Source organism: Oncorhynchus mykiss, chromosome 18 (assembly GCF_013265735.2).
Source record: "Oncorhynchus mykiss isolate Arlee chromosome 18, USDA_OmykA_1.1, whole genome shotgun sequence".
Classification (NCBI taxonomy): Eukaryota; Metazoa; Chordata; class Actinopteri; order Salmoniformes; family Salmonidae; genus Oncorhynchus; species Oncorhynchus mykiss.
Genome location: NC_048582.1, coordinates 22522590 through 22666768, shown reverse-complemented (window position 1 = coordinate 22666768; position 144179 = coordinate 22522590). Strand labels below are relative to the sequence as shown.

The 144179-nt window shown below is 42.7% G+C and overlaps 3 protein-coding genes across 10 annotated transcripts; 1 reads left to right on the top strand and 2 right to left on the bottom strand.

The window, feature by feature from the left end:
• Window positions 1-25400: 25400 nt before the first annotated feature.
• Window positions 25401-67753, bottom strand: LOC110497098 (gamma-aminobutyric acid receptor subunit gamma-3). Of its 3 annotated transcripts, none has more exons than XM_036952270.1 (9): window positions 66958-67753; window positions 66227-66378; window positions 55299-55366; window positions 46966-47186; window positions 44983-45065; window positions 34202-34339; window positions 31981-32133; window positions 28759-28967; window positions 25402-27875 (listed from the first exon to the last, which is right to left on the bottom strand). In XM_036952270.1, the coding sequence occupies exons 1-9, from the start codon at window positions 67008-67010 to the stop codon at window positions 27564-27566; spliced, it is 1389 nt and encodes a 462-aa protein (XP_036808165.1). In that variant the 5' UTR covers window positions 67011-67753; the 3' UTR covers window positions 25402-27563. The 3 variants fall into 3 exon arrangements, with proteins under 3 accessions (XP_036808167.1, XP_036808165.1, XP_036808166.1); XM_036952271.1 differs by having other exon boundaries at window positions 25404-27845; window positions 66958-67436; XM_036952272.1 differs by lacking the exons at window positions 55299-55366; window positions 66227-66378; window positions 66958-67753 and adding an exon at window positions 49118-49223 and having other exon boundaries at window positions 25401-27875.
• Window positions 67754-70378: 2625 nt separating this feature from the next.
• Window positions 70379-100101, bottom strand: LOC110495826 (gamma-aminobutyric acid receptor subunit alpha-5). 3 transcript variants are annotated; one of them, XM_021571283.2, is made up of 11 exons: window positions 99242-100101; window positions 98526-98610; window positions 98217-98341; window positions 96697-96764; window positions 93951-94171; window positions 87891-87973; window positions 80221-80433; window positions 77897-78040; window positions 75007-75159; window positions 72770-72981; window positions 70379-72517 (listed from the first exon to the last, which is right to left on the bottom strand). In XM_021571283.2, the coding sequence occupies exons 1-11, from the start codon at window positions 99258-99260 to the stop codon at window positions 72212-72214; spliced, it is 1629 nt and encodes a 542-aa protein (XP_021426958.2). In that variant the 5' UTR covers window positions 99261-100101; the 3' UTR covers window positions 70379-72211. The 3 variants fall into 3 exon arrangements, with proteins under 3 accessions (XP_021426958.2, XP_021426960.2, XP_021426962.1); XM_021571285.2 differs by having other exon boundaries at window positions 80233-80433; XM_021571287.2 differs by lacking the exon at window positions 80221-80433 and having other exon boundaries at window positions 99242-100098.
• Window positions 75777-128782, top strand: LOC110495827 (gamma-aminobutyric acid receptor subunit beta-3). Of its 4 annotated transcripts, XM_021571288.2 has the most exons (11): window positions 75777-76290; window positions 100970-101017; window positions 101686-101777; window positions 101916-101983; window positions 109110-109330; window positions 111429-111511; window positions 114515-114652; window positions 118517-118669; window positions 124244-124491; window positions 124662-124745; window positions 125392-128782. In XM_021571288.2, the coding sequence occupies exons 1-11, from the start codon at window positions 76163-76165 to the stop codon at window positions 125746-125748; spliced, it is 1620 nt and encodes a 539-aa protein (XP_021426963.1). In that variant the 5' UTR covers window positions 75777-76162; the 3' UTR covers window positions 125749-128782. The 4 variants fall into 4 exon arrangements, with proteins under 4 accessions (XP_021426963.1, XP_021426964.1, XP_021426965.1 ...); XM_021571289.2 differs by lacking the exon at window positions 124662-124745 and having other exon boundaries at window positions 75781-76290; XM_021571290.2 differs by lacking the exons at window positions 75777-76290; window positions 100970-101017 and adding an exon at window positions 101177-101604.
• The last annotated feature ends 15397 nt before the right edge of the window (window positions 128783-144179 follow it).

Genomic DNA, 144179 nt, shown 5'->3' with positions numbered 1-144179 from the left:
TTGTGCAGGTTTTTGCCCCATCTTTACTATAACACCTGATTCAGCTAGTCAATGTGTTGAGGAACAGCCAATCAGTAGAATCAGGTGTGTTACAGTAGGGGTGGAACTAGCTCCAACAGGAGTGTACTGCTTCCTAGAAGGAAGAATAGCCACCCATGCCCTTTAATATGTTTCCAAACCCGCCGCATACTGTCCTCTTTTCAGCCTTCAACTATGTCTGTGTATTACCTATTCACATTTTAACAGCACTGTGGTGGCAAAGCCGAACCATGTGTGTATCCCTACCGAACCGTGTGTATATCCCTACTGAACCATGTGTGTATCCCTACCGAACCGTGTGTATATCCCTACTGAACCGTGTGTATATCCCTACTGAACCGTGTCTATATCCCTACCGAACCGTGTGTACATCCCTACCGAACCGTGTGTACATCCCTACCGAACCGTGTGTACATCCCTACCGAACCGTGTGTGTATCCCTACTGAACCGTGTGTATATCCCTACCGAACCGTGTGTATATCCCTACCGAACTGTGTGTATATCCCTACCGAACCGTGTGTGTATCCCTACCGAACCGTGTGTATATCCCTACTGAACCGTGTGTATATCCCTACTGAACCGTGTCTATATCCCTACTGAACCGTGTGTATATCCCTACTGAACCGTGTCTATATCCCTACCGAACCGTGTGTACATCCCTACCGAACCGTGTGTGTATCCCTACTGAACCGTGTGTATATCCCTACCGAACCGTGTGTATATCCCTACCGAACTGTGTGTGTATCCCTACCGAACCGTGTGTGTATCCCTACTGAACCGTGTGTATATCCCTACTGAACCGTGTGTGTATCCCTACCGAACCGTGTGTATATCCCTACCGAACCGCGTGTATATCCCTACTGAACCGTGTGTATATCCCTACCGAACCGTGTCTATATCCCTACCGAACCGTGTGTATATCCCGGTGTCCTTGTGTACATCCCTACCGAACCATGTGTATATCCCTACCGAACCGTGTGTATATCCCGGTGTCCTTGTGTACATCCCTACCGAACCGTGTTTATATCCCTACCGAACCATGTGTATATCCCGGTGTCCTTGTGTACACCCCTACCGAACCGTGTGTACATCCCTACCGAACCGTGTGTGTATCCCTACCGAACCGTGTGTATATCCCTACTGAACCGTGTGTATATCCCTACTGAACCGTGTCTACATCCCTACTGAACCGTGTGTATATCCCTACCGAACTGTGTGTATATCCCTACCGAACCGTGTGTATATCCCTACTGAACCGTGTCTATATCCCTACTGAACCGTGTGTATATCCCTACCGAACCGTGTGTATATCCCTACTGAACCGTGTCTATATCCCTACTGAACCGTGTGTATATCCCTACTGAACCGTGTGTATATCCCTACCGAACCGTGTCTATATCCCTACTGAACCGTGTGTATATCCCTACTGAACCGTGTGTGTATATCCCTACCGAACCGTGTGTATATCCCTACCGAACCGTGTGTATATCCCTACTGAACCGTGTCTATATCCCTACTGAACCGTGTGTATATCCCTACTGAACCGTGTGTATATCCCTACTGAACCGTGTCTATATCCCTACCGAACCGTGTGTACATCCCTACCGAACCGTGTGTACATCCCTACCGAACCGTGTGTACATCCCTACCGAACCGTGTGTGTATCCCTACTGAACCGTGTGTATATCCCTACCGAACCGTGTGTATATCCCTACCGAACTGTGTGTATATCCCTACCGAACCGTGTGTGTATCCCTACCGAACCGTGTGTATATCCCTACTGAACCGTGTGTATATCCCTACTGAACCGTGTCTATATCCCTACTGAACCGTGTGTATATCCTTACTGAACCGTGTCTATATCCCTACCGAACCGTGTGTACATCCCTACCGAACCGTGTGTGTATCCCTACTGAACCGTGTGTATATCCCTACCGAACCGTGTGTATATCCCTACCGAACTGTGTGTGTATCCCTACCGAACCGTGTGTGTATCCCTACTGAACCGTGTGTATATCCCTACTGAACCGTGTGTGTATATCCCTACCGAACCGTGTGTATATCCCTACCGAACCGTGTGTATATCCCTACTGAACCGTGTCTATATCCCTACTGAACCGTGTGTATATCCCTACCGAACCGTGTGTATATCCCTACTGAACCGTGTGTATATCCCTACTGAACCGTGTGTATATCCCTACCGAACCGTGTGTATATCCCTACTGAACCGTGTCTATATCCCTACTGAACCGTGTGTATATCCCTACTGAACCGTGTGTATATCCCTACTGAACCGTGTCTATATCCCTACTGAACCGTGTGTATATCCCTACTGAACCGTGTGTATATCCCTACTGAACCGTGTCTATATCCCTACCGAACCGTGTGTACATCCCTACCGAACCGTGTGTACATCCCTACCGAACCGTGTGTACATCCCTACCGAACCGTGTGTGTATCCCTACTGAACCGTGTGTATATCCCTACCGAACCGTGTGTATATCCCTACCGAACTGTGTGTATATCCCTACCGAACCGTGTGTGTATCCCTACCGAACCGTGTGTATATCCCTACTGAACCGTGTGTATATCCCTACTGAACCGTGTCTATATCCCTACTGAACCGTGTGTATATCCCTACTGAACCGTGTCTATATCCCTACCGAACCGTGTGTACATCCCTACCGAACCGTGTGTGTATCCCTACTGAACCGTGTGTATATCCCTATCGAACCGTGTGTATATCCCTACCGAACTGTGTGTGTATCCCTACCGAACCGTGTGTGTATCCCTACTGAACCGTGTGTATATCCCTACTGAACCGTGTGTGTATCCCTACCGAACCGTGTGTATATCCCTACCGAACCGCGTGTATATCCCTACTGAACCGTGTGTATATCCCTACCGAACCGTGTCTATATCCCTACCGAACCGTGTGTATATCCCGGTGTCCTTGTGTACATCCCTACCGAACCATGTGTATATCCCTACCGAACCGTGTGTATATCCCTACCGAACCGTGTGTATATCCCTACCGAACCGTGTGTATATCCCTACCGAACCGTGTGTACATCCCTACTGAACCGTGTGTACATCCCTACCGAACCGTGTGTATATCCCTACCGAACCGTGTGTATATCCCTACCGAACTGTGTGTGTATCCCTACCGAACCGTGTGTGTATCCCTACCGAACCGTGTGTATATCCCTACCGAACCATGTGTGTATCCCTACCGAACCGTGTGTATATCCCTACTGAACCGTGTGTATATCCCTACTGAACCGTGTCTATATCCCTACCGAACCGTGTGTACATCCCTACCGAACCGTGTGTACATCCCTACCGAACCGTGTGTACATCCCTACCGAACCGTGTGTGTATCCCTACTGAACCGTGTGTATATCCCTACCGAACCGTGTGTATATCCCTACCGAACTGTGTGTATATCCCTACCGAACCGTGTGTGTATCCCTACCGAACCGTGTGTATATCCCTACTGAACCGTGTGTATATCCCTACTGAACCGTGTCTATATCCCTACTGAACCGTGTGTATATCCCTACTGAACCGTGTCTATATCCCTACCGAACCGTGTGTACATCCCTACCGAACCGTGTGTGTATCCCTACTGAACCGTGTGTATATCCCTACCGAACCGTGTGTATATCCCTACCGAACTGTGTGTGTATCCCTACCGAACCGTGTGTGTATCCCTACTGAACCGTGTGTATATCCCTACTGAACCGTGTGTGTATCCCTACCGAACCGTGTGTATATCCCTACCGAACCGCGTGTATATCCCTACTGAACCGTGTGTATATCCCTACCGAACCGTGTCTATATCCCTACCGAACCGTGTGTATATCCCGGTGTCCTTGTGTACATCCCTACCGAACCATGTGTATATCCCTACCGAACCGTGTGTATATCCCGGTGTCCTTGTGTACATCCCTACCGAACCGTGTTTATATCCCTACCGAACCATGTGTATATCCCGGTGTCCTTGTGTACACCCCTACCGAACCGTGTGTACATCCCTACCGAACCGTGTGTGTATCCCTACCGAACCGTGTGTATATCCCTACTGAACCGTGTGTATATCCCTACTGAACCGTGTCTACATCCCTACTGAACCGTGTGTATATCCCTACCGAACTGTGTGTATATCCCTACCGAACCGTGTGTATATCCCTACTGAACCGTGTCTATATCCCTACTGAACCGTGTGTATATCCCTACCGAACCGTGTGTATATCCCTACTGAACCGTGTCTATATCCCTACTGAACCGTGTGTATATCCCTACTGAACCGTGTGTATATCCCTACCGAACCGTGTCTATATCCCTACTGAACCGTGTGTATATCCCTACTGAACCGTGTGTGTATATCCCTACCGAACCGTGTGTATATCCCTACCGAACCGTGTGTATATCCCTACTGAACCGTGTCTATATCCCTACTGAACCGTGTGTATATCCCTACTGAACCGTGTGTATATCCCTACTGAACCGTGTCTATATCCCTACCGAACCGTGTGTACATCCCTACCGAACCGTGTGTACATCCCTACCGAACCGTGTGTACATCCCTACCGAACCGTGTGTGTATCCCTACTGAACCGTGTGTATATCCCTACCGAACCGTGTGTATATCCCTACCGAACTGTGTGTATATCCCTACCGAACCGTGTGTGTATCCCTACCGAACCGTGTGTATATCCCTACTGAACCGTGTGTATATCCCTACTGAACCGTGTCTATATCCCTACTGAACCGTGTGTATATCCTTACTGAACCGTGTCTATATCCCTATCGAACCGTGTGTACATCCCTACCGAACCGTGTGTGTATCCCTACTGAACCGTGTGTATATCCCTACCGAACCGTGTGTATATCCCTACCGAACTGTGTGTGTATCCCTACCGAACCGTGTGTGTATCCCTACTGAACCGTGTGTATATCCCTACTGAACCGTGTGTGTATATCCCTACCGAACCGTGTGTATATCCCTACCGAACCGTGTGTATATCCCTACTGAACCGTGTCTATATCCCTACTGAACCGTGTGTATATCCCTACCGAACCGTGTGTATATCCCTACTGAACCGTGTGTATATCCCTACTGAACCGTGTGTATATCCCTACCGAACCGTGTGTATATCCCTACTGAACCGTGTCTATATCCCTACTGAACCGTGTGTATATCCCTACTGAACCGTGTGTATATCCCTACTGAACCGTGTCTATATCCCTACTGAACCGTGTGTATATCCCTACTGAACCGTGTGTATATCCCTACTGAACCGTGTCTATATCCCTACCGAACCGTGTGTACATCCCTACCGAACCGTGTGTACATCCCTACCGAACCGTGTGTACATCCCTACCGAACCGTGTGTGTATCCCTACTGAACCGTGTGTATATCCCTACCGAACCGTGTGTATATCCCTACCGAACTGTGTGTATATCCCTACCGAACCGTGTGTGTATCCCTACCGAACCGTGTGTATATCCCTACTGAACCGTGTGTATATCCCTACTGAACCGTGTCTATATCCCTACTGAACCGTGTGTATATCCCTACTGAACCGTGTCTATATCCCTACCGAACCGTGTGTACATCCCTACCGAACCGTGTGTGTATCCCTACTGAACCGTGTGTATATCCCTACCGAACCGTGTGTATATCCCTACCGAACTGTGTGTGTATCCCTACCGAACCGTGTGTGTATCCCTACTGAACCGTGTGTATATCCCTACTGAACCGTGTGTGTATCCCTACCGAACCGTGTGTATATCCCTACCGAACCGCGTGTATATCCCTACTGAACCGTGTGTATATCCCTACCGAACCGTGTCTATATCCCTACCGAACCGTGTGTATATCCCGGTGTCCTTGTGTACATCCCTACCGAACCATGTGTATATCCCTACCGAACCGTGTGTATATCCCGGTGTCCTTGTGTACATCCCTACCGAACCGTGTTTATATCCCTACCGAACCGTGTGTATATCCCGGTGTCCTTGTGTACACCCCTACCGAACCGTGTGTGTATCCCTACCGAACCGTGTGTATATCCCTACTGAACCGTGTGTATATCCCTACTGAACCGTGTCTACATCCCTACTGAACCGTGTGTATATCCCTACCGAACTGTGTGTATATCCCTACCGAACCGTGTGTATATCCCTACTGAACCGTGTCTATATCCCTACTGAACCGTGTGTATATCCCTACCGAACCGTGTGTATATCCCTACTGAACCGTGTCTATATCCCTACTGAACCGTGTGTATATCCCTACTGAACTGAACCGTGTGTATATCCCTACCGAACCGTGTCTATATCCCTACTGAACCGTGTGTATATCCCTACTGAACCGTGTGTGTATATCCCTACCGAACCGTGTGTATATCCCTACCGAACCGTGTGTATATCCCTACTGAACCGTGTCTATATCCCTACTGAACCGTGTGTATATCCCTACCGAACCGTGTGTATATCCCTACTGAACCGTGTGTATATCCCTACTGAACCGTGTGTATATCCCTACTGAACCGTGTGTATATCCCTACCGAACCGTGTGTGTATATCCCTACTGAACCGTGTGTATATCCCTACTGAACCGTGTGTGTATATCCCTACCGAACCGTGTGTATATCCCTACTGAACCGTGTGTGTATATCCCGGTGTCCTTGTGTCAGTGAAAAAGAGATTTGCTAATTTATCTGCCGTACAGCAATGAGCGATAAGGTTTCCTGGGGACGGAAAACCAGGGTCGTATTCATAAGGCACCAAAGGAGAAGAAGAAAAATAAAAGAAACAGGGTTGGGACTACCGGTACTCGTGCAATAAGAAAAACGTATTTTTGTTTCCCATTGCAAAACATTTTGCTACGGTGTGCACTAATGAACACGACACAGACCTGGTTGGCTGCCAAACACACCAAGCTTTTCGGCAACACAGCTGTGTCACCCACAAAGCAGGCAATTAACACAAGCTTCTCACCCCTTAATTATTTCTATGCTTTCTTCCATTTCCCAAAGATAGAAATGTAGAGTTGTGCACCACACACCCACTTGTTATCACAATGGCAAATTTCCAGCCTCTACTTCGAGATATTTAGCTGTAAAGAGTCGTCATTAGGATAATAGCGGAACAGTATTATCGGTGCTTTCTTTATAGGTATGTATCATATGTAAATATGATCCCTTTGCATCAGTGTCTCTACTATTGTGTATGTATTTTGTGTAAATCATGAAACCACTTTCCACTTACCCCAACTACCAGGATACATATGTGGCCCAAGGTGATTTTGTTACAGAATTTCAAACCTTTGTGACCATCCATCCAATCAAAGGAGAAGAAAAAGTGGTGACTTCTGATTAGAGCTCATACTTAACTGTATTTGTTCTACTGCTCCTGATAGTGGAAGTAGTGAACATTTCCTGATAGAAATGTACACATCAAATTAGTTGGAAATCCATGTATTGTGACACAGCGGTCTAAGGCACTGCATCTCAGTGCAAGAGGCGTCATAACAGTCCCTGGTTCGATTCCAGGCTGTATCACATCCGGCCGTGTTTGGGAGTCCCATAGGGCGGCGCACAATTGGCCCAGTGTCGTCCGTGTTCGGCTGGGGTAGGCCTAGTTAAATAAAATACATATTTTTTTAACCCCCTAGAGTCTCTTGACACACACACCCTTGCGTCAATTGAAGTAACATCATTTTAAAAATCCCTATCAAAATCGTTCAAGTTAAGCTAGAGAAATCTGTCTAGGTGTAGGACATACACTTCAAAACCTTATTCCTTATGATTTATTTTTCACCATTTATTATTTCAATATTTTCTTTAATTTTTTTTTATACCTAATGGAACATATGAACCCTAATGGAACATATGAACCCTAATGGAACATATTAACCTTGTGTGAAATGTTGGTAGGAAAACATAGGAAGCCCTCTCAGCTATTCCTGCCTCCCATTAAAGCTCAGCACAATGCTTTTCCACGCACGCACGCACGCACGCACACACACACACACACACATACACACACACACACACACACACACACACAGAGAGAGAGACACACACACACACACACAGAGAGAGAGAGAGAGAGACACACACAGAGAGAGAGACACACACACAGACAGGCATTAGGAACTGGTTTAGTGTTTGTTAACTACAACGGTAGTAATCTGATACAATTCTGCAGTCTGCACACACACAGAGATAGTTCTGGATTAGAGTGGGTGAAAAGGAGGTTACAGTAACAGGCTTGTACGCTGCTTGTATCTTTACGGGAGATTTCCCTGCATGTGCCTCCAGTGGAAAAGAACTATGGGGTTTTGGAGTGAGAGTCCTGCACATGAAGTTTCCTTGTTGGGACAGAACTGCAGGAAAGTTACTGCTAAGGCAGAGGGAACAGCCTGCCCTTGGAGCACCAAACCTTTCAAGAGGATCATCACTTATTCAGACTGCTGAGCATGTAGTTCACGAGGGACTACTGTGAAGTTTGGCACAGTGAATCATTTTTTCTTGCCATTGTGTATGCAATACAGTAGTTCCTCATCCGAAATGTCTCTCTCTCTCTCTACACATTTTAACCTTCTATTTTGCTTCACATCTTAATAATGAACTCCCTGACGACGGTCATTTGGCGTTGAGGTCAGGGATGGGGGTCAATTCTTTATAAACGAGGAAGTGATTTTCAATTAGGAAAGTTTCAATTTTGAGATTAGAATTTCAGTTTACTTCCTGAATTGACCAAACTTAAATGGAATTGGATCCAGCCCTGAATGGGGTAGTCTGTGTGTTCTACACTGAGTGTACAAAACATTAGGAACACTTGCTCTTTCCATGACATAGACTGACTAGTTGAATCCAGGTGAAAGCTATGATCCCTTATTGATGTCACTTGTGAAATCCACTTAAATCAGTGTAAATCAAATCAAATGTATTAGTCACAGGGGCGGCAGCGTAGCCTAGTGGTTAGAGCGTTGGACTAGTAACCAAAAGGTTGCAAGATTGAATCCCTGAGCTGACAAGGTACAAATCTGTCGTTCTGCCCCTGAACAAGGCAGTTATCCCACTGTTCCTAGGCCTTCATTGAAAATAAGAATTTGTTCTTAATTGACTTGCCTAGGCAAATAAAGGTTAAAAAACATTTTTTTTTTGCAGATGTTACTGCGGGTGTAACGAAATGCTTGTGTAGATGAAGGGGAGGAGACAGGTTAAATGATTTTCAAGTCTTGGGGCAATTGAGACATGGGTTGATTATGTGTGCCATTCAGAGGGAGAATGGGCAAGACAAAAGATTTAAGTGCCTTTGAACGGGGTACGGTAGTAGATGCCAGGCTCACCGGTTTGAGTGTCAAGAACTTTGGACACCTTGTGGAGCCCACGCCGCTAACAAAATGAGGCTGTTCTAAAGGCAAAAAGAGGTGCAACTCAATATTAGGTAGGTGTTGCTAATGTTTTGTACACAGTGCATATCTGACAATAGAAACTCTACAGTACCTGTGGCAAACCACTCTGAATGCTAATCACAAGACATACAGTACCCAACTGAGAGTTGAATTTGATTCAATCAGTTTGGATTCAATTTTCCCACATCAAGTATGATGCACATATTCAAACCAATTATAAACTAAGGAGGGAGTATTTTTGTCCTTGATTTGGTATTCATGAAAAAGAACACACCCAGTTCTCAATCAAACACTTCACTGTAGGGGCTCAGTCTATCATACGAGTTAATTCAAAGTCAATTGAGTTTAGTGGGCTTTATTTTCCCTGTTTGTTTCCAAGGGGAGTTCTACCAGTCTCTGTAACCTTCTGTTCTCCGTGCCGACCCCCTCTCATCTCTCCAAATCCGCAGGTGGTGTCTGTAATTGTCAGTGCCGCTTGGCGATTGGCTAGTCTTCGCTCCACTCGCCACGGGTGTTGGATGATTCAATCGTCACCTTCCGAAGCATAGCTGGTGGCATTTTAGATCAAACACTTGGTTTGAAGAAAGTACATTGCATTGGCTGTGGCTTTGTTTACATGACAAATAAGTCACTTAGTCAGTGGTGTAGCAATTTAATAATCTGATTCCGCTAATTGGCACTTTTAAGTCCCTGAGTTTTTCAGTTTTCAAAGACCACTAATGATCTATGCTCTCTGCTAAATAACCACTTCACACAAGCATGCATGAATTACTACTATAGGTGAACAATACCTCTATGTAAGCTATGTGGATGGTTAACTGGTGATTCAAATCTGCAGCACCACACTGCTGATCGTTTCTGTCACATTGTGCTCCCTCCGGCCTCTTGGTCACCACGCTGCTCATTATGGCGCACACCTGTTACCATCGTTACACGCGCCTGCGCGTCATCACTCACCTGGACTCCATTACTTCCTTGATTACCTGCCCTATATAAACTCAGCAAAAAAGACTGTCAACTGCGTTTATTTTCAGCAAACTTAACGTGTAAATATTTATATGAACATAACAAGATTCAACAACTGAGGCATAAACTGAACAAGTTCCACAGACATGTGACTTACATAAATGGAATAATGTGTCCCTGAACAAAGGGGGGTCAACATCAAAAGTGGCAGTCGGTATCTGGTATGGGCACCAGCTGCATTAAGTACTGCAGTGCATCTCCTCCTCGTGGACTACACCAGATTTGCCAGTTCTTGCTGTGAGATGTTACCCCACTCTTCCACCAAGGCACCTCCAAGTTCACGGACATTTCTCGGGGTGAATGGCCCTAGCTCTCACTCTCTGATCCAACAGGTCTCAGACGTGCTCAATGGGATTGAGATCCAGGCTCTTCGCTGGCCATGGTAGAACACTGACATTCCTGTCTTGCAGGAAATCACACACAGAACGAGCAGTATGAGCACGGATGGAGGGATTGTGCATTCCGGGTGTAACTCGGACAGTTTTTGTTGCCATCCTGTACCTGTCCCGCAGGTGTGATGTTTGGGTGTACCAATCCTGTGCAGGTGTTGTTACACGGGGTCTGCCACTGTGAGGACGATCAGCTGTCCGTCCTGTTTCCCTGTAGTGCTGTCTTAGGCATCTCACAGTACGGACAATGCAATTAAGGCACGTTCACACAGATGAGCAGGAACCCTGGGCATCTTTCTTTTGGTGTTTTTCAGAGTCAGTAGAAAGGCCTCTTTAGTGTCCTAAATTTTCAGAACTGTGACCTTAATTGCCTTCCGTCTGTAAGCTGTTAGTGTCTTAATGGCTGTTCTACAGGTTCATGTTCATTAATTGTTTATGGTTCATTGAACAAGCATGTGAAACAGTAATTAAACCCTTTACAATGAAGATCTATGAAGTTATTTGGATTTTTACGAATTATCTTAGCAAGACAGCATCCTGAAAAAGGGACGTTTATTTTTTTGCTGAGTTTGTCACTCCCTTTGGTTCCTTCCCCAGGCGTCATTGTTTCTGTTTCCTGTCTGTGCGTTGCTCGTCTTTCTTGTTTTGTATTATGTTTCATTTATTTATTAAAACACTCACTCCCTGAACTTGCTTCCCGACTCTCAGCGCACGTCATTACAGTTTCAAAGCAGTTTAGTCTCAAACATTCACTTTTTGTCCTTAAAACAATCCCTTTTTTTTATCTCAGTGGGCCACACTGGTAAAATGATAAAGGGAGAAAAAAAGAATAATCCTGAAATATTCTGATAGTGTTGTTAGGTCATTGTGACTGTTTTTACATTATTATCTAAAACCCTGTCCTGCTAGCAGACTAGCCACACAGTGATGGAGACAAGACACCTCTTGGTTTATGTTCTATTCTCTGCCCCACCACCACAGGGCATCTTTGGCTCCTCTCAGCTCCCATGGAAAAACATTACATAGCGGACCCAACATCTCCCAGACTAATGCATTTTTCATTTGTCATTAATATTCATTATTGTCAGCCGTACAGGAACAGGAAGCTCATCATATATCCTTCCCCTTTAATGCCTGGAGTCTGCTACCAACTGGTGTCATAGGTTATAACGGCATATCTCAGTGTTCCAAATGAAATCTATCAAGGTTTTGGGGATATGTCAGGGATCATTTTCCTTATGCAATATTCTTGTCATCAAAACAGTTTTAAGGAGTTGGAGATAAACAGAAATAAATGAAAAAGCATATTATTGACTTTTCAAATGGCAAAAATCTGGTACAGTGCCTTGCGAAAGTATTCGGCCCCCTTGAACTTTGCGACCTTTTGCCACATTTCAGGCTTCAAACATATATAATAATATATATAATATAATATAAAACTGTATTTGTTTGTGAAGAATCAACAACAAGTGGGACACAATCATGAAGTGGAATGACATTTATTGGATATTTCAAACTTTTTTAACAAATCAAAAACTGAAAAATTGGGCGTGCAAAATTATTCAGCCCCCTTAAGTTAATACTTTGTAGTGCCACCTTTTGCTGCGATTACAGCTGTAAGTCGCTTGGGGTATGTCTCTATCAGTTTTGCACATCGAGAGACTGACATTTTTTCCCATCCCTCCTTGCAAAACAGCTCGAGCTCAGTGAGGTTGGATGGAGAGCATTTGTGAACAGCAGTTTTCAGTTCTTTCCACAGATTCTCGATTGGATTCAGGTCTGGACTTTGACTTGGCCATTCTAACACCTGGATATGTTTATTTTTGAACCATTCCATTGTAGATTTTGCTTTATGTTTTGGATCATTGTCTTGTTGGAAGACAAATCTCCGTCCCAGTCTCAGGTCTTTTGCAGACTCCATCAGGTTTTCTTCCAGAATGGTCCTGTATTTGGCTCCATCCATCTTCCCATCAATTTTAACCATCTTCCCTGTCCCTGCTGAAGAAAAGCAGGCCCAAACCATGATGCTGCCACCACCATGTTTGACAGTAGGGATGGTGTGTTCAGGGTGATGAGCTGTGTTGCTTTTACGCCAAACATAACGTCTTGCATTGTTGCCAAAAAGTTCAATTTTGGTTTCATCTGACCAGAGCACCTTCTTCCACATGTTTGGTGTGTCTCCCAGGTGGCTTGTGGCAAACTTTAAACAACACTTTTTATGGATATCTTTAAGAAATGGCTTTCTTCTTGCCACTCTTTCATAAAGGCCAGATTTGTGCAATATACGACTGATTGTTGTCCTATGGACAGAGTCTCCCACCTCAGCTGTAGATCTCTGCAGTTCATCCAGAGTGATCATGGGCCTCTTGGCTGCATCTCTGATCAGTCTTCTCCTTGTATGAGCTGAAAGTTTAGAGGGACGGCCAGGTCTTGGTAAATTTGCAGTGGTCTGATACTCCTTCCATTTCAATATTATCGCTTGCACAGTGCTCCTTGGGATGTTTAAAGCTTGGGAAATCTTTTTGTATCCAAATCCGGCTTTAAACTTCTTCACAACAGTATCTCGGACCTGCCTGGTGTGTTCCTTGTTCTTCATGATGCTCTCTGCGCTTTTAACGGACCTCTGAGACTATCACAGTGCAGGTGCATTTATACGGAGACTTGATTACACACAGGTGAATTGTATTTATCATCATTAGTCATTTAGGTCAACATTGGATCATTCAGAGATCCTCACTGAACTTCTGGAGAGAGTTTGCTGCACTGAAAGTAAAGGGGCTGAATAATTTTGCACGCCCAATTTTTCAGTTTTTGATTTGTTAAAAAAGTTTGAAATATCCAATAAATGTTGTTCCACTTCTTGATTGTGTCCCACTTGTTGTTGATTCTTCACAAGAAAATACAGTTTTATATATTTATGTTTGAAGCCTGAAATGTGGCAAAAGGTCGCAAAGTTCAAGGGGGCCGAATACTTTCGCAAGGCACTGTATCTCTCCACTAAGCAAGCTTGACCATCTTCCTATGTGCCCACTTCGATTCATTACCTTATGGACTCATAGTGTAAATAGGCCATTGGAGAGAAAAACTGATATATTTTGAGTGTCCTGTCCTGGTCAATGTTGATTGAATGCTGTATGCATTTACAGGGAGAGTGTAAACATTTGGAGCAATTTCCCCCCGTGTCATCCTTTCATTTCAATGTCATTTCCCATCCGCTGATTTATGCTGTTTGTCTGTAACTGAAACCGTCCCAGAGTCTCTGCTTTACGACTTTCTCACCGCTGCCTCCACCACACAGCCTTGAATTATTATGGAGTTTATGAACAGGAGGTCATATTTTCGTTCCAGATATCACTCAGCAATATAATTCAAGAGTTTTATCTGTAGGAGTGAAGTAGAGAGTATTATACTGTGTATGGGGATGTCTTTGAGAACTGAGGGTGTCAAAAGTATAGTGACCATAAGAGCATTCTGTGAGTTTTCTTTATAATCGATCCATCACTCATAGTTCTGATCTCCCGAGACAGCCCTCCAAGTCTGGACCTTCAGATGGTCCTTCAAGCTACAATACAAAACACTGTCTAGGAACTGTTCTCCTATCCAATCTACCAAGTTAATTCCACACATATTTTCAAAACTGCCAGTTTTTCTCTTAATCTCTTGATTTACCTGTCCCAATCACAGAGGAAGATGCAGCTGTCAGTCAGTGCATAAATTGTAATCCCCATCAGTGTTATAGAGCATCGCTCAGTAAAATGCGATGAATTGCAATTTTGCTGTTGCTTTTTCGTTTGACTCTTTTCCTGAGATATTTAATACGGTGTCTATTTTAAGACACCCTCAGCCTCAAGCCGAGTGAGGCAGAGGGTATCCTAAAATGGACACCGTAAAGGAGCTCTACTGCGAAGAGATGCGGGGCTGTATGCATTTATCTTCTCTCAAACCAATCAATATGCCACTGTAACCCAAGGCCATGCTATCGGAAAATTGCCACCGCAAATCACAATACCAGGTAGCAGGAAACTCAACAGAAGCTCACTTTATTGTATAGGCGGCAAAACAACAAATTACTTCTGTCTGTGCATGGTTTGGTCCACATGCCATCAATACCCTCGGGCTACAGACTGAGGTTTAAGGCATCTGAAATCCATCCCACTTTAGGCCTGGAATCCGTAGCAATCGACCCTTTGTGTGACCGCACCATCTTGCCTTGCTGTCGGCGACTGGTACGGGTTCCCATCGTATTTTAGTCTTATTATAGTGTCGCTCTGGAATCTCACCAACCGAACGTTTACACAGGTATATCTAAAGGGCATGTCACATTTCTACACTGGAGGGATATTGCGGAAGGTGCAAAGTCGGTATTTGTACCATAAAGTGGGGAACAAATAGCCCGGTCCCTGATTTGTTTTGTATTGTACTCCTATGACAATTGCTTAACAAATGTTTGGTATGACAATGAGAAGGAGTTGGCAATAGGGCACACACAGATCTGGGACCAGGCTATGGAACAGATATTTTGTAAAAAATAACTGCACTCTAATTTATGCAGTGAACATCTTCTGTGTATCTTTTTTTTTTTTTACATAATTCTGGCGCTGTAAACTACAGTATAAATCAGTGTTGTAGTGAAAACTGGTGACTTGGGACTCGACTCGTGACTTGAGTATAAAGGACTCGGACTTGGACTCGAACACTGGGAACTTGGGACTCGACTCATGACTCGAGTATAAAGGATTCGGACTTGGACTCGAACACTGGGGACCTGGGACTCGACTCGGCCTCGAGGTTTAGTGACTACTGCATCACTGATATAAATTGCTTGCAGCTGAAAATCAATCCGATCCATTCAACATACTGTAGAGCCAGCCAAGCTTGTCTTTTGTCGAATGAGATTTTACACAGGTGACACTCAAGGCAGCTTGATTTGAAAAACGTTGATGATTGCCACAAGACAAAGGATTTTACAGGGCAGTGACAAGCAAACAAGTTGGTCCTTTATGTGTATAGCTAAATATCTATTTTCGCTGCTGATTCTCCTTTGAGCCTCGCCACCTGCGGCTGTTGTTTTCACGCAGGCGTCGGAGGCACATCTCTTGTGGTTTCACAGCTTTGGTAGCATCAGCAGTGCCACTAGAAAAAGAGTTAGAGGAACAAATACATGGCTGATTGAGTTAAAGATAGTCTTGACGGGGGTCTCTGCCTCATGAAGCGCTTTTGAAGCACAGAGAAAAGCAGAGTAAAAGCAGTATGCATTCAGAGTCACACAGAAATGTCTTATTCTACCTACCAGATACGCCGTAACAGTCTTTTGAGTAAGAATACAGTAGAGTATTTTCGATCTTGTTTCATCGCTACGACTACCCAACGGGCTCGGGAGGCAAAGGTCGAGTCATGCAGCCTCCGAAACATGACCCGCCTAACCGAGCTTCTTAACACCCACCTGCTTAACCCCGAACCCAGCCACACAGACCCGGGATCAAACCCAGATCTGTAGTGACGCCTCTAGTAATGCAATGGAGTGCCTTAGACCTCTGTGCCACTTGGGAGGCCCGAAGTTATCTCACTTCTAAGTGAGATCAAGCGTGAGAAGCAACAATCCATGAATGCATTCATTTTATTTTGAGTATGACTGTGTTCTGGGGTAATGCTAGCACAGTGTGTCTATTAACTTACCCATTTTAGATATCTAATTTGCAAACTGAGAGACGTGACCATATTATAAACCTGTGGTTCAAAGACACGCGATATGATGTGACACACATACAGTATGATACATAAGCTGTAGGTGTTTAGTTATGATACATAAGATATGTGTGTTTACAGGGATGCAAACTAGCCATCTTTTGGCAAAATTCGCTGTTTTGAATCCAAACTAGGTGATTCGTGTATTTCCGATGATAATTTTGTGTTTTTTTTTGTGGGGGGGGGGGGGGCTTTGGATCACTACTGGCTGTAAGCAAAAAGTGATGCGTGTTTGGAGAAATCCTGGGTGTATCAAGTTCAGCCAATTGTTCACATAACAACAGAATGCTGCACGCGACTGAAGAGAGAAGAGACAACCAATTTGCTACTTACAGCATCAGTGCGCGCTCTGGGAAGACAGCAGAGAGTGGAGAGGCAGTTTGCCAGTTACAGCAGTTACAGTTACGTCCCCTGAACAATAACGAAGAGGTAGGTGAGAAGCTTGACCATGGAGACGTGGGTGAGAAGGTGATGAAGCGTACTTCATGAGCTTTAACCGAAAAACAACTGGCATTTGGAAAGTTTGAGGTGAGGGAGAAAGTGTGTTGGAACAAGTATTGTTATAATTGTTAAGTATCTTGCTAGGTGGATCGAATTCTTCATTAGCTAGCCAGATAAATGTTGAGCAACATTAGCCATCTTAACTGATCAACTAATTGAGTTTATGATGTGAAAATTAGCTGGCTAATGAAGTCAGACTGCTAACGTTAGCTAGCTAACATTACAACATCAGATGGGCTGGGCCTGACTTAAGCTGGATGCCACTATAGAGGTGAAAGGAACACCACACACTTTCCCTCTTTCTCACTTTTTCAATACAGTGGATAAAAAGAGGTATGCCAGTATGCCAGCCTGAAAGAGATCAATTATGCCAACAAACAGTATCATGCTCTGCTGGCACATTGTAGAACAGACGTCCACAGGCAGAAAGTGTACAATGTAATAATGTGCAGTGTAGCCCAAAGATATTGCTTTTGTTGTGTTGAACTTGACAGTAACACTCGTGTGTGAGTGAGCGGGGATTATTACATTTTTACTCAGTAAACATTATTTTTGCACACATGTAGCCTTGTGCACTTGATCAATCCACTAAAATAGAGCAAAAAATAGAATGCCTGTTTGTTTCATTCTATTTCTGTTTTTTTCCCCCCATGTGCAATATTTAGATGTGTGTCGTCACAAGCGTTCTATTACAAAGGCTGTCATGGCTAACTGCAATATTTATCACGTTTCAGGTATGACCCAGATGCAGACAGTGTCGAAGAAACAAACGTTTATTTCTAATACAGGGGCAGGCAAACGACAGGTCAAAGGCAGGCAGGGGTCAGTAATCCAGTGAGGTGGGGCAAAGTATAGAACGAAAGGAAGGCTCAGGATCAAGGCAGGCAGAAGGGTCAAAACAGGGAAGGACTGGGAAACAGGAGCAAGAAACAGACAGGAGCAGGGGAACAAACGCTGGTAGGTCTCACGAACAAAACAAACTGGCAACAGACAGAGACCACAGGTATAAATACACAGGGGATAATTGGGCGACACATGGAGGGAGTGGAGACCAGCACAAAGACAGGTGAAACAGATCAGGGTGTGACAATATTAGTGTATTGCTTTTTCTCAAGACTTGAGTGTCATTTGCAGTAAAGTCTAGGCAACATATAACATTGGATTGCTTTCTTAATTTATTTTGTAGCTGTGAGTTAGGTTCACATTGACCACTTTTTATTTTACACACAGAGACTGTTCATGAAGATAATATAATATAATAGTTAAAACCTTTCAACCCTTTCAACCCTGTCACCTTTTTGTGGTTTAGCTATTTTGTCTGGTTTTATAGGTGTCGCCTGTTCTTCTTCCCCTGTCCTCCCTAGGAACCCGTATGCACACAACACACACACATTTGTTTTACTATCAAACAATTAATTCCCGTTCCAAATATTTTTTTTCCCCTAACACTAACCTTAACTCCAAACCAATAACTCTAAATCCTACACCTAACCCCTAAGTAAAATAAAGCCTTTTTCCTTGTTGGGACTGGCGAAATGTTCCAACTTCTCCTTGTTTTACTATTCTTGTGAAGACTTCTGGTCCCCACAAGGATAGTATAAACCGAACACACACACACACACACACACACACACACACTTAGAATCTCCAATACCAGGGAAGGCCTTTGAGGAAACAGCTGGTCCATGCGACGATATAGCCTCGGGTCTCCCAACAGATTCCAGAAAACTAACAGGGTGATAACAGATGCAGGGCTAATGGTTCATTCTTCATCAACACTCCCCATTATTGGCATATACAATTTAGAGATGATAATCATTGTGGGCACCTACTGTCCTTAGAGATATCAACATACTCCGTTTGGCGTGGTTCTCACTAGTTTGGTGTTGAGAGAGGGACATCTGAATGTTTGCACTGATGCACAGTTTATGTATATGGACATACTGTGGGTTGATGTGAGCATTGATACCACATACTTTTGTAGTAGATATCAGGCAGATAACGCTGAAAACAGTCATGTAAATTGAAGTGCTACCCACAATATTGCCTTTATTGACAGATACTCACATTGGAGCAAGTTACATTTTTTTTCTTCTCACATTTTTCTGATTTCACATTTGTCAAGAAAAAATTAGTCACAATGTTCATCACGAAAAAGACACATTTGAGAGAAGCCAGAAAGGCCAATGAGAGCCTGTGGGAGGTTGACGAACACACAAAGTCAATGACACTTTGACAAATGACGAGTCTCAGCCTGCACGTTTTTTTGTGGACATGTACACAAGTAGACATTAGGTGGCCAAACAGGAGAGCAATTTGTAAAAGGCAGCAACTCCGACAAGTGAGGAGGAAAACTATTTGATTGGAGGTGAGAACGGCGCCACGTTTACACTTGTGTCCCTTGAGAGGACAAAGGAGAGAGGATTCCAAGTCTGGGTTTGTTTCAGCTTGTTGTTCTCACTGTGCTTCTACTCAACTTGTGGACGCAAAATTGCCTGACTGGCAGGGCATTATTATAGATATGCCTTCGCTAGCAAAGAGCTACAGTAGCAGAGTTATGGGGCAGATTGTAGTGGACTGACAGGTGTGCAGCATCTCATTTCGGCAGCTTAATGTTATGTTGTAGACAGCCTTGGCGTTACACTTGTTGCTTGAATTCACATTTTTTTTTGGAGCTTCAAGACATCTAACTTAAAGTGTTGAATTGGTACAGTGTGTAACATTGTGAAATTACAGCCATTCGTTCAGTTTATTTCTGTTTTGGGGCTGTTATGTATTAAACCTTTATGTTTTCATTATGCCATGTCAGTTGGATTATACACAGCCTCTTTTTTTCCCCCAACAGGCAAAGGGCCACTCAATAACACACTCACAGTGAAACTTACTCTTGAAAGTTGTACAAGTAGAATGCACAAGGTGCAATTAGGAAATTGGGTAGTGCATCATCAGTTCCTCTTGTCATGTTAGACATTGCAGACATTTAGAGAGTTATTTATAACTTGTCAGAATTGTCCAGATCAACCAGCCCATGTCAGCTGATGTTTTTTTTCAAGTTTTTTTTTGCCCATATATATTGTTATTTTTGTGTCACTCAAATATCACATGAATATACATCAGACATGGCAAAATGTATAGAATTGCAAGAAAATGTGCATTAAAAGTGCAAAATGTTCTTTGCACCCCGTGACAAAATGTGTAGAATTGCAGGAAATAAGCATTAAACCTGCAACATTCTCTCCACCAACAAGAGGGATGTGAACAGTTTGTATCATGAACAGTGCTTGTGGCCATAGAAATAGACCTGGCCCCTACACACACGTGCAGGGGGCGGCTCGAGATGTTCCCCAATGCTGAAGTGAAAAAGTTTGGGATCCCCTGCTGTAGGCGACACAGTAAAAGTTGGGATTGGCTCTATACTCCAGCATTTTGGATTTGAGCTCAAATGTTTCATATGAGGCAACAGTACAGAATGTCCCCTTTTATTTTCATACATATATGTTTCATGAAAAGCACTTAATGCCGGGGTAGGCATTCCTGGATACTGGAGTGTCACGGGCCCCTTTTTGTTTTTGACTTAACTGACCTGGAATACCAGGTGTGTTGAATATAGGCAGTCATTGAACTGATCAATTAGCTCAGTTGGTCAGGTGTGGTGCCGAGTTGGAACGAAATCCTGCAGTACCTGCGGTACTCCAGGAACAGGGTTGGCTACCACTGACTTAATGTGTCTAGTCGCCCCCATGTGAAGAAGTCATAGGTATTTGGACAAATTCACTTATGGTGTAATTAAGTATGACTAAGGGCCACTTTGTCCCGTCTAACATGGTCATGGATTCCCGTAATCCTTTTGGGAGAGCAGCCAGGCATATGCACAGTCTTTTGTGTGCCCTTAATTTACTGCTAATTGTAATTACAAATCAGTTATATGAGCAAAACACGATAGACCAATGTTTTCTTTTTTCAGTGAGTGTGCCCTCAGCCCTGTTTCTGGTGTTCCAGGATGTAAATTATTCATGTTTTTCTTGCTTTCCATTGGTTATGATTCAGTGTTTGGGAACAATACATGTTTGTGATCCATACGGGTAGTTTCTACTGAATTTATTAAAGTCCCAATGGACTGGAACAAAATCTGTATGCAATAATGTATAAACAATGATTCATATGTACAGTGCATTTGGAAAGTGTTCAGAGCCCTTTCAACATTTTGTTGCATTACAGCCTTATTCTGAAATTGATTAAATCGTTTTGTTCCTCATCAATCTACTCACAATACCCCATGATGACAAAACAAAAACAGGTTTTTAGAAATGTTTGAATATTTATAGAAAATAAACATCTGAAATATCACATTTACATAAGTATTCAGATCCTTTACTCAGTACTTTGTTGAAGCTCAATTGGCAGCGATTACAGCCTCAAGTCCTCTTGGTTATGACGCTACAGGCTTGGCACACCTGTATTTGGGCAGTTTCACGCATTCTTCTCTGCAGATCCTTTCAAGCTCTGTCAGGTTGGATAGGGAACGTTGCTGCACAGCTTTTCAGGTCTCTCCAGAGATGTTCGATTGGGTTCAAGTCTGGGCTCTGGCTGGGCCACTTAAGGAAATTCAGAGACTTGTCCTGAAGCCACTCCTGTGTTGTCTTGGCTGTGTGCTTAGGGTCATTGTCCTGTTGGAAGGTGGACCTTTGCCCCAGTCTGAGGTCCTGAGCGCTCTGGAGCAGGTTTTCCTCAAGGATCTGTCTGTACTTTGCTCCGTTCATCTTTCCCTCGATCCTGGTGGTACAGCATGATGCTGGTACCACCATGCTTCACCGTAGGGATGGTGCCAGGTTTCCTCCAGACGTAACGCTTGACATTCAGGCCAAAGAGTTCAATCTTGGTTTCAACAGACCAGAGAATCTTGTTTCTCATGGTCTGAGAGTCTTTAGGTGCCAAACTCTAAGCGGGCTGTCATGTGCCTTTTACTGAGCAGTGGCTTCCGTCTGACCACTCTACCATAATTGCCTGATTGGTGGAGTGCTGCAGAGATGGTTGTCCTTCTGGAAGGTTCTCCCATCTTCACAGAGGAACTCTAGAACTCTGTCAGAGTGACCATTGGGCTCTTGTTCACCTCCCTAACCAAGGCCCTTCTCCCCCGATTGCTCAGTTTGGGCGAGCGGCCAGCTCTAGGAAGTTTGGGGGTTCCAAATTTCTTTAATTTAAGAATGATGGAGGCCACTATGTTCTTGGGGACCTTCAATGCTTCAGACATTTCTTGGTACCCTTCCCCAGATCTCTGCTTCAACACAATCCTGTCTCGGAGCTCTACGGACAAGTCCTTCTACCCCGTGGGTTTGTTTTTGCTCTGACATGCACTGTCAATTTTGGTACCTTATATAGATAGGTGTGTTTTTTCAAATCATGTCCAATCGAAATTACCACAGGTGGATTCAAGTTGTAGAAACATCAATAATTATCAATGGAAACAGGATGCATCTGAGCTCAATTTCGAGTCTATATAGCAAAGTGTCTGAATACTTATGAAAATTATGTACTCCCTTCAAAGAACAGCGCAAACTGGTTCTAACCAGAATAGAAAGAGGAGTGGGAGGCCCCGGTGCACAACTGAGCAAGAGGACAAGTACATCAAAGTGTCTAGTTTGAGAAACAGATGCCTCACAAGTCCTCAACTGGCAGCTTCGTTAAATAGTACCCGCAAACACCAGTCTCAATGTCAACAGTGAAGAGACGACTCTGGGATGCTGGCCTTCTAGGCAAAGTTGCAAAGAAAAAGCCATATCTCAGACTGGAAAAGATTAAGAAGGGCAAAAGAACACAGACACAGGGCAGAGGAACTCTAACACAACGTGCCATTGGAACACAGGAGGGATGGTTGCTGATAATGCCTATGTAGATATTCCATAAAAAATCAGCTATTAGTCATTTACAACATTACAATGTCTACACTGTATTTCTGATCAATTTGATGTTATTTTAATGGACAAAAAAAGTACTTTTCTTTCAAAAACAAGGACATTTCTAAGTGACCCCAAACTTTTGAATGGTAGTGTATATAGCTGTATGTCATAAAGTAGGTCAGCAGTAGCATCTGTTAGAGCCTGCTGTTCCAGGAGAATCTCCCTAAGTGGAGGAGGACGTCCCCAGTCTCCAGATCCAGCTTTAAATGTCCAACGCAGCCATTTTTATCTTAATATCAAATCATTTCTGGGTGACAATTAAATACCTTACTGTGATTCTTTCAATTAAAATGGTCAAAAAGAAAGAAAAATAGCTTCTTATCAAAGGGAAATTTTGCTAGGACTGTCTGAGTGTGGAGGGGAAACTGAAATTAGCTGTTATGGGCAGAGAGGTTTCAAACTCTCTTTCTTATTGGTCTAATTTACCGCATAGTGATGTCACCATTGAAGGCCAAAACTCCATCCCACTAAAACAGGCTTAAATTTCAGGTAGTCGTTTCAAACAGCTTCAACACTAAAAGGGAATTCTCGTACTTTTCATAATTTCCCAGTATTATTCCAATCTCACAGCGTGGAAATATATATAAAACATTAGAAAATCACATTTTTAACTGCACTGGGCCTTTAACACACAAACAACCCCCATCATCTCATATCCCTACTCACACAAACAACCCCCATCATCTCATATCCCTACTCGCACAAACACCCCTGGGATTTCCTGTCCAGGTGTCCTATCTCTCAGAAAATTGTATGCATGACTAAGTTAATTTGTTAAGTACTGTATGTGAGCATATTTAGCCCCCCCCCCCCCTCAGTTGAATGGGATCTCTCTATTCTAGGCTACTATTTTTGATTGAGTTCCCTCTCAGCACTGCATCCACTTTTTGATAGCGTTCCACTGATTTCCTTCTCTTTGTAGTATCATACTCAGTGTTGTCTCAATCTAGGTCAGCAAATATACAGTCAGTCTAACAGTGACGCACTTTTGCAGATCTCACCCAGGGGTATCAACGTACCAGGGGTATCAACGTATGTCGTGGAAATTTCCTCTATTTACCAAATCATGAGAGCAAACCACACACAAGTCAGTTAGTTATCACAAAGTCCATCTTTAATTATATGAGCTCTATCACAACCCTGTGACTCTCAGATCAATTCAGTGTCTATCAATGAATTCTCTGAGAGTCCCTCACACATTGTTACTGAGATCCTTTATAACAAAGACACACATATCCAGACAGTATAGGCATAATTTATCGTTCAGCTTTGTCTCCTAAACTCTGTTCTTTTCTCAAACTCAGAACCATAAACCAATCCTCCATATCAATCAATCAAAATCAATCAATCAAATTTATTTTATATAGCCCTTCGTACATCAGCTGATATCTCAAAGTGCTGTACAGAAACCCAGCCTAAAACCCCAAACAGCAAGCAATGCAGGTGAAGAAGCACGGTGGCTAGGAAAAACTCCCTAGAAAGGCCAAAACCTAGGAAGAAACCTAGAGAGGAACCAGGCTATGTGGGGTGGCCAGTCCTCTTCTGGCTGTGCCGGGTGGAGATTATAACAAAACATGGTCAAGATGTTCAAATGTTCATAAATGACCAGCATGGTCGAATAATAATAAGGCAGAATAGTTGAAACTGGAGCAGCAGCACAGTCAGGTGGACTGGGGACAGCAAGGAGTCATCATGTCAGGTATTCCTGGGGCATGGTCCTAGGGCTCAGGTCCTCCGAGAGAGAGAAAGAAAGAGAGAATTAGAGAGAGCATATGTGGGATGGCCAGTCCTCTTCTGGCTGTGCCGGGTGGAGATTATAACAGAACATGGCCAAGATGTTCAAATGTTCATAAATGATCAGCATGGTTGAATAATAATAAGGCAGAACAGTTGAAACTGGAGCAGCAGCACAGCCAGGTGGACTGGGGACAGCAAGGAGTCATCATGTCAGGTAGTCCTGGGGCATGGTCCTAGGGCTCAGGTCCTCCGAGAGAGAGAAAGAGAGAAGGAGAGAATTAGAGAACGCACACTTAGATTCACACAGGACACCGAATAGGACAGGAGAAGTACTCCAGATATAACAAACTGACCCTAGCCCCCCGACACATAAACTACTGCAGCATAAATACTGGAGGCTGAGACAGGCATCAACAGGCATATATCAAATCCATCCTATCTTGACAAGATCACAGAGACACACTGACTGGCACACAGACATTGTGGAGCCAAGAGATACACGCTTGACCTCTCCCCTCTCTCCGGCCCAAGCAACTTAGTCTTGACATAGAACAGATACTGCAACCCCGCCACAGTATTAAACAAAAATAACATTCTGATGAGAAGTAACTTACAAACATATGATGAATATAAAACATCTTACCTATGTTACCAACCAATTCTGATTATTCCCCAACGCGTACCAGGGGTATCAACGTACCAGGGGTATCAACGTACCAGGGGTATCCACATACCAGGGGTATCAATATTCTGTGGTGAGCTCCAGGACCGCATTGAAAAAGTATCTCAGAGTAGGTGTCCCTTGTGTATATGATCTCATGTGATCTACACTGCTACTCTGACATTTTGTGAATGCAGGCCCTGAACAATAACTTCCGGTTATTTCTATACGGGGATGCTAATTGTATAATGATCTACTCTGCAATAGACATGAATCGTGTGTAGAGTTAATTTCCTTCTGTGGGAATAAAAGGGTCTGTTTTGGATTTCCTTAGCCTACTTCCTAATGAGTGATTATTGTACATAATGACTTTTCATTGACTTGCCTCCTTACTTCGAAACAACAGGATGCACAGTGTGAGGTTTGAAGTGGGCTATAAAAACCACGTCAGAGACAAAAAACATTCCTACACGTTGAAATATATTTCCATCTTAAATAACTCTAAAGTGTGTAAGAAAGATCAGTTTGCTAATGATCCAAATGACCTACATACACACATGCACACACACTCACACACACTCCAGACCTTAAGCACACTCACACACACTCCAGACCTTAAGCAAAGATAGTTTTATTAATTTAAGCAATACCACAGACTGAATTCTCTAAAAAGCATAGCTGTACCTAGACAGTGGTTCTCTCAGATCTGCTGTAACAAAAGGGTGCGTTCCATCAGACTTAGAAAATAGTCTTTGATTTATTGTAAATACATTATATCAAACTAAGACACTTATGAAGTGCAATATTTGTATTGTTATACAGAGTTGAAAACCACTATTTGTTATTGGTCTAAAGTATGATCTACATTCAACTATGAAAATAGCATGAAAACATCTCTCACATATACGTTCTCTTAAAACATAGAATACAGGGTTCTACCATACTTCTAAGTCAAACCACCGCAGAAACAACAGTGTTACTTACAGTACAGTAAATCAAACTATTTTTAACTCCATAAACACACCTTTTACAATTATTTGTGATGTTGTTGTCTGTTTTGGTACAACAGCTACTGTATGATATAACATGAATTACACATGTTCTTGCTCAAGAAAATAGCAGTAGTGTTGTTGGAGTGAAACCATACATTTTTTATTAGTACTGTACTGAATACGAGCACAATATATACAGTACTGTACTGATGCAAATGCTACCCTGGCCCTTAGCCTATGATGTGTTGTCGGCCTGCTGTATGGAGATAAATGTATGTCCAGATTCTGTAAATTAATTCAACAACATCATCTATCTCCATACCACTATAGTTTGAAACCTTACCATACCTTGTCCTCAGATTTGATTTAATTATCAAATAGTCTGGAAAACTCTGTTACAAAAGAAAAGTTTATTAGATACATTATTTTACAAAATAACTATTTTCATCTTTAAATTATTATCTTATAGTGTTGTTGTAAGGTATACTATGCATGTTCTTGTTGCACATCACCCTTGGTAGAAAACATCATTCAAATGTTTATGATATAAATGTATATTAATCTAAACCAAATGAATGTTATCAATGACCTAATATTTAAGACCCCGTTGGTGCCTAAAATAAATCATATTGAGGTTCTATATATGTCAAATGGCTTGCAATGACTATGCAACTGACTAATTAATACAAAGCAACAATATAATAATTTCATAGTGCAGTCCCCCCTAGCTTTTCATTGTTTTTAATGAACAGTATAGCATGCGTTGAAATGGCGTATGTGGGATAACCTATGTAGAAAAAACTTCAAAGCTTCTAGTGCCCTTATTGCACCTCTGTATAGGTGATGGCCCCTTCCTGAAGAAGGCACTGTGGATGCTTCATTATCTCTTATCTGGCTAGCATCCTGGCGTTAGTGTCTCACAGCTGTCTATTGGCTGGTTACACTAACCCACCAACCAATCAAGTGTCAACGTGCACAAAGCTGCCACTGTGTGACATCTTATGTCTTGTGACATCTCCTCTTCCCATTTGAGTCTTTCCATATTTGTCCAATCGAATTCTATCAAATCCAACTGAAACTGCTAAAGGTAGAGATAAGAGACCCAGTAGACGATGTTGAACAGGAGAAACGACGTAGGGAAGAAGACTCTCGAGTAAGCGTCCAGCTCCTTAATGTCGACATGGATGCGTCCTTTCCTCCACCCTCCCCCCTTGCACTCCTCGTAACAGCAGAAGAAGCTCTGGCAGTCCTTCCCGTCCAGACACTCGTACACGTCCTCATAGTCCTGCCAGTATGAGTAGTTGTTGTTCAATGGAACCACAGTCGTGGGGGACCTGGGCCCCGTGTCTAGCATCGAGTAGGTCTGTGGGAGGGGACAGAGGAAGGCCATCTCCTTAGATGCGTAAGCGATAAAGGGAGAAAAAGAGAGGGTGAGAGAGTGAAGGTGGGGGTGGGGTGGGGGGGGGGCAAGAAATGTGATGAGGGGAGAGAGGAAGGAAGGCCTCATAATTAGATACTGAGAGGGAGAGAGTGAGGCAACAGGGAGGGGGCTGGGGACAACTAAAGCCAGACAGGAGACAAGAAATACATGTGGGCAAACAAGGGAGAAAGACAGATGGAAAGATGAAAAGAGACAGAGAGAAAGAGATGAAGAGAGAAAGAGATCTGATACGTTGTGAGTAGAGCTGTGCTGTCATGCATTAAAGCTCCGCAGCGGGCCGTGTCCTCCCACACCCAGCAGGACGCTGTCATAGCCCAGGCAGGCAATGAGATAGAACCCCTCGGCTTAGTGCTCTACCGAAGCTGGGACTCACTCATTGGCTCGACAGCATTACACGACATGACATGATGACATGACAGGCTATGACACGCCATTTACCAAGTACACTGTGTGACCGGTCGGCAGTGCAAGTGGATGGATATATGAAGGATGGTGGATGGACCAGACCTCAACCCTCACCGGGGGGCAACCTCCCGATTTGCTACCATGCAGGTCAGAGCCACTGACTGTAATACTATCACAGCCCATGCACAGTGTGACTGATGCAAGAGGATGGAGATATGAAGGATGGACTAGACCTCCACCCACTGAGACCATAATCGCTACCATGGCTAGAACTATTGACTGTGACAACACAAACAACCTCGGTCCATGTCTATAACAGCATTACACTGCATTGAGAAAAGTTACACCATTTCGTCATACGGAGGAAAGGTACACCATTACATTGTACGGAGGAAAGGTACACCATTACATTGTATGGAGGAAAGCTCACCAGTCTCTGCGTCTTGTTTGTCTTGTTGTAGCGGGGCTTCTGTGCCCTGTAGGCGTAGTAGTTTTGGATGGCGTACTCCATCATGGCCGCAAAGACGAACAAGAAGCACACAGTGACGAAGAGATCCATGGCCGTCACATAGGAGACTCTGGGTAGGGACGTCCTGGCCACTGTACTAAGGGTGGTCATTGTCAACACAGTGGTGATACCTGAAAGGACAAAGTCGGCGTCATTACACAGATTTTTCACCTAGTCGGCTCAGGGAATCAAACCAGCAACCTTTCGGTTACTGGCCCAACACTCTTAACCTCCAAAACTGAATGCTACCTGCCACCCGGTACTAACTATTTGATATCTGTCTTGGCAAAACGGTGGCAATAGTTTTCTCTGGCAGTAGTCTGAAAATATTTTGCAAATATGTTTTTAAGATATTTTTATCAATTAATGAGGGTAGTTTGTGTCTCTATGTAGTTTTAACTTTAGAAATAAATGGACGTTTACATTAATACATTGTCAGCGCTTAAATATACTGAACAAAAATATGAACGCAACATGCAACAATTTCAAAGATTTTACTGAGTTACAGATCATATGAGGAAATCAGTCAATTTAAATAAATTCATTAGGCCCTAATCTATGGATTTCATAGGTGGGCCTGGGAGAGCGTAGGCCCACACACTTGGCAGCCAGGCTGGGGAGACAGGCACAGCCAGCCAGCCACTGGGGAGACAGGCACAGCCAATCAGAATGAGCTTTTCCCCACAGAAGGGTTTTATTACAGAGAGAAATACTCCTCAGCACCACCCCTCAGAGGATCCTGTAGGTGAAGAAGTCGGATGTGGAGGTTCTAGACTAGCGTGGTTATACATGGTCTGCGGTTGTGAGGCCAGTTGGATGTACTGCCAAATTCTCTAAAATGACGTTTGAGGCAGATTATGGTAGAGAAATTAACATTAAATTATCTGGCAAAAGCTCTGCTGGACATGCCTGCAGTCAGCATGCTAATTGCACTCTCCCTCAAAACTTGAGACATAAGTGCACATTTTGTTCTCCCCAGCACAAGGTGCACCTGTGTAATGAGCATGCTGTTTAATCAGTTTCTTGATATGCCATACCTGTCGGGTGGATGAATTATTTTGGCAAAGGAGAAATGCTCACTAACAGGGATGTACCCATTTGTGCACCAAATTTGAGAGAAATAAGCTTTTTGAGCCTATGGAACATTTCTGGGATCTTTTATTTCAGCTCATGAAACATGGGACCAAGACTTTACATTTTGCATTTATATTTTTGCTCAGTGTGTATATTGAAAAGTGAGCTGAATGTGCCAGCTGAGATTTTGCATGTATAGAGCCTTTTATATAAAATGCTGGGTGTGACCCGCACACACACTCATATGCGCGCACACTCATTTGCGCACACACTCATATGCGCACGCACGCACACACACATTCTCTCTCTCGCTCTTTTATGCACATCACCAGGAACCTCTCATTTGATGACTGAATGTTGTGCTGTTTTCAAGCAGTTACCATGGAGACCAGAAGGCCCATCTATTTTGAGCTGATATTTCATACTCAATCCCCCCTTCCTTCCTTCAGACTCTACTGGCCACGGTGATTACCTTCACCTATTTCCCTTACCTTCTATACATACTTTTGGCACTTAGTCAGCAGAGGTCCTTCATAACTTTCAAACAGGCAAAGGTGTCAGAGCACCTTCAACTGGTTCCTCCAAATAAAATGGCAAAAATGTAATGAATGAGAAAAAGGTATCGTTGTAAAAAACAAAAAAATACCCATAGATGTCACATGAACAGATACAACACATAGAAAATAATACAGATACAAAGAACATTGTACAAAGATATCAGTCTACAGTGCTGTCGTGACTCAGAGACAGAGAGAGAGAAAGAAAGAAAGAAAGTCACTGAACTGAGCATCCCCTGTCCCTTACTCCCTGTCAGGTATAGCCTGATAGTCATTACCATCTGTGGTGGCCCTTACTCCCTGTCAGGTATAGCCTGATAGTCATTACCATCTGTGGTGGCCCTTGTGAACCTGGCTCTTTGGGAATGTCACCCACTACACCTCGTCACTGCCCCACCAACCACACTACACCCTCAGGGGACACCTGCATGTCAGCACCTGCCTCCTCCTTAGCCCCCTACCACCACCACCAGCCACTCTGACACATCTCCTGCTCTTTGCAGTCAGAGCCCATTTTCCTTATCACTCCTCTTTCTTTTCAACCCGCTGATCGATCAGCGGGAAGGCCCGGAAAAATCATCGCTGCGCTTTCATGCCCCAGAATAGATACTAAATCATTTATTTTATCAACGAGAATGGGATATTTATTTTTACTCCTACAGACAGCATTCTTGCCTGTTAGCTAGGGGAAAGACAAACATGTTTCCGGGCTTATCTTTGTACTGTGCCGTAACAGGTGGCAAGAGGGTCGAGCGAGACTATTCAATGTGATTGTGGAGGTTCAAGGATGGTTTGGTGATGAATCGGACTCGTTAATACTCTTCAGGCTTTGACTTGTTTAACCACCATTGCAAATGTGCTTGTGTTGTCACTTAGTTAAAAGCCAAGTATAATGCGAATACTGTAATTTGGACTAAATGTGATATATTTGATCTTGAAGACCAAAAAAAATGACCTGATCAAGGTCCGCTACAAGAGCTGCCTGGAGGAATTGAATCGTACTTACCGCAAAGTTCAACTCAAACTCCCAATCACCTTCAACAACATAATCCAGACGAATGTACATGCACTAATGGAAAGCATGCATCGGGGGGGGGAAAAAAATCATGAATGAATTGCAAACGTAAACAAAAAGGTCATTGTTAAGCCTTGATAAATTACAAGCACGTCGCATAAACAAAATAAGACGGTACAAGAATCTTGAAAGCAGAACATAACATTGCATAAACACATGCAGATTGCTCTCTAGTCTAAACAATAAAATGTAGATTTTTCTATGCAATCTTCCATTGTGGTACCAAGAGTTGGTAACCATCTTTTCAACAAACCATCTAGACTCAGATGTATTTTTTTCCTTTCAGAATAACACATGCAGAGGTAGTCATTGCTGAACACATACAGTACACTACATGAACACTGGTGGAACAGGTTTGATTGAACCCTTGGGTTTTTTCATCTACTTATTATAATATCAGTGTGTATCCTGTCAAATGGTATTCTTCAGATCAGGTACCTAGCGCTGTTCTGGCGGGGGCGGCATCGCTATTGATCCAGAAGGAGACCCAGGAGAGCACCACGGTGAGGATACAGGGGATGTAGGTCTGGATGGTGAAATAACCCATTCTCCTGCTCAGGTCAAAGTACACTGTCATGACCACATAATCACCTGGGAGAGGAGGGGGAGGGGGATAAAGAGGAGGGATGTATATGGAGTGAGGGGCGAGGAGGGGGAGGGAGCGAGGTAAGGAGGGAGAAAGAGAAGAGATTGAGGGACAATCAGAGCGTCAGGTGGAACAAGAACAAGCCAGCGTGGGGGGGGAGAGAAAGACAGAGAGAGAGAGATAATCATGAGAGCTAGCATCAGGGGGAACCACAGAACAAGGCACCATACACAATGCTTCAGGGAGTCTACTTTGGTGGGTTTTGAAGAGGGGATGCTGTAACAATAGAAAGAAAGGAGGCAGATATAACAGCGGTAGAACCAGAAGTCCCCGATGGCACGGTGGCATGGGAACTGTCCACTCGCTCTCCTCATTACCACGCTACAGCACAATACCTATTCATTTCATGCTGGATGAGAAACAAGAAGAAGACATTTAGCGCTTTGTTTTCAGAGTTTGTTGAGATGTAAATTAATGACATGCTATTTTTAGCTGCAGGAGCAAGCTAGCTAATCATCATGCAGCATGATGCAAGCTGGGAGTCAAGAAAAAGGGAAAAAAAGATGAGAAACGTCTAATTTCCTTGAACAGAACTGAAGGAAGATCTGTGGAAGAACTCTGGCTTTCACATGAGTTCTCCACTCAGAACGTGGACTTGTATCACAGTGCACCATACGTAGAACACTTCATTTATTGGATCACATGAGTTTTCAAGACGAATAAAGTACAGCATGAACAATGTCACCTATGAAATTTGAGAATAGGGTCAATGTGGGTTAATTACAGCTTGAGGATTCATACATGAGATCAATTCATCAGCCCCTTGAAACGCTGCTACATGAGTCGTCAATGCTGTCATGAATGCATTACAAATGTATTACAAAGTAATTCCAGCAAGCACCACTCATGAGTATAATTAGATACCTGTTTGTAAAACACGACCTTTGTCGCAAGGAATGATTGTTGCAAATAAATAGATGTAGAATTCAGTATTAAAACCAAACCACATCCTAGGCCTCTGAAAATCATTTAAGTGAATAATTAAATATTTTGAATCTTTAATCCAGATGGTTTGTGTAAAAATATGTTTGCCTTTATACCAGAGGGGACTACTGATGAGCTTCAAGCAATCTACAGAGAAACAATATGTTAAATGTCACAATGAATTATGAAGACAGGTAAATGCACTTTCATTGTGCCCTTTTTCATTACACAGTGAATGATAAAGACAACGTCTGCTCCCTGAGCACTACTCTTAAGTCTACTACCACAGTACTACTCCTAAGTCTACTACCACAGTACTACTCCTAAGTCTACTACCACAGTACTACTCCTAAGTCTACTACCACAGTACTACCCCTAAGTCTACTACCACAGTACTACCCCTAAGTCTACTACCACAGTACTACCCCTAAGTCTACTACCACAGTACTACCCCTAAGTCTACTACCACAGTACTACCCCTAAGTCTACTACCACAGTACTACCCCTAAGTCTACTACCACAGTACTACCCCTAAGTCTACGACCACAGTACTACTTCTTAGTCTACTACCAGAGTACTACTCCTAATTGCAATTTCAACCTGTTTTCTGCCCTGCCAAATGCTGTCTTTGTCATTTCCATGGTACAATAATACTACATATCTTGACTATCTTCCAAGAGAAGGCATTGTCTTTGCTCTCTGGCAATATCTTGCAAAACTGGCAAAGCAATTGTCTTTGCAATGCAATAGCTTACAGAGACTGGAAAAGCAATTGACTTAAGGCAGAGTGGTGGCACCAGACCTCAAGACACCAGCTGGTAATGCCTGCTGTCTCCCCCTGCTAATAGACAGGAGAATATGACAGATAATTTACAGTAAATGTAGACCATTTGATTAAAAAACAGCTAAAAATAACACTTTAATTTTTCCTTGGAATTTTTATGAGTCAGTATCTTATAATTCAGAGAGAAATTGGATGGAGAACACAGGAGCCAACGAAGGGCTGTGATGAGGATTTATTTGATTGATTGTGAAAAATAGAAGGTCAGCTGTTTGGGTATTAAATGTACGGTAACTCATTTGCTGTACCTGCTGTTGTTTTTAGGACGTCTGTGGAATTCCGCAGGCCCATGAAGTCAAACTGGTAGAGGCGCCAGTACTTCTGGTCTGAGGTTTCGATGGAGTTCCTTTTCCATCTGTAAATCATTTCATCCTTGGGGTAACCATCTGTAAGTCAAGTAAACACACAGTGACTCTATGGTAGCATTTCATTCTAATAAAATAAGATTTATGCTTCAATCTGACCAATACATGTTTTATTGTTTGATGGGTCTTACTGGACAAATTCCTATGTATGTTTTGTAAAACCCCCTAATTGCATACTGTTAAATATACCTAAATATGGGAACAGCACACACACATAAACACACGGACACACAGTAGAGCACCATTAGACCGTTATAAAAGTAAAAAACATGGCCATAGTAAAGTGCTGTAAGAGCAGATGAAAAGGAGCACAACAGAGTGTAATAGGATACTTTGAGTTACTGTGAGAGAGCATTGTGTTGATGCTGGAGTTGACCTTCACTTTTCACAGAAGTGTGTGTGTGCCTGTGAAATCTAATTTGAAAGCCGTGCAACGGAAATGAACCACCTCATTGTGCTCTGATGATTTCAAGCAGGTGAACTGTATCCCATTAACATGTTATTATGAGGTGTGTCTCTCACACACACACAAAGCGACAATGTTATTCACACTAGCAAAAGCTACAACAAAGGAAAGCTGGTGAGATGATGTGGAGTGTGCTGAGTGTGTGTCAATATCTTAGAAACTATTATGCCTTGAAAGTACAATAACGAGGAGGCAGAAAGCTATGTTTAGGCTAGGGCTCAGCTGCAAGTTGGGTATCAGGGTTTGGCTCTGGAGTTGGCACTTCCTCCTAAAGGCGTGGTGTCCAGGGCAACCAGGCCAATGATAGAGGGGGCAGCAAAGGGGGCTGCAGCTTCGTGGCCCTGCAGCTGATCCACACGGCGGCGGTACACTTGATCGTCAGGCATCCGAGTCCTGTAAGAGACCGGTCCAGTGGCTTCTTCCACAACTGCAAGGACCTACATAGGGCCTCCAGAGCAGTTCCTCATGTACACAGACTCGTCAGGTAGAAAATGCCTTAAATTATCACGGCCCCCCTGTCTGCATCACCCTCCTGCCTTAGACGCATGTCACTTGTCATGTCCGGGTGCAGCCGATCTAAAGCAGTTGTCAATCGTTTGTTCGTTAACAGCTCGGCTGGACTCTTCCCAGTAGAGGCCATCATAACATGTTGAGACTGCAGGACTCTTGACAATCAGGTCTGCCAGTCACCCACCGAGATCATAGACAGCCTCCCTGGTTGTCTGATCCATGTGTTCAGCTTGGCCATTGGAGGACGGATGTTATGGGGCTGTGGTGACATGTCCGATTCAGTTCCGCCCAGCGAACTCGTTAAACTCCGCAGAAGTGAAAGCAGCTCCATTATCTGACACCAGGACGTCACACAACCCATGAATGGCAAACAGCAAATGGAGGGTGCTTATTACAGCACCAGAGGGCATCAAGATGACCATGGCTACTTCCATGCACTTTGAATGGGAATCTACCATAATGAGAAAAGTCCCTCCTTTGAATAGCCCAGAAAAGTCAATATGAAGACAACAATTTCTTTGTTGTCCACTCCCATGGGTGCAAGGCAGCCTTGGATGAGCATGGTGTGACTCCGGACAGGTGACACAGCTGCGCACCACAGCCTAAATGTCCATCCTAGGCCATCCTCACTATTCCAGGATGCATATCATGCAGCATGGAAAGGACCCCATCCCTCGCCAGGCCAGGTACCACAACCCGACTGCCCCACAACACACAATTCTTGTGAACCGACAGCTCGTTCCGACGATACCATTAAAGCCTAAACTCTCTGCCAGGAACTTCAGAGGCCCATCCATGCAGCACCCAGCGAAGAACTCGGGACAGGACAGGGTCCTTGAAGGTCAGTGCGGCTATCCTAGAAGCATAGAGAAGGGCTTCAGGCACCATCTCCAACAGTATCACTTCCCAGTGAGGTGGTGCCTCGACAAAGAGGTAGTGAGTGGCAGGCAACTCAGGGAATCTGCATTAGCCAACTGCTTCCCTGGATGATAGCTGAGCTCATAACTATGGGGTCCCAGTATCAGGCTCCATCTGACCATGCAAGTGAAAATATTTTTGGGGCATGGGCTTCATATGATGAAGCACGCCCAGCAAGGGCTTGTGGTTGGTGTAGACCACAAAATGGCGACCTCACAAATACTGATGGAACTTCTTGACAGCAAAAAATGTTCGCCAGGGGCCTATTTATCCGGCTGTGCAGAGTACTGTTCAGTGACAGTTCGGGTCCTAGATGCGTAGCACACAGGTGCCTCCCGACCATCAGATTCCACATGACTAAACAAGGCACCGAGCCCATATGGAGACGCCTCACAGACCAGTAACAGGGGTTTTCTATCATCAGTGGGCTAGCAGCCCATCTGCTTGCAGCAGCTGCTTAGCCTCTTTATAGACTTCTTCATGAGTGTCGTTCCCACTCCAGGGAGCGGCCGGGTCCAGTAGGCGATGCCAGGGTTGTAGCTTTATTAAGCCGGAAGTAGTTGTAAAAGTTGAGAAGCTTCAGAAACGACTGGAGCTCAGACTTGTTCTGGGAAGAAGGCCTTTATGGCCTTTACCTTATTCTGGGTTGGTCGCACGCCATCCTTGTCAATGTGGAACCTCTGGAACTCCACACTGGGTGCAGCAAAAATGGACTTCTCCCTCTCAGGCTGTGGCCTCCCATGGATACTATAGACAACATACTTCTCAGGGTCTGGGTGACAGTTTACCAAGTGTGTCTGTTGTGCGGTCCTAGTGGGCATGACTGAGCTGCCTGGGACAGGGACCTTTGTCAAACAAAGTCGAGCTACTGTATATGTCCGCTCCATTTACAGTAGTGACAAAGTGCTTATCCACAAAAATATTCTGATTTATAACAGTGTGCACACTTCCCACGCCAGTTTCCCTTTATAAATCACAGTCAACTCGAAATTTACCCCGCATGAGCGCACGTCTTGTCCTACCCTTTTAACGCCCATAGTTGCCCATAGATAGTGAAACACTCCTAATTAATATTCATCCATACTGACTGCATGACAACAAATCCCGACAGAAAGGTTAAAAAAAAAAAAAATTCACCCAGTGTGAAACGGAAGATCTTGTAGGTTGAAGCAAGAAAAAGTACATTGTTTGGTGGAAAAGTGTGGGAATTACAATTTGTATTTATTTTTCCTTTATTTAACTAGGCAAGTCAGTTAAGAACAAATTCTTATTTTCAATGACTGCCTAGGAACAGTGGATTTAACTGCCTGTTTAGGGGCAGAACGACAGATTTGTACCTTGTCAGCTCGGGAATTTGAACCTCCAACACTCTAACCACTAGGCTACCCTGCTGCCCCGGGGCTTCAGAGTGTCAGCATGTGGCGGACGCTGTGAATGCCGCTGGCTCAGAACTTCAGACTCTCTCAGAAATAAGACGTTATCCAACATTAAAGTGGAAGCCAAAAAGGCGCATAGCCTTACACAGACAAAGTGTTTGTGCCACCGGAGCTCAAGCCCCTTGATGAGCGATTGCCAGTATTATAGGGGAGTCCCTCCAGAGTGGAGTAGTGACGGAGGTGGACACGGACATGCAAGTCGCACCGGATGACACAGGTATTAATTCGTATTCCCTCGTTTGAAAAGAGTAAACCAAATGGATTGTCGTTGTGTTTACACATTTATTTACAAACAATTGACATCTATTTTTAGTCGCTGCGTGTTCCAGCGGGGTCGGTGGTGCTGCAGCTGAGCAGGAGCTGAGTGCGCCCACCCCCCGGCGTCTCCACCGCACCTCATGCGTCACAACCCTCCGGCGGCCGTGTCCTCACAGATGCAGTCCTGCAAACGCAAAGGGACACCATCGACGCTATTAACGAGGTTGCCAAGGAGTTGAAGTGGGACAGGCACGGTTTGGTTTCTGCGGGTGTTTCTCTGTAAAGCTGGGCCCACTAGGGCACAGAGATCCAAGAGAACAGCTCTTGGCAATCGGAACAGGCTCATACGCCACTCATCATCATTGGCCAGTAAATCTTGCAGGTCTTTGAAAATTCTCTCTCTCCAAATTCTTCCATTCGCCACATCTTCCAACAGCAGCCATTGTGCGTCATTACACATTGTAATTGCATGCCTTTTTTATACCCACCCATTTGATTGTCATAGATACCCAATTGCGTAACACCTTCAGGTGTGGTAAATACCCTGGTTGTAACTGACAATGACTGGGCCAAAATCACATTGACAGTTCTGCACAACGAACATATATGAAACTGTACACAAATTGTGCACATTTATTCATGAAAACAAATGTCACAACATGCAACTATTGTTTAATAATTACAGATCCAATGAAATATGATTCCCGATTAAACTGTACAACATATTTGAGGGGTTCTTTTGCAAAAACAGATATCTCCGTTTGTATTTATTATCCTAAATCATGTTTTTTTTTTTTTTTTTGTGCACTCCAGGGAACTCTTCATATATAATACATGAGATGTAATATTTTTGATTTATTTTACACAATGGTATCAATTTCTGCCATCGGGGTCGCAGTTTCTCCAAGTTATGTGCGCACGCATGGGTCAAAATGTCCGTGGAGGACCGCACATTCTCATGTCAAGTTTTTTTTTTTAATAAATCTCAACGTTTGCTTAGAAAATGGCGTACACCTTCTTTTGCGCCTACGCAACGTTTATAAACGTTCATAAATGAGGCCCCTGGTCTTTCATGGTGAAGCAGGCAGGCATGATTTGCAGCAGTCTCAGCTGCCAAGGCTTTTACCTAGGCCACTCTAAATATCAGATTGGGCTCAGCCAATAGACTCATCTAACAATTCTGTCAAGCAGCATCGGCTCTAGCTGATCTCCAAAATGTATTTATTTATTTTTATTTCACCTTTATTTAACCAGGTAGGCAAGTTGAGAACAAGTTCTCATTTACAATTGCGACCTGGCCAAGATAAAGCTCCCAATTATGGTGCACCGAAAGCCTGCGCAGACCAGCAATGAAACTGGAGATATTCTGATTTGCATTTTGTTTACAATTATGAAAATAGAATCTCTGCACAATATCTGACGGATCTGGGCTGAAAGGCCGCTTCAAACATGACACTGTTTTCATAACTCTTAGCAGTGGGCAGGGCCGGAGCGAGTAGAGAACCTAATGTACACTAAACAAAAATATAAACGCAACATGCAACAATTTCAAAGATTTTACTGAGTTACAGTTCAAATAAGGGAATTTGTCAAATTAAATAAATTCATTAGGCCCCAATCATGGATTTCCCATGACTGGGAATACAGATACAGATACTTTAAAAAACATGTAGGGGCGTGGGTCAGAAAACCAGTCAGTATCTGGTGTGACTACCACTAGCCTCATGCAGCGCAACACATCGCCTTCGCATAGAACTGATCAGGCTGTTGATTGTGTCCTGTGGAATGGTGTCCCACACCTCTTCAATGTCTGTGCGAAGTTGCTGGATATTGGCAGGAACTGGAACACGCTGTCGTACAGTTCAATCCAGAGCATCCCAAACATGCTCAATGAGTGAAATGTCTGAAGAGTATGCAGGCCATGGAAGAACTGGGACATGTTCAGCTTCCAGGAATTGTGTACATATCATTGCAACATGGGGCCGTGCATCTTCATGCTGAAACAAGAGGTGATGGTGGTGGATGAATGGTACGGCAATGGGCCTCAGGATCTCTTCACAGTACCTTTGTGCAGTCAAATTGCCATCGATAAAATGCAATTCAGTTTGTTGTCCTTCCCATACTATAACCCCACTGCCACCATGGGGCACTCTGTTCACAACATTGACATCAGCAAACTGCTCGCTCCCACAACAACGTGGTTACACGTGATCTGCGGTTGTGAGGCCGGTTGGACGTACTGCCGAAACGATGTTGGAGGTGGCTTATGGTAGAGAAATGAACATTACATTCTCTGGCAACAGCTCTGGTGGACATTCCTGCAGTCAGCATGCCAATTGCACACTCCCTCAAAACATGACATCTGTGGCATTGCGTTGTGTGACAAAACTGCACATTTTAGAGTGGCCTTATATTGTCTCCAGTACAAGGTGCACCTTTGTAATAATGTTGTTTAATCAGATTCTTGATATGCCACACGTCAGGTGGATGGATTGGCATGGCAAAGGGGAAATGCTCACTAACAGGGATATAAAGAAATGTGTGAACATTTGTTTGGGAGAAATGAGCTGTTTGTGCATATGGAACATTTCTGAGATCTTTTATTTCAGCTCATGAAACATGAAACCAATGCTGAGTTTATACAGTACATGACCAAAAGTATGTGGACACCTGCTCGTCAACACACTCATTCCAAAATCATGGGCTTTAATATGGAGTTTGCTGCTACAACAGCCTCCACTCTTCTGGAAAGGCTTTCCACAAGATGTTGGAATATTGCTGAGGGGAATTGCCTCAATTCAGCCACAAGAGCATTAGTGAAGTCGAACACTGATGTTGGGCGATTAGGCCTGGATCACAGTCGGCGTTCGAATTGGTCCCAAAGGTGTTCAATGGGGTTGAGGTCAGGGCTCTGTGCAGGCCAGTCAAGTTCTTCCACAACGATTTCGACAAACCATTTCTGTATGGACCTCACTTTGTGCATGGGGGCATTGTCATTCTGAAACAGGAAAGGGCCTTCCCTAAACTGTTCTCTTGGCATCTACCAAACCCAGATTCATCTGTCGGAATGCCAGATGGTGAAGTGTGATTAATCACTACAGAGTCCAATGGCGGCGAGCTTTACACCACTCCAGCCGTCGCTTGGCATTGTGCATGTTGATCTTGGGCTTGTGTGCAGCTGCTCGGACATGGAAACCCATTTCATGAAGCTCCTGACAAACAGTTCTGGTGCTGAGGTTGCTTCCAGAGGCAGTTTGGAACTCAGTAGTGAGTGTTGCAACTGAAGATTTTTATGCACTACGTGCTTCAGCACTCGCCAGTCCCGTTCTGTGAGCTTGTGTGGCCTACTCTTTTGCGGCTGAGCCATTGTTGATCCTAGACTATTCCACTTCACAATAACAGCTCTTACAGTTGACCGGGGCAGCTCTAGCAGGGCAGAAATTTGACGAACTGACATTGCCATGTTGAAAGTCACTGAGCTCTTCAGTAAGGCCATTCTATTGCCAATGTTTGTCTATGGAGATTGCATGGCTGCGTGCTCGATTTTATGCACCGGTCAGCAACGGGTGTGGCTCAAATATATACTTTTGTATATATGATGCATTTTTGTTCAGTGTAGAATACGTCACTGCTCCGCACACACAGAGCAGCACAGTGCAATTATTTTAGTCATTTTCAATGTCATTAGCAACAAAAAAACCTTCCAGCCTTTCAACACACTCCTCCCAAGAGCTATGCTTTTCCTCAACAAACTCCTTAATCTTCCCATAAAAAGTCATGATCATGTCAGAAAAGGAAAATCCAATTTTATTTATCCTTTATTCAGCTAGGCAAGTCAGTTAAAAACAAATTATTATTTACAATGACGGCCTACCCCGGCTAAACTCTAACCCGGACGACGCTGGGCCAATTGTGCACCCCCCCTATGAGACTCCCAATCACGGCCGGTTGTGATACAGCCTGGAATCAAACCAGAGTCTGTAGTGACGCCTCTAGCACTGACATGCAGTGCCTTAGACCGCTGCACCACTCGGGAGCCCATTTTGTTTACTCTTGAATCCTCTTCAAACATTCTAGTTCGGATCCAATAACGAGGAGGCGGAAAGGCAAGTTTAGGCTATTTACTCCATGGTGCAGGCAATAAACATGAACGCCATGTTGGCAGGTGACTGAACTTTTACACCTATGGGGCGGGCACGCCATATATGGGAGCGTCTAGGCGACTCCTTAACGTGCCCACATGAACTTTTCCCAATACACAACTGAAACCACATACTCTCCCATCTCCATTAAGATGGTAGGAGTACAGTCAGTAGGACTGTAGGTAGGACTGTAGGACTGGCTCTTCACTGGTAAATGTCAGTTATTGTCAGTTATTGACATATCCCACTCTGTACTGTAGGTTACATAGAAACGAGCCATGGTAGACAGCCCAGCCAAACTCCTCTCTCCTCCTCTGCACAGATAATAGCTTGGGTCAAAGCAAAGAGAATGTAAAAGGGCCATATGTCTATGAATCCTTGTATAGCAGCGTGTATCCACTGAGCTCTAGGTTTGGTCGTATATAAACACTTCAATGGACAGCAATGACTCATCTCTTATCTGGAATTCTCTTTTTCACGTTAGATTGAGGAACGATGCGCTTCCTCCCAAATTACAAAATTACATTGGTTTCCTTACCCTGTAAGCAGTATATGGGACAAGGTATGATCCATGCTATGGACAAGGTATGATATCAATCCATGCTTTGGTTTAGTTTCCCTGGCACTGTTTCCAAATGCTAACGTTTTAGCATTTGTGGCACAAATCCCTTTCAAGTCATGGGACCGATATTAGCATTTTCCGCGACTCATGTTCAAATCCTCTACAAGTGACTTTGTTGAGCTTCACAATACATGTAAGATACTTTGGGATGATTTGGACGATGTACAAAAATGTGTAATAATCGGTCCCGTGACTTGAATGGGATTTGTGCCACAAATGTTAAAACATGAACTTTTGGAAACAGTGCCAGGAAAGGTAAACCAAAGCATGGATTGCTGTCATTTCTAGGCTGCTTACAGGGTAAGGAAACAAATATGTAATTTCGTAACTATCCGTTTAAAGATCTGAAAGGTGAGAAAGTCCACAGTGATGAACTAATAAAAGGTGCAGTGAAATCAGTGGAGGCTACTGAGGGGAGGACTGCTCATAATAATGGCTGGAACAGCATGAATGGAATGGCATCAAATACATAGAAACCATGTGTTTTGATATCATTCCACTCATTCCGGCTCCAGCCATTACCACGAGCCTGTCCTCCCCAATTAAGATGCCACCAAACTCCTATGAGTGAAATGTGTTGTTTTACAGGGTCAGCCATAGCAGTACAGTGCCCTTAGAACAAATTATGTGCTTTGCTCAAGGACACATCGGCAGATCGTTCACTTTTGTCGGCACGGGTATTCAAACCAGCAACTTTCGATTGCTGGCCCAACGCTCTAACCGCTAGGCTACCTGCAGTCATTATCACCATGGGAACACAGCACGCCACATGTCCAATGTTCTTTTCCCTGGGGTAAGTGAAAATATCAAACAGCGAGGATGTGTCTGTTGGCTCTGTCAAGCCAGTGGGTGGGTGGTGTGGAGGACTGGATTGAGTTTTCCCGTTTTGCTTAAGTTAACTCTTCAGACCCCCTGTTTCCAGGACGGAGATTAAGCCTATTCTCTATTGAGCATGCTTTTTAAACCAAGACTACGCTCAATTTGTGTCTGGGCAATCAGACCAAGATGTTTACTTCCAACAACAAAAAACATTCAAACCATAATAATATGAAAGGACTATTTTCTGAAGGCGATATTTTTGAGGATGACTTACTGTATGGATGTACATAGGCTGTAGATGGAGAAGCAATTGTGTTGCATTGGAAGGGTCGGGAAATGGAGGGGGCATACGTACACGGGGGGGGGGGGGGGGATTTATTGTAGACTGAATAGAAGTAGGATCAAGGTCTTTTTCTGGGGAACAGCTGGAAATCCATTAGGTCCAGCATGCATGGCTTTCACATCCTGTTCCCACCAATCCTTAATAAGGGTAGAAATTCAGTGTTCTTATTCCACTTAACAATAATGCTCTATGTTCACTTGCCATTCTGCCTGAACTGAATTTTGTCCCATTTTATTGCAGGTGACGTGCTGTTGTCGTGTTGTTAATGGACTGCCCAGAAAGCCTGGTTTTTCAATGTGGCTTTAAAGAACGGTATAGAGGTACAGAGTAGCTTTGCATCAAGCTTTCACATTGGTGACTCACGCATTCTCATGAAAAGCTGCAGACAATCCTTCTCTTTCAGGCTTTCAGAGAATCTGCCCAACAAGCCTCCAACTCAAAACAGTGGTATGTGCATCGACCTCATACTGTGACAGAATACACACAGTATCATTTGGATCTAGTACAATGGACCTTGTAGTGACCAATGGCGTTCATTTCAGGTACCTCCATCGTTATATATATATATATATATATATATATAAAAGTGAGTTGTAAGACTATAGTACGTGGGTGAGAAGAAAATGCCTGGGATATTATGGTCTGGCTTTTGGTGTCTATTGTGTATCATACTGTGATTGTCTTGTGCATATATAAGACATTGATTGTTCTGTATATATTAGGAGTATGTGAGACAAGGGAGATATACCTGTCCGAAGATGTTTAGTAGGTAATGGAACTGTACTAATTTGCTCAATGTATGAAACAACAATTTTGTCCGTCATTGTTTGTTGCCACTACCATTGCTACCTAACCTTGCTGCACCCGTACGCCCCCCATCCCTCTTCAAAAGGATCGCAACAGAAGTCATCTTTCAAGCTTTATTGTGTTACCCTGGATTATTTTCTTCAATTGTATGTGGCGGCGTCAATTATTCAATCCATATGAAATATTACTTCTTCTCATGTATTTTTCATACATCTACATGAAATATGATGCGTCCTGATGTATTGTTCATATACTAAATATATATATATATTTTTTTATATGTTCATACAAAATATATGACATATGAATGGGTGACATGATTGCCTGGCCGTACAATACTCACAGCTAGAGAAGACCAGGGGACAGGAGTGCTCATCCATAGGGAAGTTGTGGAGCTGCAGCTGGCACTCTGCATTGATGGTCAACCTACAGCACGAGTCAGAGAGAGGCCGTGAGTGAGCAGTGCCATCGTTTCTCACATATAGTTCACCTCTGCTCTGAGAGAGCAGTGCTACTACAACAACAACAACCACCACCACTGCTCTAAACACATACACCACTGGTGCTGCGAACGTGTCATTTATTGATGAAGACAGCATAGGGTGTGAAATAAGGGAAGGCTCTTGGTGTTGTTCTCACATACTGCACATGCTGCGACAGAGACAGAGACAGAGAGCCATAATGCTGTTTCCATTTTTCTGTTGGTGTGAAAAGAATGAGCGATTGCGGGGTTAACAAACTGGCACCTTGTTGCATGCCTGTGAGAGACCTAATGGGCCACCTATTATCCTGACATGACTGCCAGTGCCAGGGAGCTGGAGATTGAGGGTCGGCCGGCCGGCTGGTCGCCACCGAGTCTGGTGAGCCCTGCAAATTGGTATTTTTCCTTGAGTAACAAACTCCGACAGACTAGTTAAGAAAAATGAACGGATTTAGAAATGCTCTCGTCCCAAAGTTATGTAGGTCATCGGACTGAATTTCGCCCTATTCGTCTCCTCTTTTCTTTCTCTTCTTCTCCTCTTCCTCTGTCTCCCTGATAAAATGTCACTCTTGTTTACGTTGGCTTGACTGAAGGTCACAGTGAAGAGGAATTAATGGGAGCTTAGATTCACTCCATTGTTTTAATCATACCAGGATGCCACTCGAGAAGATTTATAGATCTGCTCAATGATAACGCTGATGAATAATGCCAACTGAATGCTGACTGAAAATGCTCATTGGTAATGCAAACTGATGTTGCTCACTGACAATGCTCAATTATAATGCTCAACAATGGGCATCACCGATAAATCAAATCACATTTTCTTGGTCACGTACACATATTTGGCAGATGTTGTGGGTGAAGCAAAATGCTTATGTTCCTAACTCCAACAGTGTAGTAATACCTAACAATACAAAACAATACACATATCTAAAAATTCAAAAAAATTGAAAGAAAGGAATTAAGAAATAGAGAAATATTAGATTGAGCAATGTCGGAGTCCGGAATATAAATATATATGTATATGATGGTGTGTGTATAGACATTATTGGGCATTATATGATGTTAACTAACAATGCTCAGTGATAATGCTCAACAATAATGTTCAATGCCCATATACTGTATAATGCTAAACAATAATGCTCAAAGATAATACACTAACCGATAAAGCTCACTGAGAATGGCTGATAATGTCGGATCTTGTATGATTCCGCCTTGGGGAGCCAGCCAGGTCAGTCCTGACAATAATTAACCTGCCCACACATTATTTTCCTTTGTCCTGTGCTTTGCCTGTTGCCAAGGGAATACCTCAGTCAGTTATGCAAACAGCAGGTGATGTCTCTGTTTTTCTCAGCAGAGGTGAATCCACGGTTGAAAACTTAGCAAAAAAAGGACTGAAAGGATGACATTTACGCCCTAAAAAGCATGATCTCCCGAAGACAGTGTACTAGAGTGTGCAAAGCGAATGTACCAAGTGTGCTAACCCACTTAGCAGAGCAGTGATGAAAGATACAAAACAATGTTATTCTTATCGTAGAGTAGACAGATTTTTATTTTGGGTTATTGGTGTAGCATCAGTATGTGGCACAGTGTTTGTGCCACCTTCTTACACTGTGTTGAACTCTACCTGAGTTCTGAGGAAGTTAGAATATTCTAGATGTGATCTTCAGTACAAAGATGGGTAGTAATGACACTATTTTCATTTATATTGTCTATTTTTCTTTCCTTGAAAGGGAAAACCCAATGTTTGCTAAGCTGTAAATTCAGAACTAAGATGGAACGATAGTTGGCTGTTCAAAACAACAATGTCTGTGATATCTGATAAAGAAAAGCCACTTATTTTACCTCAGCGTGTATAATATCTTCCCATCGTTCCAAATACGCAGAAGCTGATTGGGCATCGTAATCCAATGAGAGTCTGCGTTCTTGGAGTTTCTGAAGATGGTGTCAGGGACCCAGATCATTCCCACCATGTTGCTGTTGAGAGTCAGGATCTTCATAGTGCTGTTGTATTGCAGACGGCTGTCGATCCACGTCTGTGCAAAAATGATGTCAATTTCGTATTCCTGTAACAAAACAGAAGAAACTGACCTTTAACCTACATATATTATACATATTTCATATATTATTACATCTTTTATGATACATTTTGGTTCCAACTCTGGGGGGGGGGGGAAATAATCTACAATCCACAGTCATGCTATATATTTAACTTCAAGATGTTCATATTTTTTTTACTTTGAGAGAAGCTGCAGATCGGCTGTGTTGATGGTCTACCCGAACATAGAGTCAGGACGAGACAAGACCTTTGTTCTCTTAGACAAAACATACCATAAATGATTATATGATAAGACAAGCATAAATTATAAATTGCCTTAACATTTAAAAGTGCTAAAAAATAGAAGCATTTCTCTTTTCCTAATCCCTTATGTTGACGTCCCCCAGAAACCGCATCTTGATTCTGACGGGTGACCTTTTGGAAACTTTTACAGGCACATGGGACCTGACTTTAATACAGCACTAATTAGAGTGTGATGGGAGCAGCACGACTGTAGCTGTTACCATGACCTTAAGGAGTAAAATAACAGTCAATCACACAACACGTCAGTCTAAAGAGTCTATTCCTCAAGCCTCCCAGGCAATAGCCACTGTAATATATAAGGTCCTGTTCGGCTCAGTTGGTAGAGCATAGCACAGGTTTATGGGTTTGATTCCCGCTGGGGCAACCCTAAGAAAAATGTATGCACGCATGACTTGCAAGTTGCTTTGGATAACAGCATCTGTTAAAAGGCATACATTAATGTATGAGAAATGAAGTGAAACGGGCTTGATCAGACAAACTAGTATCACAGATAAGATAGATCATTTACCTACTGATGACTAGATTTGAATTAATAATGCTGATCTAACATTTTAACTATGTTATTTCACCCATGAGTTTCTCACTAGCTAAGTTATGAAGATGAATGTGACATGAAATCAGTGATTAATCGCTAAGGAAATCTAAAAAGTAAAAAAAATACCAAGTATGCATTTATTCCGCTCTCTCCCCCTCTAACAGCCTCTGTGTAGTCCTGTAATACCCTTTAAATGTAAGATGAAGGTCAATAAACTGTATAAATATGAATAGATATTTCCCTCAGAAGCATCACAATTAGTTTCACTTCAGTAAATTCATTGCAACCTTAAGACTGCAATGACATTTCATAGTCTTGAAAAAATTGTTCACACACGAAAATGACTTGATTCCTATTGTTAGACCTGGCTTCCTTACACCATGAGGATGCGTACAGTAGACTACTATGTCATCAGACAGGAATTCAGGGTATGTTTTATTTATTTAACCTTTGTGTACACAGCGAAGTCGCACTGAGATCCAAATCTCTTTTACAAGGGTTAGTGCTATACGGAATCCTTGGGACGTCCCTACACTAACTTTAACCCTTACCTTTAACCATTTTAAATGTCAACATCAAAGTGGTGATGTCAGAGTTGGAAGTCCCTAGGATCCCAGTACTAAAATCCACACATTAGGGAAGAGCTAATCAATCCAGGCATATGAGTAGCCTAGGTCTCTAATTACGGTCTTAACACGCCTGTAGGGGACTACGTTTTCCAAATTAAGTCTACCCTGGAGTCTATTCCATCTCTACACTAAATGTAAAGATTTTAGAAAAAGCCTTATTATCTACCTCAGATGAGGACCATAAACAGCGGGATATGAATGGGATATGATTACTACTGTTCAAATCATCACTCTGGCGATTCATATTTGGTTATAAAAGACACGCTGTGCTCAAACAGCTTATCAATGTAGGGAAGGAAAAAAACATCTTCTTTCCTCGTTCTGTGTCATTAACTATTATGGAAATCGTTACGAAAGCTCACACCCACGCTTTTAATGACTGATGCTACAAGACGAGAAAAAAGGCGACGCAACAGTCTTACCGCGATGAACGCGAGTTTAAATTAAACATGTTAAAAATAGGTAACTTACGAACGTGCCTTGGCCTCTCTGTCCGTCGTTACAAGGCTAAGAATTACTCCCACAGCGCAACTTCCAGGCAAACACTAAGCGCCCCTCGTGAATTTAGAGTCCAACAGCAGGCACTAAAATGAGCATATCAAATGCCACATTATGAAAGGTCAAGTGAGGGGAAAAAGATGCTCCAAGGACTGACAGCATTACAGTACAATGCCACGATCTGCAAATCCACAATATCAACCCATTAGAAGTACTCACAGACTTGTGTATGATTCATTACACTTGCTTCCACACATATTTCTATTCTACATTGTTTATTTAGCCTGGTCCCAGATCTGTTTGACCTTGCCTACTCCATTGCTGTCATTGTCAAGCCAAACTTCTTTTTTTTGTTGCATTATTTATTTATTTATTTATTTATTATAGAAAGGATTTACAGTGAGAAGGGACCAAAAGGTCAGTGTAAAAAGGTTGGCCAACAATGGGCAGCTTGCTTGTAGAGAGCTTTGAACTTTTGCATGTTGTGTGTGGCTGGCTGTGGCTTCTGCTACGGGTAGCCCCGTTGCCTTGGACACAGAGTGAGCCTCCCAGATATAGCCTAAAAATAGCATTTCCTTTCGCAGAGAATTGTGAAGATGTCCCTTCAAACAAAATGTGTCAATAATTCAACGAGTACATCGAGAAACCAGTGTCATTAAAACAGGTGTCATTGTGGCTGAAATCTTACAATCCAGAAACTCAGAATGTGTGGATACTTGGAGAATCTGTGAAAACAATTGTTGAAAACAAGCCAATGAAAAGAAATGTTGAAATGTCTCACATTTTTCTTTTCTGATGTGTACTGCAGGGATGGTATTGGATTAGTCCAAGGGACCCATTGCGTTCCTGTGTTTTGTTACAGTAATTGTGACTGTAAATCCTAGTTGACATCTGTCAAGTTGCATGTGTATGGATATTGGATACCCAAAGCTAATGGAATCCAACACGCAAAATATTTCCTATGCTCATTGCTCTATGATGACGGAGGTACGATGACACCAATTATTAGAAAGGAGAGATACGATCTGGGCCTGTAGCCTTCATATAATCCTATAGTCGCCACATAATCCATTAACGATCTATTGGAATCTGGAGGAGGGTAGACAAAGTCTAATGTAACTACTAGCACACTGCATAGAATACACACCAAATGATGAATATTAGTTGTTAAAACCATTGGGCCAGTCATTGAAAGATCGCTGATTTGAATCCCGAAGCCGATTAGGTGAAAACTCTGTCTATGCCCTTGAGCAAGGCACTTAACCCCCATGCTACTGTAAATCACTCTGGATAAGAGCGTCGGCTAAATTACTAAAATGTCAATATAAGTGGTATCATATGGATATTGAGACAGATGTCATGATGCAATCCTTTAGAGATCTATCAGAAACTGAAGGTGAGACAGACTGCTTAATAGCACGAGTTCTCTGTTGGTCGAGTAAACACTACCCACTGATCCACTGTTGTTCCCCTGAGACCTGGTGTCACATCTTAGATGCACTCCATTTTTAAACATGGCATCGTCAAACATCTCTCTTCCCCTCTGTTGGGTGGCTCCTCACTAGTTAACATTATGTAACCCGTTGTTATCTGGGCTAGACATTTTGGCAGACTCAATCAATCTATTTTCATTCTGAGGAGAGAAAACAAATCAGACAGCTTCTGAAGATCTTATTTCTGTCTTTATTGGCACTAATCCTGTGGAACATAACAAATAACCATGCCCTGTGGAAGAATATTGATTCCTCATATTAACACAATCTGTTTTCACACAGCGAAAATGCACCAAATAACATCATATATCCATCATTTTTTCAATGGCACCACATGGACTGATGGACTGTAGGCCGAGATTACAGTGGCATAGTGTCCTCTTTTGGTCAACTAATTCGACGCGCTATCTTTTCTGCATAGCACCAGCAACTATGACCACTGCACTCTGAGATAATGGTACTTAATCAGACATGCTCCCATCGCACTCTGTCCTAGATTAATATCTTCTTCAGGGACGTTGAACCATCCGAGGACTCAGTCCCGTCGGTGTAAATAAACCCTAACCATTCCCCGATGTCAAAAAAAAAAACTCTCCTTCTCTTTAGATCACTAACAATGCAGATGGAACATCAGGTCTGGGTGACTACATACTAGGCTCATACTGTATATATGGCTTAAACAGAAACCATTACAATAGAATACATGCCAGGAACATAGAATATCATGTCTGAGTGAATAGCCTTCATTGACTATATAAACCCAACACATACAGCTGTCGGAAGTCAAAGGTCAGAAGTTTACATACACCTTAGCCAAACATTTAACCTCAGTTTTTCCACAATTTCTGACATTTAATCCCAGGAAAAAATTCCCTGTCTTAGGTCAGTTAGGGATCACCACTTTATTTTAAGAATGGGAAATGTCAGAATAATAGTAGAGAGAATGATTTATTTAGGCTTTTATTTATTTCATCTCATTCCCAGAGGGTCAGAAGTTTACATACACTCAATTAGTATTTGGTAGCATTGCCTTTAAATTGTTTAACTTGGGTCAAACGCTCCCACATGCATTTTCAGTTGTGCCCACAAATGTTCTATGGGATTGAGGTCAGGGCTTTGTGATGGCCACTCCAATAACTTGACTTTGTTGTCCTTAAGCTATTTTGCCACAACTTTGGAAGTATGCTTGGGGTCATTGTCCATTTGGAAGACCCATTTGCAACCAAGCTTTAACTTCCTGACTGGTGTCTTGAGATGTTGCTTCAATATATCCACATAATTTTCTTAACTCATGATGCCATCTATTTTGTGATGTGCACCAGTCCCTCCTGCAGCAAAGCACCCCCACAACATGATGCTGCCACCCCCGTGCTTCACGGTTGGGATATTGTTCTTCGGCTTACAAGCCTCCCCCTTTTTCCTCCAAACATAACGATAGTCATTATGGCCAAACTAGAGGTCGCCCGATTATGATTTTTCAACGCCGATATCGATACTGATTATTGGAGGACCAAAAAAAGCTCATACTTCAATATTCCAAGGTAAGAGGTTTTAGGTTGTAGTTAAAATAGTATTTATAGGACTATTTCTCTGTACCATTTGTATTTCATATACCTTTGACTATTGGATGTTCTTATAGGCACTTTAGTATTGCCAGTGTAACAGTATAGCATCCGTCCCTCTCCTCGCCCCTACCTGGGCTCGAACCAGGAACACATCGACAACAGCCACACTCAAAGCAGTGTTACACATCGCTCCACAAAAGCCGCGGCCCTTGCAGAGCAAGGGGAACAACTACTCCAAGACTCAGAGCGAGTGACGTTTGATACGCTATTAGCGCGCACCCCGCTAACTAGCTAGCCATTTCGCATCAGTTACACCAGCCTAATCTCGGGAGTTGATAGGCTTAAAGTCATAAACAGCACTGTGCTTGTGAAGAGCTGCTGGCAAAACGCATGAAAGCCCTGTTTGAATGAATGCTTACGAGCCTGCTGCTGCCTATCATCGTTCAGTTGGACTGCTCTATCAAATATCAAATCATAGACTTAATTATAACATAATAACACACAGAAATACGAGCCTTTGGTCATTAATATGGTCGAATTCAGAAACTATCATTCTGAAAACAAAACGTTTATTATTTCAGTGAAATACGGAACCGTTAGGTATTTCATCTAACAGGTGGCATCCCTAAGTCTAAATATTCTTGTGACATTGTACAACCTGTCAATATTATGTCATAATTACGTAAAATTCTGGCAAATTAGTTCGCAATGAGCCAGGCTGCCCAAACGGTTGCATATACCCTGAACTCTGCGTGCATTGAACGTAAGAGAAGTGACACAATTTCACATGGTTAATATTGCCTGCTAACCTGGATTTCTTTTAGCTAAATATGCAGGTTTAAAAATATATACTTCTGTGTTTTGATTTTTAGAGCGTTGACTAGTTAACCGTAAAGTTGCAAGATTGAATCCCAGAGCTGACAAGGTAAAAATCTGTCGTTCTGCCTCTGAACAAGGCAGTTAACCCACCGTTCCTAGGCAGTCATTGAAAATAAGAATGTGTTCTTAACTGACTTGCCTAGTTAAATAAAGATTAAATAAAGGTGTAAAATTAAAAATCTGCAAAATCAGTGTCCAAAAATACCTATTTCCAATTGTTATGAGGCCAAACAGTTCTATTTTTGTTTCATCAGACCAGAGGACATCTCTCCAAAAAGTACAATCTTTGTCCCCATGTGCAGTTGCAAACCGTAGTCTGGCTTTTTTATGGCGGTTTTGGAGCAGTGGCTTCTTCCTTGCTGAGCGGCCTTTCAGGTTATGTCGATATAGGACTCATTTTACTGTGGATATAGATACTTTTGTAACTGTTTCCTCCAGCATCTTCACAAGGTCCTTTGCTGTTGTTCTGGTATTGATTTGCACATTTCGCACAAAAGTATGTTCATCTCTAGGAGACTGAGCGGTAGGACGGCTGCGTGGTCCCATGGTGTTTATACTTCCGTACTATTGTTTGTACAGATGAACGCGGTACCTTCAGGCGCTTGGAAATTGCTCCCAAGGATGAGCCAGACTTGTGGAGGTCTACAATTATTTTTCTGAGGTCTTGGCTGATTTCATTTGATTTTCCTATGATGTCAAGCAAAGAGGCACTGAGTTTGAAGGTAGGCCTTGAAATACATCCACAGGTGCATCTCCAATTGACTCAAATGATGTCAATTAGCCTATCAGAAGCTTCTAAAGCCATGACATCATTTTCTGGAATTTTCCAAGGTGTTTAAAGGCACAGTCAACTTAGTGTATGTAAACTTCTGACCCATTGGAATTTTGATACAGTTATAAGTGAAATAATCTGTCAGTAAACAATTGTTGGAAAAATGACTTGTGTCATGCACAAAGTAGATGTCCTAACCGACTTGCCAAAACTATAGTATGTTAGCAAGAAATTTTGAATGACTCCAACCTAAGTGTATGTAAACTTCTGACTTCACCTCTATTATTGGGTATCACACAAAGTTCCAAATTATTACATGTATATTATCATTCTCTTAGATCCCTAACTATGTCCATAGAACATCATACCTGGGTGAGTCCATTGACTACTAACCCTACTGTATATGAACAAGTAACAATTATAGTAGATGATCAATATGGATGCCCTGTTCCATACAACCCATCAACTTGACCTGCTGCGTTGTCTTCCAGAAACAGAGTTCTGATGATCTAAATGTGTTAAATGGACATTCGAGGCATGGGAGGTCACTCCACAGTTCACAGGGTGACGCTCCGGGTGCACTGAAGTGTGACGGGGGGTTTGCAGCCAAGCCGAGCTGAAGAAATCTGTTGTTTTTCTTTTCTTCCTGGCTTTTGTAATGTTGCCAGGACAAACAGTTACAGGGGCGGGGCTAAGGGAGGCCGTGGGATGCTCCTATAGGCTATCGTAGTCTGGCCAAAGTTTACATCGTGGTGGAGATCTGTGTGACTCACCAATCACGGTGTGCCCGAAATAAATCAGGGAAAAATCCAAGGTGGGGTGAACATCATTCAGTTATGTGATGGTCTGGTGACTCACTAGTAGGTGACAGCACACTATACTACCCAAGACCAGCATGAAGTTGATTACAAAACATAGGGATATCACATAAGATTGATTAAGTAAATAAGCAACAAGGCTTAAGCACCCCGATCTATATCATGAATAACACACTATGGGTTGCTCTTACTACAGTGGAAGCCAGAGTTGCATTACACCATCAAATGTATTCAATATTCATTATGCTCTCACTTCTAAGTATTACAATGCAAGGCCCGACTCTGAGAAAACATTTAAAGTTTAGTCATGTACATTTGAGGCATTTACATTTGAGCCATTTACATACATACAGTGACTACGGTATAACAAGTTGTCTGAGCACTGTGACCACAGGCTCTATTTCTCATTCCAACACCCACACATCCCACTTCACCACCAGATACAACTGCTTTCCTGTCTGTGCAGGCCAGCTCACTGGGGATATGAAAGATGATGGAACGTATCTTGCCTTAACTCTCTTGGCCCGCAGTTGACCTTTATTCAAGCAGCACAGAAAAGCAAAGTAATCAAATTATGTTGATGATGATGATGATGATGATGATAGAGAGAGAGAGTGATTCACTTACCATGTCTATTGATGATACAGGTCCGATGCTATTGACGTATATGTCGACGTCGATAAGCGTTGGTTTAACTGTAAAAGACAGAAGGAGAAATCACTGTAAAAGCACATTTTAACCACAACAAAGTGTAGTAACACTGCCAAACCTGGGGTGCCATGTCAAAAGTATTTAAAAGGACATGCCTACATATCTGTTGTTGACTCTGGTCGACTTTCAACCGTGTCTGAGGGAGGAAAACACCTGACACATATTGATTTTGGGGGTGAACTATCACTTTAAGTGATGCCTATACATGAAGTGGTTCACCGGTTCACCAGTTTCATTCCAGGCAGTTACCTTTCACTGGAGATGTAGGAAACTGGTTTTCCACACGGCTCAAATCTATTGGATAACATGCCATACACGATTCCAACCCTACATTTCACAATTTAAAGCCTGTTCTCTGTAACTAATCTTACAAGGCGTTGCTGTAATTAGCAGTTCACGCTTGTGTGGCTAAGTGCACCTCTGTCATTGCACATTAGCCTCTTTCATAGGCTTTGGCAACTCCGGCAATTAACTGTTGAGGTGGTGCAGTACACTCACATCAGACTATGACAGAAAGATCCGCACAAAGACGTATTTAATTGCAACAGGGTGTAATGGACGAATAGATATTTGACAGTTTTGTAGAATTCAGACGCAAGAAAATAGCAGAGTACATCTTGTCTTTAAAAAAAAAAAAAAAGTGTATTGTTATTTGATTATTGTTTACTTCAGTTTATTTAGTAAATACTTTCTTAACACTTATTTCTTCTTAACTACATTGTTGGTTAAGGTGCATGTACGTAAACATTTCACTGTAAGGTCTACTATACCTGTTGTATTCGGCGCATGTGACAAATACAATTTGATTTGATAGGACATTATTAAGTTCCACTTTAGCCACTATCATCAAATAACACAATGTACAGTGCCTTGCGAAAGTATTCGGCCCCCTTGAACTTTGCGACCTTTTGCCACATTTCAGGCTTCAAACATAAAGATATAAAACTGTATTTTTTTGTGAAGAATCAACAACAAGTGGGACATAATCATGAAGTGGAACGACATTTATTGGATATTTCAAACTTTTTTAACAAATCAAAAACTGAAAAATTGGGCGTGCAAAATTATTCAGCCCCTTTACTTTCAGGGCGTCAAACTCTCTCCAGAAGTTCAGTGAGGATCTCTGAATGATCCAATGTTGACCTAAATGACTAATGATGATAAATACAATCCGCCTGTGTGTAATCAAGTCTCCGTATAAATGCACCTGCACTGTGATAGTCTCAGAGGTCCGTTAAAAGCGCAGAGAGCATCATGAAGAACAAGGAACACACCAGGCAGGTCCGAGATACTGTTGTGAAGAAGTTTAAAGCCGGATTTGGATACAAAAAGATTTCCCAAGCTTTAAACATCCCAAGGAGCACTGTGCAAGCGATAATATTGAAATGGAAGGAGTATCAGACCACTGCAAATCTACCAAGACCTGGCCGTCCCTCTAAACTTTCAGCTCATACAAGGAGAAGACTGATCAGAGATGCAGCCAAGAGGCCCATGATCACTCTGGATGAACTGCAGAGATCTACAGTTGAGGTGGGAGACTCCGTCCATAGGACAACAATCAGTCGTATATTGCACAAATCTGGGCTTTATGGAAGAGTGGCACAAAGAAAGCCATTTCTTAAAGATATCCATAAAAAGTGTCGTTTAACGTTTGCCACAAGCCACCTGGGAGACACACCAAACATGTGGAAGAAGGTGCTCTGGTCAGATGAAACCAAAATTGAACTTTTTGGCAACAATGCAAAACGTTATGTTTGGCGTAAAAGCAACACAGCTCATCACCGTGAACACACCATCCCCACTGTCAAACATGGTGGTGGCAGCATCATGGTTTGGGCCTGCTTTTCTTCAGCAGGGACAGGGAAGATGGTTAAAATTGATGGGAAGATGGATGGAGCCAAATACAGGACCATTCTGGAAGAAAACCTGATGGAGTCTGCAAAAGACCTGAGACTGGGACGGAGATTTGTCTTCCAACAAGACAATGATCCGAAACATAAAGCAAAATCTACAATGGAATGGTTCAAAAATAAACATATCCAGGTGTTAGAATGGACAAGTCAAAGTCCAGACCTGAATCCAATCGAGAATCTGTGGAAAGAACTGAAAACTGCTGTTCACAAATGCTCTCCATCCAACCTCACTGAGCTCGAGCTGTTTTGCAAGGAGGAATGGGAAAAAATTTCAGTCTCTCGATGTGCAAAACTGATAGAGACATACCCCAAGCGACTTGTCGCAGCAAAAGGTGGCGCTACAAAGTATTAACTTAAGGGGGCTGAATCATTTTGCACGCCCAATTTTTCAGTTTTTGATTTGTTAAAAAAGTTTGAAATATCCAATAAATGTCGTTCCACTTCATGATTGTGTCCCACTTGTTGTTGATTCTTCACAAAAAAATACAGTTTTATATCTTTATGTTTGAAGCCTGAAATGTGGCAAAAGGTCGCAAAGTTCAAGGGGGCCGAATACTTTCGCAAGGCACTGTACATTTATGGCAGCAACTTTTTGAAGTCATTGGTAAAGTACTTTAATTCAGGGTTACCCAAATTCAGGCCTGGGTACCTCTGGGTGCACATTTAGTTTTTTTCCCCCTAGCACTACACAGCTGATTCAAACAACCAATTCATCATCAAGCTTTGAATTAATTGTGTAGTGCTAGGGGGGGAAAAAACTAAATGTGTCCCCAGGAGGGGCCCCAGGACCGAACCCTGCTTTAATTGAAGAAAAATGGCGCTATTGGAATGTTATTCAAAGTTGTAGTACAGTAGTTTTACTGTCAAAAGCAATATAAATCATGACATATGGGAAGGTGAATGCACTGCCCACACGAATCCTCTGTAGAGTTTCCACATATGTTTGTTCTACGCTGCTTTGACTAGAGTTTGTCCACTTACTGTTACTGTTATCAGAGATTTATTTGCACCAAGGCCAGCCCCCCCCACCCCCACCCACACACACACTTCGCCCTCCCTGCCTCCCCTTCCTTATCAAGCAAGCATGATTACAACTCCCCATCTGCAGAGTAAAATGCCCCCATGAGGGTTTTAATGGAGGAGCATCTTTTACACACAGTTAACCTGTCAATATGATGAGAAATACACTTGCCCTCGTCAGCCCTGCCGGTCTCATTCACCACGACCGCACAATTCTCCTAGTTTATTCTCCAAGTTTATTCCCCTTACATTACATTACATTATTCCCCTTACCTAGTTTATTCCCCTCACAGAAAACAAAATGTTTTCTGTGGCCTTTTGCATCGCTGTTGTCTGGTCTGATCTTTTCTGAGCTGGCATGTTTCAGGGTAGGAGTGCTGATTGAGGATCAGTTTTGACTTAGATTACATTGAATATGATTACATGGACAGTGGGATCCTGATCCTAGGTCAGGCACTCCTATTTTGAGATGGTAAGAAGCTATGTGACAGGCTCTCCAGTGTCTTTGTAGCACATGGGGATGGGTGAAACGTACTCCTCAGCCTGAAGTGTCGCCACTTGCGCTGCTGAATCATTAACTGTTCGGTGGTGCCGACTGGTGAGATCATTTGGGAGGGTGGTCATGTGTGCTAGCAAAGCAGATGTCCAGGGTCTGCGTCTCTAGCCCAGTAAATGAGCACAATACCCTCAGTAAAGCCACTCTCGTCAGCCTCCAGTCGCTCTCTTCCCCTCTACCTCCTGTCAGCCAGAATCGTGACAAGCTAATTTCATCTTTCACAACAACAATCCAAACACAAACATCTTCAGACGAGTTCAATGGGCGCCGGGTGATATCTGTCATCCGTCTTAGGAGTCGTGTTAACAGTGTGTGCATCCCAAATGACACCCTATTCCTTAAATAGGGCTCTGGTTAAAAGTAGTGCACTACAAAGGGAACAGGGTGCCACATGGGATGCGGCGGGGTTGAATCAAGCCTTACTGCACTCTGTCTAACTGTCTTCTACTTCACTCTGCCAGACAGACAGAGGTCATTAAAAGCGAGGTGGTAGACAGACAGGACCTAGTGTGTTCTGGGAGTTTGGGGACAGACTATATTAAAATAGGAAGTGAGACATTTCAGGTGGCTGTGTCCCTGGCCTCCGCTGCAACCTGAAACTAATATCCTCTACTTGTCCTTATCAAAAGAGAGACCAGCCAGAGAGAGCTGTAGTTGACAACCACAAAGCATGTATTGGTGACAGTATTGCAGTACAATTTCAAAAAGTACATTTGAAAATGTTAATGAGACCCAATCAATCATACATAGTGGAAAATAAATGATATGTGTATATACATAATGTAAACACAGTAAGGGCAGGTGCAGTTGTTGTAGTTCATTTGCAGAGAAATACACATAGAATCCATATAGGATCTCTAAGACCTGATATGTGGTGTGTTGGTTTTGTCACAATTAACACTGGCTGCATTTACACAGACAGGTCGATTCTCATTGTTTTTCCACTAATTGGTATTTTGGCTAATCACATCAGATCTTTTTACATCAGTTCTTTTTCAGAGCTGATCTGATTGGTCTGTTTTGGCTGCCTGTCAAAACGCAGCCTCTGACAAACATTTTGAGTGAACCTGCAATGTGTTTCCTCCTTTATCTGCAATTGATTGAATTAGGGACCCAAGTCCACATAATTTCCTGTTGCCTCTAACCATTGAATTGATTTTCATCTGCTTCCCCATGTCTTGTTAGGGTCCCTAACAAGACTTATTAGGCCATTTTCTTGAAAAGTAGACATAGATAGACCGGGGACACCATGATCTAATCTCACCAATTACTCACCAAATGGCATGAGGATATGGGGGCTGCTTCGGAACAAAACAACAGCAAATTAATCTGTTGCTGGGTTCCAATGTTTGTGAATGCCCCGGCTAAATTGCCGAGTGTCCCTTTAACGATAGCACAGGGAATGGGTTAATAGCCTATCAATCCACCAGGCCCTGCTTTACTGGAGTTGAGACCTGTGAAGCCCACACTAACAGTATTAAGTTCAGCAGAATAGGAGGGGGCATACGGCTAGAGCTCATTATATGAGAGAGGCTTTGAACATGTATTGTGCACCTCTGGCGATCCTATCTTCATTAGGATGTCTGGTTCTGTTTCAGGTCCTGCCTGAAACATTGTGGCTCCTGCTAACCTGATCACTGTAGAGCCGGAAGAGTTGGCTGAACTTTACCTGATGGGAAACAGGTGACATTAGGTCAAGTGATCTCTGTTAATTTCTGATGGAGGGGAATCCAAGATGGATGCTCAGTTGCTTGATATGACCAGTGAGGAGTTTCCTCAATGTGTCTGTGGGTAATTTATTGCATCAATCTTGTACGGTCCAGAAGTTGGACAAGTTGGTTGATATACAGTACCAGTCAAAAGTTTGGATACAGCTACTCATTCAAGGGTTTTTCTTATTTTTTTTACTATTTTCTACATTGTAAAATAATAGTGAAAACATCAAAACTATGAAATAACACATATGGAATTCATGTAGTAGCCAAAAATCTAAATAGATTTTATATTCTTCAAAGTAGCCACCCTTTGCCTTGATGACAGCTTTGCACACGCTTGGGATTCTCTCAACCAGCTTCATGAGGTAGTCACCTGGAATGCATTTCAATTAACAGGTGTGCCTTGTTAAAAGTTAATTTGTGGAATTGATTTCCTTCTTATTAATGCATTTGAGCCAATCAGTTGTGTTGTGACACGGTAGGGAGGTATGCAGAAGACAGCCCTATTTGGTAAAAGACAAAGTCAAGAACAGCTCGAATAAGCAAAGACAAACGACAGTCCATCATTACTTGAAGACATGAAGGCAGGTCAATCCGGGAAATGTCAAGCACTTTGAAAGTACTGTATTAAAAGATGTTTCGTCTTACACATTCTAAAAGGGCAGGTGAGGAATGTAAAAAGTAAACACACACACACACACCACCACCACCACCCACCCACCCTGAAGCATATTCAGTTCCATATTACATCCCCTCTTTCATAAAAAAAAAATCCAAATAAAGATTAGTCGTGTATTAAAATCGTCAGACGGCTTCCATTTGTATTATACTGTATATTTCACAGTAGATTCTGACAAAGTCTGGGGATTACACTGAGCTGGTTACAAAGCCCTTTGCATTTCAACTGTGGAAATAATCATTTGTATTCCCCCCTTAAACACCCTAGTAATCCTTAACAATGGGAGGGTGGAAGACACTCTTAAGAAGTTGAACATCCATAAGGATAACCTCCACTCACACCCTTGCACCTCAGCAGTGCCCGTATCAAGCCAATCAAAGTATTGCATGATTCTCTGGGCACCTGCTAGATTCAGGAAGTGGGGATGGCCGTGGTGGAACTAAATGAGGAGTCAGAGATGAGTGCTCCCCTGATCAGATGTGGGTTCCATTTAATTGAGTCTGTCTGGGAATCTCGGCTCTCCTCTCTGGTGGGTGATCTAATCTAATGACATTTCAGGGGGCTTAAAATAGAGAAAGGGGTATCAGGCATTCCCTGTCTGCTGAAAGGTTGCGTCATTGTGTCACTCTGGAGAAGCTTGAGAGGACTGAGTTTTCCCAATGTAGCTAAGCCTATAGTATTCTAAAAGTCTACTAAATCTACGACCATTATCCATTTCCTACACCTGAAGTAGATCCAATGACTAGACCAATTTTGTGGGCCCCTGTTCTGAAATCAATTCAATAGAAAACTGGATTTTGCGAGAGGACCGAGACTATCCAGTGCAGTCAAGCTAAGCCTTTAAGATTCTACAAGTTTACCACTCTCTGACCCTTGTCCATCTACTAAACCCGAGTGGATGAAATGTCCAGACCAATTCTGTGACCCTCGGTTCAAAAATCATTTAGATAGAAAACTGGGTGCTGTGTCTCTGATGACATCACTTAAAACAGGGGATAACGGCTCTGGAAGAATACGTAGCTATCGTCAAGGATATTAACGCCAGATGGCCCTGCAAACAGCACAAGAAAATCAATGGCAATACCGTCCATACAATCCAGGTAAAGCTGCACCACTTTCTGCGGCCAACCTTGCCCGAAATATCTAAAACCGATTCCATCGGATTGTGATCCAGCCAACGCAGCTTTAGCACTGGAATCTCCAATCCTAAAGAGACTGTCTAAAGACATTTGCTGAGGGCAAATGTGGAGGCTGTGCAGTCACATCTGACCCAGTGGAAATGAGTAGTAGGTGTGCTGTACAGCCAGTCTTTCAGTGTGTCTGGGTGAGCAAGGTTCATCTTCCTGAATAAGTGCCATCGAACGTTCAGAAGGAAAAATGAGTGTTGACCTTGGATTGCCTTCATTGTGAATCTGGATGGTGTGATTTTTAAAATGGTTCAAACTCAACGTGGGGGTCAAGCTTTGCATTTTGCTGGACTATAGCAATGCTACCCCCTCCAGAGTTATTGTCATGGATGAAAATGTAGAACTAATGTTTAAAATGCATCTTTTGGGAGGGGATAAGCATTTCCGTTGAACAAATCGGCCGCCAGGAACAGGGATGTTCAGAGAAGAGCAGCTGCATTCATTCTAAATCCATTCGTGTCTGAGGGCAATTTATATTTAACAGTGATGCACCTGCGTTTTTGTCAGAAATCAAAGTCCCTCTTCAATCATTTCCAACAGCAGCCTGACTAATGCCGGGGTTGTTAATTCACACTTCAAAAAGATAGACTGGAGTGAGGATCTCCTCTTACCCAACCACCCACTCTATGCAAACACACTCACACACACCTTCACATGCTGTGCTCAAACACACACACACCTTCACATGCCATGCTCAAACACACACACACACACACACATATAAAGCCATGTTTTAGTTACTTGTCAGAACTTTTTGGGAAGTAAATATGTATTCCCATTAAAAATCATAATCCTAACTCTTAACCTAACTCTAAACCTAACCCTAACCTTAACCCTAAACCTAACCCTTAAACCTAAAATAGCATTATAACTTTTCAGGACATGCAAAATGTCATGACTTTTCAGAATTGTTTTTGAGTTCCTGTCTTTTCAGGACATTCTGTTCCAATCAAATAGGAAAACAAGTTCACACACATACAAACACAGACTGGTGTAGGTACATGTCTGACGAACGTGACACTTTCCCATGTGCTACAACAGCTGGCAGTGGGTGGCCATGCCACTCAGACAATTAGCAACATCAAGTGTTACTCACACTCTCACACCCTTCAACCTGGAAATAAACCTGTGACTTACATATTTCAAGTGGACATGCCCTGACAGTCATCAAACATAGCCCAACACATCCAGCCTAGCCCCATAGACATCTAGAGAAGCAGCCAAGGTTCAACTCTGTTCTCCATGAATGAATCCCTCTGAATCCTCCACTGTGCCCGTGCCTGCACCGGAGGAGTGCCACGTGAGGTACTGGTACTTCCTGAGTTTGATGCTGATGTACCGTGGTGTGATTCCCAAACTGGGTGGCGCATCATCTTGGCATGCTGAGGAATAATATTCTGACCCACTTTGTCTGGGATCCCCTGACAACCCAAAAGGAAGCTGACATAATAAGGACACAAAAGCAGCCACTTCCCTCATGTGAGCTGAACCGAGAGATGCATCAATATCCATAATCTGTGAGGTGATGTTGGAGCTCAGAACTCAGGCAATACAATGTCCCAAGGCGCAAAGCATTGTAGTATACGGCTTGTATAACAGGCATGTAATATATTCATACATGTTTATGAATATACAATGCATATTATGGCATTGTACAGCATTCAAAAGGAGCATATGTCTACAGTAAATATGTGGTTTACATGGCCACGTGAATAAGAGACAATAATACATAATACAATTAGAATAAAGAGTACATTTGACCCTATTTGTAATACATTACATCTGACCTTCAGACATGACTGTAAAACCCCTGCATGCAAAAGGGGCGGGATGGGACAAAAATCTGGTCCTGGTATTTTATCCACACAAGCCCACATCACTGAGCGGACTACCAACTCAAAGCAAATTGCCACTTGCCACATCATCATGATGATGATGATGGTGGAAAATTACAATTAGCTTTTTGAAAGTTCTATATCTTGAAAACGAGATTGCTGACATGCAAAACATTAAGGGACTGTATCAACAGTGGACTAATAAAATAAATACCAAAATATCATTTTAAGCGGATTATTCCTTTAAGCTTTATACGTTATAAAATCCAAGCTAATGACTTAGGATATATTGCAAATTAGAGCCTGTCATGTGTGTTCCCCTGAATCAACACATACCCTAAGTATCAATTACTAATTACTAGCATTATGCCATGGTGTAACTGGTGCCACTACCTTTTACAGTTGGTGGCACCAGCCCATGATTTGGTCGGACCCAAATCATAAGCAATCATCTAATGAAGTCATTCATAGTGATTTATTAAGAAGTGTTATAAATAGACTGCTGAGGTAATCAAGTGATATGTTGCTTCATCCAACACATCATTTAATGCATCCAATCAGGTATGATTCAATACGTTTTGATGTGCAACCTAAAACAGTGAATATCATGCTTTTTTTTTTATTTTTTACCATACGCACAACAAGCTTATTTCTCAAAAATGTTGTACACAAATGTGTTTACATCCCTGCTAGTGAGCATTTCTCCTTTGCCAAGATAATCCATCCACCTGACAGGTGTGGCGTATCAAGAAGCTAATTAAAAAGCATGAGCATTACACAGGTGCAGCTTGTGCTAGGGACATTAAAAGGCCCCTCTAAAATGTGCAGTTGAGGTAGCATGCAATTGGCATGTTTACTGCAGGAATGTCCACCAGAGCTGTTGCCAGAGAATTGAATGTTCATTTCTCTACCATAGACTCTACCATAAACGGTCTCCTACATCATTTTAGAGAATTTGACAGTAAGTCCAACCAGGCTCATAACTGCAGACCGTGTGTATGGCGTGTGGGCGAGCAGTTTGCTGATGTCAACGTTGTGAACAGAGGGCCCCATGGTGGCGGTGGGGTTATAGTATGGGCAGGCGTAAAGGGAACATAATTGTATTTTAGCGATGGCAATTTGAATGCACAAACATACCGTGACGAGATCCTGAGGCCCATTGTGAGGCCCATTGTCTGACCAACAGATGCACATCTGTCTTCCCAGTCGTGTGAAATCCATAGATTAGGGCCTAATTAATTTCATTAAATTGACTGATTTCCTCATATGAACTGTAACTCAGTAAAATCAATTAAATTGTTGCGTTTATATTTTTGTACAGTATAGTTCAGTATAGTTCTATCATTAAGTTGTCAGACTCAGGGAGCTAAAAGAAACAGTATGTGTCTACTGTATGAAGACAGTCTTGTGGGAATAACTAAGTTCCCTACCGAGATAATTAACATACATATCCCGAATCTGTCTTTGGCTGCATGAGATGGTTGTGTCAAGTGCAAATGTTAATATTTTATGACCAGCATTGAGTTTCTGACAACTTCCTTTCATCTAGATTCCATTTGTAATCAACAAGGGACAGATGGGGAGATGGTTGTGTCATGGAAACTAACCTAAGCCTACTATACAATACAGTGCCCCACTCATTGTTACCATGGACCGGTAAAACAAATAGGCTGCCAAAATGTGTATCTGTTTATCTGGAATGATTTCCTCCTCCTGCTTGGTTGATAAGGTTGTCAGGTGAAGCTCTGAGCGCGTTGGTGGAACAAACACGCACAAAACCACCAGTGAGCGAGCACCGCGCCCGAGGAGGCCAGTTCAACACCATGGACAGCGCGCTTCCGACGTAGCCATTGAAGGTGCGCGTATCACCAAAGCAATTTAGACACTCCATTGAAAGTTTTTGTAATATCCGCAGTAAAAATACAGAAATGTAACTCACCTCCAATATCAGGGCGTAGTGTCTTGTCGTAGTCCTTAAGTAAGTTATTTAATATGAGCGTGGCCTCTGCCTGGTGGTTTTTGGGAGCCAGCATCTGACTGACAGTTGTGTCCTCATAGTCCCCATCGTAGTCCCTTGGGTCTGGGTCGGAACTAAATATCATATAAAAAAGAAGTTCGTTTTATTAATTTAAAAATAATCTCAATATCACAGACTTTAGATTATAATTCATGCATTAAAAGTCGATCAGTCTTAGTCTTACAGGCCTAGGTTTTTGAATTCAGTGCATAACAAGTGTAGATGAAACCAAACTTTAAACTGAAATCGTACAAGAAGTAATTTATTTAACAGAAAAAAATATAATCCAAAATCAAACACATCTCAACACAAAACCAATTATTACGGACGTTCCCGGTTTTACATACAGTAATTCAACTAGGCTACCTACAGAATTTAACTACCTATTTATTTTTTGATAGAATAGACTATTCATATGCAAACACGTTCGACAGTTAATAATGCAAATGGAGAGTATAAATAGCTATTTGGCCAAACAATGATTCTGAAGTTCAATTAATACTCTGCAAGCGCGTCGGTGTTGTTGCGTATCAAAGACGCGCGTGACATACACAGCACATAATAGGCTCTAATTGATTTAATTCATTTGACTACAATTCACATTTCGACTATGTAAAAACAACACCTATTATCATAACAGTCACGAGACTTACCGCACCCGTTGGACTGACAGAAGTAAGAAAGACACCAGCAACTTGGTTGTCATTGTTCATGAAAATGACTTATGATGAAGACGGTGGAGACTTCTGCGTTGTTAGAGCGGTGAGTAGAGGGAGCCAGGGAGGAGAAGGAGCGGTATATATAAACTGGAACTATTCACCCAGTGTATAGTTTCCTATAGGAAATCCATCAAATGTCCTGATGATCGACCATGGATTAGGTTGAATTCATCCGCGTTCGGAAGTCGCCGAGATTGTTTGAGCCGCTCCGGTCCTTCTTTGCAACGTCAATGATCAACGTCTTAAACAGCAGCACCCCACCTCCTTCCGTTCCATTCAATTACAGTAACCAGTTTATGCACCGACATGATGACGTTATCGTTCACACGATACAGTAGGGCGTCTACCTACAGATCGAGACTCGTAAAAAGCCATAAAAAACAAGTATGCAAGCAAAATCTTAACTTTGACTAGCCTATTCACTTTCAAATGTTTTTCATTACAAATTGTAGCTCCTTAGATCACATATTGCAATAACACGCTTTAACTTTAAGATAAATAATCACTTGATACATTTCAAGCAGAAAGCCACTGGAAAATGGCACCATATCCTCTCAAAGTTGCTCCCTTTCTGAGAAAAGGCTGGTTCCCTACATTGCTTTCCCAACCAAAGTCGTGCTCTCCCTGTTTTTGGGATACACGAAAAATGTACAGATTAACTATTGCAGGCTAAACCCTGACACATAATGCTATTGGCCACATTCGTGTTGGTTGCGTTCGTTTTAATAGCCTGCTTTCGATTAAACCTGTAAAGATAATCAACAAAACGTGAGGAAGTTTGCACTGAGAAGCCAGACCACCTCCCAGCGGCTGGCGACGGTACTGCAATTTAGGGCTACTCTGTCTGTCCAACCTGGTCTCAGAGCATTTCACAATATTCTGTACGTAAATCTCAAATACTATTTTTAGTATAATATTTTACGTTTTGTATGGTATGTATTAATTAGTGAATGTCCACCACCCATTTCGTATGTTATGTTACAAATTACAATTCTTATTTTATGTTACGAATTTACAAATTTGTAAAACGTACAATATGTTATGAATTCTTGCTAGGTAGCTAGTCGGCTAACGTTAGTTAGCTGGCTAACGTTAGCTAGGCTAGGGGTTAGGTTTAAGTTTAGGGGTTAGGTTAAAGGGTTAAGATTAGGGTTAGGGCTAGGGGAAGGATTAGCCAAAATGGGTATGGTAAGGGTAAGGGTTAGCTAACATGCTAAGTAGCTGCAAAGTAGATAAAAAGTAGTAAGTAGTTGAAAAGTTGCTAATCAGCTAAAATTGTCCGTAATGAGATTCAAACTCACAACCTTTGGGTTGCTAGACATTCTCGTTATACACCTACTCAACCCCCCCGACCAACCATCATACTTTTGGTTTTGCCTTAAGTAACCATCTGTTTTATACCAAACGCAACATATCGTACTAATTTGAGAGTTCAGGATTTACAATTACTATCTTAAATCTAGTCTATGAGACCAGGCTGGTCTGTATGCCAGTGGAATAATACTGTACAGAGGATTTACCTTTTGATGTCTCAGTCCCAAAATATAATCTGCCCAAGTAGGAAATAGCATCTTCCAGTGTGGAGCAGGAACCAGTGTGGAGCAGGAAGCAGCCACAGAAGTGGGAGAGAGAGGTTTATTGTTCCCTGGATGCACATTATAATCCCACACCAATTGGAAATGTGGCAGCAGGTAGCCTAGTGGTTAGAGCGTTAGACTAGTAACCGATAAGGCTCCAACATCGAATCCCCGAGCTGACAAGGTAAAAATCTGTCATTCTGCCCCTGAACAAGGCAGATAACTCACTGTTCCTAGGCTGTCATTGAAAACAAGGTTTTGTTCTTAACTGACTTGCCTAGTTAAATAAAGGTAAAGCAAACATCCATCTCTTCCTTTATGTCAAGCTCATGAATTTTGAAAGATGTTCATGACATATAAATACATCTGAATTAGGATGTATTCATCCAAATCCTCCAACCAGTACCCCTGCTTTCTCCCAGGTTTGATTCAAATCGATGGATTATGTGGCTTTACTGTGTAATACAAGTTGCCTGATATAGGCCACTGTATAGCCTATCTACATGCAACATGCATACACAGAGGATATAGGCTACTGTATAGCCTATCGACATGCAACATGCATACACAGAGGATATAGGCCACTGTATAGCCTATCTACATGCAACATGCATACACAGAGGATATAGGCCACTGTATAGCCTATCGACATGCAACATGCATACACAGAGGATATAGGCTACTGTATAGCCTATCGACATGCAACATGCATACACAGAGGATATAGGCCACTGTATAGCCTATCTACATGCAACATGCATACACAGAGGATATAGGCTACTGTATAGCCTATCGACAAACAACATGCATACACAGAGGATATAGGCTACTGTGACTGAAAACCATCCATTCTGTTTGATAATTTCTCCCCCCTGAAAACAGAATATAATAATAGGGTAAAACGTGATTTCAGTGTACTAATTTAATCAAATAATGTACATACATTTATTGACACTTTTTAGTCGCATAATCCATTGATGCATCAGACACACACACATGGGTGGTAGTGTATGCACTATGCTAAGCTACAACCTCATAGCGATGAGCTATCATGTGTCTTTGTCTCAGCGTAGCATTGCAATTGTACATTTCTCCCTGCCTGCTAACACGCACCCCAGCTGTCCACTGCATAGGAGCACCACCATTTGTCATCAGTTAGGGCTTAAATTGGAGGGAAGCACACAGGGCTCCTGAATGGAAAAGCAACTTAAGCGGAACTAAATCCTTGACAAACAGATGTATGGCAGATGTGGCTGCCACAGTGACTGATGGGATGGAATCAGTCCTCTCTCTCCCTACACAACAGAACCTCATGGGCCAGTATTTCTATAATCCATCGAGTCATCAGCGCAGTCCCCTCCTCTCCTATCCTTTGCTAGTTGCTATTAGTGACAAGGGATAGCTCATACATGACACCTCCATGGGGTCATGTTCCATTTGTTCCATTAAGATGTACTTTAAGTCTGATTGGTGGATTTCTTTTCAGAGGGATGCTTCATTGTCAAGTGCTTAAAAAAAGAAAGGTTTGCTGCAGCCTCAAAGTATGTACACATTGACACCAGTACAAGGAGAATAGTACACATAACTAATGAATATACTATATCTGACATTAAATTAAATAGGTTTGATTTGCAATGGAATGACATCATTTAATGATGTGGCAATTTACTTTGTGAAAGTCCTTTCTCTTGAAAACATGATTGCTGACATGCAAAACAATTGTGGGACTGTATCAAATGTGGACTAATGGAAAAAGATGACATACAAGTTTTTTTTGGTGGATTATTCCTTTAACACAAGATGTCACATAGAGACATACAAATAAAGGGGTATTTTAGTCACTGTCTCTATATACATGAAGGATGTCTTTGTTGCCTCGGAGATTTGAATATAAAATCATTAATAATAATGCATGTTCAGTTATTGCGTTATCTACAACACGATACTTTAATGAGAACTGTAACGTCAGTGACATTTAAATTATCCATCCGTCACTAATGTTATCCATCATCATATCCATAATTATCCATCTATTTTCTCTCTGTACACGCTGTGTCGACGAGTTTGTGTGATTCTCAGGAACAGCTTGTTTCATATAGGCTGTATCTCCATCTTTTACTGAAGTGGGGATTCTTTTTCTCTCTCCAGTACGGTGGCCTTGAAGCACAAACGTATTATTTCGTGTTTCATCTTTCATTCTTTCTTTCTCTTTAAAAAAAAGAAAAAAAGATACCACATCTCGATCTCTTGAGTCTGTAACAAGAAAGTAGGTGTTACCACAGAGGCACCATGCCCCGGAGCCGTACCCACATGCTCTCCTTTCCGTACCCTGAACAAAGCGCTCTGGGCCTGGGGTGAGGGTGGGTGGTCAGTCCCATGTGGTTCGTTCTCTCTCCAGGGGCCATATCAGATAGAGTGTTTAACAGGTACAAGCTCATTATCCCAGGCTAATTCAACCCTAGCAGACTTCAGGGACTGGGGCCAATCTGGTCATGACACAATGAGGATAGGACAGCAGTGTAGAAGGGCTGTGTTCAGTAGGGCAAACTGTGGCAAAATGTTTTGAAACGGTAAATGAAATAAGTGTTTCTTATTGAACAAATCCAGGAAGTGCATCCATGTTTCAGTCTGTTTTTTTTCCCCATTTGATTGCTAAGGAACACGACCCTGAAAACGGATCCTGTTACAGTATACGAGTTCAACCTTTCACGACAAAGGGTCAGCTCAAAACTTCTAAGTAGGCATCCACTCCCTCTAGCTTAGGGAAAACGCTTTCATTGCAATTGAAAAAGTCAGACCTAATCAACCAACCATTTTATAACTTGGTAATGCTTAGAATGTTCCGACTGTGCACTTTCACCTAGGTTGATTAGACTGTATCATCAATTACATCACAGCGTTGTATCTTGCTAGCTTATTTGGCCTCTGTCTCCACAGTTAGACCCACGTTTGTCAAAAAAAATTATTAATCTGTACATTATATAGATAGAGGTAAGAAATAGTAACATTTTAAATTGTACAAACAGTACATGTGAGATGGGCAAAAATGACAAAAGTATAACAACGTATGTATCCAATAGAGATAAGAGAGATTTGTCTGCAGTATTATACAAACTTTACCAAATTGACTGGAAATGACACTGAAAATCATTACTCACCACTTTCCTTACTTTCCTAGCCTCACTTTCCTAGCCTCCAATATCTTACTTCATATTACTAACACAGCATTTGTTTCTCAGTCTCTTATTCTTCAAGATGACCGGGTTATAAACAACAACATAAATGCCATGACAGTTTTCAATTCATTTGAGGCCAGGGCAAATGTCCACACTGCAGCATTTCAAAATGTCCTTGTCGGGTTTCACTTTCAAAATGTCATTGATTTTCACTTTCAAAATGTCATTGTTGAATTAAAGCAATGTACAGTAGGTATAAAGATGGAATATCAAGGCAAACATGGGTAGAGTATCTCTCTAAAAGCTTCATGCAAATGACAGTATGAGAAAGACAGAACCCATGACATCTCCCATCCTTTCTGAGACAGTAGCATTTTCTTTAGCAGCTTGTAGGCCAATACGGTTGAAGGTAGGGTGGTGTGTTTGACAAAGACACTATGTTGGAGCCAATATGTTGACTCCTTTGATGACCGGTTCTCTGTTGAGGTAAGTAGCCCAGTACACTAGGTTAAAGGTTCCAAATAGGACAGGGAAAACTATCCGGGACATTTTGTCGATTTTGCTCACGCTGTTGTAGGTTTTCTTGGGGTCCAGGACTTCTGTTTCAGACGATCTTAGTTGTATGGAGGTGCTGTTGGAGATGGTGGAGATAGAGATATCCTTAGTGATGTTGGGGGTGTAGTTCACTCCTGCTGTACAGACATTGTTGGGCTTCTTAGAAAGCACCATAGGGTCCCTTTTCTGTTGAGATAAAACATTTAAAATGTATCATTTAATATTTAATACGGTACTATTTGTGTTGCATGGATACAAATAGTCTGTGTTACATGTCGACCCTCACAAACCGGGACTAAACGGTCAGTAATTATTATGCATGTACAGCATCAATGTTTCCATTACGTCATCCCAAAAACACGACCATAGCTCTCTATCACTTTTCAATAGTGTTTCATAGACAGTTTTCTTAAAGGAGAGTGGGATACCTGGACTCACCTTTGGGTGCTGAGCCTCCATGGCCTTTTTGCCATCCCACGCCCAGCTCCTCTTGGTGAAATAGTTGACGGTGGCAAACTCGATAAGTGCGGAGAAGACGAACGCATAGCACACAGCGATGAACCAATCCATGGCTGTGGCGTAGGCCACCTTAGGCAGCGAGTTGCGAGCGCTGATACTGAGAGTAGTCATAGTCAACACTGTAGTGACACCTGGTTGAAAAACAGATACGTGATGTTCATTAGGGCACACAGTGGAAAAGGGTTTCAAATGTTTTGCAACAGAAAAAATAAAATAATAGTTTCTACTTGGACAAGGCCAAGTATTCCCTCCCTGTTTCAGTCCATTTTATTCCATTCTCTGCCTTATGAACACTACCCCTGTATGATGAGTGAGCAACAGGTTGTAATATATTCTTTAGTATATGGGAATAGAGTCGTTAACATAATCTGTAGTGACGTGTGGTAGCTGTAGACATTTTGGGATCATCAACTAGATTCAGCCGCGGGCCGATGTGTTATTGAGCGGATGGTCAGGGGGCCGGAACATAATTACAAATCATTTGTAGACTGCAAATTGATCACAAGAAGACCAAACAAGTATAATACTTCATTAAAACAATCATTTCAAACCTTGCTTACATTTGTATTCGATAACATACAGTATACACTATATACACTATATGTGGACACCCCTTCAAATGAGTGGATTTGGCTATTTCAGCCACACCCATTGCTGACAGGAGTATAAAATCTTGCGCAAAGCCATGCAATCTCCATAGACAAACATTGGCAATAGAATGGCCTTACTGAAGAGCTCAGTGACTTTCAATGTGGCACCGTCATACAACAGCTCAGCCGCGAAGTGGTACAGTAGGCCGCACAAGCTCACAGAACGGGACCACCGAAGCACGTAGCGCGTCCTAGGTTGCAACACTCACTACCGAGTTCCAAATTGCTTCTCGAAACAACGTCAGCACAAGAACTGTTCATCGGGAGCTTCATGACATGGGTTTCCATGGCCGAGCAGCCGCACACAAGCCTCAGATCACCATGCGCAATGCCAAGCGTCAGTTGGACTGGTGTAAAGCTTCACGCCAACTCTGGAGCAGTGGAAACGCGTTCTCTGGAGTGATGAATCACGCTTCAACATCTGGCAATCCGACAGACGAATCTAGGTTTGGCGGAGAACGCTATCTGCCCGAATGCATAGTGCCAACTGTAAAGTTTGGTGGATTAAGAATAATGGTCTAGGGCTGTTTTCCATGGTTCGGGCTAAGCCCCTTAGTTACAGTGAAGGGAAATCTTAACGCTACAGCATACAATGACATTATAGATGTTTCTGTGCTTCCAACTTTGTGGCAACAGTCCTGTTTCAATGCCCCTGTGCATAAAGCGAGGTCCATACAGAAATGATTTGTCGAGATTGGTGTGGAAGAAATTGAGTGGCCTACACAGTGCCCTGACCTCATCCCCATCTAACACCTTTGGGATGAATTAGAACGCCGACTGCGAGCCAGGCCTAATCGGCCAACATCAGTGCCCGGCCTCAATGATGCTCAGGTGGCTGAATGGAATCAAGTCCCTATAGCAATGTTCCCAGAAAAGTGGAGGCTGTTATAGCAGCAAAAGAGGGACCAACTCCATATTAATGCCCATGATTTTGGAATGAGATGTTCAATGAACAGGTGTCCACATACTTTATTTTGTCATTTAGCGTATTATGGGTGGGAATATTTTGGAATAGATTGTCAAAATTAAATTCACTTAGAGCTGATTTGCTGGTGTTTTTACAGTCTTCTATGTCCAACAATAAATAAAACAAGTATAAAAAAAAGTATTTATTTATTTTTGCTCAGAACTTGGGGGGCCAAATAAAATCACCCTGCCAGTTGGGGAACCCTACTGTAGACATTCAGTTTTTTTTTTTTTGGGACAAGAGAAAAGGTGGTAATCACCTGTAATGTCTATAATTGCCTGAAAATCTATTTCAAATTGGCATGATCATGGATGATATAGATAATTGTCGTTTAACCAGGTCGTTATTGTGAAAGACAATGTGTTCTCAATGACTTATCTGGCTAACTAAAGGTTTAAATGTAAACAATCTAACATTCATTCATGAAAATTGTGATAATTGTATGTGTTGGGTGACGGGGCAACATACTGTCCATTTTGAGTTGAAAGTACACTTTTAGTTAGAGTTGATTCAAGTGGTTGTGGTGCGGTTATACTAACCAAAGACGGTCCTGGCTGGTACAGATTCACGGTTGAGCCAGAAGGACACCTGGGACAGGATCACGGTCATGAAGCAGGGCATGTAGGTCTGAATGACAAAGTAACCAATCTTCCTCTTCAGGTAGAAGTGACACATCATGACTGTGTACTGTCCTGTTGGTTTTAGAGGACAGTGGGACAAAAATAAATGAATAATTGCAGTGGCAACAGAGATATACAGTGGAAAGAGAGAGTGGATCGCAAAGTCATCCTGCATTTTTGTCTAATTGTATTATATGTTTCATAATTTTATCGAACTTTAGAATAATATGCATTTTTGTAAAAAAAAAAGTTATATAAAATATAAATATATATTTTTTAAAAAGTTATATAAAAAAAACATGACAATGACACATGGCCCATGGCAACAATCGCCAACAAATATAATTATCTAAGAAAACAATTAATCAGATGAATAAAATATGATATAAAATGGCTTCGCTAAAATATGTATGTTACACTCAATAATGTGACAGTTGCTGTGTGAGGTAAATGTGTTGTGGTAAAAAAGTGGAGAGGGAAAAAACAAACATATCCTGTTAACCAACTGAAGATTGCATTTGAAGCTTTAAAAAAATCCTTTCTAGCTTCCCACAGCCGGCGCCTGATAAACTATAGAAAATCCACTGATGACTGCTGCGTTCTCCAGGCAAAATCGGATTTTTGTATCTCACTAATCCCCTGTCACAATCTGCATCCTGCCATCAGGGAAAACGCTAGCTCAGTCCTGCCCACTCACTCAGCTCGGCTCTGCTCTGCTGTGCTCTGGCCTCGCACACTCGACAAGGACGCGACGCTACCAAATCTCCAGCGACCGACGGACAGATATCTACAGACCTAAGCTCCGAGTTAATAACAATTCTCCCAGGGGTGTGATGGAGGGGGGCTGACCTGGTGCCCCATGGGAAGTTTGTGATTCTGTGAGCCAAACGGACGTAGGGCCAACGCAGGGACCATCATGTCTCCAGCCCCAGAAGCCCCAGCTAGCCGGCGTCTTCTCGGCCCACCGGGGAGACACCCATGACTCCCAGCCTCTCTCCGCCCCGAGCGACCGACCGACCGACCAACCGACCGACCGGGGATCCGATCCTCCATCCGGACTGTTTGCTGTTGATGCATGGAGCCCGATGAGACTCATAGAGGAATGAACATGTACCTTTGGTGGATTTTACTGCAAGGATTCTGGAGCGTTTATGGGGAACTTCCATTCATTGCAGACAATAACGCAGCCATGTTGGTCAACTGGTGAGTACTAAGGCAACGGTGGTCCCAGAAAGTTCTTGAAATACTTAAGTAAATGTAATTTACATGTAAATATGCAAATATAAACAAACAAAGGAAACTGGAATAGGCTGGGTTTTGGGATCTGTCCAAAGGAGACATTGCATAAAAGCACACGGTTCTAAACCCAACTAAGGGACTCCATTTTGCAGGACAAACTATATTTCCCTCTTTTACCATACAGTGTACTATTTCATTTTAGGGGTGTACGGTATTTCTTTTCAGTGTGGTTTGCTGTAAATGTACTGTGAGGGGGTATAGGATGTCATGTCCCTAAACCGAGCTGTTGCTAATCTCGTCTTGATTTAGCCATAGAGCTAAGATTAGGCACATGCTAATTCAAGAACCGCAACAGAACTGACCCACTGGATTCCCATCGGGGACAGTGAACTCTACTGACTTGGCCTTGGGCCAGACAGACGGCCTACAGCCACCGCCTGACCTCCGCAGCTCCCATTTGTCACTTGCTGGCAAGCAGAGAGGAGCAGGTGGAGGAAAGGAGATCCACAGAAACATACTTTTAGCTCGCGGGCCTACTGAAGTTCGGGGTCAGTCCACAAATGGACTATAGTTTACACTTATCAGTGGCCCTGCAGGGAAGCTTATAGGATCCCGCTGTCTACTTAACAGGCAGGGAGGGTTTTAGTTCTTATCCATGATCAAGGGAGATTGCCATGGAGGGACTGTCCTGCCTCTCCTCTCCTTTCATGGCCAAGGAGTTAAACGGCTGTGATGATGACTCTCACGGTGCTGGATGGTTTCTGCCATTCTACCCACCACACCAGGGAAATCCACACTTTTAACAGCCATTCTGCAGACAGCAGCCAAAGTGTACTACAGTTCTGCTTTACATAAAGGGAATTAAGCCTTTCAGTCCCACGTGTCTTTGCCCGGGAGCCTGGGATGTCCAATCCCTGCGGGCGCTGTGATGTCGTCCTCTTATGCAAAAGCCTGATGGGACAGTCAACACGGGATTAACCCGTGACTCCCAGGGAGCTCAGGACAGGAATAAGTGAGTCCATGTGTAGCCTAAGTGACAGCTGGCTCCTTCCCTTTCTGCTCTTGCTCCTTCACCAAAAATATCCCCCCCCCCCCTCTCTGTTTTGCCCTACTACCCCAACAAGTGTCACAGGACTCGTCTGAAGGTAACCCATACAATGAATGGAAGTATGGAGGTAGTTGTGCCAACAAAAATAAGGGTTGTTCAATGTGTCCATAAAAACACATATTTCCTGAGCTTTCTTATGTCTCCTAGATATAGGACAGACACTTGAAAACCTTCATGTTTGCACTGTCCTTTTAGCCATTTATGAATGCGCTATTCAATGCCTTTCTATGGGCTATAGTAGTAAAGGCCAAAATACAATATTTTATCAAACATTTTCTAAATATATATATTATTTGATACCTAAAGGGTACAATTCTAAATCAAAATGTCTCAGGCTACATTCCATTTCAACATCCATATGTGCATACCAATTAGAATGCATACCGTAATACATTGCTTAATTCTAGGGTATGCTAGTGTGGATATTGGAAGAAAAGCTGGGAAATAGAGAATATACCTCACCTCGACTAGTGTAGATGTCCTCAGAGCCTGCGGTCTGGCCGATCAGGTGGTACTGATTGAGACGGGATCCGTCTTCTGCCACCACTACAGACTTGGCAGCACCGGTTTGCCAGAGGTACACCACCTCAGAGACTGGATAGGCATCTGAAAGAGAGAAACGGGACACCGTGAGGGCGCTAATGAGATATTATACAGGCCAGGGCACATATCAGGAACTACCAAGTCTCAGACCAAAGTCATAGTTGAAGCTCAGATGTTGAGTCAAGCGAAACTAGGATGAAGCTATTACTAGGACTAAACATTCTTCTGGCAACACATATCGGAGGCCGACGTCGTGTACGCATGAAATGCATGATGGAAAAGGAACGGAACAGTTTGTTACTTATGTCCAGGGCACAAGGTTCCTCATATCCTACTCTAAGTGAAACTACATCGTGGTTTGGTGTCCTAGTTGATTTATTGAGCAAATGCAAAGTCTCAGTGCCAAAAAGTTGCTTCTGATCCTGCTGTGTTAAGTACAGCTAGGCACCCATTGCGTTTGTGGATTATGTGGTGAATGGTTTTCTCTCTAAGAACAGAGCTTAAGAGACAACACGGCTATACCCAATCTCTTTTCCTTTACCATAGTAGGACAATACCCCAGGAGCTGTACAGTATAGACCAGAGTAAGGGACTCTGCCAGCTTTGCCCCTCTGGGGGCTTCAGGCTTAGATTGAGCTGTGGTTGAGCACATGTTTGCAAAGCAACACAGCTTGTTAATCACATAGCCACCCACAGTGGCTGATTGGAGCTGAGGGTGTCGGCTAACGCTGACCCCCAAGGTCTGGTCCAAATTACGCCTCTGCCACAGCAGAGAGGGTCATCAGGCATCGTGACATACAGAAAGACAAGGATGCATACGCAGACAGATGGACAAATGGGCAGACGGATAGGCAGACAGACAGACAGGCAGGCAGGTAGACACACCAACACCAGCTTCAGATTGTAGCCTACTAGTTTTTTTGCTCAAATTGGTGATCTGTAATCAAATTATTTCCCAATTAATCTAAAAGGGAACGATTTCTCGTGTCAGCTCTCTGTGTTGATTTTCCACCTTTAGGACATCATCCCTCTTACCTAGAGGATTACAGGAGGGTCCAGTGTGGAGCTCACTCTAAAGCTGGGGCTAAGCCCTAAAGACTCATGACATCCACAAGGAGTTGCATTGGCTCCTCTCCTGTAACACTGACTCAAGAGAGAACACAAAGGCCTGCCAACATTGAGGATCTCTTAATAGGCTGTATCAATAGAACAGTCTGGTTCGATCAGTATTACAAAGGTCAGGTCAGGTCAGCTATAGTTTATTGTAATCAGGTAGGTAGGTGCATGTCAAATATGAACTATAACCCAAAATATGAAGATGAAGAGTTTGGCGATCTGTTACAGCCAGAAACCCATTTTTTTTTACACTGCTCATGACAGAGAGTTATCATTTGAAGTACAAACGTATCTAATTTTCTTTTTGAAATGAATTAACAAAAGCATTGTTACTATCAAATTTCCAATCATCAGACATTTACTATGTACATTCTACACTAAACCAAAATATAAATGCAACATGTCAAGTGTAGGTCCCATATTTCATGTGCTGAAATGAAAGAACCCAGAATTTTTCCAAACACACAAAAAGCTTATTTCTCTCTTTTTTTTTTCTCACAAATTTGTTTACATCCCTGTTAGTGAGCATTTCTCCTTTGCCAAGATAATCCATCCACCTGACAGGTGTGGCATTTCAAGAAGCCGATTAAACAGCACGATCATTACACAAGTGCACCTTGAGCGGGGGAAAATAACTGGCCACTCTAAAATTTGCCGTTTTGTCGCACAACACAATGCCACTATAACGACACAGGACGAGACCCAAATGCAGACACAGGAGGAAGTTGGTTCGAGTTGCTGATATTTATTAATAGACAAGGGGCAGGCAAGAGGCAGGTCGAAGACAGGCAGAAGTTCGTAAACCAGGTCAGAGTCAGGTGGGTACAGGATGGCAGGCAGGCTCGAGGTCAGGGCAGGCAGAATGGTATGGCAGGCGGGCTCAGGGTCAGGTCAGGCAGAAAAGGTCGGAACCGGGAGGACTAGAAAACAGGAACTAGAAAAACCTGCTGGTAGGCTTGACGAGACAAGACGAACTGGCAACAGACAGAACCACCGGTATAAATACACAGGGGATAATGGGAACAAATTGGAGACACCTGGTGGGGGGGTGGAGACAAGCACAAGACAGGTGAAACCGATCAGGATGTGACAGTAACCCCCTTTAGGGGCGCCACCTGGCGTCCTACCTGGGCGCATACCTGGTTGACCGGGATGCCGGCTGTGAAAGTCAACGATGAGGGCCGGGTCCAGGATGTCCTTAGTAGGGACCCAGCACCTCTCCTCCAGGTCATAACCCTCCCAGTCAACCAGGTACTGGAAACTCCTGCCCCGAGGTCGAACACTCACCAGGCGTCTCACCATGTATGCCGGATGGCCATCGATGAGAGGGGGAGTGGGGCCTGTAAACAGGAGACAAAGGGCTGTGAGACAAATCTTAGACACATGAACCGTGGGATGTATACGAAGGGAAGCAACAGAACAGTGGGACTAAGGATTTTAGAGATGGGAAATCCCAGAAATGAGTGAATCCGGGAAAACGTTGCAGCTGCACTCTAAATGTGTGTTGGGGCCAATCCACCACCACTCTCTACCTTGTCAGGATCCATCTGAACGTTCCCTTCAGCGATGACGTATCCCAGAAAAGAGATAGTGGGGTGAATGGAATTCACGCTTCTCAGTTTTCACAAACAACTTAAGAGGCGCTTGGACGACTTGTCGGACATGCTCTTGAGCAGAACGGGAACAAACAAGGATGTCATTGAGGTAGATGAACACAAACCGATTCAGCATGTCACAGAGCACATCGTTGACCAGGGCCTGGAAAACTGCAGGGGCGTTGGTGAGTCCAAACGGCATGACCAGGTACTCATAGTGTCCGTTAGCTGGGTTGAAAGCGGTCTTCCACTCGTCTCCTTCCCTTTTCCGAACTAGGTGGTAGCCGTTCCGAAGGTCCAACTTAGAAAAGAAGGTTGCCCCCTGGAGAGGTTTGAAAGCCGAGGAGATGAGTTGTAGAGGGTAACGATTCTTCAAAGAGATATCATTGAGGCCCTGGTAGTTGATACATGGACGGAGGGTCTTGTCCTTCTTTTCCACAAAGAAGAAACCTGTGCCAGCAGGGGAGGCAGAAGGTCAAATGCTCCAAGCAGGCAGAGAGTCCTAAGTGCACTCCTCCATGGCCTTGGTCTCAGGGCCAGAGAGGGAATACAGCCGCCCACGAGGCGGTGTGGTGCCCGGGAGAAAGTCAATGGCGCAATCATAGGGGCGATGCGAAGGAAAGGAGTTGGTGCGAGCCTTGCTGAAAACCTCCAGGAGGTCCTGGTACTCCACGGGAATGGCAGAGATATCCAATGCTTTTCCAGAGCCTGCAGGAGGACGTCCTGGGGCAGGCTGCGTCACTTTAAGGCAATGTGAGCGGCAAAACAGGCTCCAACCCAGGATAGATCCAGTGGTCCAGTCAATCAGGGGGTTGTGCCTTTGGAGCTGTGAAAATCCCAAAACGACAGGAACTTGGGGAGATTCAATATGTAGAAGCTGTATGGACTCACTGTGATTGCCCGACACTCGCATGTTAGTGGGAACCGTACTGTGAGTGACCCTGCCAATGAGGCGTCCGTCCAGTGCTCTGACGTCCATGGGAATGGAGAGGATTTGTATGGAGATACCCAGCTCAGATACTAGAGTAGCGTCCATGAAGTTCTGGTCAGTCCCAGAGTCAATGATCACCCGGAGAGATTTAGACCAATCACTCCACAGCAGGATAACATGGAAAGGTGTACAAGTAATAGGAGTTAGAAGACTCCCAGTATGGCCCACCAGCATACTCACCAGCGTACCTACTGATGAGCCTGGTCTTTTACTGGACAGGTGGATATGTAATGCCCTGTAGAACCACAATACAGGCAACAGTTGGAGCTCAGCCTACGTAATTGTTCCTTAGGCGACAATCTAGCCCTGCCCAGTTGCATAGGCTCTGGAGTAAACGAGTCGCCCGTCCCCGATGTTTCCCGAGGGGGCTCAGGTGACTTCGGATCCTCTCGGGAATGCAGGCGTCGGGGACTTCCGGGGTTCTTCGAAGGCGAGAAAGCAGCCATGGACGAGCGAGTGTGGCCGAGAACAGACCTCCTCTCCCTCCTGTGTTCCTGTAGGCGCCCATCGCCAGGGTAGGCTGGACAAAATCACCACTGGTAGGGGGATTACTGAGCGTCCGGGAGGTCTCCGTTGTGGCATGATGCCTGATAGATAGTCCACGGAATTGCTCCAGTAATGATTTGAAACCCTGGTCATGGCATTCTGCCAAAGTATGTACTTCCATAAGCTTCTGGAGTAGCTCCTAATTTCTCCCAATGGTGGCTCCATGCAGGGAGACAGTGTTGAGGAGCTAGTCCGAGTCTGCTGGGTCAGTCATGGCCAGTTCATTCTATAACGACACAGGACGAGACCCAAATGCAGACACAGGAGGCAGATGGTTCGAGTCTCTGATATTTATTAATAGACAAGGGGCAGGCAAGAGGCAGGTCGTGGACAGGCAGAAGTTCGTAAACTAGGTCAGAGTCAGATGGGTACAGGATGGCAGGCAGGCTCGAGGTTAGGGCAGGCAGAATGGTATGGCAGGCGGGCTCAGGGTCAGGGCAGGCGGAAAAGGTTGGTACCGGGAGGACTAGAAAACAGGGACTAGAAAAACCCGCTGGTAGGCTTGACGAGACAAGACGAACTGGCAACAGACAAACAGAATCACCGGTATAAATACACAGGGGATAATGGGAACAAATGGGAAATTTGACTGATTTCATGATTTGAACTGTAACTCAGTAAAATCTTTGAAATTGTTGCGTTTATATTGTATGTAAAGTATAATTGCAACCTTTAGGGTAGTCAGTAACCTACTGTCGGGAAAGCGCCGGCTAGGACAGTACCTGCAGTCCAACAAAAGAATTCAATCAAGTGCAGATGAAGGATTTACGCTTTATCAGAGGTGTTAGCCTAATTTAAACTCAAACAACTAGCAAGCTGTTCCTCTCCTGAACACTGTCACTGTTGAAACACTGTGGGGATATTGACGTGAAACCACACCTGTCCTAAGAATAGAGGGCCAACATTCGGCGAGAAACCTCAGAAACAGCACCTTTCCTGTCTGCTATCAATGTGAGGCCTAGGTCTCTTTAAGCATGCAGGGAGATGCAGAGGAAGGTGGATCGTGAGGACTAATGGGCCAGTCAGGACCATGGGGAATGAGTGGAGGTGCAGATATAGGATCTTCATTTACTATATCAGGAAAATGATCCTACAGCAACAGGACATTTGAATTGTTAATTGGATTGTAATTGACTGACATTTTTCATAAGTTAAAATCCCGTCTAAAATGAATTTCAAAGTAGGAAATTACAAACTACAACCTCCTGCAACAGGTTGATCAAATTAATATCCTACATCTCTATAGATTCCTCAGCTTTTATAGATGGTCTGTATATAAAATAGAAAAACACAAAGGCCTAGAGAACCAGGTTAAGAAAGGGATGAGCCACAGGAGCCTGGAAGAAAGAAAAGGAAACAGAGAGAGAGAGAGAACACGGAGAGAGAGAAAGAAAATGTGAGGGCGAGTCAGGTACTTCAAGGCTATACCCTGTACCAGTCTACTTCATTTCTACTTCATTTCCATGTTCCATGTAAAAAACAAATTAAAATCTTTTTTTTTTCTCTAATTATGGATGAAAAGAATAACTGTAGTTTAATCCCCCGGATGACAAAGTGTCTTTCTGGATTAAAGAAAATAATCAAAATGAGGTCCACTGTGAATGTTTCTAGGGACTAAACGAGCGTTTCTCCCTAGCTGTAGGAGGAAAATTAAAGGCATTTGTCATGTAAGTGTGTGTGTGTGTGTGTGTGTGTGTGTGTGTGTTGGGTGGGAAGAACAAAGAAAAGGAAAGTGATGGATCAATGTAAAGTGCAGTAACTAAGCAACCAAGCTCAATAGCATGTCATAGCACTTTGCTGTAGTACTGGTACTACTGGCCATGCCTAGTGGATTGCTATTTACAGTCAGACTTCTTGGATGGCTTTAGCCGAAAGCCAGGGACAAAATGTAAAGTTGGGTGGGTTTAGAAGCCTTAAGGATAATGATGCGGGGAATACCATGATTTAGTAGTAGAGCTAAAGGATTTGGCAGACGGGGACTGTCACATATGCCAACTTTACGGCAACCTCTTCCTGACTTTAAGATTGCACGGTACACACCCATCTATTACATAACATGAACATTAGGAGTTGCGATACATGAATGAGTGAATGAATGAATGAAAGGATGAATGAATGAGTAAACAAATGAATAAACGAATGAACAAACAAATGAACAAATGAAACGATGGACAAATTTGATATAATCTTTGCTTACATACTGTCCACGCACCAATACATCTTAATCTTAAAACCTGAGCCATCTACTGTACCTGTGAGGAGAGTGTGCTAGTACATAATAGCAATAGGATGGTTTTACAGCGTCTAAAACCCCTACTTGACCATGGGAATAGAAAAGAGCTACACCGGGTATACAGCAATGCACTGATTGAGCCTTGCCTGTAGTATACAACCCATTTTAAAAATCAGCTTCGTTTATCAAAAGAGGCTGTGCCCAGGTCCCAAATGGCACCCTATTCCCTATTTAGTGCACTACGTTTGACCTGGGTCAAAGGTAGTGCAGAAAATAGGGAATAGGGTGCCATTTGGGACGCATGCGGCCCTCTGTACTCTCCATCTCTCCACTCCATACAGATAACCTTGTGTTAGTAATGCATGGACGACAATAGAGAACCCAGCTCCTAAAAGCACTTCAGTTCACCACAGCTCTATTCGGTTGAAGACTGAGAGAGTCGTGAGTGTCATCATTCCACAGACTTCAATGACTGTTTATTACAGCACTCTTGTAGATTATGTCCGCATCACGATATAGTTTTAACATCAATTTAACCATTTTATGAATTTAGATGGGGAATAGTGTCAAAAGGGCACATTTTTGACCTGTGATGTTAATTTGCTGGTGATTTCAATATTTTATTGTTCCTTGTAGTACAGTACACTAGTTATGAGTTCATCTTAAAAAGAGTGTCTGCTATCAATGCAATATACAGTAGTAAGTCAAAAAAGCATAAGAAGGAGATCCCACGTCTCAAATATGACGTTGCATTGACCCCCGAATTTCGTCTTAGCAGCAGCAGCATGGTCAGGTCAGACATTTTCCATGCTACTCCACAGACCTATACAAACGTAGGATCTTAATTTGTTCCAGTTTGCTATAGCAGGAAAATAATCCTGCAGTAACAGGAAATATACATTATTAAGTGGATTATAATTAATGGAATTTTTTTGTGGAGGTTGATACATTTTTCATCAAGTCAAAAAAATGTCAAATTGGAATTGACAAACTTCATAAGCATTTTTAACTCTCAAATAGACACCTTTTAAATATCCTGCAACAGTTCTCCTGTAACAGGGTGATCAAATTACAATCCTACATCTGTACAAACATACACACACTCCCTCCTCCCCACACCCTACCACATCCATCCTACTTATCATGAACATTATTTGATAAGACTTAGTTTTTCTGTGCTGCTTGAAAAAAAGGTCAACTGCGGGCCAAGAGAGTAAAGGCAAGATGCACTTTCCATCATCCTTCATATCCCCCGTGAGCTCGGCTGCACAGGAAAGCAGTTTTATCTGGTGGTGAAGTGGGATGTGTGGGTGTTGGAATGAGAAATAGAGCCTGTGGTCACAGTGCTCAGACAACTGGCTATACTGTAGTGGCTGTATCGGTATGCTCTGTATGTAAATTACTCAAATGCAAATGTGTCTGGCCCTTTTTTTGTTAGGACAAACCTAGTCTGTAATTTCAAAGTGAAATTCTAAACTTTTAGAAGGCTTTTTAAAACTCAAATACACTACAAGTTTCCATTTCCTGCTGAGCAGAAAAATATCTCCGCAACAAAAGAGTGATCAACTTAAGATCCTACATCTGTAGGGGCAGTTCAATCAGCTAGTTAATCTGGCTATATACGTCCGATGGTGTGACAAAGCCCAGGGTTTACTATAGTGTGGCATGGCGTGACCCTGCCCAGGGCATTCCTATTAGCTTCCCTGGGACTATCCATCTGCGCTGTCCGCTTCTGAAAGGTCAAAGTACAGCTGAGCTATTTCAGGCCAGCACTTAAACCAGGCAGGCAGGCAACACCCGTTAGAATAGCAGCGCCATTTCGAAACTTGGTTGTGCATAAGCATTTTTTCATTGTTCTTGTTATGCCAGTCACAGCCAGTCTCTCAATTAGCCCATGTCAGCATAAAAAAAGGTAAATAGGTCTAGCCAGCTATTTAAACTTGTTGTGGTGGCGGCAGGTAGCCTAGTGGTTAAGAGTGTTGGACCAGTGACCGGACAGTTGTGGTTTGAATCCCCGAGCCGACGAGGAGAAAAATCTGTCGATGTGCCCTTGAGCAAGGAACTTAACCATAATTGCGGCTAAAGGTCACTCTGGATAAGAGCGTCTGCTAAATGACTCAAATGTAAATAATCATATGTAAGTAATCATGGCTGAATTACCGACCAGGCACGAAGGGCCATTGACTTTGTTAGTCACTCTCACTCAAATATTATATTAACATGGCATAAGTCATTGCAAAATGTGTCAAATTTCTGTAAATTATCTTTAAAACTGCAAATAATTTGCTCCACCCCATGGCAAAATGTGTAGAATTACAGGAAATGATCTGTAAAACTGCAACTTTTTTTCTCCGCCCCATGGCAAAATGAGTCGAATTGCATAGAATGAGTTATAAAATTGCTAAATGTTCTCTCCACCCCATGGCAAAATCTGTAGAATTGCAGAAAACTTGCTTTAAAACTGCAACTTTTACTCTCCGCCCCATGACAAAATGAGTAGAATTGCATATAATTAGTTATACAATTGCTAAATGTTCTCTCTGCCCCATGACAAAATGAGTAGAATTGCATATAATTAGTTATACAATTGCTAAATGTTCTCTCTGCCCCATAGCAAAATGTGTAGAATTGCATATAATTAGTTATACAATTGCTAACATTTCTCTGCCCCATAGCAAAATGTGTAGAATTGCAGAAAATGTGCTTTAAAATTGCAAAATAAATTCTATGCCCCATGGCAAAATGTGTGGAATTGTACTTTAACTAACTTTTTCTCTCTGCCGTCAAGAGGGGGGCCACCAAAATGTTTTGCCAGCGAGGCATGGGGGCCCCCCAACCAAATCTCGCAGAGGGCCCCCAAAAAGTCTAGGGGATGGCCCTGCCTGACCATAGTCTGCTTTTAGGTCTAATTGGTAAATGATAATACAACCCTGGGAGCCCTGGCGAGGTGGTACAGTAGGATAGCCCAGGTGCTGAGGCCACAGGCCACGTGCCAAGTTAGCAAAGGTAATTAAGGGCCTGGTTACCAGAGGTAATTAAGGACCAGGTTACGAAAGGTCATTAAGGACAAGCAATTTGATTAAACCTTTTGGCCCTCCACCTAGTTTAACTGAACCAGGTTTAGCTCCTCCGGTTTCAGGATTCAGGTCATTCCTTATTGCAGCGCCGTCGTTGTGGCTGGATTCTGTGTTCTTTCCTTGTTCCATAGGTACCATCCTACAGACTACTGTGCAATCTCAATTGTCACTTTAGAGGAATTGATTTGGTAGTTTACTGAGTTGGAGGTTTGATAAATAGTGCTGTCATTGACTCATACTCAGATCATAAGAAGTCTGGGCCTAGTAATGTTTATACGTATGGGATCTGTGCCGTTGTATTATTCGTGTGGCAAAGAGTAATACACTAAATATCAACACATGGAATTTTACTCACAGCTTCCAAACTTCAGAGGGCAAGCATGAGCATCCATTGGGAAGTCCTCCAACTGCATGGGACACTCCGCCGATATGGTTAACCTAGAGAGAGACACAAAAGATCAAGACAATAAACCCAAATCCCCTACAGATATACTACATATAATAATCCTGTTATTTCCCATTTCAAATCCGCCGTCATCATCAACATCTTCATCTCCAGTGCTAATGTTAGTTGCATAGATAGCACAATGCCTGTACGATTACATCACAGGCCGTTTTTTTCCCTTGTAGTATTTCTAGACAGAATCACCAAGAATTCACCCTGAGCCAATCACATGGCATTACATTTGAATATACTGCCATCTTGTGGTGGTTGTCTTATTTGTGAATTCCCAGCTGTCATTCACTTCAAATCCCCCATGTACTGTCCGTCAAGAGTGTATTCACAGAGAACATGTCCACAAAGTAACCACCATATAGTGAGTGACACATGTAAACACGTTGATATAACAATGAAATGAGGACACCTCTCGTCCTTGAGGACCATATGGACTCCGGTTGTGTTCACTTCACTGCATCCTTATAACCGTGCTTCTACACCTGCATTGCTTGCTGTTTGGGGTTTTAGGCTGGGTTTCTGTACAGCACTTTGAGATATCAGCTGATGTACGAAGGGCTATATAAATACATTTGATTTGATTTGATTTATTCAATGTTATTACTTTGCTTATGTTGCGTCAAAGACAGCTGACATGTTTTAAGATCTTATTGGATCATAGGAAGGCCAACTCTAATTCGCATTGGTCTGTATTGTGAACAGGGAAGGCTGCCATCATGTGGTTACAAGAGAAACTGCAGGACTGGAAATTGAAGAACCGGATTTTCTGTCTCACAAGGAAAGCATATTGGTATACAGGTTTGATTAGCTATATCCTAATGTAGGTCCATGCATAGAGACCTTTTTCCCTTTCAAAATTAGGGTTTCAAATGCCTCCTCAAATGACATGTAACCGGTGCCATCTATTCTAAATCATCCCCATTACTCATTTTTTTTGCATTTACAATTATGCACCTGCATTTCTTGTGTGATTAACATTATAACATTTACTTGTTACGTGTTGATGTCACCAGTGCACCTCAAAGGAATGAACATGGCAAAAAGACTGCACTAGTTTCTTAATATGCATATTTCCTGCATCAGAGGCACAGTTTGCTCTGGAAATAAGAATACTGCATGATGGTCACTTGCTTCAACCTCTTCTGAAGGTTTCTGAAAACTCTGTTGCTCTCGGGCTAATGTTTCGGGAATCGGGGGGGTGAGAATGCAATCACATTTAGTCATTATCTCCACTGGAGAGAAGGAGCCCTCCCCTGATGGCGGTGGATTCTGAAAGGCTGGACCATGCAATAAATCTAGGTAGCGCGTTAATCTCTTTCCTGGTAATGGAAATACATTAGGAGACAGTAGTAAAACCGGAGCGATTAAAAGCAGAAACGTCCTGATGTTTCATTTCCTGAGTCGTTGGGAAATCTATTACCTTTTTAAAATGATGGGCCTGGTATCTGCTTCTTCTTCTTCTTTCACTCATCAGACTTTGATTCCAGCGACGGCGATGCCTGATCGTGCCAAATAGTGCCCGGTCACATGGCCATAAGGGGTTAATATGGTTAATCTATTTCTCTTGCATCTATTTATCTGGCATTAAGATGATTTTAGTGGGTGGTATTGATCTGGACTAACTGATACCTCCTAAAGTGATACCAGGAAGTCCTGATCTATTCGTATGATTGCTATTGGTTGTCATCACTTTCGGTTCCTGTCTATTATGAATCCAATGGTGAATATTTAATCTAACCTGACACATATTGGTCAGTGTTCCATAACATACAAAATACAGCATCACAAAGAACAAAAGAACAGAAAATTGTCTGAGCCTACGTTACCAAGAGCTGGGCTGAGTAGAATAGCTGTGCAGAGGCTTTTGTTACATCCTACACACAGACAACAACAATAACCAAACCAGTTCAGGGCCATTTGTGAATCGTGGCTGGGTGTATTTCAGTGAGCGTAACATTAGCTTTTCAGACACAAAGCTCAGAAATGATCCTCTATACGTCTAAGCCTTTGGGTGGGGTGGGGGAAGTTCAGCTAACATATGGAATTATTTTAAGATGGTCATACCATGGATCATTTAGCTATTTGATTTGGAATTTTAGGACCCCTGTAGGTATTCCCCCCCAACATTTGATTTGGTCTTTACTACTATAGCCTATAGAAACACATTGAATAACACAATCATAAATGGCCAAACAGACAGTCCAAAAATAAAAGGGGGAATAAGATTTTGACACACTTTATCTAAGAGGTATAAGAAAGCTACAGTAAGGAAATACTTTTTTTTTTTTGGACACGCATTTAACCACCTTTTTTTGTTGGCACAAAACTAACTCCATACTTCCATTCATTTATTTTTTTTACCAGTTACCTTCAGACGAGTGACACTTGCGGAGATCGTAAATCCAAAATGGAGAACACCATCGTATTTGTGAGAATATCTCCTTTCCATAGCGGGGTCATATTAGTTTGTAGCCCAAATCGTTCAGACGCTCGTGAGAAGACCAATTTTTCGGGATGTCACATGGTCTGAAAAACGCAGCCCATTCAAAGAAACATATACCTAGCTTAAAGGGGATATCTGGCCAGGTCGCAGTTGCAAATGATAACTTGTTCTCAACTAGCCTACCTGGTTAAATAAAGGTGAAATAAAAAAATAAAAAATAAAAATGATGTTACTTAGTTTGACGCACGAGTGCTTCAAGACTGCTTCGATCACGTGGACTGGGATATGTTCCGGGTAGCTTCAGACAACAGCATTGACCTATACGCTGACTCGGTGAGCAAGTTTATTAGCAAGTGCATCGGTGATGTTGTACCCACTGTGACTATTAAAACCTCCCTAACCAGAAACCGTAGATTGATGGCAGCATTCGCGCAAAACTGAAAGCGCGAACCACCGCTGTTATTCATGGCAAGGCGACTAGAAACATGACCGAATACAAAGAGTGTAGCTATTCCCTCCTCAAGGCAATCAAAGCGTCAGTACAGAGATAAAGTAGAGTCACAATTCAACGGCTCAAACACGAGACGTATGTGGCAGGGTCTACAGTCAATCACGGATTACAAAAAGAAAACCAGCCCCGTCGCAGACATCGATGTCTTGCTCCCAGACAAACTAAACAACTTCTTTGCTCGCTTTGAGGACAATACAGTGTCACTGACACGGCCCACAACCGAAGCCTGTGGGCTCTCCTTCACCGTGGCCAATGTGAGTAAAACATTTAAACGTGTTAACCTTCGCAAGGCTGCCGGCCTAGACGGCATCCCTAGCCGCATCCTCAGAGCATGTGCAGGCCAGGTGGCTGGTGTGTTTACGGACATATTCAATCAATCCCTATCCCAGTCTCCTGTGCCCACATACTTCAAGATGGCCACCATTGTTCCTGTTCCCAAAAAAGCTAAGGTAACTGAACTAAATGACTATAGCCCCATAGCACTCAATTCTGTCATCATGAACGGCTTTGAGAGACTAGTCAAAGATCATATCACCTCCACCCTACCTGATACCCTAGACCCACTCCAATTTGCTTACCGCCCCAATATGTCCACAGACGACGCAATCGCCATCACACTGCACACTGCCCTATCCCATCTGGACAAGATAAATACCTATATAAGAATGCTGTTCATTGACTACAGCTCAGCATTTAACACCATAGTACCCTCCAAACTTGTCATTAAGCTTGAGACCATGGGTCTCGACCCCGCCCTGTGCAACTGGTTTCTATACTTTCTGACGGGCCGCCCCCAGGTGGTGTGGGCTGATACTCAACGCTGGGGCCTCACAAGGGTGCGTTCTCAGCCCTCTCGTGTACTCCCTGTTCACCCATGACTGCGTGGCCATGCACGCCTCCAACTCAATCATCAAGTTTGCAGACGTCACTACAGTGGTAAGCAATGATGAGACGGCCTACAGGGAGGAGGTGAGGGCCCTCGGAGTGTGGTGTCAGGAAAAAAACTTCTCACTCAACGTCAACAAAACAAAGGAGATGATTGTGGACTTCAGGAAACAGCATCTCCACTTTGACGGAACAGTAGTGGAGAAGGTGGAAAGTTTTAAGTTCTTCGGCGTACACATCACGGAAATGGTCCACCCACACAGACAGCGTGGTGAAGAAGGCGCAACAGTGCATATTCAACCTCAGGAGGCTGAAGAAATTTGGCTTGTCACCTAAAACACTCAAAAACATTTACAGATGCACAATCGAGAGCATCCTGTCAGGCTGTATCACCACGTGGTACGGCAACTGCTCCGCCCACAAACGTAAGGCTCTCCAGAGGGTAGTGCGGTCTGCACAAAGCATCACCGGGGGCAAACTACCTGCCCTCCAGGATACCTACAGTACCCAATGTCACAGGAAGGTCAAAAAGATCATCAAGGACAACCACCATCCGAGCCACTGCCTGTTCACCCTACTATCATTCAGAAGGCGAGGTCAGTACAAGTGCAACAAAGCTGGGACCGAGAGACTGAAAAACATCTCAAGGCCATCAGACTGTTAAACAGCCATCACTAACATAGAGTGGCTGCTGCTAACATACAGACTCAAATCACATTGTAGGATTTTGTGGAAAATAAGTATTTGGTCAATCACAAAAGTTTATCTCAACACTTTGTTATATATCCTTTGTTGGCAATGACAGAGGTCAAACGTTTTCTGTAAGTCTTCACAAGGTTTTCACACACTGTTGCTGGTATTTTGGCCCATTCCTCCATGCAGATCTCCTCTAGAGCAGTGATGTTTTGGGGCTGTTGCTGGGCCACACAGACTTTCAACTCCCTCCAAAGATTTTCTATGGTGTTGAGATCTGGAGACTGGCTAGGCCACTCCAGGACCTTGAAATGCTTCTTACGTTGCCCGGGCGGTGTGTTTGGGATCATTGTCATGCTGAAATACCCACATTTCATTTTCAATGCCCTTGCTGATGGTAGGCTTTGTTACTTTGGTCCCAGCTCTCTGCAGGTCATTCACTAGGTCCCCCCGTGTGGTTCTGGGATTTTTGCTCACCGTTCTTGTGATCATTTTGACCCCACGGGTGAGAGCTTGCGTAGAGCCCCAGATCGAGGGAGATTATCAGTGGTCTTTTATGTCTTCCATTTCCTAATAATTGCTCCCACAGTTGATTTCTTCAAACCAAGCTGCTTACCTATTGCAGATTGTCTTCCCAGCCTGGTGCAGGTCTACAATTTTGTTTCTGGTGTCCTTTGACAGCTCTTTGGTCTTGGCCATAGTGGAGTTTGGAGTGTGACTGTTTGAGGTTGAGGACAGGTGTCTTTTATACTGATAACAAGTTCAAACAGGTGCCATTAATACAGGTAACGAGTGGAGGACAGAGGAGCCTCTTAAAGAAGAAGTTACAGGTCTGTGAGAGCCAGAAATCTTGCTTGTTTGTAGGTGACCAAATACTTATTTTCCACCATAATTTGCAAATAAATTCAATAAAAATCCTACAATGTGATTTTCTGGATTTTTTTTCTCATGTTGTCTGTCATAGTTGAAGTGTACCTATGATGAAAATTACAGGCCTCTCTCATAGTTTTAAGTGGGAGAACTTGCACAATTGGTGGCTGACTAAATACTTTTTTGCCCCACTGTATATATACACTGCATTCTGTACCATCTACTGCATCTTGCCTATGCCGCACGGCCATCGCTCATCCATGTATTTATATGTACATTTTCTCATTCATCCCTTTACATTTGTGTGTATAAGGTAGTTGTTGTGAATTTGTTCGATTACTTGTTAGATATTACTGCATTGTCGGGAACTAGAAGCACAAGCATTTCGTTACACTCGCATCAACATCTGCTAACCATGTGTATGTGACCAATAAAATGTGATTTGATTTGAATAGACCTGACACAATTCCCCACACTACATTACAGGCACTTCCTATCTGTTCATATGTGATACATTTCTATCTGAAATAGTACTGAACAGGCCCGTGGTTGGTACCTCATGGTGTAGAGCAGCGTTCCGTCATCCTTCAGTCTCAGTAGCTTGTTGGGCGTGGTCATGTTGTGGGCGATAGACTTTTTCCCATTGAGGAAGAATGTGTCTGGGGTCCAGATGTTACTGGCCAGGAGGTTGTTCAGAGGCAGCATCTCCATGGGTCCTTTGAAACACAGGCGCTCGTCTTTCCAGCTTTGTCGGAAAAACACATCGATGGTGTACTCCTAAGGCGGAGAGAGGCATGGTGTTGATACATGGTGATAACACTCCGAGTCAAAGCCCGTGGACACATGCAGATCTGCTATTTTAATTTGATCCCTCTGACTCAGAGAATGTTCCTGTGCAGGAGGAAATGCAATGTGTAGTGTACCTGAGGTTTAAAAAGGTTTTAAAGGTATTTCATTTTGTATTATTTTATTTGATTAGATTTAGTATTTTTGACGAACCCTACCACCCCTCCCCTAATTGGAGTAAACTAACGAACAACAACACTTAAGCTTCTACTTCCAGCTTATGCATGCTGCCTTCGGAAAGTATTGGCTTTTTCCACATTTTGTTACGTTAAAGACTCTTTTCTTTTAAACAGATTAAAACATAATTATCCTTCCCAATCTAGACACAATACCCCATAATGACAAAGCAAAAACAGTTTTTTAGACATTTTTGCAAAAACAAATATAAATTTTAAAAAAGTATTTACATAAGTATTCAGACACTTTGCTATGAGACTCAAAATTGAGCTCAGGTGCATCCTGTTTCCATTGATCACCCTTGAGATGTTTCTACAACTTGATTGGGGTCCACCTGTGGTAAATTGATTGGGACATGATTTGGAAAGGCACACAACTGTCTATATAAAGTCCCACAGTTGACAGTGCATGTCAGAGCAAAAACCAAGCCATGAGGTTGAAGGAATTGTCCGTAGAGATCCGAGACAGGATTGTGTCGAGGCACAGATCTGGGGAAGGGTTCCAAAAGAATTCTGCAGCATTGATGGTCCCCAAGAACACAGTGGCCTCCATCATTCTTAAATAGAAGAAATTTGGAACCACCAAGAATCTTTCTAGAGCTGGCCGCCCGGCCAAACTGAGCAATAGGTCGAGGGAGGTGACCAAGAACACAATGGTCACTCTGACAAAGGTCTAGAGTTCCTCTGTGGAGAAAGGAGAACCTTCCAGAAGGACAACCATCTTTAAAGCACTCCACCAGTCAGGCCTTTGTGGAAGAGCGACCAGACGGAAGCCACTCATCAGTAAAAGGGACACATGACAGCGCACATGGAGTTTGCCAAAAGGTCTGGTCTGATGAAACCAAGATTGAACTCTTTGGCCTGAATGCCAAGTATCACGTCTGGAGGAAACCTGGAACCATCCCTACGGTGAAGCATGGTAGTGGCAGCACTGGGAGATTAGTCAGGATCGAGGCAAAGATGAACAGAGCAAAGTACAGAGAGATCCTTGATGAAAAACTGCTCCAGAGTGCTTAGGACCTCAAACTGGGTTGAAGGTTCACCTTTCAACAAGACAACGACCCTAAGCACACAGCCAAGACAATGCAGGAATGGCTTCGGGACAAGTATTTGAATGTCCTTGAGTGGCCCAGCCAGAGTCCGGACTTGAACCCGATGTAAAAGTGACATTTCAGTAGTTTTTTATTATTATAAATTAGTAAAAAATGTGGAAAACCTGTTTTTGCTTTGTCATTGTATTGTAGATTGATGAGGGGGGGAAATAATTTAATACATTTTAGAATGAGGCTGTAACGTAACAAAATGTGGAAAAAGTTTAGGGGTCTGAATACTTTCCGAAGGCACTGTACATTTTACAGACACAATATATTTTACAATCTTTTGTTTGTTTTTACTCCTATCCTTCCACTACCCTCAACCCTTCCCGTCTATTTCCATCCAGTTTGATTTCTATTTGCCATATAATTTGAACTGTGCTACAGAATGGGTGATTTGCAAGTGTAACAGGGTTATATTGGTGATTCACCTTGCCACTTTATTGTTAAGCCAATGGGTTTTTGGTTTGAGTTTTGTCTTGCCTTCACCTACTCAACATGGCATCTTATTGGCTGGTTTGCGTAGCTTGCTTACGAGGGGGGATGTTCCAGTTAGAATCGTCCCAGTGAACAAGCACCAAACCAGCGTGCGTGAGTGCAGAGTTGGATGGTGAGCCGTGCATTGCATGACGTGCAATTTTGTGCCGTTCCTATCAGAATAAATCTCCATGACCGGTGCTACACGTTGGAGTTCCGTGTCGATGACTGATTGTACACAACGCAAGCAGAGTACTGTTACACAAAGTCCTAGTCAATCGATCAATAATATAATAATACTTTTTGCAAAAAAAATCTTGAATTGACAATCTGTATAAACTATGAGGATAATAAGGTTTAAAGTTAGCAATTTTCACCTTTTCCTGGTCAAATTAAAATATTAAACTGTAAAACTAGTCCTGGACAACAAAAATAAATACTAAAAGGAGATTCTCCATTGAAATAACATTTCAGTCCAGGACTGTGCTTAATCTGCATCCTGGAATCTGGCCCATGATGTATTTATTTATAATATATTGATTTATTACTTAACAAAAAAATATGAATACATGTCACTACATGCGCCTAGGATCATTGCTGTGTATTTTAACATTTACATGAGGGTGTGGTGTTACTCTGATCGCAAAGAATTACGTTACTGGACGTCATTGAAATGGTGCATAATGAAATGGGCTGTAAATTGACTCACCATTTCAGTATCTGAAACTGGGCCAAAGCTTGTGACAAATATATTGGTTTTGATCTCCGTGACCTTTTCTGTGGATAGAATGGGATTTGGAATATGACCGTGAACATGAAGAGACAAGGGACAGGGACAAATTCAATTTATGAGTAATCATCATCGAGATTTCCATTTGAAATCTTTACAGCCTTCAATGACAGAAACCATTCTGAGGAAGTGAGTGCAGCTCTGTTCTCCAACCCCAGTTGGCAAATCCATGTTGGATGTATCCATGTTACATTAGCGACATTATGAAAAAAGATTTAGAAAGAGGGGGAAAAGGATTTTAAAAATCACTAAGACCAAATCGGAGGTAGAGCATTTTCTTTCCTCTAAGAGATGCAAGATATTTCTATCTTCCGGTGAACACTCTTTGACTCCCTCTCTCTCTCGTCTGAATAGAGGTCTGGATCTCAAGGTTACTTTTTGCAGATGGAGGTGGTGGTCATGAGGGGGGCTGTGTGATATATGGCGTGTTGGCAGTGCAGTTCCTTCTCACTTAGGATTGATCTATCACTGTGATTGCTTTGCTCTTGGAATATATTCCGGTCAATGCAATTCTGTATATTAGAACAGTCTCTTTATTTTTCTCACTGAATCCAAGAAGTCTAGCAAGTGTGATTTTATAGAGGGGGAAAATGCTATTCTGGATCACAAATTATGTATAAGGCTAAGCATTGGCATACTGCAGTTTTGCGACCCCCCCCCCCCCCCCTCCCCCCTGCAAGGTCCGATCAAGTTTAATAGCTTATCTCATGCTATTCTAAACATTTTGCCATGAGACTGAGAGAAAATGTTGCAGTTTTAAAGCTAATTTGCTAATCATTTTGCCATGGCTTATGATGTGTTCATATGCTTTCTGGGGAAGAGGGGGGTGGCCTCCAGGGTGCCCCCAACCAAAAAGAAAACGCCCCAGAGCCCTCTCCCTGCAAGTAAGGGGGTGTTTCCAAAACATATAGTTGGTCCCACGTGGGGTCACACAGCGCATCTCAGTGTGGAGCGCACTATGCATTTATCGTCTCATCAGCTGGTAACTTTTCTTCTTGTGACAGGTTAATTTGCTGCGGCATAACCTGCATAGCATTTAGGCTATAGTAATATAATTGCATTAAATCAGTGCACACGCAGGCACACTCTCTTAGTGTTTCTCTTTCCCCCATCCAATCCCTTCAAGTTGCAAAAGAACCAAAATACATTCAGTATAAATTCAAACCAAGACAAACTGTAAGTTGAAACAGAAACATCCACATTTCACACTGTATTTCGGTTCTATAAATCTCCTGCATCAGCATGCTACAATGGTCTTGCTGCACCTGGCTTGAGTGTACTCTGAGGAAATATAATGTCAAATAAGAGTATTACTGAATGACATTTGCCCCAAGAAAATGAATACGGATATAATACTGTATTGTGTTGTATTGCTTTGTACTGTAACCTCTAGTGATGTGAGTTTGGATCAGAGTGGTCTGTAAGTCGGTATACGTTACCTCCAAGTCCTGGTCTGAGTCTGTTGTCGTAGCCGTCCAGCAGTCCGTCCAGTATCCGGGTGAAGATGGTGATGTTGTCATTAGCCTCTGCCTCTTTCAATGCCTCTGCTGTGGTCTGGCCACGACTGGGAAAGACACAACATCAATCAGGCTGGTTAGTTCCACATACTGTAACATGGAGACTGCTTGACGAGGCTAGTGTCGATGTAAATAAAGCACATCATCGTTGGACATGTACAGTATATCTACTGTTCAAATGAGGATGTAATGCAGTGTATAGTCAGATTGGATGGTAGATGTTTCACTTACCCCACGTGACATGTAATACACACCAGCAAGACAGAGATCCACACGTGTTTCATTGTAGAAAAGCTGGGCATTTTGTCCTCTTTGTCTGGAATAACAACATATAATCCACAATCAGTACTTTCAGTAGTATGTATTGTCATCATACTTCTACTTCTCCTTCACCTTCTACACTATACTCCTACCAGAGTATTATTACTACAGTACTAGTATTACTATAGTACCATAATGATAAGTCCTTTGGTGTTGTACTGTACCCCACCCTCCCCCAATACGCACACCTGACCACGCACACTTTCAACTAGCAGCCCTATAATGGACCTACAAGAGTAATCAGTAGGCTAACCTTGATACAATAACTGTTTGAAACTGTGAATATACCAATCATGTCTTTCTACATTCCTGGCCCACGTCCTTGTGTGCATTCATTTTGCCCAATGCTAAACACCTTGTTGCAGCAGTATTATAACATCTCCCCACTTTGCGGCAACTGTTCGTGTTCGCAGTTGCATTGTATTGGTGATCCTCACTGCGTATGAATTCGCAGGCAGTGCAATAGGTTTTCAATGTAGGCTAATGATGTACCCTCACTGTTCCCTTTCCCCAGACCCCCCCCCCCCCCCCCCACCCACTCATACCCCCCTAACAAAAGAGGGAAGGAGAGTGGGGGTGCTTCTGATGCCATCCTCATGCATAAAAGAGGGTTGAAAATCAATTACCCGTAGAGAGAGCCATCATCTTGATTTAAATCCAGGTTAGAAAAGCGATACAAAACCCGCAGCAATGAAAGTCAAGGGTATGCTGCTGCTCCTTCAGAGGGATATAGATATACTCCGTTTATAGTTGCCACCGCAGTCAGTCTCGATCGTGTATTGTTCTCTCCTGATTTGCTTGACTGACTTCCTACTCATATCAAGCGGATGTTTGCCTCTTGTGCCGCCACCTCCTTCGCGCCTTTTGGAGATGAGAGGTTTTAATGCCGAGTCCTCATCTTCGGTTGTGACAACAACGTTTTTCGTGTTACATACCCTTAGTCACAATGTATTTGTCCACTCATAGCGGACTAGCGGCCCGGCGCCCCATCTTAGTCAGAAAACACACTCACCTCCAGTTGCTGCTCACATGCACACACTGCAACGATTTGCTAACCGGTGCGTTATCATAGGTGCGACAGTGAAAACGATCCTCCAGGAACTCCAAGCGTCACTTAACTTTCCCCTGTTATCTTACTTGCCACTGTAGGCTACACTAGCCTATGCATATTGCTGTAGTTAGTTAATAAAACGCCATCCTCTCCCGCAAGCTAATTAGCTGTCTAGTCGAAATCAATTTAATCAATGAGGGGCAGTGGGTTGATCCATCCTGAAGAGAAAAAAAATAAGGCTATATCCCAAGGACCCAATAAAATAGTATACCTATTCACCTACATGTCCAATTTTGGTCCCCTCTGTTTACCTAGCCTTTTCTCTCATTCAGAGGGAAATGCGTCAGCTTTGTTGAAAAGAGAAGTACCGCTTATTATAGTTCTAATGCACATGGTACCGCTGCCTCCAGAGTACTGCCTTTGATTTCGACCCCGACCTATTATGCCACGATGACTCACCAGACAAGGTCCATCAATGAGAATTATTACGGTAATGATCAGAGGAAATCGAGAATGACCGCACTCAAATATGAAAAGAAGGACCGCAATAAATCAATGTCTATCAAAAGGTGTGATTACACAATCTTACTGAAAAAACACGTTTTTTTTTTTTTACAGTTAGCCAACATCAAACAAAGTCGTTATACCAATTGCCATAAGAGGGTACTCTAACTCCATATTTTTTGACAGAACATTATACTGACTAATCATATTTCACTCTCCTGTAGCACGGTATTCAATTTCTACACCTTTTTACATTACAATCAATAGTTGACAGTTCAGTTTGACAGATCTATAATACGTGAATTATTTGCACCAAGTAGACACATGTCGCACTGTCTTGTAAATTGCCAGGTATATGTGAGTTATTTAAGTGGTGCTAAGGTGTTTCAGCCTCACGTTTGAACTGTACAGCTCTGTTTCCCATAGCGCGTTCTGACCCTACATTAATTCCATCGGGTGGTGCTGTCCACGGTGCTGAAACAAACTTGAGCCTGTTAAAATTCGTATTCCTAAAGTGCACTGCTTATCATATAAAGCACTTCCAGTGTTTGGGAAAGAGAGTATGCCAAGTGTGTGCTATTATAAGAACATCTCATGGTCCAAAAACAAATTACCCACCGCAAAGCTGCTATAGCGACGCCTAAAACTAAATTGACTCAATTACAGACTTTACACTGCGTTGTATGTTGCTAGGTGTGAGTTATCAGCGTATATATAAATCATAGTCACCATGTGTTACTGTGCAGGTGAAAATGAAAGTGTTCTACTGAGTCATATTTCCTCTTGTTTTCCCCCTCAGGAATGCAGTCGATGGAAACAAGAAGTTGTTTGCAATCTATGATACCAGGTAAGTACGTCAGTCAGGTAGACTGACAGTCCCCACGGGCTCGAGTGGTCGATTTTGATTATTGAATAGGACTTGGAGGAAGGGAGATAGACCTCTTATGACACGTTGCATCAGGTATAGCAATTCAGTCTAGGCCTACATCTATTTGGCACATTATGTGAAATCTTATTGGGATTAGAACATATTCAGGTTTACGGTCAATTAGATGAATATCTGGAGTGAGCGGGGTTGGCTCCAATCCAAGAAAGTACCTTTACCGCCTCCACCGGTGGAGTCTTTGCCAGTAGCCAATATACATTTCAGTTAGGAGTATAGTTCCTTCATGTCTCCCCGTTGCATAGAGAGAGAGGAGAGAAATCCAAAATACGAGTGATGTCAAACCGAACAGATCTGAACGGTCTGAAAAGCCAACGACTTCCTCCACGAGAACTTGCCAATGGAATATTCTGATTTGTAAACACATTGTACCGTTTTTGCGTTGCACGTTTTTCACCAAAACAGTAAGGAATGTGGGCTTTTCTGAGTGGAAAATTGTTTAGTGTTCTTTCAGCACCAGTGATTGTAGCTGTCGTTTGTTGCGCACAAAGGTGAGTGATTTCTCTAGTAAAAGTGTGACGGAAAAACGAACGTGCAATTTTGTAGTAAACGCTATCCTTTTGTTGTTTCAGCGTGAATGAACCAGGGAACATGTCGTTTGTGAAAGAGACGGTGGACAAACTACTAAAGGGATATGATATTCGTCTTCGACCAGACTTTGGAGGTACGTTTTCAAAAGTGGGGCAACCATGTTGCAGCGTGTCCATGTTTACTATGCCGATTCGCTCATCTTGGGCTCATATTGCAGCCATTTTTTTAATTCACTGTCATTGTAAATGATACCATTGCATTTGCATTACAGGGGCCCCTGTTGCAGTTGGCATGAGTATAGATGTGGCGAGCATAGACATGGTATCCGAAGTCAACATGGTGAGTGAACTCGCGACCCGATTACTGTAAACATTGGGACTCACACAATTGTGCTTTTTGCTTTGCTCACTTTCATATAGTACTTGAATATGTTTCTCCTGGGATTCACGTAACGCGTACATTTTCATTCAAAATCATGCAATAATGTCCTACAATGAGTTATTGAAAAGTGAAAGGTAAAGTGAAAAGTACAGTATGTTCAGCAACTCCAGCAATTCAAAGAGGAGTATAGACATGGGCATTCTCTCCCTCTCTATCTCTCTCTCTCTCTCTCTCTCTCTCTCAGTTCAATTAAATTTGCTTTATTGACCTGACGTAACAATGTACATATTGCCAAAGCTTACTTTGGAGATTTACAATATTAACATAATTAAAAAAGTAATAATCTATTGTCAACGGGACAACAGTAACAACGATAATCAAGAGTCAAAATAACCAATAACAATGGCATAGAGGACATGAGCAAGGATGGTTGGTCTGACAGACAATGTACCTCGTCTTATGGCAGGCAGCAATGTAGTGAGCTGCCAACACACAGCTCTCTGTGTCCTCCCCCTACAGGGCCAGTAGTTTGTTCTCATCAGAGAGGTCTTTGAAACCTTGAATAAGGGTTTCAAATAAGTTTTTTTTTCTCTCCCCAGCTCTCCCTCACACACTCTCTCTCTCTCTCTTTGTCTCTCAAGTTCTCACTCTCTTTCTCTTTCTCTCGCTATCGCTCTCTCTTACTCTCTCAAGCTCTCTTTCTCTCTCTCTGTATCTCTCTCTCTCTTTCGCTCGCTATCTCTCTCTTACTCTCGCAAGCTCTCTCTCTCTATCTCTCTCAAGCTCTCTCTCTCATGAACGTGCGCACACACACACACACACACATACCTCTACACCCCCCACCCCTACACACCTTTACCACCCCATGCATCTGTGGCTTGTTTGTGAATACACATGCCTGGGCTCAACTTCTTACAACTGTGCCTGTGCAGTGTGTATACTGGAAAGTGGCGCAGCATGTGCACAGCAGCTGTTCGCGTCTCTATCAGAAATAATGATCTCTGGGCTGCTCCCCTACCTGGGACAGGCACTTCAGGTGAGAAGCCACTTTAGGACAGCCCCAACACAATTCAAGTTTCAACGTTAATTCGCAATGTGCACAGGATACAACAAGTGTGAAACAGTACAGTGAAATTCTTATCTTGAGAATGCAGTGTTAATAATAATAATAATAATATAGATAACAAAAAAAGATTTAAAAAATAACTACGATGTAAGTTAAATAAATAATAGAATGCAAGTACTGTATATACAGGTCAGATCCAGTACTTTATTCAATGTGCAGAGGTACTGGAGTGGTTGAGGTGGGTTTGTACATAAAAAGTGTATTAGGATATACATGTAAGTATTCAGACCCCTTGACTTCCAAATGTTGCTATGTTACAGCCTTATTCTACAATTGATTAAATTGTTTTCCCCCCTTATCAATCTAGACACAATACCCCAGAAGGACAAAGCAAAAACAGGTTTTGGGAAAGATGGGTAGTTTCTTCTATTCTTCTCTGCAGATCCTCTCAAGCTCTGTCAGGTTCGATGGGGAGCGTTGCAGCACAGCTGTTTTCAGGTCTCTCCAGACATGTTTGATCGTGTTCAAGTCCAGGCTCTGGCTGGGCCACTCAAGGACATTCAGAGACTTGTCCCAACGTCACTCCTGCATTGTCTTGGTTGTGTGCTTAGGATTGTCCTGTTGGAAGTTGAACCTTTGCTCCAGTCTGAGGTACTGAGCGCTCTGGAGCAGGTTTTCATCAAGGATCTCTCTGTACTTTGCTCCGTTCATCTTTGCCTCGATCCTCACTAGTCTCCCACTATCCTGCCGCTGAAAAACATCCCCACAGCATAATGCTGCCACCACCATGCTTCACTGTAGGGATGGTTCCAGGTTTCCTCCAGACGTGACGCTTGGCATTCAGGCCAAAGAGTTTCATCTTGGTTTCATCAGACCAGAGAATCGTGTTTCTCATGTTCTGAGAGTCTTTAGGTACCTTTTTGGAAAACTCCAAGCTTGCTGTCATGTCCCTTTTACTGAGGAGTGGCTTCAGTCTGGCCACTCTACCATAAAGGCTTGGTTGGTGGAGTGCTGCAGAGATGGTTGTCCTTCTGGAAGGTTCTCACATCTCCACAGAGGAACTCTAGAGCTCTGTCAGTGACCATCGGGTTGTTGACAAAGGCCCTTCTCCCGCGATTGCTCAGGTCGGCCGGGTGGCCAGCTCTAGGAAGAGTCTTGGTGGTTCCAAACTTCTTCCATTTAAGAATGATTGAGGCCACCATGTTCTTGGGGACCTTCAATGCTGCAAAAATGTTGGGGTACCCTTCCCCAGATCTGTGCCTTAACACAATCCTGTCTCTGAGCTTTAAGGACAATTCCTTCAACCTCATGGCTTGGTTTTTCCTCTGACAATGTAATAGTGTAATAGTGACTGGTAGCAGGATAAATAGATGCATACAAATGGTAATGGCAATAAATAATCAATGGACTGCAGTGTAATGGAGTAATACCTCTAATCAATTTAAATTTAGCACAGGAGCCCGGAGAACAGTCCATGCCTCGGGTTTTTCATACACGTGACATTCTCAAGAACAAGACGCAAAAAGGAAAATACAGAGAGACAAATAGAAGAAAAAGATGAACTAATGAATTCACTGATTACATAATGAATGTTCTGGATGATGTTCAATTAAGACAACAAGTTTTGGATGATGTAATAGTCACCCGGGAGGATGTTCAAGCGTCTCAGGACGCTGATCGAGGATCTGTTTTGCCCTTTAGATCATAACAAATGAGGTTACGTTGACACGGAGGACCCAAACCTAGATCAGCACTCCTCCTTTTGTGATACTCGACACATATGGACCCTAGTCTTGTAGTGATTCCGGTCGTTCTAGTAAGCACTGTAACCCGACCAAGTAAACCATTAATGTGCTTTGAACTTCCTGAAACCAGGGACAGTTGTTTACCTTGGAACAGGAGGCACTTTTGCGCCGCGACAATGGAAGTAGCCTGTAGGAAATGTGTAAATGAGATGCTCCTCTTTTCCCTTTGATAGAAGAATCTCTTTGAAGATAATATGTTGTCCCGTGGGGACTCTATATCTTTGAAATGGCAGAATTAGCTCTAAAACACTGGCTGGTCCTACATGTGTAGGTAAATACTGCTTTGTGTATAGTCAGTGATCTTGGGTTAATAAGCTGTTCTCTCTCTCTCTCTGTGAGAACCTCAGTGATGGCTACATTTGCAGTTTGTCTTCCGAAGGGATGTTTTCTCTCTACTCTTAACACTGCATGGAGGAGGCAGGGGAGAGACTGTCATAGCCGTAGCCATCAGTTACCATGGGAACTGGGGTAATTACTAGCACTAACTATATGACTGTGTGTTGACTGCACCCAGGTGATGTTATAACTTGAAAAACAGTATTGACCAAAGAAAATTGATGAACGATCTGAATGGCCACTGTGCACTTCCTTTGTTATATTTCCCCAGTTTATTGAACAATAGATTTTTACTTAAATTACTGTCCATTTCAGGTTAGTTGAATCATAGGCAACTGGAGAAGAAAGAGAAGAAATGTTGTCGGGTAGCTTCAGTCAAGTTGTTGTTGTATGGCACGCTTATTGTGTGTTGTATGGAGGAGATACGAACCCACAAGGGACTGCAGAAATAGATAACGATTTGAATTCACTCTGAGATAGCCCGAGTAACCAGCCGTCAGTACAAGTCCCTCTGCAGAGTGTGTGTGGGTGTGTGGGTGCAGAAAATCTGGCATATGAAGTGGAGATTTTTCCTCTCTCCAACTGTTCCTGTCATAACTGTTTGCTTTTCACTGTGTCTATCTGAAGAAATCCTGCCCTATTTACAGCCCATAGACCATACTGACCCTGGAATTTACATATAGGTTCATTTTAACGTTCCATCAGGGACTATGTGTAACCAGATGTCAAAGTGCACCATTATAACCCCTATGAATATTGGCAGGTCTGCTAGGGGTTGTGAGGCATTTGGTCTCCTGAAGTTAAGGCCGTATTTCCCAGAGTGCTGTAGTTGAGTTAAAAGAGGAGTAATGGGGTTATGCTTCAACGCTGACCCCCACTTTATCATTTATGATTGCTATCGGACATGATTCTATCGATCCATGAAGCCAGCTCTCTGCAGTAGCATGATCCCTCTACAAAGTCTATAGAGCGCGCGTGTGTGTGTGTGTGTGTGTGTGTGTGTGTGTGTGTTTGGGTGTGTGCGAGTGCTTTCTTTTGGGCATGGCAAAAGCTGAAGATAAGTGCCCACATTTCCGGTGCAATGCTTTGGCCCAGAATCCTATCATGTTGCTTGTGTCTGTGTACACAGGCAGTTATTTATCCCTTCAGTCTTCTGTGTAATTCTTGGTTGCCTCCTGCCCCTTGTGAATCACTTGTAAATCCTGTATCAAGCCTTTTATCACCATTTTAATCCTGATTTATCTATCAAACCCCACTAATGCACGTACAGAGAGATCCGTTGTTATCGCAGCCAAAGCTCTGTGTGTTTAGAAGCCATTAGTATCCATTACATCTCCATATACGGCTCTGGGTCTCCCCTCTCATAGCGTATGTAAGATCATTTCTGGGGTAATCAGCTCCTACTACTAAAGGCCCTTAGAGTAGAACAGAGGCCATGCATGCTATTTTGAACATGCTGTTGAGGTTCACCACAGAAGTGGGGAGAGAGGGTGATTTCCCGCAGTGGAAAATGGGGGGGGGGCTGTGGAATTTGCTTTGAAAATGACCGACTGCGTCAAATGATTCTTTACTGAGTTTTGGTTGATAATTGATGATCATGTATAACCCGAATTAGCTGCATTGATGTGTTTTTATAACTGCACTTGCAATTTTGAGGATCACTGTTCGTGTAGGTTATCGCTGTTTGCCTTAGTATGCTGTCATTGATGGTTACTATGGTTATCAAGGTGGCTATTATTTCTCACACTATCCAGAGGTGTTTTAGCGAAGAGACCTCAGATGAGCTATGAGCGACATACTGTAGTTAACGTAGAGAATGTTTGCGATCAGTCCGTCACAAACTGCCAGCTGACTATTGCCACTGCGCTATAAATATCTCCTTTGATTTGTGTCAATCTGTATGATAATATATAGCTGAGGACCGTACAGAGGTTGTATTTGTGCGTACAGTACATGACGGCATGTGGGGACCGCATGCAAATAAGCCTCACATAGCTTCTCACAATATCAGTTGGTATTGTATTGGCTAATGACCTTGGGGTCTACGCACACATTCAACTTTCTACGGATGCACAATGTCATAAGGAGCCCATTTGTAAATGCACTAAAAGTACACAGATTTACGTCAAGGCGTGTGACCATAGAATTACGGACGTTGTTGGTGGGATGGAGCCGGTTCCATAAAGAGTGGTTTTGTGTGAAAGCATGATCATGATAAGCTAGTTTGATAATGAGGAGTGTCTGTTGGAGACAGGGAGCAGATGCAATGACAAATGAGAATAGTAGGCTACTGCGTCAGTCAGTATGCAGGGGATCATCACACACTGTAGGCTGAATAAACGACGCCACCAAACAAGAGCAGGTTCACCTCCCACCAGGGCCTGTGTCCCAAATGGCACCCTATTCCCTATACAGTGCACTACTTTTGACCAGGGCCCACTATGTGAGGAATAGGGTGCCATTTGGGACGCATCCAGTGTCATCAGTAACATTAGGTCACTAAATGAATTACAGAATGACAAAAAAAAAGCTTTCTTGGAGAATGTAGTATCAGTAAAATCACAGTAATATGGACAACCATGACTGATAAGTCCTTACAGGGTGCGTTATTGAATGAAAATAGATTAAAGCCTATTCACACACACACGCACACACACACACACACACACACACAGCTAAACAGTGTGCAGTAAACATGCAAAGAGCCTTCCCCTCAGTCCTTCCAGGTTGATACTTTGAACGGAACTGAAACTGCAGATTCCTCCTTCAAGGAGATCACCGCAATTGCCACTGTAGCATGACAGCATCAGTGTGATAAACTGTCTGATTCAAGGTGAGCAACTACTCCTTTATTTGAAATGCTCTGTGATTGTCCCCGTGCAAGATTTATAAGAATTCCAAGGCAGCTGCGGCTTTGAACGCAGGACCCGGCTACAGTGGTTATTTAAATCATTCATGCTCTTTCATGTAAAGACTTATCTAAAACTACATCGCTGACTGGTTCGCACTTCTCACCCCTGGAACACTCCCATCTTGAAATACCTGAAATAATCTCCGGGGACATCATTGAACAGCTGGTTGGAGGTGTAGAGAGTCATACACTTAGTGTACATTTTGTATCTCTTTATCCTAAAAACTGATCAAATGGAGGGAGTACGTGCCCCCTCAGTTTCAATTGGCATGACGTCCTGCCTCTGGCTCCCCTCCATAGCGAGATGCAAGGACTGAGTAGGCTGTGCACTGAAATATTGGACCCAATACCACACAATGTAATTGGCTTTAGTCAGAGACCATGTGGTTGGCTCCACTCATAACAGTGCTGCTGGCGTAGAGAGAGAAACACATTGCTGTCGGGTATTTTGGAGTGTGTGGCGGAGCCACTTGGACAAACTCCTGGTACAGCCTGGCCCTGCCTACAGTATGGCTGTTGTGTAATCACCATTAGAACTGTGGCTGAATCACACGGCCATGCCACACACAGCCATGCCACACACAGCCATGCCACACCTCCTGCTGCCTGGTGGGAAGCCTTCTACTGCGGCGGCCATTTTGACACAGAGGGTCGGTAATTGAGGCGGAGTGGAGTGGGTGGAGAGAAAATTTGGAACACCAGTTTGGTTGGCATGAGGATGGGTCAGAGTAGAGTACTGTGTGCCACCACGTTGCAACCTAACCCGTCACCATTCCGACAGCTTGTGACTGTAAACTCCTCATCTCTCCTCCCACAATAGGCCTATCCACAGTCATTCTCAGAACTATGGGGTGCAGCCTCAAGAAACACACACACACACACACACATGCACTGTATGTCAATCAAAAATAAGGAAGTGAATATACTACAGTATACTAACATCACCATATGTTCATCTCCTTCCAGGACTACACTTTAACCATGTACTTCCAGCAGTACTGGAGGGACAAGAGGCTGGCGTACTTAGGGATCCCACTGAACCTCACCCTGGATAACCGGGTGGCAGATTCACTCTGGGTCCCTGACACCTACTTCCTGAATGACAAGAAGTCCTTCGTCCACGGTGTGACGGTCAAGAACCGCATGATCCGCCTCCACCCGGATGGAACAGTGCTCTACGGCCTGAGGTGGGTTCCAAAGCAGTGGAATCAATGGGTTCTAGATGAATGCATCCAAGACTGATTCATTTGAAGGGATATCACAATCGTTTATTTGATTATTTTATAGTAATAAATGCTGTGTGGTATGTATGAGCTGCTAGGTTTTTTTTTATGTGTTTTTAAAGAAGTGGGGCATTCCCACTCCTCTCTTTTTTTGTCTGTTTATTGGATAGCATAGGCAGAGAGGAATAATAACGGAGAGAGTCCAAAAATAGCAGTGGACCAGATTTTTAACCATGCTGTAGTGATCTTTGTGTTCCGGAGGCAGTGGCTTAGACCACTGGACCACCTCTAGGCCACCAGCTGCTATGTTTTTGGCGAGTAAATATAATCCCTTCCCATAGGCTCAGTTTAGCTTTTCCCCTCGACATATTGGTGCAGTAGCGTGTACATTGTCATGCTTTGTTGAAATATGTATTTTCCAAATATTTGGTGAGAAGAAAACATGAAGAAAAAAATAAAATGTATAGATGATGACGCAAGCTCAGCTGTTGCTTTGTTATGATTCCCTGTTTCAATATCCATAACCATTGGTCTTTGTTGTTTGACAAGTCCTGACTTGTTCATCAGGATAATGAATATGTATAATGCATGGTTTTCTTCCAAATTGAGCCATCCAGCATGGAAATTCAATGATTTGTGCATTTTAATCACTCGCAGTGGGCTAGTTTTGAATTATACGTAGTTGTTTTATATCAATTGGATTTAATACAATGCGTCGATTCTGTTCTTTTAACATACTGTAAATCTGTTTCATGTACCCCCTCTAAAGAACACGTGTGTGTGTGTGTATGTGGGTGCATGAGCTTGACCCTGTGTACAGCTCATATAGAGTTGTGTTATTAGTTGTGTGTGGGTGGGTGCGTGTGCTTGTGTGGATAAGTGTGTGTGTTTGTGTGTGCGTGTGTGTGTGCGCACACGGTTGTGTGTGTGTGTGTGTGTGCGCGCACGTGCGTGGTTGTACTTTGTGTGTGTGTGTGTGTGTGTGCGCACACGGTTGCAGGTGCGCAGGTGGAATCATCCATCTTGTCTAATAGCTAATAGCTTCTGACGAACACACTCGTCTGGATGTAATGCATTTCTGAGATGACAGTATAGCTATGTGACCTGGCATTCTTATCCATAAAGACATATATAACGTATGTGTTTTAGATTGTGGAGCTTAAACTGTCTAGTGGTCACAGCTTCACTAACGGAGTCCAGGAATTCAGCAACTTGTGCAAACATGGTTCAATTCTGACCTCTTCAAGCCGAGGGCACGTGAGGAAGATCAATCGCTGTTGTACCGAAAATATTCAACCTCATGACCTGACCAAAAGGACAAAGTCCCTAGTGTTCATATCTATACCATTTAGCAGACGCTTTTATCCAACGCAACTTACAGTCATGCGTGCGTACATTTTCCGTATGGGTGGCCCGGGGAACGAACCTATTCTCCTGGCGCTGCAACACCCTGCTCTACCAACTGAGCCATACGGGACCACAGTCCACTTGTTATTATCCCAACTCAATCAATCACTCACCCTGAAACCCACGGTCCAACTGTAAGTGATAATGTATGGAATGGAATGCCAGAGAAGGATCTCCAGACATTACTATGTGGAATGTTCCGATGTTACATTACCTGTCCACTAAAGTAACCGAGACGTGAGTGTACAGTAATGATGAGTTCTGGTTCTGAATGTCGTCATATCTTAAGGTAATCTGGTCTACCGGGCTGAACCTAATACCAACTGAAACACTGAGTAAAGATCGAGGCACAGTTGTAGTTTCTCTTCAACAATTATAGTCTATACTGGTATGTATTCAGTTTAAGCTCTTCTTGCTTACAAGTGGGAACAGAGAGATATCCTTTCTCTCTGTGGACTTGACTGTGGTTGTTCAGGAGATCATAACGTCATGGTGAATAACATTATACTGAAATGATATGGTTTCATGCACAGATGAGATGTTAAGGTGGATCCACAGCGGGCAGTATGGATGGAGAATGTGTGTGTGGGCTCCAGTAAAGCTTAAGTTAATGTGATCCTCTTCGCCCTTGTGTGTGTGTGTTTGTTGACCTCAGGATCACAACGACGGCAGCCTGTATGATGGACCTGAGGAGGTACCCTCTGGACGAGCAGAACTGCACTCTGGAGATCGAGAGCTGTGAGTGACCCCAATACCATCAACCTCTGAAATGACAATTTCAGTATTACATTTCAGTATGTCAATATTTCAGTATAAAAATTAAATCCAGTGTAAGATTTCAGTATAGCTTTAAGGGGTGCGTACTGGTGGCAGAGAAGTCAGACGCAGGAGAGCAAAAACTGTGTTTCCAAACGGCCCAGTTTAATAACAAAAAACCCACCGGAAAACAGAACAATCAAATAATGGGTACATTACCCGACGCACACCAGGACAGCCGTGCACAAGCACTTACAACAAACAATCACCGACAAGGACATGAGGAGGAACGGAGGGTTAAATACACAACATGTAATTGATGGGATTGGAACCAGGTGTGATGGAAGACAAGACAAAACCAAAGGAAAATGAAAAGAGGATCAGCGATGGCTAGAAGGTCGGTGACTTCGACCGCCGAACGCCGCCCGAACAAGGAGAGGGACCAACTTTGGCGGAAGTCGTGACAATAACATTTGACTATTTCAGTATAAATACTATTTATAAACTCAGCAAAAAAAGAAACGGCCCTTTTTCAGGACCCTGTCTTTCAAAGATAATTTGTAAAAATTCAAGTAACTTCACAGATCTTCATTGTGAAGGGTTTAAACACTGTTTCCCATGCTTGTTCAATGAACCATAAACAGTTAATGAACTTGCACCTGTGGAATGGTCGTTAAGACACTAAAAGCTTACAGACGATAGGAAACAGTTATGAGAACTTAGGACACTGAAGAGGCCTTTCTACTGACTCTGAAAAACACCAAAAGAAAGATGCCCAGGGTCCTTGCTCATCTGCGTGAACGTGACTTAGGCATGTTGCAAGGAGGCATGAGGACTGCAGATGGGGCCAGGGCAATAAATTGTAATGTCTGTTCTGTGAGATGCCTAAGACAGCGCTACAGGGAGACAGGATGGACAACTGATCGTCCTCACAGTGGCAGACCACATGTAACAACACCTGCACAGGATCATTCCGAACACCACACCTGCGGGACAGGTACAGGATGGCAACAACAAGTGCCCGAGTTACACCAGGAAGGCCCAATCCCTCTATCAGTGCTCAGACTGTTCGCAATAGGCTGAGAGAGGCTGGACTGAGGGCTTGTAGTCCTGTTGTAAGGCAGGTCCTCAACAGACATCACCGGCAACAACGTCGCCTATGGGCACAGACCCACCGTCACTGGACCAGACAGGACTGGCAAAAGTGCTCTTCACTGACGAGTCGCGGTTTTGTCTCACCAGGGGCGATGGTCGGATTCGCGTTTATCGTCGAAGGAATGAGCGTTACACCGAGGCCTGTACTCTGGAGCAGGATCGATTTGGAGGTGTAGGGTCCGTCAGTGTCTGGGGCGATGTGTCACAGCATCATCGGACTGAGCTTGTTGTCATTGCAGGCAATCTCAACGCTGTGCGTTACAGGGAAGACATCCTCCTCCCTCATGTGGTACCTTTCCTGCAGGCTCATCCTGACATAACCCTCCAGCATGACAATGCCACCAGTCATACTGCTCATTCTGTGCTTGATTTTCTGCAAGACAGGAATGTCAGTGTTCTGCCATGGCCAGCGAAGAGCCCTGATCTCAATCCCATTGAGCATGTCTGGGACCTGTTGGATTGGAGGGTGAGGGCTAGGGCCATTCCCCCGAGAAATGTCCGGGAACTTTCAAGTGCCTTGGTGGAAGAGTGAGGTAACATTTCACAGTAAGAACTGGCAAATTTGGTGCATGAGGAGGAGATGCACTGCAGTACTTACTGCAGCTGGTGGCCACACCAGATACAGACTGTTACTTTTGATTTTGACCCCCCCCCCCCCCCCCCTTTGTTCAGAGACACATTATTCCATTTCTGTTTGTCACATGTCTGTGGAACTTGTTCAGTTTATGTCTCAGTTGTTGCATCTTATGTTCATACAAATATTTACACATGTTAAGTTTGCTGACAATTAAAGCAGTTGACAGTGAGAGGACGTTTCTTTTTTTGCTGAGTTTAGTACAAGATATACAATCACAATGGAGATTACTGTGATGTGTTAAAGGTCCAATGCAGCCGTTTTTATCTCAATATCAAATCATTTCTGGGTAACAATCACCTTACTGGATTATTTTCAATAAACATTTGAAACAAGAAACAAAAATTGACTCCCTTGGCGTGGTCGGAGTGGGGAGGGGAAAACGGATAACTGTTATTGGTAGAGATGTTTGGAACTCTCTTTCTTATTTGTCTATGATACTAATTTTCCACATGGTGATGTCACCAGGCAGGCCAAAACTCCATCCCACCAAAACAGGCTGAAATTTCAGGCGGTCTTTTCAAATAACTCCTACACTAATAACTCCTACACCCCCCCCCCCCCCCCCCCCCATCATAACAGCCTCAATCGTCGGGGCAAGGACTCTACAAGGTGTTGAAAGTATCCAGCATCCACACTGGCCCATATTTACAGTTGTGTCAAGTTGGCTGGATGTCCTTAGGGTGGTGGACCATTCTTGATACACATTGGAAACTGTCGAGCGTGAAAAACCCAGAAGCTTTGCAGTCCTTGACACAAAAAGGTGTGCCTGGCACCTACTTGCATACCCCGTTCAAAGGCACTTACATTTTTTGTCTTGCCCATTCAACCTCTGAATGGCACATATACACAATCCATGTCTTATTTGTCTCAAGGTTTAAAAATCCTTCTTTAACCTGTCTCCTCCCCTTTGTCTACACTGATTGAAGTGGATTTAACATGTAACTTCAACAATGGATCACAGCTTTCACCTGGATTCGCCAGGTCAGTCTATGTCATGGAAAGAGCAGGTGTTCTTATTGTTTTGTACACTCAGTGTACATAAAACACAGGAAAATCATGTCTTTGATGGCACTGGGCCTTTTTAGCAGTTCAATTGAGTGAGTGGAGATTTAATGATCTGTGACTTAGTTTCTTCACATGGTATCCAACTCCAGTAGGTTCATTTTAACCCTGTCTTTCTTTCTGTGGTTCAGATGGATACACGACAGATGACATTGAGTTCTACTGGAAGGGAGGAGACAATGCGGTGACGGGGGTGACACGCATTGAGCTGCCACAATTCTCCATAGTGGACTACAAGCTGGTGTCCAGAAATGTTGTCTTTTCCACAGGTAAAGCCCTTTTAAAAAAAAAAAATTAATACACATCCTTACCATGTTATTTTCCATTTTGCTTTTTACCCAACCAGTGCTCCACTATGAAACTCTTCACTGCTACTTCAGTTCTCTAGTGGCTGTATCTTCCAGTTCGGATTCAATGTTATCGGTATCCTTGACATCATTTGGTGCGTGGGTGCGTGCATGTTCGTGTATGCGGGCACATGCATGTCAGGTTGTGAGAGTTTGTATGTATATGCACTTGCTTGTATGCGAGAACTCCACACCATCCCTATCTTTTTATTTGAGTCCCTGATGGCAGCCATTAAAGTTTAGTGTCCAGTCTGGCCCCCTCTATACTCTTTCCCCTCTCCCTGGCTCCACAGTGTGGCCCCCTGTCTCCCTTCTCCCTGGCTCCTCAGTGTGGCCCCCTGTCTCCCCTCTCCCTGGCTCCTCAGTCTGGTCCTCTGTCTCCCCTCTCCCTGGCTCCTCTGAGTACCCCTGCATCATACTTCAAAGGCCTGTCTCCCTCCCCGAGCCTGGCTAAAGACCAACTTTCCTCCATGTGCTGCTGTTGCTTGCTTCACTCACACAGACTCACACAGGAGCAGTGAAGGATGGTAGGATGGCAATTACCCAGCTGTTTTCTTCAGCTCTTTAAAAGAGAGAAGCCATGGAGAAGCAGCCTGGGAAACAGGGCATCAGAAATTCATGTGGAAAATAAGGCCCAGAGCATCAATTATTCCCCTCCAAGCTCACAAGGAAACATCGCCATAATGATTTCAAGTTTCAAGGTGTAATGTCATGTACAGCTCCAGAACCAAGTGGAGAACATGTCTGTCAACGATTCCTAGACACCATCATCATTCCTATTTGTGAAATGTGAAATGCCTATCTTGAACCCAACACAGGAAATAAAAAATAAGAAAAACACAAGAAAGAAAGTAAGCATATTTTATACAGGGTCAGTCAGTTCCAGTACCATATTTACAATGTGCAGTGATGGTAGAGGTAGATATGTATAGGGGTAGATATGTATAGGGGTAAGGCATATATTATAAACAGGAGTAGTTTCAGCGTGTATGTGAGTGGGTGTGTGGGTGTGTGGAGTCATTGTAAATGTGTGAGCAAATTATGAATTGAGTGTTTGTGTGTTGGAGTGTCAGGGTGCGTGAGTGCGAATAGAGAAAGTGCGAAAATGTAAATAAATGAAATACAAAGGTCAACTCAGATTGGTTGTTTCAGATGAGTTGTTTCCACATGCTTTTTCCCCCTCTCACTTTAGCAGTGGATAAAGGGGATCTCTGTTGAACTGGTGAACGTTGTCAGAACGTTGTTGGACATCGCACCCTTACATTATGAGAGTTTTCACGGCGTGGTCGTCATGGGTGTTGTCATGGTTACCATATCACCATCACCATCCTCCTCTATTCCGTCCTCTCCTCCTCCTCCTCATCCCCCTCTTCCTCCTCCTCATAACATACGGTGTACTCTCCCACTCGCTGACAAACGTCCAGACACAGCGAGTGTGAACGCTTAGTTGCACACCTACATCCTCTGTATCACCAATCGTCTTTCAACACCTACTTTCGCCTCCCACTATCTCTCGCATAATGTTACCATTCTTAAAGGGACAGTTCCCTTCCATGACAATCACCTTTATTTAACCAGGTAGGCAAGTTGAGAACAAGTTCTTATTTACAATTGCGAGCTGGCCAAGATAAAGCAAAGCAGCTCGACACATACAACAACACAGAGTTACACATGGAGTAAAACAAACATACAGTCAATAATACAGTAGAAAAATAAGTCTATATACAATGTGAGCAAATGAGGTGAGATAAGGGAGGTAAAGGCAAAAAAAGGCCATGGTGGCAAAGTAAATACAATATAGCAAGTAAAACACTGTAATGGTAGATTTGCAGTGGAAGAATGTGCAAAGTAGAAATAAAAATAATGGGGTGCATAGGAGCAAAATAAATAAATAAAATAAAAACAGTAGGGAAAGAGGTAGTTGTTTGGGCTAAATTATAGGTGGGCTATGTACAGGTGCAGTAATCTGTGAGCTGCTCTGACAGCTGGTGCTTAAAGCTAGTGAGGGAGATAAGTGTTTCCAGTTTCAGAGATTTTTGTAGTTCGTTCCAGTCATTGGCAGCAGAGAACTGGAAGGAGAGGCGGCCAAAGAAATAATTGGTTTTGGGGGTGACCAGAGAGATAAACCTGCTGGAGCGCGTGCTACAGGTGGGTGATGCTATGGTGACCAGCGAGCTGAGATAAGGGGGGACTTTTCCTAGCAGGGTCTTGTAGATGACATGGAGCCAGTGGGTTTGGCGACGAGTATGAAGCGAGGGCCAGCCAACGAGAGCGTACAGGTCGCAATGGTGGGTAGTATATGGGGCTTTGGTGACAAAACGGATGGCACTGTGATAGACTGCATCCAATTTGTTGAGTAGGGTATTGGAGGCTATTTTGTAAATGACATCGTCGAAGTCGAGGATTGGTAGGATGGTCAGTTTTACAAGGGTATGTTTGGCAGCATGAGTGAAGGATGCTTTGTTTGCGAAATAGGAAGCAAATTCTAGATTTAACTTTAGATGTTTGATGTGGGTCTGGAAGGAGAGTTTACAGTCTAACCAGACACCTAGGTATTTGTAGTTGTCCACATATTCCACAAGTCAGAGCCGTCCAGAGTAGTGATGTTGGACAGGCGGGCAGGTGCAGGCAGCGATCGGTTGAAGAGCATGCATTTAGTTTTACTTGTATTTAAGAGCAATTGGAGGCCACGGAGGGAGAGTTGAATGGTATTGAAGCTTGCCTGGAGGGTTGTTAACACAATGTCCAAAGAAGGGCCAGAAGTATACAGAATGGTGTCGTCTGCGTCGAGGTGGATCAGAGACTCACCAGCAGCAAGAGCGACATCATTGATGTATACAGAGAAGAGAGTCTGTCCAAGAATTGAACCCTGTGGCACCCCCACGAATGTGCCTCGTCTCACGTATAGAGTACATGGACAGCAATCCATGGATCCAGATAGTTTCTGATCCGAGAGTTTTGATTGGTTTGTTTAGGAATTTTTGTGTGCAAATCAATGGGAGTTTTATGATCTATGTCAGCGTGATTTAAATCCCATGCTTACATAAATAGCCACGGTAATGTGTGGTCTGGAGGATATTTTTTAGGTCAACTTGTCGTAGTAGCAGTGGAAGGACTTCCTCCTTTCGCTTAGAGGTGTACAACTGACACCCTTGAGTTCTGCATTGCTTCTGGTACTCGTTTGTCCTTGGCTCTTAATGGATCAATAAGTGTCATTGATTGGCTGAGGAGTCCACACACTTGGATACCCAGATGTTAATTCATCTCTGATTAACAAGGCAAGGCATGGACGAAAACCAGCAGACCCTTGAGGACCAGAGTCATGCGTCACTGGTTTAATGCTATACAGAGAGGAATGCACTATATGCACTATACATTCAACTCAAATGGTAATTTATGACGACAGATATGTGATGAATCATAAAGTGTGTTTTTCATGAGCCAGTTCAGAGAAGAAATACATACATTACCAAATGCCTAACATATCAATCTCCAAGACTTTTATACATGCATAAATTATAAAATAATATATGCCGATTGAAAGTGCAACATTTTCTTTCATCACAGTTAGTATTGAAATATTTTATTATTTGCCTCGCATTCATCGCCAACGTGTGTCAAATTGTTGTGAAGTATGGTTCAAGGATGCTTGTTTCCATGGTGATAAATCCAACCCATGCTGCCATTGCCATAGAAACAAAAACAAAAACACGAGGTGTTCCATAATGCTCCTCGAACCAAGAAGTTGTTCATTCTGTTCAACCTCTCAACATCCTGTTTCCATAGGTGCCTACCCACGACTGTCTTTGAGCTTCAAGCTAAAGAGGAACATTGGCTACTTTATCCTGCAGACCTACATGCCCTCCATCCTGATCACCATCTTGTCCTGGGTCTCCTTCTGGATCAATTACGATGCCTCGGCTGCAAGAGTGGCATTAGGTAGGTGTACAAGCACCATATGTTACACATTGCACAATATTAACAAGTATCTGAATACCGTTTCCCTATTATTGTGACTGATCCCAACATCCCACTAGTTATACATTCTTAGAAAAAAAGGGCTATCTAGAACTAAAAAGGGTTATTCGGCTGTCCCCACAGGATAACCCTTTGAATAACCCTTTTTGGTTCCAGATAGAACCCTTTTGCATTCCATATAGAACCCTTTCCACAGATGGTTCTACATGAACCCAAAAGGGTTCTACCTGGAACCAAAAAGGGTTCTTCTACCTGGAACCAAAAAGGGGACAACCGAAGAACGCTTTTGGAACCCTTTTGTAGGGCCACACATACAGTCTAGTCCATGAGATAATTATACTCTAATTCAATTTTGATGGTCTACTCTGTATTACTGAATGGACAGATTCTCCTGCACTCTCTCATGAACATAAAGCAGAGAATTGGGAGGTCTTTGCAAAGGCATGCAATATCCGGTGGCTTGCTAATAAGGAGTCCACCAGAGAAAAACATTAACTCCCTCAGTGATATATCGTTATGGGATTTCCTTTGCCACCCAGAAGGGTGCTTTGTGGCGGCTGCATGCCGGTAAGAGCAGCAATCAAGATATCAATGCAGTGGGAAAACAATTGAATTGTTTGAAGGTAAAATTGATTAGGGAGCCGTGTTACAGTGAATTCCAAATCCAGACGACCCACTTGGCCCTAATCTTGTTCCAGCACATTTTCTTCACTCTCTCGTGGAGTACCTTTAAACAATAACTCTGAGCAAAATAAATAAAACTCCCCGTTCAGTATGTACATTTTAGCAGCCTCTCTTATCCTGAGCAATTTTAAAGTAATGAGTGCATACATTTTCATTGAATTGAACCCACAACCCTGAGCGTTGCAAGCATCGTGCTGTACCAGCTGAGCCACACAGGACCTACAGTGTGTTCAGTGTAGCTCACCTTCTGCATGCGTTCAGTGGTGTACAGGATGCAAGGTGCAGGGAAAGCAGGGTACAATAACCTGGGCCTGTACATGCAGTGTTCAGCGATGTAACACTCCGGAAGTTTGTTCAGAGTACCAGAGCTGTTCCATGTACTGGCGCTGTTTCAAGTACTGTATTCCTTTGGTTAAATGTCCTCCATAGTTGCTAAGGCTCTGCGATCATACTTCCTCACTTTTAGACTAGAGTATCTTCTGACACCTTAGAGACACTTAAGTGTGGACCAAATCTCATTTCTTGATAACCTCGTAACCCCCCAATTTCAGAGAACAGACGATGGGGATAATGTATCGATAATGCCGTTAGCAAGCAGAGTGCTACAGGATCTGAAGTCATTTGCACGATGCTTTAGTGGCTCCTTCCTGATGATTATGCAGCAGAAATAGAGTAGGGAGTCTGTCTGAAACATACAATTAGATAGACATTAAAGGAGCAGTCTGGGATTGGTGGATCATTTTTTGAACTTTTAAATGAGTGATAAATACAGTGCCTTGCGAAAGTATTCGGCCCCCTTGAACTTTGCGACCTTTTGCCACATTTCAGGCTTCAAACATAAAGATATAAAACTGTATTTTTTTTGTGAAGAATCAACAACAAGTGGGACACAATCATGAAGTGGAATGACATTTATTGGATATTTCAAACTTTTTTAACAAATCAAAAACTGAAAAATTGGGCGTGCAAAATTATTCATTTCTTAAAGATATCCATAAAAAGTGTCGTTTTAAGTTTGCCACAAGCCACCTGGGAGACACACCAAACGTGGAAGAAGGTGCTCTGGTCAGATGAAACCAAAATTGAACTTTTTGGCAACAATGCAAAACGTTATGTTTGGCGTAAAAGCAACACAGCTGAACACACCATCCCCACTGTCAAACATGGTGGTGGCAGCATCATGGTTTGGGCCTGCTTTTCTTCAGCACGGACAGGGAAGATGGTTAAAATTGATGGGAAGATGGATGGAGCCAAATACAGGACCATTCTGGAAGAAAACCTGATGGAGTCTGCAAAAGACCTGAGACTGGGACGGAGATTTGTCTTCCAACAAGACAATGATCCAAAACATAAAGCAAAATCTACAATGGAATGGTTCAAAAATAAACATATCCAGGTGTTAGAATGGACAAGTCAAAGTCCAGACCTGAATCCAATCGAGAATCTGTGGAAAGAACTGAAAACTGCTGTTCACAAATGCTCTCCATCCAACCTCACTGAGCTCGAGCTGTTTTGCAAGGAGGAATGGGAAAAAAATGTCAGTCTCTCGATGTGCAAAACTGATAGAGACATACCCCAAGCGACTTACAGCTGTAATCGCAGCAAAAGGTGGCGCTACAAAGTATTAACTTAAGGGGGCTGAATAATTTTGCACGCCCAATTTTTCAGTTTTTGATTTGTTAAAAAAGTTTGAAATATCCAATAAATGTCGTTCCACTTGATGATTGTGTCCCACTTGTTGTTGATTCTTCACAAAAAAATACAGTTTTATATCTTTATGTTTGAAGCCTGAAATGTGGCAAAAGGTCGCAAAGTTCAAGGGGGCCGAATACTTTCGCAAGGCACTGTATACATGTATATATACCCATTGATTCTTATAAATGCCTCATGAGCTTAGTTTTAACTGTCATACCCCATCAGAAACCAATGTATTAGCTTGTTCTATGCCATAGTTTGTAAACAATGGAATGGTAAACATACACTGTGTAGCCTAAAAACATGGCTGCAACTATCATTTTGGCATCATCTATGGTCAGTCCTTAGCACCAAAGTGACTTACAGTCATGCGTGCATACTTTTTACATATGGGTGGCCTTGGGAATTTAACCCACAACGCTGGCGGTGCAAGCGCTATGCTCTACCAACTGAGCCATACAGGATCACATACTGTAGGCTCTATAACACAGTATAGGCTCTATACCACAGTAATTACCAGTAGACTAATGCAAATAGTTAATTGTTAAGTAGCAGACCAGTATGTTAGCAGATGTGGAGTACTTACTACTTTCTCATTTTTGGGAGGTACTATTTCAAATCAAATGTATTTATATAGCCCTTCGTACATCAGCTGATATCTCAAAGTGCTGTACAGAAACCCAGCCTAAATCCCCCAAACAGCAAGCAATGCAGGTGTAGAAGCACGGTGGCTAGGAAAAACTCCCTAGAAAGGCCAAAACCTAGGAAGAAACCTAGAAAGGAACCAGGCTATGTGGGGTGGCCAGTCCTCTTCTGGCTGTGCCGGGTGGAGATTATAACAGAACATGGCCAAGATGTTCAAATGTTCATAAATGACCAGCATGATCCAATAATAATAAGGCAGAACAGTTGAAACTGGAGCAGCAGCACGGCCAGGTGGACTGGGGACAGCAAGGAGTCATCATGTCAGGCAGTCCTGAGGCATGGTCCTAGGGCTCAAGTCCTCAGAGAGAGAGAAAGAAAGAAAGAGAGAAAGGGAGAATTAGAGAGAGCACACTTAAATTCACACAGGACACCGAATAGGACAGGAGAAGTACTCCAGATATAACAAACTGACCCTAGCCCCCCGACACATAAACTACTGCAGCATAAATACTGGAGGCTGAGACAGGAGGACACCCCCGGACAGGGCCAAACAGGAAGGATATAACCCCACCCACTTTGCCAAAGCACAGCCCCCACACCACTAGAGGGATATCTTCAACCACCAATTTACCATCCTGAGACAAGGCCGAGTATAGCCCACAAAGATCTCCACCACGGCACAACTCAAGGGGGGGGGCCAACCCAGACAGGAAGATCACATCAGTGACTCAACCCACTCAAGTGACGCACCCCTCCCAGGGACGGTATGAAAGAGCCCCAGTAAGCCAGTGACTCAGCCCCTGTAATAGGGTTAGAGGTAGAGAATCCCAGTGAAAAGAGGGGAACCGGCCAGGCAGAGACAGCAAGGGCGGTTCGTTGCTCCAGAGCCTTTCCGTTCACCTTCCGACTCCTGGGCCAGACTATTTAAATGCATAATACCTACACACCTTTTGGGAGGTACTATTCAAATGCATAATACCTACACACCTTTTGGGAAGTACTATTTAAATGCATAATACCTACACACCTTTTGGGAAGTACTATTTAAATGCATAATACCTACACACCTTTTGGGAAGTACTATTTAAATGCATAATACCTACACACCTTTTGGGAAGTACTATTTAATGCATAATACCTACACACCTTTTGGGAAGTACTATTTAAATGCATAATACCTACACACCTTTTGGGAGCCTGACATTTTTCCTTTGAAAGTGGCTAGAGAGAGAGAGAGAGAGATAGAGAAGCTCCATAAAAATATATTTATCCCCAGAGAGTCCGGTCTCCTGATGAAAAAGAAGGGAGGCCCACGGGCACATGGCCCTGTGATTAAATTGTCAGGTCGGTGGGTGCAGTGAAGGACAGAGAGTAATAGAACCACAGAGGGAACACCGATAAAGAACATGGCTGCCGTTCAGCAAAACCACAGAGATCGTTGCAATGAGTAAAAGCAAAAGGGGAGAATGCTGCTGTTCCTCAGAGAGAGAGAAACACACACACACACACACACACACACACACACACACACACACACACACACACACACTGTCACAGCAAACCGGTAATACTTAACTGTCTCCTTTAATGTTCCAATAAATCAAGGAAAGGGCCAGATTGATCCTACACTTTAACTACCTCTAGTGTTGCTTTATGACAGTACTAGCTACTGATACACATGGTTTATATTTCTTGTCAAAGAAAATACATGTTACTATTTTATTTGAGGTCAGTTTTCCTACATATGTGTTTCTGCACGGACAACAGATAAAGCATGTGCAAAGAATGCATTGTTTCCATTTAGGGGCCTTTCTTTAGGACAGAATGTGTAGTATATTTAACATGAGACATTCAATTCAACTCCTTCCACGGTTAAAATGTCACTCACAGCTGGAGGCTGAATGTACACAATTATTCAACGAGTTATTTGAGGTTGGTGGTGTCCGAGGGGCTAGTAGAGGACTAACTTTTGAATTTCTATTCGGGGAGGTTATTATCTCTGATTTTGGCTCAGAGCACAAGAAGACGACCAAGTCCCAGTCGTTATATACGGTAGCCAACTCTTCTACCATTGTCACGCCATGCATGTTTTGGAGGAGGAGTTAATTGGCAAAAGCACAAACAGACTGGAGCACCAGGCTACAACGAGGCAATCTGAGGCTAAAATTCTATCAAATAATATTCCCCTCTGTTCTGGGAAGTGGTTTGGTTGGAACATAATTACAAATAATTAGTAGACTGCAAATTGACCACAAGAATCTCAAACAGACATAATGTTTGACTAAAACATAATTATTTCAAACCTTGCTTAAATTTGTATATGATCACATGTCTCTCCATTAAGCATGGGGATACTTGGGAACAGATTGATTTAATTAAAATGACTTGGAGCTGATTTCCTGACTTTTTTTTACAGTCTTTATGTCCAACAATGAAGATGTAAAAAAATTATCAGAAAACTTGTGGGAGCCAGTTGGGGAACCCTGCCTTAAACTGTCAATTGTAATCCAGGGATCACCACTGTGCTCACCATGACCACCATCAACACCCATCTGAGAGAGACGCTCCCCAAGATCCCCTACGTCAAGGCCATTGACATGTACCTGATGGGCTGCTTCGTCATGGTCTTCCTGGCCCTGCTGGAGTACGCCTTCGTCAACTACATCTTCTTCGGCCGTGGGCCACAGATGCAGAAGAAGCTGGCAGAGAAAGCCGAGAGGGCCAACAACGAGAGGGCGGCCAAATATGACACCAATCGGGTAAGTCGTCATGAAGATCTCTGTCGAGACGCTCTAACTTCTTCAAAGTTCTTCCAAGTTTCTTGGGTTTCAGGTTGAGAAGTTGTCGGGCGTTATCTTTGCAGTCCGCACACTCTTACGACGGCAGATCAGAAACTCTATAAATATGGTGTTGTGTTTCTTGTGGTTAGTCTCCTCAGGAAGGAGGTAAAACGTCATCTCTTAAGCTGACTAAGCAGCCTAATAGAGCAAAAACGCTCCGTGTCTCACAGTCGGTGAGTCTTGACCAGCGGACACATATTTTTTCACTATCTGTCTGACTTGTTTGTCACAATTGACTGACATTACATTTTTTTTTTTTTTTCATGTCCGCATGAGAATTTAATGAGTCTGTACGTGTCACTTGTTACCCAAGTTGCCATTGTCCTTTTTTCAACTTCTGGTTTGACATTTGCATGTCCAACGCAACCTGCAAGCCCTATGTTCCGTAGTGTTGCTAGAAAACAGATATTGTGCTGTGTTGTCCATTCAAACGTTCATTCAAAGTGACCTCATTCCTACATAGTCTCATATCTTGATTCTCCAATGTATGTCATTGGTCTAAATCAGTGGTTCTCAATCCTGGTCCTGGGAACCCAAAGGGATGCACATGATTAGTTTTGCCCTAGCACTACACACCTGATTCAAATGATCAACTCATCAAAAGGCTTTGATGATTTGAATCAGGTGTGTAGTGCTAGGGCAAAAACAAAAATGTGTACCCCTTTGGATCCCCAGGACCAGGATTGAGAACCACAGGTCTAAATGGGTCTATAATGAACATAGTTCCGGTTCTCATCTCACCCTTGAACCTGTCCAGAGCAGGACCATCATGTTGTTGTAGCTCCAGATCATACATCAATCATCTACTTCTATCTCCAGGCGGAGTCCCACGGTAATATCCTGCTGACCACCCTGGAGATCCACAATGAGGTGGCAGGAAATGAGGTCACCACCAGCCTGGCGGACAGCAGGAACTCCTCCGTCATGGGATTTGACAACACCAGCACAGGTACCGGCGTCCAGTGCAGGAAGGCGAGCCGGGCCTCGGGTCCTCGCCACAGCCTCGACAGGCACGCCCAGCTCAAGAGGCACAAACTGCGGCGGCGCTCGTCGCAGCTCAAAATCAAAATCCCTGACCTGACGGACGTAAACGCCATCGACAGGTGGTCGCGGATTATCTTCCCCTCCGTTTTCTCCCTCTTTAATCTAATCTACTGGATGTATTATGTCAACTGATTGACTGATTTTAGGGTTAGATGGTGTTGTCATTTTTTTTTGTTCTCCTTCGTCATCATTTTGTCTTTTTTTTTTACGTGATAGGAAATGTTTTGCTATCGAAAAACAAAGGACTGCTTCTATGTAACACTTGACCCCTTTGTTCAAGTTTTTATATTTGCAGTCGTACTCAAATTGTGGATTGCGGTGGGATTGCTAATTCTTCAAATTTTGTACAGAACTATGTAGATAAATACCCATACTGTAGGACTGGGACTGTATACTTCCCAGTCTTTTTGCCCTCTCTGCAGTTTGATAATGTTCTTTATACCCATTTCAATTTGTGCAATCTGCAAGAAAGAAAAGGTAACCATAACATTTTTTTTATTTTAACAAACTCAAATAAAATACAAATGTTATGTAATGTATTATGCAGATACACAATGAATTGTAGTGTATACTTTATCATTATTTACATATTATTTGTTATGAATGCGGATCAATGCAAAAAAATATATACTCATGTTTTGTGATGCTTGCCATCTTTATCACGTATATATTTTTGTCTTGGTCAGATAATATCATTTTCAAGTGCACATACAGTATTTACATATTTTACAGTGAAGTGGTCCTGTTTCTGTATGTCAATGTACAGTGTTATTATTAGTAGTAGTAGTAATAGTAGTAGTAGTATTGCTATTTATTATCATTATTATTACTATTATTATTATTATTACATACTGAACTATAATATTTTAACACAGGTGCAAATTAATGTCTAGGGTTGAGGGTTATAATATCTCAGGTTCTGGATTTTGCTAATTGGCGTCCATTTAAGTTTTCAAAATCCTGTCAAGCAGTCTTGAAATTGGAATATTGATTGGTAATCTAAACATACCCACCACTGCACTCAATGAATCTGTCACGGTTCACATCTTTTCTACCTGATATTGTGAATGCATGACAGGGTTTCACTCAGTAAATTGACTGCATTCCTTTAAATCAGCTCCACCTTTGATAGCTGTTGAACTCTCCTGCCAATGGCCTTGTGCTATATACTGTATAACATGTCTTTGTGAAATATTCTGATATTTTTGTAAGGTGTAACGTTGACTATAACTACAGTATGTTAACTCCCTCTCTTGCGCGCTAGCATTGTAGACCATAGATTCCCTCTGTTCACAACATTCCCAACGGAAGTGGCAGGGTTGAGGGTTTGTTTGGTTTTGACCATTTGACTGATCTTTACTGCTGAAATGACCTCCAACTGTAAATATAATGTATATAACAGATGTGATGTAAGTGTGCACATTTTTATTTGGAGTTGTCTAATTAGTTGTCTGTTTTATAAGACAATGTGAAATACCGATGACATTTCTGTCCTCTTTAAATGCTTGAACATCTATTGAATTAACATATGGGGTTGATCATATATTTTTTTTTTTATAAGCAATGAATGCCGTGAGAGACTAGCTATCAAATGCACAGCCAATATAAATAATACAACAAAACGCATTGTAAATCAAGGTCATTGCGACCACTGATAGTGGCATGTCATCGTCATCCATTTCTATATTTCTATAATCTATTCTGCACAGCTATCAAAGAAGCACATATGATGTATTAGTCTCTCAGTATACAACTGATGCATGAATTCTGTTCTACAGGGCAAGGACAACGAGCCATAGTCATTAGATTGTAACCAAACATCGAACACATCCCATGAGGAAATGTAATCAACGGGCATGGAAGTAGCTAACATTTGGTGAAACATTGCCATTGTCCATATCATGCTGCTCTGGGCGAGAGAACATGCCTAGATGGCACTGTCTCTTGTTTCTCTATGCATGTTATATCGCATGAGTAGTGGCGATTAAAAAAAAGAAGAAAAAAAAAGAACCTTAACCCTATCATCTTAGACCTGTGTCTCAGGTTACAAGTACAGTTCAAGAGATTGTGATAAACTGCCAGTCTCTGGTTGGTTACAGAGCAACCAATCATATCCTGGGGTCAATGGCTGGGATTCACAACGACAGTCTTCAAATATATAACACATTTATATACGCATAAAGAATAAATCGTGCGCCCATGTATTTTACCATTACCAACTTGCAGCCAATTGCTTATAGTAGTGACATGTATCTCTGGTATGTAAATACACTTTGCTACTTGATCATTAAGCTTGTTGTGTGTTTTGGGTTTGAGTGATATAATGGCAGAGTGTGTGTGGTTACACACGTTGGCCTTTAAACAGTTACAGACCCTGTGGTTTCCCGTCCCCTTTCTACTGTGTAGATGAGGCAGTGTTGGCTGGGTCTTGGTGTAAGATGACTAATATCCCTTGTTCTTGGCGTAAGATAGGTAATATCTCTTGGTCTTGGTGTAAGATGAGTCATTTCTCTTGGTCTTGGTGCAAGATGAATAAAATATCTTGGTCTTGGTGAAAGATGAATAAAATATCTTGGTCTTGGTGTAAGATGAGTAATCTTTCCCGAGATGCAAAGACTTGAGTTAGCCCTTCAGAGCTAATGCCTAGTCTTTAGCTCAGAGGGCTAACACAGTCTTGTGGCATGCAAGAGACCTGGGTTTGAATCCCGGTCAGTCACATTGGCACATTCAATCTGACACTGTTTCATGCATTAAGTGCACTCATCGTTGCTGGCTTCTAATGTTGTCTGGCCCATTATGGAATGTCAACATGTTCTGTTCTGCCATAAATGTATTTAGGTATAGATATTTGTGTTTGTTTTTCTCCCTTATTTATTTAGGTCATAATGTTGCTCTATTCATGAAATAATATCAATTGTATGACAGTAATATCTGGTTTTTGCATCCATTCAAATCAATGATTTCTGTAGCACACCTGTTAGGCGCTATAGCAACAGGATGATCAATGGACAGACGTCAGAGACAACATTTCTTGTTCCTAATGCATTTCTGTTGAATGATTGAATCTAGAAAAAGCCCAATAGTTTATGATTTATATGTCCGGTGAAGATAAACAAATGATTACCAGTATTCCTGGATTGTGATTAAAACCGTATTTATCAATGCATTTGTGTGTGTTGGATGTTCTGATGTGCCATTGGCGACTTCAAATACACAAAATATTTGTTCATAGCCATGTACACTGAATAGAATTGCATTTTAAATCTCACAGTGTACATATTAACTCTCAAGGAAGTGTTGCTTTTTCAATACTCAAAAGGGTTCATTTAACACTGGATTAGTGGGATTCTGTATACACTGAAAGTGTAGTGTAATGTACAATTATGATCTTCGACAGCAATCATGGACTGTAGGTCTGTGCCTCCTACAAATTGGGTATTCATACTGTAGTACATGTCCAAAAAATGCTTCACACTCTGCCTCTCCACCATCCAGCCATCTAGCTTGATTAACCTTTGCGCACCGAACCCGTAGGCGGGATGACATTCGACAACATACGTTGATCGCTACATAAATAGTCATATTAAACATTCATGAAAATACAAAAAAAATTAAAATAATACAAGTCTCACATGTTTCGAAAGCCTAGAATCTTGCTAATCCAACTGCGTTGTCAGATTTAAAAAAGGACTTACTGCGAAAGAATATCTGAGGATAGAGCCGCATAAAAAACGACTATTTCAACCAGCACAGGCGTAACAAAATCACAAACTACAATAAAATAAATTGTTTACCATTGACGATCTTCCTCTGTTTGCAATCCCAATGCTCATTGTTACACAATGAATGGTCTTTTGTTTGATAAAATCAATTTTTATAGCCTAACATGAAACATTTTGTGAACCGCTTGTGTTGTGAATTCCGTCTCATTCCATTTTCGACGACACATTCGATGTAAATACACACACTAAACGTGACTTTTCCAGTCATGTTTGGTTTCATTGCAATCAACTGGTTTGTTTGTAACACAACCAGTTTGTAACACAACCAAACCTGATGGGTCATTTCGCGGGACATATTTACTGAAAGAAACCGATTTGAAGACAACAAGTAATGACATTCTTGTATACCAATGATATGACCGCTGTTTCATTGATTGACTGTATTTTAACCCAATGACCACTGATCGTCTTGAAATTTAGCTGGGTAGATAGCCAATGAGCTGAGGTAAATTGCAATATGTAATGTTTATGTGTTGGAAGACCAACCCATGTAGTAAACTCCGGTGTAAAGAGGTTCATTCACCATTGAAGATTCATACCGAAAGGAGCCACGCATGTTACGTACAGCGTTGTTTTGGTAAAGCGCATCTTCAGCTGTTTATATATCAATCAGTATGGCGACAAAGTCAGGGAAAGCTAAATCTAAGTCTAGATATACAGATGTACATACAATTTTAGAAGAAATTGATCGGGAAAGTGAGACAGAGATTGTTGGAGGACGATTCAAAATGGAGGAATATTTTTTGAATGGAGAGGACATCGTTTTGGACTGGTAAATTCTTCTCATGCTAATGCCGTTGTTTGAAATTAATAATATAAAATATTATTTGTGAAATGAAATAGCCTATTTGAGGCTGTTGAGGGGAGGGCAGGCCCACAACAATGGCCAAAGTGAAATGGAGACAGTAGATACGGCTGGTCTGTTGTAATATAATAAAGACAGATCTAGCTGGTCTGTCATAATATAATAGAGACAGTAGATCTAGCTGAAATGTCATAATATAAAATAGACAGTAGATCAAATCAAATCAAATTTATTTATATAGCCCTTCGTACATCAGCTGATATCTCAAAGTGCTGTACAGAAACCCAGCCTAAAACCCCAAACAGCAAGCAATGCAGGTGTAGAAGCACGGTGGCTAGGAAAAACTCCCTAGAAAGGCCAAAACCTAGGAAGAAACCTAGAGAGGAACCAGGCTATGTGGGGTGGCCAGTCCTCTTCTGGCTGTTCCGGGTGGAGATTATAAGAGAACATGGCCAAGATGTTCAAATGTTCATAAATGACCAGCATGGTCGAATAATAATAAGGCAGAACAGTTGAAACTGGAGCAGCAGCACGGTCAGGTGGACTGGGGACAGCAAGGAGTCATCATGTCAGGTAGTCCTGGGGCATGGTCCTAGGGCTCAGGTCCTCCGAGAGACAGAAAGAAAGAGAGAATTAGAGAGAGCATATGTGGGGTGGCCAGTCCTCTTCTGGCTGTGCCGGGTGGAGATTATAACAGAACATGGCCAAGATGTTCAAATGTTCATAAATGACCAGCATGGTCGAATAATAATAAGGCAGAACAGTTGAAACTGGAGCAGCAGCACGGCCAGGTGGACTGGGGACAGCAAGGAGTCATCATGTCAGGTACTCCTCCTCATGGTCCTAGGGCTCAGGTCCTCCGAGAGAGAGAAAGAAAGAGAGAAGGAGAGAATTAGAGAACGCACACTTAGATTCACACAGGACACCGAATAGGACAGGAGAAGTACTCCAGATATAACAAACTGACCCTAGCCCCCCAACACATAAACTACTGCAGCATAAATACTGGAGGCTGAGACAGGAGGGGTCAGGAGATCTAGCTGGTCTGTCATAATATAAATGAGACAGTAGATCTAGCAGGTCTATAATAATATATTCAACCTTATGCTCCCTGTACTCTATATATATATGTTTATTATAACTGTTGATACAGGGCTCATATGTGAAACTATTCTAACTGAACATTTTCTGTCACAGTGACACTGACTCCCCAGTGCCAAGGTGTCTATCCCCCACTGAAGCTGGTTCATCCAGCTCCTGCCACAAGTGGTGTTAATCTGCCCAAATGTATTTCTGCAGGCATGGATGTGCCTCAAGGCCAAACGGGCACAGCATGGAGGCGTCGCTGTGTTCTTTGCAAAATGAAGTCTCCCATCACCTGCACCACATGCTTGGTGACCCTCTGCTTTACAGCAGAAAGAGACTGCTATGGCACCTGGCATCAGCAGCACAATATTGTGTAGAGGACTGAGGGTCTTCCAAATATTGAAAGTGTTATTTTGTAAATGTATATATATATATATTTCATGTTTTTTCTCCATTTTTTGGGGGGGTGTGTATTGGTATTTTGTATATGGTTATTCCATTCAAAATGTATAACTTCACCAATTTGGCCACTTGGGTACATTTGGGCTAATTGTGTTGGACACCTGGGTGACTTCATGATAAATGTAATGTAGCACACTCATTTTGGAAGTTATCATTCTGAAACTTTACACAAGTACAGTTTCCCTCTTATGTTTTTCACTGAAATTGTCCCCATCATCCTATCTGAATGTTTGTTTTGTCTTGTTCATTTTAAAGATGATGATACAACAATAAAAATGAAAAAACATATGGTTTTTTCATTGTATTATCTAAACCAAATCTATTGTGCTATATTCTCCTACATTCAATTCACATTTACACAAACTTCAGAGTGTTTTCTTTCAAATTAAACCAAGAATATGCATATCCTTGGTCCTGGGCCTGAGCTACAGGCAGTTAGATTTGGGAATGTCTTCAGGCGGAAATTGAAAAAAGTAGGGGGTAGCTGTAAGAGGATAAAGCAAAGGCCCTGGGCCGTGACCTACAGTATAAGTATTCCATTACTCTGAAGTTGGACCTGCCAGACATACTGTAAAATTGTCAGAGTAAGGAACCATCCACACTACAGGTCAGCCTGCCTGGGGGGAAGCCTTATGCAGCGGCACAGAACCAACAACACACTTAACCCGCATGGCCCCGGGGGATTAGACTAGTCAGCAAGTGCCCCAAAATCTACAACCGATTGCTTAAAACAACCCTTTCCCTTGAAAGTTATAGTAAGTACGGCATCAATGAATCATTGAGTATTTGACTCCACCTCCAGAATTTATCATACCATACTGTTACTAGTAAAGCCAATAGGGTTTTGTATGCCAAAGTGCAGCCTACTCATTGTGGTTGCCGCCAACAGAACAGCACATCTAAGGAGACATTGAGATGTAACCAATAAAAATCACTCATACAATATAGGCAACATAACACGATGGAGTCATAACTGTTATGACTCTGATTATTACCAGTACCCTTATGGGGCAAGTGGTGTGATTGTGTGGGTTGCATTAGAGTGGGACTATGTTGTATAGGATAGGTGGTTGATAAATTGGTTGTAGTAACATGCCGAGGGAAAAGGATTCTGCATTTCCTGGAGGGGATCTCAACCCAGCATTAGAGTGTACAGCTGTCAGAAAGGTGTCGGAGGCAGCTGTGGAATAATGGTGATACGGAGGCATTGACTAACCAATAGGCACCATTGGGAACTAATTCCCACTTTTCCCACTTTTATTACCCCAATGATCAATCTCATTTGATCCATTAGTATTATGATTCTTGAATGCAATAGTCCCACCACAAAATACAGCCAATCACAAGCACTCTATGTTGTGATCCAACTTTACATAGTATCGGCATATAATACCTCATATGCAGTGGTTTCAAGAGTTAATCATATACAGTATGCAATATTTATCCACCCTAAGGTACCGTGAGGATCTGGCGACTACATATAGACGGTGGAAATGAATTTATTCGCAGCCTATCAGTTCTCTCAGGTAGAAAACAATAGTGTATATGAATAATTACATGGGAAACTGCTGCGGTAGGCAGTTCAATCCCCAGGCACCCCCACTCTTCAATAAGGTTGCTGATGATAGATTTGTATACTTCCTTACTTAAAACTTCATAACGGGATCCATGGATCTCAATCCCAAAGTTGCATTGTGTAACATGCCATTATTAGTATCATCTAAGAATAACAGGACTCAGCACTTTGAGCAGACAGAGGTATAGTAATTTCCCCACACAGCTTGTTTCATGAAATAATTATCAACACATCCAACCCTGGATGATATTTCTGTATTTTTTAAATAAGGTATACTTTCTTTGAGTCACCCACATTTAGTCTGGGATACGGCTACTCTGTTTAATTTCCACATTCTCCCCATACGGTACACTCTCCTCCCTTCTCTTCTCTCCAACTTCCATGCTAAAATAAAATGGTGTTGCCACTCATGAGAACACTAATCATTTCTGCCAATCTGAGTTGCCTTTTAACATTTTAATTGCAGATATTTTTATTGGACTTCACCTCTCTTTGACCTTGTGATACCACCTCAATACCTTGCAAATAACCCCACCAACACGACAAGAGCCAACCCGAATTCCATTACCAGCTGGGTTGCTGTTTCCAAAGCCTGCCAAATGAACTGAACTCAATTACGAACATGTCTTTGGGGCTTGAGGAAATGGTGCAGTTCTCAGTAACAGTATCCCTTGCAAGATGTTGAAACGCCTCCCAGAATGCTCCTATGTTTGTGTAGAGTCAGCTTACTTTTCCTGACCATTCAAAGCCTTTCCTCTTGACCAGAACACCCTGTTCTAATCCAGTGATCTGCTAGATTGACAAAAACCTGCCTTATGCTGCATTCTGTTATCTAATTCACAGCCTCTCACCAAAGTTTACCTGGCCCTACATCAATCAATGTGACAATATCCAAGTGCATCAAACACAGATCTTTGTGAAAGCAAAAAGCCAGTAGCTTGCAGGGCACCAGATAACAGCAAAGATGGTTTGAACCACAGGGATCCCTCTCCAATAAAGCTTGAAAAGCTAAAAACATGTTGTTGGCCTGAGAGAAGTCCTCATCTGGCAAGACAGTACATGGCTTGTCACCAAGGGAGTTAGACCATATTTGCGTTGAGAGTATGAGAGGAAGCTGTGTTCGCAAGTCCTTGCATTATCACATAAACCCATTCATTGGTGTCAGAAAACACTTTGAATTTGAGATTACATACATTTGCCATGAATTAGAATACAAATTAGAATGTCTACGCTTCATCTGTGCAGTTATTTGATGCAGGGTTACCTCTGAACTGAATTGTTCTATCGTGAGGTGTTACAGTTTAGGGTTTCCTATATTTCCGATGTCGTATGTGACGGCTCGTGTATGTCACTGGTTTCGACCTCCATATGGTCAATATTTGTTGTGGTGTCTGAAATAGCAGTCCTAGTTCTTGTCAGGACATGTCACAACTAATAACAACATTACAGTTTCCGTTCATCGAGGGACCTTCCAGTTTGTACATTTTTATAGGCACAAGGGGGTCTTAGGAGGGATGACAGACATATTGTGATAGATGGCTGAAATGTTTGGCCCCGGAAAGTCACAAAAACCACTCTAGAGGTCAGTAAACCCCACGTTGCGGGAGAAAAATATCTACTTCTGTATCTACAGAATCTACCCCAAAGTTTGCCCTTCGCCATATTCTCCTTGAAAAAGAGACCACCATTCCAAATCCTACCTACACTCTTATGTTTATAGTAGACAAGACCCCAATGGATCAGAAATGAATTGTGTAAGGCATTTAACATTCAAACCACCTGCACGACTCTTGCACTAACACCTGATTGTCAAACAAACAGAATACACCAGAGACACATCTCATGTGTTTTTCTACTTCAAAGAGATGGCATTGAACATGCTGCACCAAGTAAACCAAGTTGGTAAGAGTGCATTCATATGGCTGTTGTATGTTTTGGTACGTGTTTGAGTCCCTCGAAGAGCCTAATACATCTCATTGGCGTCATTGTGATGGGCTTTTCTTCAAAAAGTCCTTCCTGTATGTCTTCTTTGTTTCTCCCATTTCATTTGATTTGGGGGTGTTTCTGTTTGTGGGATTCCAATGCAGATATTATACCATCCCGTTCTGAATTTGTCGGTCCCTGCACTAAATCCATTATGGGCCAAGCCACTCTTTCAGTGTTGTGGTAATGACTGAATCCCCATTGTTACGTAATGACAGAATCATTGTCACAATTGGGAGAAGGATGCGATCTAAAATGGTCGGGGTAACTTTGGTCCATAGTTCCAGATTACTGACCCCACAAGTCCTGCTCATAGTCCCAAAATCCACAGGAAAACATTCATGCTAATGAATGCTCATGCTAATTCCAGCCACTGAAATTGAGATTTAGTTCTACAGAGAACCCCTCTGAATAAATTCTATCTGATGTTCTTCTCTTTATCTTTTTTTCCAGGCCTCCTGACACACTTTCTGCTCATTCATCAACAGCATAGTGAGTGAGAGGGAGGAGGGATGGTTCTGCATCAAAGGACTGTCTCGGTGACTGGGGGAATACATCCCTCTCTTCAGTGTGTGTTTGATGATGCCTTTCTGTTTTAAGAACTCAATGACACACTTCAGCTGGGTATTAGCCTACTTACTCATCTTTCCTGTGTTGTCTTCTATTCAGACCTGGGTTCAAATACTATTTGAGTTTTTTTTTCAAATATTTGCAGTGCTCGTTTTAGTCTGCCTGGAGTGCCAGATGGGCAACGTCAGCACTTTTGCAACTATTCTATTGGTTCCATTACACCAGGTAAACTCAATCAAGAAATCATTTTCAAAAGTATTTGAACCCAGGTCTGGTTCTCTTTGACATACAGACAAGCTGCTGGATTTTTCCTCTTACTGTATAATGTATATTATCTAGTATGTCAGAAGTTCTGTCCTAGTTCATGCATCGTATCAGTATACTTGAATATAACTGGAACAACTTTTAAGGTTGACTTTAAACTTCAAAAGATGCTACCTTAACGGTGCGCCTTCTGTTGCAAAATAACATCCTCTTATATAAGAACATCTTGAAGAGGGGCCGTGACGAAGCCTGAAGCTACCCAATGGAGTATAGCTTACTGATCTAACTTAAAAAGGGTAGTCCCATGTGATACCAAAGCAACGGAAACCAGTGAACATTGTTAGTAGAAGTGATAGACTATTTAAGTTTGATACCAACATTATAGGCTTGTCTTTGTCATGGGGGGGGGGGGGGGGGGGGGGGGGGGGGATTTGGAGAAGGAGAGTGTTGCCCAATGTTTTCAAGTGATACCCACTCAATAAATTATTTTTGTGGCAGAGAGAGGAGAAGACAAGATTGTGGAGGTTGTGTGTTTGGATACTGGGTGACGTGGGAGGCATGGCCACAACTTGACTGATTAAAGGTAGAGGGATGTGTCCCTGGGTCTAAATGTACTGTATAATCAAAATAATGACTTACTCTTTAGGAATACAATGCTGGCTTATTCAAGAATCCATTCCACACTAAAAAAACAGCCAAAGAGTGGACCTTTACTGAATTATACAATATGGTTTGGCTGTCTTAATTTCAATGGGAAGAGGATGCTTCAGTGTTTTATTAGTTAAAGCTGCGCTATGCAGAAATTGCTCCACCATTTCCTGGTTGAAAAAATTCTAATAGTTCCCCTAATTTCCGTTTGAGAAGTAAGTATATGTTTTAATTTTTTTGTTTTCCATAACCAAAAATATTGTATTTTCAGCTGATGGAAGCTAGTGTACAAAACTGAATGTAAAAGACACAAATACAGAACAGGGAGCATAGAAATAGCGCACATATAGTGCTTCTTAGACTTTCTTTCAATGAGAATGACAGATCCATGACAGATTTACATTTCTATGTGAATTTGGTCAGGTTACCCAAAAAGTTCAATATTGCAACTTTAAATTACTGTGGTTTCTGCTTTACCTCCTGTTTCTGCATTTGTCTCAACCAAGGTTGCCACACAACCATCACTATCCTTGATATACTGCCTTCTCTCAACTCATGTTAATAATGAATCCATTGTGCTGTCCAGTAAGGATATAGGATTAAAGACATGCTCCTGAACTTTAGAGACTACGAAGTATTTTTGAAATCTCCCGCTTTGGGCTGGATGTGTCAATGTGTAGTTCATACATGCATAATCTATGAGCAGAATTATTGTCTTACCACCAAATCCCTAGTTTGAAAGCCACTGTGTTTCTGAAAGCTGTGCTGCCCTACATTTCCCCCCACGTGGGTCAGCCCCCTCGTAATTAGTTCAACAATTGAGCTTAAGCCCCTCGCCATGTGAGTGACAGCCAGCAAGAGGCATATCATGCACACACAGCAGAGAGAGAGAGAGAGAGAGAGAGAGAGAGAGAGAGAGAGCAATGACGTGGTGCACATGTCTGCAAATATGTGGTGTAGTACGCAATTTTCTGGGACCACTTTTGGCTCGTGGGTGCAACTTTCTGAACTACTGGCTAAAAAGTCATCTAAAGTACCTGGAAAATGTCTTTAAATCCGTTTTCACTCAGTGTAAGGCGTTATTTGCGAGAGGTAATTATAGGATAGTGCCTACTGTATGATACTTGTAAAAGTCACACTGTTGAAGTCTTTGGTGGCTTTTTTAATGGATACATGCTAAAAGAGACATCTGGCTTGTTCACGGACAGAATTCAAAGGAGAGGTTTGTGATTTAGTTGCTGCCAATCAAAAGTGAACGGAGGAGCTTGACACAACGGAAAACTGACAATTCTTTAAAGTTCTAGACTAGAAAACAATGATCCATGCCAGCTTACCCTGTCATTTCTTAGGCAAGTGATACATGCGTTTTCAGTATCCAGTACAGTTTGCAGTACAGATTTCTCAGAGATTCCGCTCAACATTAACCTTGAATCACCAGGCCTTTCCTCAATGAAAGCATACATATTTATCCACCAGCTCCATCCAAAATCGTTCATTCTGTACATTCATCCCGTTTCTCCATTCTCCTGTGAGTCTTTAAACAGCTTTACGGCGAATTGATTGGTGACTTCGCCTGGATCAGCATGTTTGAACCGAGCAGAGCTCAGAGTGAACACTGCAGCGGGCTTCCATTTGTTTTCCCCGTGACAGAAGCAATATCTATCCTGTAGACTCATTAGAAGACAGGGAACAGAGTGAGTAGCAGCTGGGCTCAGGGGAGAAGAGGGGTAGAGGAAAGGGATTGGGGGGGAAGACATTTCTTGCAGCACATGCCTTAAGATGATTTAATGTTAGCCCTTTCCTGATAGCACCTTGGCCTCATCTATCAGCCATTGTGGGTTTATTTATGGGTGTCTCTGAGGCTGTAGTCGCTGTGACAGACAGTGTAGGGGAGTGAGAATAGCTCTATCTTGGTATCACCGGGTCTTTGAGTTGATCTCTGTACCCACCAGGAGAGAGCTTTGTTTCAGCTGAAGTGAATAGGCCCAATGAGACACTGACACTGTCCTAATATGGACACAACGTGTATTGACTACCAAATGTATGTAATGGTAACCAAGACACAGAGCCAAAAGCTGGAACACAATGTACTGGCAGTCAAGTAAACCAATTCATTCTGAAAGGTATTCTAGCTTTCCAAGGCCGGACAAATAAAGAGGAGTTATTTTGATGCTCTTGCAAGACATTCTGTATATCCAACCTGGTCTCAGAGCATTTTGTATTATTCTGTACGTAAATCCGCGATGCGGCATTTAGTATGATATGTTACGTTTCATATGGTATTTATTAATTTGTGGAAGTCCATGACCATATGTTACGCATTACAATTTGTATTATATGTTTTGAATTTTCAAAATGTACAATGTGTTACATATTTGTATGATATGTTACGTATTACAATTTGTATTATATGTTTTGAATTTTTGCGAAATGTACAATGTGTTACATATTTGCAAAACATGTTACGAATTTTAGCCGGGTGGCTAATGTTAGCTAGCTGGCTAACATTAGCTAGGCTGGGGGTTAGGAGTTAGGGTTAAGGTTAGGGTTATGTTTATGTTTAGAAATTAGGTTAAAGGGTTAGGGTTAGCTAACATGCTAAATAGTTGCAAAGTAGCTAAAAAGTACTAAGTAGCTGAAAAGTTGCTAATTAGCTAAAGTTGTCTGTGATGAGATTCAAACTCACAACCTTTGGTTTGTTATAAGTCCAAGTTATACGCCCAGCCATCCACCCCGACTAACCACCCTAATTTCATTTCTGTCTTACGTAACCATCTGTCTTACGTAACCATACGAAATGTAACATGTCATACATTGTTGAGAGTCCCGGATTTACTTTTACTATGTTACGTCTTGTCTATGAGACCAGGCTGGTACATCCTGTACACTGTATGCAATTCTCTGAAACAGTAAACAAACTGGAGTCTCACTCCCTCTGCTGTACACTCAAGGTAAATGTGTGGTGTGTGCCTGCCTGCCTACCTCCTTTCTAACTGTCCACCATATTCATTCCATCAGGAGCTTAATTAAAAGAGAACCATACTCAGTAATTATGAAATGTTCTCTAACTATATCTAGCTAAATACAGTATTACAAATAATCTACTAATGAATACCAACTCATTGAATTCATTAGGCGACATTATGTGTATGTTTGGACATTTCAGTAGATTCAGCTGTGTGATAATTACATATTTAATTCATAGCAATAACAGATGGATGAAACCTGCAGTTGAAATACATGACATGATGACCTAGGAAGCTTTTAAAAGAGTTTCATTGGTTCGTACACTGCCTCTAGACAACTGCTGACATATTTGTGTGTACAGTAATGCAGCCAGAGCTCCCACCATTCATTTTCTAAGCAATCTCCTCTCTTCTCCTCTCACAGTAATTATATTTATTTGGAGGCTTTTATTATTCAGAGTAAAACGCTTTCAACCTTGCAAGAATCATGGATTACATCTCAAATGGCACCTTATCCCCTGTCTAGTGCACTACTTTTGAACAGGACCGATAGGTGCGCTATTTAGGGCAATAGAGTGCCAATTGGGATGCACTCAAGGTACAAGCCGCTGGACAGAAAAAATAAATCAACTAAATCAAATAAATCTAAAGTCCAGTTACCTTGTCATGTTGCCAGGTAACTGCAGCCATGTGCAAGGTTTTTTTGTTACATACATGGTTAATGGTATTCCTGGGCCCCGAAAACAGAGTTCTTAACAGACGCCCTGTGAAATGACTTGAAGCCATCCTCTCTTGATACCTGCACAGGGTGCAACACACACACGTGTACACACACCATACACACACACGTACGCGACTGTACGCATGCACTTGGCGCACAAACACACACACAGAAAAAAATACTAGAGCCCTACAAAACCCCGAAACATATCACTACACCTTCATCCCCAATACCCCTATAATGTCTTCTCCTCTTCAAATGGCAAAGCTCATCTTTAAACCTGCTGATGTTGGATAATAGGAACTGAAGGAAGGCTCTTAGCAAAGATGTCTGAGCTACTTAGCTAATACAAGTTCCAGGATGTAATTCTTTATAATAAAGCGAAAGGGATTCATGTAAGGCTTATTTCAATATGCCCTATGTAGTCATGATTCACTCTATTTGATGTGTTTGCCAAAAAAATAAATCAATTGTGAGTAAAAGCTAGACTTGACATAAGTCAATAACAAAGCTAATCCCCTTTATCCTCGCTGCAACAGCACACCAGATACAGTTGTAACATGCTTAGGCCAATAACATGCAATCTCCAAATCAACTTTTGTCAGAATTCTCACTTCTGTACTGCACTATCAATATGTTCTGTGTCTTTAAGGGAATCCAGGAATGTGCTTTAATGCGATCTGACAGTCATTAGATTATACACACTTTACAGAAAAGGATAGATTTCCCTGGGTGGACATTCAGGCTTTCATTTGGTTCACTATGAGGTAGGTCCAGTTTTGAACAGCTGTGAGTAGAGATATCCATCCCAGCTCTGTGAACCTTCAACCGGGCATGAGTCTGCCCGACAGCTACCTGGGAGAGTCCAGAACCTAAAATCTCCATATTTAAGTTATCTTGATTCTGTCCACTCCTTTCCCTGTTGAGGTTGGTGATATTCCAATCACAGACACCCACCTGCCAAAAGCCAATGTTTCTTGGGATTCCATTTGTGTCTCTTTACTCAAATGTCCAACAGTGTTAAAGCTGAAATCCTTAATTGAAACAATTATCAAGTGGCCACCCCGCCTGTGTTTTTGGTAGAAAGCTGAGGGACGGCTCCCAAGAAATCAAACCAGTCTCAAATTCAAAGAGAGAGCTATGGATGCAAGGACTGACCATCCAAGATATCACAATGATAGTTTCAACCATGTTTTGAAGCTATATGGTATTTGGTTCCATTTACAGTGGAGTAAAACAAGCTTATATTTTGTGTTCGGGTGGGGTACGACAGTTGAACTTAGCTCACGAGGATTCTAGCTTTGATAAACCACCTAATTGAAAAAGATACAGCTAGTTGTTAGTATTCAGTGCAACGTTTAAAGGGCCATACAGACACATTTCATTTCACCGCTTTCTGTTTATATACAGCCTCTTCATGCCCTTCCAGGAGAGCTGCTTAGCGAGGGCTTGCCATCTCTTTTGCCTGAAGCATTACCGGCCGAACTCGGATGGAAAACCATTTTTGGGTAGGCTTTGTAAGTACCTTGAGAGCGTTGGGTGCCTCTGGAGTGCTCCGACGGTTTGGATCCAACTCTTGCGTTTAGCTCTGTGGGTGTGATGCGGCTCTCGTTTCAAGTACAAATGTAGAATGCGGGCTCTCAACGTGAAGGGTATCTGAAGAAGTTATTGCCATGGGCTGTGTAATGTTCCTTTTATGAAGAGAACTGCAGGTAAAGCATGAGTCAATACAGCCTAGTTTAGTGTATCTATCTGCATGGGTTATCATGATTCATTGGGGGGGGGGGGGGGGGGGTAGCATCACTCACTGTCCCACCTACTCAGCTAAAAAAAAAGAACCCTGATTGAAGAACCCAGTTTGTAATGGATACACATGGAAACAATAATAGCCTGGAGAAAACAAACAGTAATCAGATCACTGGCTCAGCTGAACACATTAAAACAAGTGAGAAATGTGAACGTCATGTGATACCCGGTAAAATGTCCACATCATAGGTACAATAGCGTTTTGTGTATTTGTGAAATAGTTTTGTTCAAGTAGGACTCCCACTGAGATGAAGAAGAATACCTTGTATTCTGTGTGTCTTGTCTATGCCTACAAGGATACATGAAACAAATCTTCTTGAAAGTTGCATGCATCATTTCACATAGCATCATGACACTCTACACTTTTGGTTCCAGTACACCAAATACATGAAGTATATCAAGGTTTTGCTCAGCAGTATGACGTCCTTGCAGTGTTCAAAGCAGACCTGGGTTCAAATCCTATTTTGAGTCTTTCAAATCCTTGTTTAGTCTATCTGGATTGCCAGATGGGCAGGGTTTGCTATTTTGCTTATATTCTATTGGTTCCATTACACGGAGGAAACTCAATCAAGCCCAGATAAAATATTTGAAATTATTTCAAATAGAATTTGAACTCTGGTCTGGTTTCAGTAAGCTCGCCTGAATTGTTTCAAGTGGGGAAAGCTGTTTAACAACACCATTTGTACTGATCAGCATGATGTAAGCAGCCGAGTCAGCTTGTTAATCAAGACTAAATGGCTGCCATGAGCACTAAACTTGGTCAGACATCACTGGTCTCAGTTGTAAGGCAGTCAGAATTCAGTAGCCTCAGGGGTGAGAGTGGTATATCTATAAAACTGTAAAAGCAACGCATGTGGGTGGAACTTGGAGCCGTCTAGACAAGCAGACCCAGCTCTGCTGACAACCTGCCTGTGACCCACAGGTCATAGGGCCTCTGGGCAGAGCACTCTGTTGTAATGACGGGTTATGGAACATCTTACTATGTTCATGTATCTGGATAATTGTGCACTCATTTCAACCATGTTGTACTTCTTACATAAAAGGGCAGCTATGAATGCATCCTAGAGATGTTCATCAGTGAAGGTATTCAGCTGTTGCATGTTTGCGTCTGTGCCTCAGCATGTTTGTGTGAGTGCCCTCCTCAGATGGTCTCAGGTGCCTATAAAATCCCATGGGTCTTCTGACCCCCAATCCCCTCTTTCCCTAGATGATTTATATGCACACAGTTCTCTTATAATCAGGTGAGACAAAACTGGCCTGGAATAAAAACCTGCTCACTCTATAGTTGTATAGGACAGGGTTGGTCACCTCTGTTGCATGTATTTAATGTTTTACATACATTTTCAGACAAGGACACCTTTACTAATTGGTATGATTATGGCGACTCCCTGTGGTCATGCATGAATACTGCAAGTAAAAGTAAGAATCAATTCCTCTCAAACTTACACACTTGTTGCGGTCATGACGCAATTGATTTACTTTTGATATGTGACAACTATCCAACAGTTCCAAATTTAACAGAAACTGGAAATGTTGCTCTTATATTTGTTGTGTTGTTTCTAAATGTTCTCTTCTCTATTTGGTCTGATTGAATAGCTATAATCTCCTGCTCAGTTTCTCCCATAGTGTTTGTAGTTCCCGTGAGCCTAGATAGACCATGTCTTGCAGAGCCTGCATTGCATATAATTTTTATTCTGTCTTAGTTGAATGAAAGACAGAAACAGCCGTGCAAATGAAAGCTCTCCCTCCTTCTCTCTCTCCCTTTCTCATTTAATGGCCAAACACACATTTCACTAACAAGCACTTGCAGGGAAAGAAAATAGAAGGAAATTAGAAGTTGATTGGTTCCTCTGGGTTTGTTTTGGAACTCTCACTTCATGGTGGTAGGAGCCAA

Coding starts and splice junctions, on each gene's coding strand:
- LOC110497098 (XM_036952270.1), bottom strand. CDS start 67,010: ATGACAACCAAGTTGCTGGTGTCTTTCTTACTTCTGTCAGTCCAACGG. Junction 66,379..66,957: donor CTGTCAGTCCAACGGGTGCG/GTAAGTCTCGTG, acceptor TATGATATTTAG/TTCCGACCCAGACCCAAGGG. Junction 47,187..55,298: donor CTGTATCATCAATAGACATG/GTAAGTGAATCA, acceptor GTTTTGTTACAG/GAATACGAAATTGACATCAT.
- LOC110495826 (XM_021571283.2), bottom strand. Junction 94,172..96,696: donor CAGTTTCAGATACTGAAATG/GTGAGTCAATTT, acceptor TCTCCGCCTTAG/GAGTACACCATCGATGTGTT. Junction 78,041..80,220: donor TCAACCAGGTATGCGCCCAG/GTAGGACGCCAG, acceptor TCTCTCTTTCAG/ATGCCTATCCAGTCTCTGAG.
- LOC110495827 (XM_021571288.2), top strand. CDS start 76,163: ATGGAGCCCGATGAGACTCATAGAGGAATGAACATGTACCTTTGGTGG. Junction 101,778..101,915: donor TCTTCGACCAGACTTTGGAG/GTACGTTTTCAA, acceptor TTTGCATTACAG/GGGCCCCTGTTGCAGTTGGC. Junction 124,492..124,661: donor CCAAATATGACACCAATCGG/GTAAGTCGTCAT, acceptor TCTTGTGGTTAG/TCTCCTCAGGAAGGAGGTAA.